General features: G+C 39.5%; 13 protein-coding genes across 14 annotated transcripts in view; 9 read left to right on the top strand and 4 right to left on the bottom strand.

Annotated features, from left to right (window-relative positions):
- ptgs1 (prostaglandin-endoperoxide synthase 1) overlaps positions 1-6951 on the bottom strand; it is a gene marked incomplete at its 3' end in the record, with an annotated part of 8617 nt that extends 1666 nt beyond the window's left edge. The window contains exons 1-8 of the mRNA XM_080041516.1: positions 6894-6951; positions 6325-6465; positions 5422-5565; positions 5163-5344; positions 4911-4994; positions 4437-4683; positions 3819-4105; positions 2319-2466 (exon numbers count right to left, since the gene is read on the bottom strand). Of these exons, the coding sequence (XP_079897642.1) occupies positions 2319-2466; positions 3819-4105; positions 4437-4683; positions 4911-4994; positions 5163-5344; positions 5422-5565; positions 6325-6439 (1207 nt within the window). The 5' untranslated portion in view covers positions 6440-6465; positions 6894-6951. The remainder of the gene's footprint in view (positions 1-2318; positions 2467-3818; positions 4106-4436; positions 4684-4910; positions 4995-5162; positions 5345-5421; positions 5566-6324; positions 6466-6893) is intronic.
- An 18332-nt stretch (positions 6952-25283) lies between these two features.
- lhx6b (LIM homeobox 6b) lies at positions 25284-34155 on the top strand (the record flags this gene model as incomplete). The annotated part of the gene is made up of 7 exons (XM_080035688.1): positions 25284-25463; positions 26070-26191; positions 29734-29954; positions 31093-31193; positions 31500-31595; positions 32724-32895; positions 34073-34155. 7 exons carry the CDS (start codon positions 25284-25286, stop codon positions 34153-34155), a joined length of 975 nt encoding a protein of 324 aa, XP_079891814.1.
- A 9131-nt stretch (positions 34156-43286) lies between these two features.
- Positions 43287-50605, top strand: krt1-c5 (keratin, type 1, gene c5; the record flags this gene model as incomplete). The annotated part of the gene is made up of 9 exons (XM_080037775.1): positions 43287-43334; positions 43858-44258; positions 44998-45080; positions 46036-46192; positions 47419-47583; positions 47690-47815; positions 49436-49653; positions 49858-49886; positions 50490-50605. Exons 2-9 carry the CDS (start codon positions 43866-43868, stop codon positions 50603-50605), a joined length of 1287 nt encoding a protein of 428 aa, XP_079893901.1. The 5' UTR covers positions 43287-43334; positions 43858-43865.
- Positions 50606-59452: 8847 nt separating this feature from the next.
- shoc1 (shortage in chiasmata 1) lies at positions 59453-71591 on the top strand (the record flags this gene model as incomplete). Its single annotated transcript, XM_080035676.1, has 28 exons — positions 59453-59475; positions 60569-60644; positions 60751-60880; positions 61364-61454; positions 61587-61777; positions 62036-62198; positions 62314-62419; positions 62493-62634; positions 62734-62823; positions 63294-63423; positions 63626-63720; positions 63838-64083; positions 64377-64844; positions 65261-65482; positions 65608-65802; positions 65948-66040; positions 66331-66512; positions 66780-66852; positions 66953-67022; positions 67349-67524; positions 67615-67720; positions 68340-68451; positions 68586-68707; positions 68817-68904; positions 69204-69338; positions 69738-69887; positions 70310-71063; positions 71506-71591. The coding sequence occupies 28 exons, from the start codon at positions 59453-59455 to the stop codon at positions 71589-71591; spliced, it is 4515 nt and encodes a 1504-aa protein (XP_079891802.1).
- Positions 71592-76385: 4794 nt separating this feature from the next.
- Positions 76386-76724, top strand: tal2 (T-cell acute lymphocytic leukemia 2; the record flags this gene model as incomplete). The annotated part of the gene is made up of 1 exon (XM_080052249.1): positions 76386-76724. One exon carries the CDS (start codon positions 76386-76388, stop codon positions 76722-76724), a length of 339 nt encoding a protein of 112 aa, XP_079908375.1.
- Positions 76725-81229: 4505 nt separating this feature from the next.
- Positions 81230-85322, top strand: LOC307266167 (UDP-glucuronosyltransferase 2C1-like; the record flags this gene model as incomplete). The annotated part of the gene is made up of 6 exons (XM_080048110.1): positions 81230-81953; positions 83382-83530; positions 83679-83810; positions 84038-84125; positions 84675-84894; positions 85043-85322. The coding sequence occupies 6 exons, from the start codon at positions 81230-81232 to the stop codon at positions 85320-85322; spliced, it is 1593 nt and encodes a 530-aa protein (XP_079904236.1).
- Positions 85323-93922: 8600 nt separating this feature from the next.
- Positions 93923-97582, top strand: LOC307266173 (UDP-glucuronosyltransferase 2A2-like; the record flags this gene model as incomplete). The annotated part of the gene is made up of 6 exons (XM_080048120.1): positions 93923-94052; positions 94259-94407; positions 94537-94668; positions 95993-96080; positions 96692-96911; positions 97297-97582. The coding sequence occupies 6 exons, from the start codon at positions 93923-93925 to the stop codon at positions 97580-97582; spliced, it is 1005 nt and encodes a 334-aa protein (XP_079904246.1).
- Positions 97583-98782: 1200 nt separating this feature from the next.
- Positions 98783-106001, bottom strand: LOC307256629 (uncharacterized protein; the record flags this gene model as incomplete). Its single annotated transcript, XM_080035663.1, has 17 exons — positions 98783-98871; positions 99088-99208; positions 99730-99868; positions 100290-100405; positions 100841-100945; positions 101044-101117; positions 101203-101316; positions 101475-101612; positions 101697-101774; positions 101874-101988; positions 102069-102206; positions 102464-102777; positions 103077-103332; positions 103629-103727; positions 103823-104003; positions 104649-105300; positions 105878-106001. 17 exons carry the CDS (start codon positions 105999-106001, stop codon positions 98783-98785), a joined length of 2853 nt encoding a protein of 950 aa, XP_079891789.1.
- A 433-nt stretch (positions 106002-106434) lies between these two features.
- Positions 106435-111246, top strand: poli (polymerase (DNA directed) iota). The gene is made up of 10 exons (XM_080050100.1): positions 106435-106559; positions 107027-107152; positions 107262-107426; positions 107704-107850; positions 108032-108268; positions 108435-108613; positions 109068-109159; positions 109240-109373; positions 109612-109832; positions 110275-111246. Exons 1-10 carry the CDS (start codon positions 106466-106468, stop codon positions 111043-111045), a joined length of 2166 nt encoding a protein of 721 aa, XP_079906226.1. The 5' UTR covers positions 106435-106465; the 3' UTR covers positions 111046-111246.
- Positions 111247-112883: 1637 nt separating this feature from the next.
- LOC307261239 (ras-related protein Rab-27B-like) lies at positions 112884-116120 on the top strand. The gene is made up of 5 exons (XM_080041731.1): positions 112884-113051; positions 113189-113274; positions 113803-113906; positions 114127-114250; positions 115428-116120. Exons 1-5 carry the CDS (start codon positions 112899-112901, stop codon positions 115615-115617), a joined length of 657 nt encoding a protein of 218 aa, XP_079897857.1. The 5' UTR covers positions 112884-112898; the 3' UTR covers positions 115618-116120.
- A 2368-nt stretch (positions 116121-118488) lies between these two features.
- Positions 118489-121955, bottom strand: LOC307256620 (alpha-N-acetylneuraminate alpha-2,8-sialyltransferase ST8SIA3-like; the record flags this gene model as incomplete). Its single annotated transcript, XM_080035654.1, has 4 exons — positions 118489-118771; positions 119355-119912; positions 120495-120617; positions 121798-121955. 4 exons carry the CDS (start codon positions 121953-121955, stop codon positions 118489-118491), a joined length of 1122 nt encoding a protein of 373 aa, XP_079891780.1.
- Positions 121956-124981: 3026 nt separating this feature from the next.
- LOC307264880 (cyclin-G2-like) lies at positions 124982-130520 on the bottom strand (the record flags this gene model as incomplete). 2 transcript variants are annotated; one of them, XM_080046417.1, is made up of 7 exons in its annotated part: positions 124982-125815; positions 125908-126110; positions 126714-126984; positions 127119-127369; positions 129378-129515; positions 129629-129752; positions 130347-130520. In XM_080046417.1, the coding sequence occupies 6 exons, from the start codon at positions 129749-129751 to the stop codon at positions 125704-125706; spliced, it is 1098 nt and encodes a 365-aa protein (XP_079902543.1). In that variant the 3' UTR covers positions 124982-125703. The 2 variants fall into 2 exon arrangements, with proteins under 2 accessions (XP_079902543.1, XP_079902544.1); XM_080046418.1 differs by lacking the exon at positions 130347-130520 and having other exon boundaries at positions 126714-126812; positions 126906-126984; positions 129629-129766.
- A 147-nt stretch (positions 130521-130667) lies between these two features.
- Positions 130668-140611, top strand: LOC307256612 (coiled-coil domain-containing protein 158-like; the record flags this gene model as incomplete). Its single annotated transcript, XM_080035643.1, has 23 exons — positions 130668-130783; positions 130921-130980; positions 131107-131164; positions 131516-131655; positions 131901-132085; positions 132188-132300; positions 132381-132702; positions 132806-132861; positions 133294-133404; positions 133556-133595; positions 133782-133901; positions 134108-134326; positions 134483-134719; positions 134853-135015; positions 136549-136701; positions 137247-137359; positions 137542-137700; positions 137826-137918; positions 138127-138243; positions 138577-138728; positions 139805-139867; positions 140089-140159; positions 140490-140611. The coding sequence occupies exons 2-23, from the start codon at positions 130926-130928 to the stop codon at positions 140609-140611; spliced, it is 2862 nt and encodes a 953-aa protein (XP_079891769.1). The 5' UTR covers positions 130668-130783; positions 130921-130925.
- Between the last annotated feature and the right edge of the window lie 3057 nt (positions 140612-143668).

Below are 143668 nucleotides of genomic sequence, written 5' to 3'. Positions count from 1 at the left end.
AGCAGATATTTTTTTAAGTATAGGGGAGACCGGGGGAATCTGAGGCATCGGGTAATGTGAGCCACCCCCTGTATCTAGGCAATGGAAAACATTTGTGATCATGTGAGATATATGTTTTCAAGCCCCTCTCATTTCCCCTTGGCCCTGAAAGAGAGGACCTCATACATTTGCTGCTCTGGTAAGCATGTTTTTTTCACCAAAATAAGTATTTTGCATGTAAAAGTAAATTTTCTTGCTGTCAACTTAATCAGCTGTTGTGCCAAAGCAAATGTATTCACGTAGAAAAACTTCTATCATACGTGTTGATGAACTACCAACATATAAAAACCATGTCATGATATTAGCTAAAGATTAGCCTGAAATGCTAAGGGAGGTAGTTTTTTTCTCAAATTGTGGTGGACATTTGCTTTGACCCCCAGACACAAGCTGGCTCTAAGGGTCCTGTGTTCTGACCCCCAGACTGTGTTCTTGTCACAACTTCAGCCAGTATTTAGTTTGTTTTCATATGTCTTGGAATCTATCAACAGATCTAAACCTCCATGCTTGACTGTGGGGATGGTGTTCTTGGGGTCATAGTCAGAACTCCTCTTCCTCCAAGCATGGCGAGTCGTTATGATACCAAATAACTTGATTTTGTTCTAATCTGACCACATCACCTTCTCCCAAGCATTCTCTGAGTCGTTAAGGTGTTCATTGGCAAACTTCAGACGTTTCTGTACATGTCTCTTCTTGAGCAGGGGGACCTAAAGGGCGCTGCAGGATTTCAAGCCATTACGGCATAGTGTGTTACCAATGGTTTTCTTGGTGACTGTGGTCCCAGCTGCCTTGGGATCATAAACAAGCTCCTCCTGTGTAGATCTGGGCTGATCCCTCACCTTTCTCATGATCATTGACACCCCACAAGGTGAGATCTTGCATGGAGCCCCAGACCGAGGGAGATTGATGGTCATTTTGTGTTTCTTTAATTTTCGAATAATCGCACCAACAGTTGTCTCCTTCTCACCCAGCTTCTCGCCAATGGTTTTTTAGTCTATTCCGGCCTTGGGCAGGTTTACAATCATGTCCCTGATGTCCTAAGACAGCTCTTTGGTCTTGCCCATGATGGAGATGTTGGAGTTTGATTTATTGACTCTGTGGACAGGTGTCTTTTATACAGGTAACAAGTTGAGACAGGTGTGTTTTATACAGGAAACTAGTTGAGATTAGGAATACTTTTTTAAAGCACGAGGACTAATCTGTGGGAGCCAGAATTATTTATGGTTGGTAGGGGATCAAATACTTATTTCACTCAATGAAATGCAAAATAATTTATATATTTTTTTTATGTGATTTTCTGGATTTTCTTTTTGATATTCTGTCTATCACTGTTAAAATAAACCTAGCTTTAAAATTATAGACCGCTCATTTCTTTATTTCCTCCACTGTATGTATATACAGTATATAATCAGGCAGTGTATTAAGTGTTTGACGTTACAACAATAAGTTATCTCAGCGCTCTTTGATGAAAGAGTTGTTATGGTTTACTTCATTCCACATGTTAATTCAGTTCATGATTCATCTGCTAAGATTCTGCAAAGTGCAAAAAACTTGGCAAAGGGTATGGTGTGTTTGTGATAGCGAGGAGTTACCACAGTAGCCACAGAAAAAAACACAGCTTTAATCCCTACAATGATATCCATTTTTTATGTTTTTTTATCTATGCAAACTGTAACCACAGTGACCCGTAACCAAAGATATATCAGTGATGATAATCAGACTTTTGCACGCAATGGTAATTTTCTTTTCCTTTTTTCTATGGAAATCCAGTTAAAATAAGCCTGCAGTCAAAAGTGCAAATACCATAGTATTACCCTAGCCTGGTGCTACCAGACCATCGTACTTCATTTCATTTGTACAGAAGGTCTGGCAGTGCTGTAATTGGCAAACGTTCACTCATGGAGGCGGGTGTCTGTTAAAGTTTAAAACTATTGGATCTGCCCAGTGCCACTCTGGATTAGCCAACCAATCGCATAACGTTTGGTCGTCACGTGTGTCATGAGCCGGCTTCTGGCAACTGAAACTGGAGCGCGACTTCGACGTCATCGTTCTCAGCCACTCGCTCTGTTCGCTGATTTGACCGGCTGTCGAATCTCCGGCAAAACTGGGAAATGGGCTGTACACCCAGACTGACTACTGAAGGGAAAATAAAATTTGGCCGGAAGTAGGCGGGCGGGCGGAGCCAGGCTAGTATTACCCTATATGCACTTTGAAAGCGATACATAAAGGTGAGCATGCAATAAATGTACAAATGTTATAGTGACACCATTCTTCCTGCTTACCTGTGAATTCCTCAAAAGACTTGTATGGCTTCAGGTTGAACTTCTTCCTGTATTCATTGAAAGGCTGCACACGTGCTACTCTAGACTCTCTGATGACCATTTCTCCCACTTTGAGCACCACTTCATGAGAGTTGTGACCTCCACCGATCTAAAAGAAAGGTAAAAAATGTTTAAAAAAAGGTAACTGTTAGTTAATATCATAACAAACTGTTATACGTTTCACCGTTACTGTTGTCTGCATGAGAGATCCTCTCAGTTGTTTGATCATTCACATATCCCCGAGCAGAAGGGGTCACAAGCCAAGTGAAATATTGAACAATGCATTTTATAAGACAAATGGTCATGTAAGGCCTACATAATGTATAACTGTAACGAATACCACAGAATTCATTTTGAGCAAGTACTTTATGTATCTGAGCTTTGAGAAAAGTTCTATATACTATTGAAACAATCTTGCGATTCTTTGTGAGAATTGCCAACAGGTGTAGCTCACCTGAGGGTTGTACAACGAATGAGATTAACAGGTTAGCAAACTTGAACGAACCCTATAACAGAGGCCTTATATCTAATCACAGGTTGCAACATTACAAATTATTAGGATGTTTACTTGGCTATGACGTACGGTCGGCTATTAAACCTTCAGATTCTTTTGAAAGGTGCAGTTCACCTGAGGGTTGTACAACGAACGAGATTAACAGGTTAGCAAACTTGAACGAACCCTATAACAGAGGCCTTATATCTAATCACAGGTTGCAACCTTACAAATTATTAGGATGTTTACTTGGCTATGACGTACGGTCGGCTATACAACCTTCAGATTCTTTTGAAAGGTACAGTGGATCACACCCAAGTGATGACAGGAGTGTCAGGGGAACCTGAGGTGATGAGATCAATGTCAATGAAATGCGAGAACATGTGGGAAATTTAACTGGCTAAGTTTGTGACGCATTCTCGCCCTATTTGCATCAACAATTTTGCTTTCAATTTGCTTGTTTCTCGCTATGCGATTCTGCGAAGCTGACCAACAGTGAGGTTAGCGGAATGCCTTTTTTATTAATTTATTTTGTAAGCAGAATGCAATCGGCCCATTTCTTGCGGAAGCAGAGTCAAATTGTATGTCCTTTTCATGTAAACTTCATGTGCAGAGAGCCTAAAGAAGAGTGTGTGTGTGTGTGTGTGTGTGTGTGTGTGTGTGTGTGTGTGTGTGTGTGTGTGTGTGTGTGTGTGTGTGTGTGTGTGTGTGTGTGTGTGTGTGTGTGTGTGTGTGTGTGTGTGTTTAACAAAGTTAAATAAAATACCCGAAGTTTAATGAAAAAGATCAAAATAAAATGTGTGTTCAGAGACACGTGTGAACAGAGTCCTGGAACTTCATGAAAATGGGATTTAGATATCTACAGTACATTGTTCAGAGAGAAAACCTTTACATTGGCCAGGAGGGTGAAGACTGTAGACATTTTACCACGACTACTGATTCCTCTACAGTCAGTGGATGGTAACTACCTGTCCTGCTGGCTGTCGAGAGAAAGCATCCACCAGCTTCTCCACCCCGTAGTGCATGAGGAGGGACGTGTTGTACATGAACTGGGAGTAAGGGATTTCATCTCCGTCGATGTGGAAGCTGTCGGGCATCAGTGGGTGCCAGTGGTAGAGGTGGCAGAACTCCAGGGCGATTCGGTTGCTGTATTGGAAACGCTCTTTGAAGAGCAGGGAGGGATCAAACTTCAACTTCAGCAGGTACCCACTGAGTTGCTGCACGTACTCTTCTATTACAATGTGGATTATCTCCCCTTCAAGAGAGAAAAAACATGGAACAACATTTTTTAAAGCATTGGTAACAAAATTGTACTTACTTATGTATGTGAACTCAGTAGTATGTAAAAGACTGGACTGAAGAATGGTCCAGTTTTAAACATGAGTTCTTTCCCACACCCAGCTGTCTCCAACCTGCCAATAGCATGTTCACATACAACGAAATAACTGTAATTTTAGGTTTATTTTTGCAACAAAGCAGTGCTATATATTTGATTTAATCTTTCTGTCATGTAAAAAAGAAGATTTGTGAATACTGACAAACACGTTTAGCTTGAAAACGCCTATGAATGCCCCTGTGGCCCTCACCAATAATGATGAGTCTGGCGGTCTGGAAGAGCTGCTCATCGTCCCAGGTTGGATGTTCTGCCTTCAGGACGTCACAGACTCTGTTGTGCTCCCTCACCCATATGGTGGCATACAATGTCAGGCCGGGCAGCATGCCAAATATCTCATTACCAATCACCAGGCGCTTCTCTGGAGGGACACTTGCGGGATACATCATGTGGACAGGGGCTTCATATACGGTAGGAGGGTACATCTCACCGTTTACTAACTGTGAACAAACAAGAGTAGTAATCCACATTTGAGTGAAGTGTCTTTATTATTTCATAGTAAACTAAAAAAACTAAAGTAACAATTCACCTGTATTCAATAAAAAAAAAATGTGTGACCTTTGTTTGTTACCTTCAAACAGAGCAAGGCTAGCTGTTTTACCCAATTTCTATACTGTTAATCCAACTCGTATTAGTGTATTTCCCAAAGTGTCAAGTTATGCATTACCTGATATTTCAGCTTTCCATCTTTGAGAAGCCGGAGTTGAAGCTGTCGCTCGAGGTCCTCTCCATAGATATGGTTCGCATCCACCTGGGTGAGTTAGAGATAAAATACATACATTTGGTAATACATTCATACATCAAACACATTAACACCAAACAATTTATGAAAGAGGCCTCAGCTTTACGCTTAATTCCTACTAAGTTTTATTGTTTAATAATATGTTCGTAGTTGACCACTGTATGTACTGTGTCTCACCCCGTGTCCTAAACCCTTGGTGAAGCCCGCTTGAACTTTATGGTTCGTCTTGAAGAACTGGTGGGTGAAGTGTTGGGCCATGAAGGCAAACATGAGGTTGGATCCCTGAGGTTCCGGCCTGAATGTCTTTCTCCTAAAAAACTTCTCAGCCAACACTTTGGCATCAGGAAGAACAGCTTTACCTGTAGAGAAAGAACTATGTCCAGAAAGATCTTCTCAGGAGCATAGTCATCTGTGCATTTAGTTCTGCAGGACTTACCTTTAGTTCCCATCGGCAAAGAACAGTCTTCAGGCACAGGAGGAAGGATCCGTGTGTAGTAGGAGGTATTGTAGTAGGACTCCCAGTTGAGGTAACCATATTTGGTGTTGTAGGTCGGAGGGCTTGGAATGAGGTCGCTCCTGACTTTGGAAGAAGGTGAAAATATGGAATTTACTACAAGTTCATTTTTTGTACTTTTTCAATGAACCCCCAGGTACAGGGGGTTCCCTGTTGTGCTGTGGGGTACAGGGTCTATGTGTGGATTTAAGCTGGTGACGTTTCTTATTCACAAAACACCGTCCTGCAGCTGTATATACTCAATAGATCACTAAATGTGTAATAATTAAGCAAATAAATGGTCCTCAACTAGTTAACTCTATACTACTGTTTGGTTGATGTTTGCTAAAAAGTACAGTACATACTTGTGACCTGTTTTTTTCAAGTTAACATTTTCATTGGGTACCCCTGGACTTGGGGTTGAGGGACACACTAACCCTTCTTGTGTTACATGTTGAGGACTCTGCCCTCAGTCAGAGTGTGCTTGCAAGAAAACTCAATGGCCCAAAGTGTGAACATGCAACTTAGCAAAGGATATCTAAATTTAAGTCTTGAAACTTGGTTCCTCTTGTGCACTCAAACTATATTTTGCAGTCACAAGTCTGGTTTTGCACACTCTCAAAACTGGTTCTGCACCAAGAATAATCAATCAAAATGTTGTTCAACCTCTAAACAAACCAAGGCTGATATAAGCAAAACCCCCGCCAGTGTACACATTGTGACCATAAGAAAGAGAAACTGGATCAAATTGTCTCATATTGATTTTTTTACTTCTGTGGTCTAGGATTCTGCTGATTGAATGACTTGTTTGGCGATTTCATTTTTATCTCTAACTTTTTCACATACCAGTCAGCACTATTCTCATGAATGTTCCACGCAGGAAGGTGTTGTTGACGAGGTCCCAGAACCAGTGGAAGTGGGTGAGGATGTATCGAACCGCAGAGGGGCTGGGCTTCAGCATGACATAAATGCTGGTCCCCAGCTCCGCTGCACACACACAGATCAAGAAGACAGCGTTTGTACCACTTGTTACAAAGATTATAAGTTGTGACTCAAGACAATAATTAATGTGTTGATTCTCATTAGATGACGTATAAGCACAATGTATTTATTACCAACTTTTCAATATTCTTACCTGCAAAGTTACTTTGAAACCAAAAACCAAAGTTTAAGCTACTTTTGCTGGGGAGTGAAAGGTTTCTGATTTTATTTGTATCACATTACCCTAAGCTGAAAGATGTACTTCAAGACTGCTACATAACAACAGTCAATGTAGGGATTCAAACGTTTGGAGTACTATTACAGGTGTTCTCACAAAGGCAAATAGAAGGCCCATTAGAGTTTGCTAGGTTAGATTAAGCATAATGTTATGGGCTTATGGTTAAATAATAAAATCCACATTATGCCATACTTACGAACAGTGCAGTTGTCTCCATAGAAGCCGGTGCCAGTGCAGTCACATTCATAGCGGTCTGCACCAAATCTCACACACACTCCTGAGTTCTGACACGGGTAGCAGCAACAGGGATTCACTGCAAACCAGGGAAAATTTCACTTTGCTTTGTCTGAATGAATACTTGATGTGTGTATGTAGCCCCCTAAAGGATGTTGATGACTTTGGCATGAGAAAACTAAAGAGGAACACTGACAACATATTGCTATGCATCAAATTGTGTGTGTTAGGCCTTCTATATACATGTGCCATTAAATCTTACGCTGTGAAGCCAAAACCAACCCTTAACTTATATTAACTAACCACACAACCCCTTAAGCTAAAACATCCTTTCTCATTAGATTGTGTTTGTGCTGTGCAGCGTCTAGGTGTGACTGTGTGCAGGCCTGCCCACACAAATGGCTGGGCCCCTGAAAACCTCCGGTCAATGGGCCCCCCTTACCCATTACTCCTATCAACAATGAGTGTGAGTGCACTCATCCTTCAATAGACACATACATGTATTTGTAGAGAGACTAACTATCTTATCAACCAGGGACTTGCAGGGATAGTTGGGGAGCAAGGGCTCATTATTATTTTAAAATAGTAGCACATTTCTGACTTAGTGCAGCATACCTACCAATTTATTTTGATTCCCTCACACTCACACAATTGTTTAACAGATCAACAGATCTCTACAAAATAATCAGTTCACACAGTATTCACTAAAGCAAACAGTTTTTTCACAATTTGTACATTTTCTACGCTACCAGTCTGGTAAGATACATTTACACTAATTGACTGCACCAAATATTGTACTTTTTTGTATTTATGCACATGACATTAAATCATTTGAAATCCTTTGGTGGTATTGTTGAAATAAATAACACTTAAAAAACAACATCAACAACAAATTCTTCACACACAAATGAAAAAAAGCGGTTCTCTACATGAATAACCAAACCAACCTACCCTCAAAACTATAAAGTTGGCCTATGTTTGGTTGCAACATTTAGGCTTAGTTCATTCTGCTCTCATCACTGCAAAAGCACTGAAATCATTACAAAAAAAGTTCTCAATCTTTTAACTCAAATCTGTTCCTTCAATTATTTCCAACTTCTTTGTGCCTTGTGTCTTTCTTTGCATTAAGAACTTTTTTAGGTCTATTTTAATTTTAAATTTTTAGAAACAATACAGAAAGCAGGATCTTGGTGGTTACGGCAATAATTAAAACAGGATGATGCTGCTCGTCAGCTTCATTGTGGTATGACCCGGCTGGTTGGTCAATTGGCCAGATTTGTGAAAAACTGGTCAGACCTGGCTGGTCGTGTCAACCTGAAGACTTATGTCAAAGCCTTAAGAAGGTTTTGTCCCCAAAGGGAAATTCTTTTTCACAAAAATGTACGTTATGGGGAGAGAGAATTTAAACCTGTTTGTAGACTCAGGAAATAACTCAGGAGTAACTAGCCTGTCCTCTTTTTTAAGAATGTAGAAGAACCACAAAAGTTACCCAACCTGTTTTTTCATGGGGTCCAAATACTTTTCACAATGACACCCAGACACAAGTAGCATGTTGGCCTACATGTGTTTTCCGTGAGCAAGAACGACTCAGGAAATATAATCCAGACAAAACTGTTTAATATCAAAACCGAATCTTGTCACCATTTGGCACACAAAGGGTTTATAGGATGGATTATGTTTGAAACAGTTACACTCCGCTATGCTCAACCTGAAACATTTTGAACATTTCTGCTTTTCTACTGCTTTTTAAATGGCCGTAAGAGGAGCCGCGGCTCTGTGTAAACACCCAACTTTGAATAGATATTGACATAAATATCTAAAAATCTAAAAATAAAGTTTAGCTTAGTTAGGCCCTGTGTGAGTGTGAACAGTTTAAACGCCCTAGACAATAAAATATATTTAAATTATTAAATTAAAAAAACACATTTTTTTAAATTTAATAATTTAATAATAACACAGAAGGGACAGCCTCGGAGCCTCCCTCATATCTTCAACACGTTTGTGTCGTTGTATTATGGCTTCCTGTCTGTCCCTTCTACATGCAGAAGTTCACTGAGATAATAAGACACTGCAGCTTTTTCTTCCTCATTAGCTACGAATGAGCGGACAGATAAGCATGTCCACCCGTCAGGAACAATTTATAGATTAAGGGTTTCTAAAAGAAGAGGGTATATGAACGCATGCATCTTGTTGAGGATTGAATATAGTACTGATGTGTTGATGTATACAGTATATAATAAAAACCGATGAATAGCTTTAATAATTTAGTTTTTTAGAGGTCTAGACGTTTCATGTTATTTCTGTTCTGCTCCCAAAGTCCATACAATGAGTGAAATAAGTTAAGTATATCAGTTAAGTTGAAATGAAAATCTATTTATGCATACGTTCATTGAGGGACAGAGCTTATCATGATCTGCGTAAAAGAGGAACAAGGAAACTCCCTTGACTTGTCACAAATTGTAGTGTAAAAAGTACATTTTCCAATTCAACTTACATGAAGTGATATGAACTGAATCAGATCAGAACAAATAGTTGTGCCATTAGCAGTCTTGCAACATATTAATCATCATAATAAGAGTGAAATCAGTTATATAAGTCAAGCTGGTTTCAGGAGCTCTCTCTATCACTTGATACTATAAAGAAAAATGTTCGTGTCATCACAAAATAGTTGTGAAAATGTACTGAAGTACTGTATATTTCAACTAATATAGGCCTATAGATACGTAAAAGAATATAAGCATACCCAAAAAGAACTACCGATCATTATTAAATGAATTATATCAAATCAAGTTCTCAATTCAGGTATGAGTCTCATCCATTATGATTGGATGCGACAACAAATTTTCAATTCAAATTAAAATAATACTGCTTACCAACACTTGAGTCACCGAGACATGATGATCTCTGCAGCAGCAACAGGTTGATTAACACGCAGATGGAGAAGATGCTGAAATCTACAAAAATAAATAATAATAATTATCTACAAGTACAAAATAATATTGGTGTAAAACAAAGATATATTAAATCATTTACAGGACTCACCTTTCATGATTCCTACATGTGGTGTGTCATGTGAAGGCCTAAAAAATATGAAAATGTTAAATTAGAGTTGTCTGTCTTTCTTTCCCGTCTCTCTATAATGACACATTGGGCGGGTGAAATTTGCTTAAGCATCACTCAAGAGTGGGTGGTTACAGTTTCCTCCACTTCCTCCATGTGATCTCCAATAGAATTTAAAGAAACTGCAATTGGCACCAATTAAATTGGATTTGATAATTTAACAAATTGTTCACAGTAATGTATTTAAATCCATCCAGCAAAAAAAATTACTCACAGTAAAAGAACAAAAGTAATATTTTGGTGTGTTCAGATCACTACAGTAAAAGGGAACAATGACAGGTTGATGCTTCAGAAAAATTGAGGTGTGCTCTATCGTCACCTGCTGGAGAATGAATGCAACATACAAGCCTTTTGAGAGGGTTATCCCTACAATTTCCAGTTTACTGTTATTGAATTAACACTTCGAAATATCCCAATAAATAAGCCCCAATGGGACACCTTCATTAGTAATACGATTTATTTTTCAATTAATATGTAGATTTTAGTGTTTCATCCCTCAAAACTGATCAACGTGCCCTTGGTTTGGGAGGCTTTAAACCCAGTTCAGACCAAAGATTTGCATGCAATTATACATTATGTATGTACAAATCTCAATTTGTATAGGAACAAGTATGTAATGCTATCAAATATTTGTAATTATGTAAAAGTAGAAAGTTCCATGAGTTGACATAGTTGACAAATGTATAGGTACCTCCTCCCTTTAGATGAAACCTAATACACAGTAGAGCTGTCCAAAGGTCTCCCTGTCATGTTGTAGATTTGAGAGGAAACACTGCAGTGTCTGGCAGTCCATCACAGGATTAACACACAGACACTGAATGATTGCAATTCGTATTATCTCTGATTTGTGTTTTTTGGGGGGAATATAGAGAGTTAAAGACATAACAAAGAGGTGCTCTGCTTTAAAATAGTGAACAGAAAATATTCAGCTCAGTTGCCATGTGTCTGATCTTTGATACCTTCTCAAAGAAACATCATCCGAGCCAAACGTATGAGAGATGTTTGACTGTTGAAGTAACTCTCCTGCGTAATGTTCTGCATACTGTAGCAATTTCAGGACTAGCTTGTCTGCAGCGTCCACATGGAGATAAATTCAGTCTTGACCAAAACATTCAAAGTTCAGCTGATCAAGAACCACAACAACAGGGATAAGGTCTATTTTCCACCTCCTAGGCAAAGTATGTGTCGAAGCTCATATTTTATTGTCTGCTGTTGTGCACAGCTTTGAGGCTTTAGGAGATAGTGACAGGGCCAACATCATACTGGACAAGTTAGTTTCCTTCAAAATATTTTTGAATCTAAAGTAATGATACTTTGAAATAATTGTGATTTTTAAAAAAAATCTGACATTTTTTTCAAGTAGTGTGTAATGCAAGTGCATAACATCTGAGCACTGTGGTACTTTCCATCACTGCTGTGGGATTATACTGATGTAGAGTATGGGTGTATGGGTACGTGGTACAGATGCCTTTGTGGACAGTGGGAATTTCTGTCATTTTTTTCTCTCTTTTTATATGATTGATGTATGATGTTATATTTGTGTGCTTTTTACATTTCCTGTTATACACTTTGCTTGCATCACTTATCCTCTCTTCCAGTTGCTTCATGTTAATGCCGGAGTGCCGCATGCCTCTCCTGTAATTATTTTAAATGTTCTAGGTAAAAAAGAATGTTATGGCTATGTTAACATTTGGCCAAGGGACAGCATTTGGAACATTTCTTCATGGCTTGACACTCATGGCTTGAGAGATCAATGCGCACTGTTGTTGCAAAAACAAATAACATTTAAAAATGTTCTCTGTGTTTGACAAGTGTAATGTTTCTGTCATATCTAAATCAGGCATTAACAGCAGGATGTACATGCCTTTATGTTAGTGTCTTACACCAATTATCCTGGATATTGTTTTACTTATAATTAATAACAGATATTTCTGCTGAATATTATTTATTTGCCTTTTTGAATTAAATGTATCCATTATGAAAACACGCTAAGAATGCACATTTTTGTCATCCCAATGTAGATAATTATACCAAAAATTATATGTTCCTATTTCCACATACTGTATTTCTGTGCATGTTACTGTCCTCTTTTACAAGTTGATGTTCTTTTATTGTGCACAGGAGCACTGAAGAAAAGCAGTTTCATTACCCTGTTTACTGAGTACTGTATATGTAGAGAAAATTCTGCCCGGAGCCTGGAGCCCATTCTTTGTTTGTTTTAAGTTGTCAAACATTTAAGCCTTTGAGAAATAGATTTGAAGACATGTGTTTTCCTGCTCTGCTACAGTGGAAACAGGAGTACGAGTGAGAGTAAATGAGGAGCACTTGAATGCAACACAATGTTACCAATTGCAAAGAGCACCCACTTCTAAAACTCATCCTTTTTGGACACTTCATCAGCACCCAGGGCTGGACTGGCCATCTGGCATACCGGGCAAATGCCCGAGGGGCCGGCAGCCTTTTGGGCCGGTGAGGTTAAAAAAAAAAAAAAAAAAAAAAAAAAAAAATTAAAATCTTTTTTTTTTTTTTTTTTTTTTTTTTTTTGGACCCTCGGCTGTGTGACTCGGCCCGGCCCGGCCAAGTCACACAGCCGAGGGCCGAGGTCCCTTCCCTCTCGGGAGTGCCATGGACATATAAATGTGCGTGCAGGCTGTCAACTTCACCTGAAAGTTACCAGGCCATTACTCATTATGATTGGTTCTAGGCTAGGCCTGGCCCAATCACACACACAGCAGAGGGCTGCCCATTCAGAGGCTGCATTGAGTTGTATTATCACGCATTCAACTTGTACTCAGTAATTATGAGCATCTGACGATGGTCAGTTTTACGTTCAGGGCCGTCGGACTGCGGACAGGCTTGGGGGGGCCCAAGGCAGAGGGGGGCTGCACCCAAGAAAAAATAAATTATTTTTTTGATTTATATTAATTTTACTGGCTCAATATAGGCCCCTGATCTTTGAAGGCCCCGACATTTTTTATTTAGGGGCTATGAAGATCAGGGGCCTATATTGGGCCATTAAAAAATACAAACGAAGGGAAAAAATTCCCGAAGCTGACTGGATTTTTTAAACTTTCTTCTTTCTGCTTTTTGGTCATTCTGTGTCTTTGAATCATTCCAGAAAATAGTACTAAATAGCTTACATAGGAAACAGTTGATTTAGCCTTTGTTTTCTCCTCAAAGTGCACCAGATTGATGAATTTTACTTTAACATTTAAAAAAAAATCTTCCGGGGGAGCATTCCCCCGGACCCCCCTAGAAGGTCCAGGGTCCACGACACAGTCTCCCAAATTCCTGTGAGAAACACTGTGTGTGTGTATGTTTATTAAGAGTCATTAGACCAGGGGTTGTGTTCAAGTACGCGTAATAATCTGGTCATTCATCAATAGAAACATTGTGTTGTTATCTGGCTCAGAGAGGGACCAGTCACTCATACGTTTTGGACTATAGACAAACAAAGCTTTTACATGTTTGTATTGTAAGACCGCCTCTCAGAGAGCCCATCAGGACTTTCTGTATAGGGGCCCAGAATTTGGTGCAACACCCCTTCCTCCGCATATCGTATAAACGGTGGGCTGCCATGGCCAAAAATGCCAGGGCCGATTTTTTGTCCCAGTCCAGCCCTGTCAGCACCCCCTTACATCCTAATAATGATACGTTGTATGTTTTATGTTTAGTGTTCAGTTGGTCTGTGGGTAATGTATCCATACTTCCATGCATCCACCCCAACCAACCGGCCGACCTCTGCAGCTTCAAAAACAGCAAACTGTATTTGAGCTGCATTCTGTTTCCTAGACGTGATTGATATGAAAAAGAATGAGAAGCATCAGGAACTAATTATCAAATCATCATTTCCCGCCTTACAAGTGCCTGAAAAGGTCTCCTATCTGCGCGCGGGGCTCGTGGACGTGCTGCTCGTTGCCATGGTGCTGTGTTGGCGCAGGCTGCAGACCGAGGCTCGCTGCTTCCTATAGGCATTCCTGGTAATTGAGATCAGATGCTCCTCTGAGTGGGACCTGGACTGGGAGTAACCTGGAAGCATTTATTTTATGGAGAAGATGTTTAGTTAAGCCGTGCTCCCGCTCTCGGTCCGGCTCGGGTGATGAATACGATTGGTGAAAGCACTGAAGGCTGGTTCCTGACTTTCTTCCTTCCCCGGGATCGGGTTTCAGATTAGCACACTTCCTGTCCAGTTGTGGAAGAAACCAATCCAACTGACGGCGCAGCGATAGGCGTACAGGCGCGGGGCCTCATGTGTCGTGTGTCAGACGGGCTTTCTGACAGAGCCACACAGCGGTGGGCCCTCAAACAGCCCACACCAGATATCGTTTGTTAAAGCAGCTGATTGTAAAGAGGGACAGACCTCTGGAGTCAGCTGGTGGTCCACTTACAGAGAAGTAACATTTACTCAAGCAGCCCAGCTGTACTTAAAGCTGCACCTATCAATACTCTGTATAAAAACAATGGATTTAATGCCTAAGTGCAATGTGAAAGGTGTCAAACCAACAGATAATCCTCAAGTGACTCTGAAGTCCCCCTCCCCGGTGTGGAGCTGTTAAGCCACTTTTAGCTCATTGTTTTGTTTCGGCTTAAAATAACTCAATAATAAAATAAGGGCAGCCATTTTCAGCAGGAAAGCCCTGACCCTAATGCCACCTGTCCAGCACCGTAAAGTAGATGGACAATGTTAGCTATAAGTTTTGTGAGGATGGTGCACTTAAATTGATCAAGAGGTGAGTTAGGAACAACGGACACTTCTTAAACTCAAAGGTCACTATCTTGCCTATGGAGCGGCATAATGGAACACCGTCAACACCAATGCCCTGTACAAATGTAAGTTTTACATGTATGAATCCACGTCTTCACACATTGTGTGCAAAATGTATTACAACATATCACGATGACTCCCCAACAGCACAGGTCGAACAAATATATCCTTCTTACGTCCTTGTTTTGCATTTTTAATGGGATTATCATACTGTTCATATACTGTACATTTTCCACCACTAGGTCCACATATTGTTATGTGAGATGGGTTTTGTGGTTCACAGCCCTCAGACCTTCACACTAGTTGCTGTAAATAATCTGAGATCTGTGGGAGGAGCAAAATTCAACCTCATTCATCAGCTGTCAGAGAGCTGGCACAGTTCAGCAAAGAAAAACACTGCGTCCCCTCACTGTAATGTAGCCACTCTGTGCACACACCACATTTTAAGTGTTCACGGTTTTCAAGCGCGTTTGTGTGTCCGGCCCTTACAAAGCTAAGGGTGCATGAAACATAAACACGATGGGTGCATTCGGGGCTGATTATCCATCCATGTCTTAAACTCACTATAATGTGCCACCAATATTTCTCTGCTTAATCGCACACTTCTCTGCTGCATGACCAGAGGTATAGGCCTACTTTTACTAAAACAAACAGTCCTGCTTGGCCAAGTTATAGATCATTTCCAGCACCCGTTGCCAAAACACCCCTCTGTTTCCTGCATGTCCCACCTTCCACACTTCCCCGTGGCCCGATCGGGGTGCGATCGGGCCCGACAATGGCGACGTTTACTTGATACTGCTCGGATCAACAGAGCGGCAGGATATTGCAGTCGGCATCAAACTAAACACACAATGCGTCGCTGCACTAGTAATCTCCACGTTGAGCCTATTTGATGTGACAGTTTAAACACTTGAACCCAGTGCTGGCCCTGTCGGGGAGGGTTCGTTTGGAGGAGGTTTGGGTGGGCCATGGTGCGGTGTGCGTATACTCTGACCCAGAAGTTTTTTTTTTCGTGATTAGGATCCTCGTTCACCTCTGATTGCTCCGGGTCACTGCAGGTGAGTGCAAGTGGTCGGAAGGAGGTAATTTTCCTCCTGGAGCTGGTTACCTGATTGGGTAAGTAGCTGATCTTTGACATGGGCCCGAGCCCTCAAACATATCTAAAGCTGGATCCTGATCTGAGGCACGGCCGACCGGGGCTAAATGAAATCACACAGAGCTAAAACAATGTGTTCAATCTGCTCATGAAAGTAGAACCCTTTATGTAATATCGTGCCATGGATTGATTCTGCCTAGAGGAACCTGATTGAACTACGTATATATTATAACTTTAGACTTATACTTATTTTCCCATGTCTTCTGTCATTGCTTATTTTGTTTGCAAATGAAAAAAACAAAGAAACTTTTTCCCTTACCGTCCTTTGCATATATGGAACTTTACATATGTTTGTCATCTTCATCATAGAAGAAAACAAACAAATAATGTGCTGCTCAAAGCAACCCTCCTTGGGGAGTTTGAGTAGTCAGATTCGTTTAAGCAATGCAAACGGAGGTTAGAGGTCAGATTCTGCAAGAGATCAGAGGTTCAGCATAATTTTTTTGCTTTGCAAGGGGGTGGTCCAACAGTTCAGCATTGCGCTTCTCGGTAAACTTGGGAGAAACATTTTTTTTATTTTATTTTTTTTTTTCAGAATCAAACTCAAAGTGGCAGAAGCTGAGATGTACTGACTTTTAGCCCCTATAACTCGAGGCCTCTTATCGTCAGCGTTCTGTTATACATTTAAAGCCAAAACTGAGACAACGCTGATGGTATCAATACGGTTATTTTCTCAGAATTTAGAAAGCCCTTCCAGAGCCGCAGAACACATAACACAACTGTGATCAGAGGGCAGAGACTGTAGGCGTGTAGCTCCTCGCAACTAGTTAACTGAACTTTATCTGTAAAATAGGTGGAGTGCCCCTTTAAAGCTCTTCGTTTTAATGGAGATACAAAACATATTCAGGAGTCAGTGAATGGTTTCATGAGTATGAAAATGATGGGAAGCAATTGCAGAAAAGGTATAACAAATCTGCAAACACTGTTTTCAAAAGTAATGAATGACCATTCATGAAGGCGACATAAACTCTCAAATAAAAAAAGAGTTTCTCAGTTTGTGTTTTTTTTTTCAGTTTTCTTTTTTAATTTTGTTTACTTTTCTTTCTTTGGTGAGAATTCCAGCTGTTACATTCAGTCATTTCCGAAGGCCACTTTTTGTTTCCTCAATCAATCAAAAATAATCCAATCATTTAACAGCTGAAGCATAAACATAACAAAATAAGCATTATAGGTGACCACGCCTCTTAATGAAACTCCTGAACTTCAAGATGTGTAAATTCTAAAAGATTTGCCTTATCCATTTAAAACTTGATATTGTCTGTGTTCACAACTAGTTTATATTGCTCCCAAGAGGCCAATAAATCAGTTATTGTGGGTTGAAGTGCTAAATGTACCTTAATCACTTACAATACTGAGATACGTGTTCATTGTAAATCCAATTTCAGCGCAAACCAATAACAGTGTGAGTTTGGGATCAACTACATTTGGGGATTTTGTCTCTTTTGGTGTGGTGAAACAAGATGCAATTGAGTGTATACTTCATTTTACAGTGCTCACTGAAGGGTTTCTTATTTCACCTAGCAGAGGAAAAACACACTAGCTCCCTCTCCTCCCTCCTTCGGTGGAATTGATCAGCTGCTTCCTGGCTGTAAATAAAGAGCTATACTGTAACCCACTTGATAAATATCAAGCAGAATACGGCAATCAGCTGAAAGCAATTTGCATGTCTGTGCTCAAGCCAGCGGCTTGTGATTTTCTCTCCTGTCATCTATCATGGACCGCGCGCTTCGGCCAAAATACACAATACCCCCAAATTGCTGTCATATGGAGTGCAAGCTCTGAAAAAAACCCCTTCATTTTTCTTTGTCTGTACTTCAAATAAACTTGTATTTGTTAAATAACTGGAGAGAGGGGTTTTTTTTCTCTCTAGTGCAACTTTTCAGAAAGAGAGATGTTGTAATGTGCCATTTCCTTTGTTTGTTGAAAGCTTGGCTGCAGGACTGTAATCTAGATGGGTTTGATCTCAGAGTAGATGCAGCCTGTTGAACGTTGGACGCTGCTGGATGGCGAGTCTTTGCACGTCAAACGGATTCTGCAACAAGCTCCCATTGGCAACGCTTAGGTTTCTTTCTTGTATTATTCATTTGCTTCTTCACATCCTCAGCTGTTACTCCCTCTGAAAAAATATCAATTTCCATGCACACTTCCTCAAGAAGGGGTTTGACAATCATGAAGTGGACAATGAGATCCGAAGAGCCTTTCAGCAATTGTTCACCATCTTTTTTTGTCTTTTATTTGTCTGGCGTTCCTCCACACTGTCAGATGAGCTCAAGGTCTTCCTCAGCACCACCCTCTATGTTCAAAAAGGTGTTCTTAGAAATGGATTATACACCAATAAATTAATTATACATAAATGGTTATTGTCACAATATTTTTTTCACTGTTTACCTTTTATTGTTTTTGCCGCCTTAGTCAACTTTGCATGCACTACAAGTTGCTACCACTTTGAGCAACTTGTAGCATTAATTCACTTTTAACTTTTTGATTTTTTTTTTACATATTTCAAATGTTACTCGTTTTTTTTCGCAAACTATTTAAACTTAATTTTGATTATTTGTTTGCTAATGTTTATTCATTACTTGTAAATAACTATTGCAACAGTTTATCCATGTTTAGCTCAGTAAAACCTGTTACTATAATCAGTTACTTTTAACTAACAATTGGAATTGATCATTTATAACTTTTAGCTTTTATCAACCATTTAATCCATAAATTTAGTTTACTATTTTAACACATACGTGCAGAATTTCCTATGTAAATGTACTTCTGGTTAAAAAATGAAGCAAGTTTACAGAGCAGGTTAAACAGTTTTCAAGCTATCTTTTCAGGTTCTTACACAGGATGGCTTCGAATCCAACCCTTATCTCAAACATCTAACAATATTCACATGGCCTGCAGAGGCAGAAGTTCTACAGAAACAAGATAAGACCTCACTGTTGCATTTAGGACTTGCTCCGCCCTTCTCCAAACATTTTCTTTCAGCCAACATGCCAAACAGAGCATCCGTCATCCGTGCTACGCGGCTTTGTGCTGGCTCTCTGTGCCATGCCACCATTGAAAGAAACAGGTATAAATCATTGACGTTACATTTGGACTGCCCCTTATCCAAAATAATGACGGAAAAAAGTTGGAGAAATTGACCTCTACAGAAGAAGAGAAATTGCTAATATCTGAACACTCTTTGTGTAGTGTGGAACTGACAGCTGGAGTCTTTTTTAGTCTTTTTTAGTGTTGTTTGTCTTTTTACTGTTTTTGTATTGTATAATGGACCGTTTTCTCTCTGTGTCTGGAAAAAAATTTAAATAAAATAAAATAAATAAAATGTTGTCATGTTCAACTATGTAATCTGATGATGACAAATATATTTAATGTCAAAATGACCAAACAGATTTAAACACTTTTGAATAGGAATATGTGATGCAATAAATGTGTTGCAAGGCATCAAGCTGAAGTTAATTTGCAGCTTCCGTCACTGTTTTAGATTTTAAATTGGGGTCACACTATAACAAATAAACAAATGGATCAAACAGATCTTATAAAAAAACACAGAAGAGAAGAAGCAGCTTGTGAACATGTGCCTGTGTATTTGAATATGATCTGTTGTTTCAGTCATTTCATATAATTCCAATTACTAAAGTTCATCGTCTATATATTTCAGAAAAATATTTTTTCAGGATCCCAATTGATTTCATCATGATGACAGGTTGTTATTATGAGGTTTTACCTCTCTGTATATCAAAATTAATGTGTTTGGTTTTAGGTGACAAATGTGCTTTCTGTGGCTTGTGTGGCTGCAACTGGCAACTGTTTAGGAAAGATCACAATTCAATGGACAATGTCATGAAGACAAATCATACACTCATAATAGGTTACTGTAAAAATATAATAATGGTTTTGAGAAAAAAACATTAATCATATCATGATAACAAAGTCACAGAGTTTTTTCAGCCCCTACAAACTTCCAGATACTTTTCGTCTGTTAATGTTTGTGACTGAATAAATATTCAGCTTCCAGAGAAAAGTATTTTATGTGTACTTTATTGATAGTTTCACAATCATCAGGATTTTAATGAACAGTAGCCTGACCTCATTGGCGCACAGATACAGCCTATGGGACATCTTCTTTGTCACAGTGAGGCCCGCCCACTCCAAACCAGTAAATTACACAAACAAATTTCTCTAAAACTTGTCTAAATATGGCAGAAACTATTGTATCCATGTGGGACGCCATCGCTAAGAGTAAAAAACTAAATTCAGGGTCTTTTATCCTCATCAAATAGTCTGATAATTAAAGATAATGAGATAGTTATTGTGTGATTTGAAGAGACAGGGGTCGAAATAACATTTGCGTGTGAAGCATCTCTTCCCTGTTATACTTTTCATACAAAACGCTGCAAAATAGTAGTGATGACTTAGCACCAAAGCCAACTGAGAACGCCCAGTATTTTGATAAAGAGGTCTGATACTGTAACCTTGAAATGGAATACAGTAAGTCAATTCAGACCCATTTATTTTAGTGAGATGCATGTTTTTTCAATTGCTTTACTAGTGTATCTTTCTTGAGGCGTCGACCTTACGCAGATTATGCTATCCATGAGAAATTCTATACCAAAAGTATTTCAGAGAAATGAGCCAAAATCCACTGACAGAAAAGAGAAGATGGTCGTTTCTGGCAACGAACAGCTCAGTTAAAAAAGATCCTCCAATTATGTAGCTGTTAGATGACGTCTCCTGGCTCCTCAACTCCACATTATGCTCAAAATCTATCCATTGAAAATTACTTATAGCAGCAGCTTTATATTACACTATATGACAACCAAGGATTTCTGGAGGCCAGTGTGTTATACAAGCATTGTTATTCAGATGAGACCAAAGGACCCCACCTTAATGCTGGTTATTTCCCAATGTTCAGCACAGTAAATAAGATTCTGCCCTCATGTGAACCTCTGTGTGCACTTTCCACGGTGAGCGGACGACGCACGTCATACATTGTTGACATACCAGCCATCAAACTGTCCACTGGGGCCCATTGGATGAGTCTAATAGCTTTAGCATGTGGTACAGTTTGTTTTTAGTGTGCTGGTCGCTTATTGTTTGTGTGGATCGTAGACAGCTGAAGGAAGGGCAGGGCTGCTGGACAAAGCACACACACACACACACACACACACACACACACACACACACACACACACACACACACACACACACACACAAACAGTGGCAGTGCTGCTGTGACATTCACACTTCCACATTGCTGTACAGGATGCAACAGGTGATCTATCCTCGGATATTAGCATTGTCGGGAGGCTGCTGGGTGTTACAATGTCCAGATATATTCACAAGGAGGAAATTATGTAAGGGTGAGGTACAGGAAAACAGAAGTCACGTGGTTGAAAGCCTGTTGCATAATGCTCCAAATGTGCTAATCCTTCTCCATGCACCATGGATTAAAAAATCTCTGCAATGTTTTAGTTAATAAATGAATCACAACAACAAAACATGAGGTAAAGTTCTTCAGAAGGAGAGAAAATATATTTGCTGTTTGATATTTTTTAGAATGAAAGTGGCCTAAGCAGCTTCTTTCCTACTTCATATCTTCATTCAATCATTACTCAAAATTCACTGTCTCTGAAAAAGGCCTTCTAGGTAGAGCTAAACCAACTCTAAACTGGTCCCAAAAAAAGGTCAAAACTGGTCAAAAAACCTTGCACATCATGGCTAAAGAGTGACGATAATGGTGGTGAATTAACACTCTTCAGTCCTTTAAGTCTTCCTGAGTCTTGACCAGCCCACTTCCATTTGACCCCACTCCATCTGGTAATTACAGTTAAGGCACAGGGCCGCTGAAGTGCATTACACTGACAATATAAAGACTCTGAGACAATGTCATTCTGCTGTTAAGAGAAGCTTTTTCAAATGATCAATAAGAATTAAAGTGTCATTGATTTCATGGAAACCTTTACTTTAAGTCATTTTATTCCCTCTCTGAAGTAAAGGGGGAGTTTGGTGATTATAGTGATAAACATCTAAAGCTGGGGCTTCAGTGTAAAACCTTCTACACAAAGGAAAAAGAATTGTCATATCATAAGAACCAAAAACTATAATATGTCCACTTATTAAGACAGATTACAATGTTCTCTTCATTTCAGTTAAAAAAATAATAATTAAAAAGATTAAGATAAAGTTAGATGTGTCTTTGCTGTATGCACATTATGATAGTATTCTATTAGTTTGATATTTGTTCGGACGACATGTTCACCAAAAATACATATTAATTGGTGAAACAGTTGTTACATAAGAACATAACTTCTGATATGTAAATGAATGCCCCTCTCAACTCTGAAATGTATTTTACTTAGTGTTGCATCATTTGGATTTTGGACCGTTATTGTGCAGAGTGATGGATGTGAAGAGTTTGGATTAGACGAGATCTGATTCCACTTAATTGTCATCAGGGTAAAAGTACAGAGACCTGAAAAATGCAGTTTAGCATCTAACCAGAAGTGCAGAGCAATGTTCATATAAGAGCGAGGGGTAAAACAGAAGTATATACAGTATGAGCATGTAAAGCAGTTAGTAAGTGGTAAAGGAATAAATAATGCAGGTTTAAGTGCAAGTAATATAAAGAATAAACAGTTGGAGGTATGATAAGAATATGAATACTAGGTTAGATATCTGCAATCAGGACATAAGTATAAATATACTTGTTGGTTTGTGAGAGTATAATGGTGCAGCAGGATTGTGTGACATCACAGTAATGATGGTTGATTTATGTAGCGTATTTGCATATTCAAATGTCCTGTTTTTCTCAAAGAGGAAGAAGGAGGAGGATGTTATTAAGATTTGATAACATGTTAATCAAGCTTTTTTTTTGGAAATCCCACATCACAATCTCATTTCATTCCAAGGAGAGTATATATTTAATCATTTTAAAACATGTCTGGATCGGATCTTGAGAGATTTTTTGAGAGATTTTTCCTTAATGTCACGAAGGACTGAACTGTTATCTGTTTAGTGCAACATTTATATTTCTTTGCCACAGTGTACGGAAAAGTGACACAAAGAGGGAATTTCGTGGCCGAAACCTTGTGATGTATCATCTGGATTTCTCTGTCAAAGCCTACCGTAATCTATTGCTAAAGGAAATCACCATGTGTTTTTATGCAAAACATACAAAGACTGTTGATTTTACATTGAAAATCCTTGTGGACAAGACCTCACTTCTTGAGCCATCTGAATTCAAACCCCTCCTAACTGAATGAGAAAATGTGGATAATGCTGCAAATATACTTAAAAAGAATAATTCCTTTAAAGAGAATGTCTTTATGCTGCTTGATTAGAACCATACAACCATTCCTTTAAAGAGAATGTCTTTATGCTGCTTGATTAGAACCATACAACCATCATCATCATCTCTGACACCTATACCCTCCATCGCTCTGCAATCAGCATTGATACAGTGAAGTGATCCTGGTTATGGCCTCCAAAAAATAAATAAATAAATAATAATAAATAAAGAGAGATACTATAATTGTTGGATGTTTACAGCTAGACTTTTACTGATTATCTCGTTTTAATGAATTCATGCCCCTAAATGTTCCCGTGAGCCCACAAAGAGGAGGGTGAAGCCCGGGTTCTGCTGGTTCAGTGGGCAGCAGCAGCAGCAGCATCACATCCTGTCTGACTGAACTGGGTGTAAACTTTGAGTCGAGGCGCGGGGAGAAGAAAAACCACAGCGCAGGGAAGTCTGTCTGTCTGCCGCGCTGCTTTGATACCAAGTCCCCCACACAAAAAAAGTGAATGATGTTGGATTATTGAAGAGGAAAGCCCGTTTTCAAGAACCATGTTCCACGGAAGTATTTGGATATTTTTCCCGTGATGATCTGGGGGAAACTTACTGGACGATGTTTTCGCTGCTTTTTGGAGGTTTTCCATGTATGAAGCACTAGACTGTATATGTTGTCGTGTTTCTTTCTATTCCCATAGGCCACCTCTTCTCATTTCACTGCCTCCAATATTTATGCCGTAGCTGGTAATTAACATAATGTTGCATTTCTGCTAATTTCGACGAAAATGAAGGACAACACGGACTCCGGTTTGCCACCCAAACGCAGATTTTTTGGCACTTTATGAATGCAGCTGTAATCACCCAAGGGAGCCTCAAGTACTTAAATGGACCCATCACGAAAAACGAGACAATCAAGCTCCTTTATGCTTCGAGATCAGCTGCAGTTTCTGCACATTGTCTGTTATGAATAGACCGATCTCCAATTGAGCCTCTTCACTTTGGAGATTTTTTCGATTTTCGATTATACAGCTATTGAAATTAGGATACGCTGCTTTTTTCCCTCTCTCTTAGCTTGGTGGTTGGGTGCGTTTCTCTGTCTAATTTTTTGCTTCTTTTTTTTTGATTGCCAGATGAAATTGACACTCGGGTTGCCACTTATCAAGCGAGCGAAGCATTTCAAATCCGCCGCTAATTGCAGATATAGTGCCATCTTTTCTTTTCACTGCCGTTTGATTGCAAGGGAACACAGCCCCCCCAATCGCGCGCAGGAAGAATGATCGATCATTTATAGTTTTTTTTCTTCTTCTAATTGCTTCAAAATGTATTTTCTTGCCAGGGTTTAAATGCAGGAGAAACTGTTATTCGTTGTTTTGGACCGGATATAGTGTGGGCTGGGGCAGAGATGCGTAATGCGCATAGCGAGCTCCATCTTCTCTCCAAATAGGCAGCGTTCAAGACCCGAAAATGGTGAGTCACAAACATCTGGACGGCTTTGGGTTTGCAACATCTAGATTTCTTTGTGTTTCAATGGGTGTACGGTTTCGATGATCTCTCTTCTTGCTCTCTTTCTCAACTTTTTTTTTCTTGCATGCGCTTGGACTGGTATTTGGCTCAGGAGGAGACAGGACTGTAACTGGCTGCATGCATCTAGTCTTCGATCAGGGATGTTGTGGAGAGTAAATCCACCTTAACTCCATTCATCCTCTTTTAATTTGCTGATTAGACACCATACAATGCAACATTGATAGGCTAAATGGAATCAAACTTAACATTTTGAATTATGACAGAACATGCGTGGATAGGCTACAATTAAGTTATTAGTAAATGTAAAACATATTCAGGCTAAAGAATTATATCTGGAGATTTTTTTTCTTTTTTCTGTTAGATATTAGTTTGTTTTTCCCCAAGGATATGATTCGTGTTTCCTCTATATCACTGTGTTGGACTAAAACATTTCACGGACTATTTTTTCTTTCCCCCAGTGGCCTTTAAGTCTTCTTAAAAATCAAACAAAAAAGAGACGATGAAATGTAGTCTTATCTTCGGTGTGAAACCGTGTGTTTTGAAGCAGTCTAAGGCGGAGGTGAAGAAGGAGTGCGGGGAGTCCAGTCCGGTGGAGGCCGCCTGCCCTAGCTCTCCTCCGGTCGCCAAGAACCAGTGCGCGAGCTGCGGCATCGAGATCCACGACCGCTACCTGCTGAAGGTGAGAGACAGTGACCAAAATGAGAAACATCTACACTCTCAGTAAAAGTATAACGTAGGCCTATCTACGACGAAATTTAAATTTAAGAGTCCTTCTCTTGATTTGGTGTCTATTTTCGTTTATTGTTTATTTATTTCTTGACAACTCAGACTGATCCAAACAAAATAAGCGCAAAAGTAGGTGACAATTTTACTCAGCATTGCAATTAAAATTAATTTAACTTAAATTGTTCACTTCATGAAAGATATATTTTTTAGTCCTTTTTTTCACAAAGAAGGGGAAATATAAATTACTTTTTTGTTTTGTGCTGGAGTTATTAATTCGCTTCAAGTAAAATAAGACGTGATTGATAGGATTATTGTGGTAAAAGTGCCAAATGCATTATGGCTGACCCACACACTCTGACAGGTCCATTAGTTTGTGATTGTGACAGTTTTTTCTATTATTGTTTTTAAGGAAAACAAATTTGACCGAATTTGTTTGTTTTAGAGGTTTTAATTCCTTCAAGTAAAATGTGTTTTGATAAAAGTGCCAAATGCATTGATAAAGACACTCGGACACGTGATCCGGACTGCATTTTTTTATATATTCTTTTAAAATCTCTAGGTCAACAACCTGAGCTGGCATTTGGGATGTTTGGAGTGCTCCGTCTGCAGAGCGTCTCTGCGCCAACACAACAGCTGCTACGTTAAAAACAAAGAAATCTACTGCAAACTGGATTATTTCAGGTGAGACCTGATTTTGGCTGATTCTTCAAAGTTTTGGGCTGTTAACTGCAAGTCAAAATCTTACAGGCTTTTATTTTTTAAATCAATGGTGAAGTTTATTTTAAACAATTATTCATCTTAAAATCAGTTAGGCCTGTTATGTTTGATAAGCTCATAACCGTTACAAAATAATGTTATTATTCTGTAGGTCTTTATAACCAAAGCTTTTACATATTGATTTTTTATAAATGGATGACCGAAATTAGCCGAAACTAGACAAATCAATTCAAGTTTATTCAGATGTTTATTTTGAAATGTTTGTTTCTTTCGATTCTTGTGTCGCCATATCGAGCTGAGTCTGAAAAATAAATAAATACAAATTGCTTGTCCATGAAACAACTTAATGGTTTATTCTTTAATTTTCGAATACATTCATTTGACTGTATATGTCATAAAACATTTTTTTCAAGTTTTTGAATAGCAAAGATATTAACGAACAAATGCGTCGAAAAAGACAGAAGAATGAAAAACTAGGCTATGTGTTTATAAATAGTCCTGCTCCCCCGCTGTATGATGTGCGTCTGCGCAATACACAACTATAACGGTGAACGAAACCCTTCATGTTGTTTTTCATATTAATGAAACAGTCGTGCAGACAATTGAGTATTTTTAGAAACAATTTTCTTACTTTCAAAATGACGCTTCTCGGAAAAATGAACGAATGCATTTCTATTGAAAGGTTGAATAATGACAAATGACTTGAACAATATATTGTCCAAGTGATAAATTATCGAGCATAATTTGGTTTATTTTTCGGGCTGTTTTTTCAGCTAATTGAGTTTTGCTCCAAGATCAACTTTGGACCCCAGTAACATGATTTGGCTTCACAGTTTAGTCAATGTAATTTTCTCAGTAGAAAATGTGTTCTGCATAATGGACCATGAAGGGGATATTTGGTCTACAAGATCGTTTGAGCCAAAATATTTCACATTTCATAGAGAAAGCCATGTTTATTGTCAGTCTGACTTTTTACAGAACAGCTGCCTGAAAGTCAGATCAATTAATTCTTCTCTAAACATCCCAGTGCATGCAAAAGTATTTAGTTAATTTAACTGATTTAAACTTATTCACAGAATTGTTTTTCTCCTCTCACATTTTACTCACTTTGGTTTCATTTTTTTCTATAGAAGGCTTGCATCTGTTATTCACAGCACAACCATGAAGCAGGAATAACTCCTAAATGTCTTCTGAGCAGTAACAGTTATAAAGGCATGAATCATGAAAAAGAATGTTGAATTCCTTTGATAATCATTTTACAAAAAACAGGAAAAAAGGACGAATAAGGGTATACACAGGGTATACACAATGTCCCCATGTGCACACAAGTATTACAAGGTTTTATTGCACCACTAATGTTATTTTTCAACTGCATTGTTTACTGTCTCATAGAGGGACCCGGCATGAAACCATTGTTTTAGGACTTTATTATTTTAGTTATATTTTGATCATGGTGAACCACAAACTATCTGACACACTGAGTGTACACTTGTGGATGGGAGGAATATATCCCCTTTACTTTAACAAATTCAGTTTGATTCACTTTGTCTTCTTATTATAACAGAGAACATGAGAAATGATCTGATTTGAAAGAATATGTTTATCAATAGGTCACCTTTAGTCACAGTGCATGGCTCGGCTCACTGCTGCAGACTGATGGAACAACTGCAAAACCTAAAATTATTTAATCAACTACTGATTTAAAAGTTACAATATGTAATTACAATATGCTCTTAAAAATAAGGCAGTCAAGTACTGTAGCCTCTTTAGTAAAAACACAATGCATATTGTCAGGCCCGCCCACACAAATGGCTGGGCCCCCTCCGGTCAATGGGCCCCCCTTAACCATACTTTACTTGTATCATTGTGTGTGAGTGCGCTCATCCCTCAATAAACACAAACATGTATTTGTAGAGAGACTAACTATCTTATCAACCAGGGACGTGCAGAGAGAGTTTGGGGAGCAGGAGCTCAAGTCAGAAAAAGGACTCTTTCTTTTGTGATTATTATACTGTATATGTTTTTAAAAATAGCAGCACATTTCTGACTTACTTTCCAATTTATTGTAACACCCTAAAACTCACGCAATCGTTTAATATTCAACAGATTTTTACAAAATAACATTGGTTTTCTTGAGTATTCACTACGTTTATCACAGGAGCTTGCAACAACAAAGGACACTGTCACAGATATGCCCTTAGGTGCAGTAAATAACTGGTCAGACATCCTTATGGTGTGACACCTGGGTCTGGTCTATGCAGTATGTTCAGTATGTGACATGAAACTGATGGAAAATTTTTCAAATTGTACCTGGCTGCTCGTGTCAACCTGAAGACATAGGTCAAAGACGTTGGACGTTATTGTCCCCAAAGGGAAATTATTTAACACAAAAATGTATGTTACGAATTTAAACCTGTTTGTAGATTCAGGAAAATAACCCTGTCCACTTTATAAGAATGAAGAAGAACAAGAGAAGGAACACCTGTTTTCTGTTTTACCTGAGGGGGCCAAATTCTTTTTACAATTCATAGAATAACACCCAGACACAAGTATCAGAACGACTCAGGTAAAATAATCCATATGCCAAAACTGTACAACAAAAACAATACATAAAAACCAAATTTTGTAACCATATGGCACACAGAAAAGTAAAAGAAGTTAATGCATAATTGTATTGAAGAACTACATTTATCTGATATGGACACACCTGAATTCATCAAGGAAATAATTTTACTGTAACTCAAACTTAAAAAAGCTCTTCAAGACTAGATTATTTTTTGAGAGTAATCTCTAGCGAACACTTGGCAAATGTTTGTTTATGTTTATACTAACCACGTTAATATTTGTCTCTCAGAGCCAGTGACCCGCCTAGCCCATTCCCCGAAACGTCAAAATCGTAAATATCAACAGCTAATGGCTCTGAGCCAGGCTTTTTAAAATTGGTGTTGGCGACTTTTTTTCAGCGTGCCGTGCACACAGGACGGACATAAAGCGGAGGAGTAGATATTGGCAAGTTTTAAATGGTTATAGTGAATATTTCTGTTAAAAATAATGTTAAGCTTAGTTAGGTTCTTGGCCTCTGAAGACCATGGGCCCCCCAAGTGGCTGGGCCCTAGAAAGCCTTCCCACTTTCTACCCCTTATGGGCGGCCCTGCATATTGTGACGTCTTTGGTTGAAGCAGAACTAAACTTCAGTCTTTAAGGTTTTCTCTGTTGAAGGGATGTTCTCTGACTCCTGTCTTAAGCTTCCTGCCACAAAAGATAAATAGAAAACTATGCAAAATATTTTGGGAAACCATATAAGAAAGCCTTAAGATATCATTTCAGCTGAAATGTAACTGTAGCCTCTGTGTGCTATGCTGTGTGGCTGTAAAATGAGGAAATATTGAATAGAGTTTGGTTCTCAAAACCTAAAATAAAATGATTTTGCACATGATCAGGACCTCAGAGCACTGTACCCCTTCAGCTGACCTTCCCCTGCCTGTGTTTCCTCCCTGTACTCACAGTAGGTTTGGCACTAAATGCGCCCAGTGTGGCCGGCAGGTGTATGCCAGTGACTGGGTGCGGCGGGCCCGGGGCAGCGTCTACCACCTGGCCTGCTTCGCCTGTTTCTCCTGCAAGAGGCAGCTGTCCACCGGGGAAGAGTTCGGCCTGGTGGAAGGCAGGGTGCTGTGTCGGAGCCACTATGACATCATGCTGGAAAACCTACGCAGGGCTGCAGAGAATGGTAACACACACACAGTTATTTTTTAAAATACTTTATTTATTTATTTTTATGAAAATACCCACATAAAAAACACTGAAAAAGTAAAAGGCAAAAATAAGATCAACTCAAATGAACAACAAACATAGCATACTCTACTATACAGGTTTCTATGTCAAATGTCAAACTGAAAATGGGAAACATCCGTATCTTAGCGCTCCTTCTTAGGCGAACCCTTCTTTCGACCCTTCTTTGGTCCCAAAGAACGATCGAATCTGGGAAACGCGGCCAATAAAGGTTATTTGATGTGTCAAGTAGGTCCCTTCACATCTGAGGTATAGTCAAGGAAAGGCTGCCAAATTTGTTTAAACTACTTTGCTTTCCCTGAAATCTCATATCGAATTGTTCTCCATATATAAAGTATAACACACACATTTATCAAAGATGTCTCGGATGATCCAGTCTTCGATTACATGTAGAGTCAAGTGCCTTCACTGACAAATGGAAGAAAATACTCTTGATTACTCGGGAAAATACCGTCGTTCCCTTTGAGTTTTCCTCTCAAGAAGCTTGTTTCCACACTGGATGACAACATCACAGATAGTTTTCTTTAAGAGCTCAATCCAGGGCTATGTTCAAATCACTTATTGAGTGACATGTCAAAATAAAAGGAAGTTTTTCCCTCTGTGGATGCGTCACTACATCAAACTTAAAATTCAACTGTTCCTAGTGCTTTAACTTCTTGACTTCAAAGTTTGTCCTCCTAACATGATATTAAAGAAAGGACTAAAAAAATTAAATAAACAAATCACATTTAGAAGATCATTTAGAGTGGAAGAAAAATAAAGCAGAAGTCTGTCCTGTCCCACATGGATCCCAAAATTCATAATAACCATAAATCATACAGTATATTTGTCACAATGATAATAAACTGCTCTAGTGCAAGACTCTGTTCTCTACTGAGGAAAACGTAGGCAGTAATGGTATAAATACTTTGGACTGTGCGGTCGTTGGCAAGAAAACATTTGAATTACACTGCATAGATTGTTTGGATAAATGTTCAGCTTGGTGACAGAGACTTGTGGCTGTAGCAAAGATTGGCCTTTAAACTCATTTATACACACTACAGTATAATGACTGTTGTGTTTGTGTTATCTTAAAGGCACAGGACTGACTCTGGAGGGAGCGCTGCCCTCTGATCAGGACGGCCAACCGAAACCAGCCAAGAGGGCGCGGACGTCATTCTCTGCTGAGCAACTGCAGGTAGATTCTGCTGTGTATGTGTGTGTGTGTGTGGGTGTGTGTCTGTGTGTGTGTGTGTGTGTGTGTTTGTGTGTGTGTGTGTGTGTGTGTGTGTGTGTGTGTGTGTGTGTGTGTGTGTGTGTGTGTGTGTGTGTTTGTGTGTGTGTGTGTGTGTGTGTGTGTGTGTGTGTGTGTGTGTGTGTGTGTGTGCGTGCGTGCGTGCGTGCGTGCGTGCGTGTGTGTGCGTGCGTGTGTGTGCGTGTGTGTGTGTGTTTTCACAGTGCAGTGTTTTCTGTTTCCTGACTGAAGGCACATGTGTCCTCACAGGTGATGCAGTCTCAGTTCGCTCAGGACAACAACCCTGACGCTCAGACGCTACAGAAACTGGCAGAAATGACTGGGCTGAGCAGGCGAGTCATACAGGTGAGAAATGAAAATATAACATCATAAATGTGGCTCCCACCTGGGGGGTTGAGACCCTTTTAATGGGGGGGGGGGTGATATGACTAATGGGTTAAGAAAGAAGATAAGTAGTTCAGTATTTATATTGGACTAATGAGGAGGTTTGATTTACCTCTTCAGGCCTCTGAAAATGTTGTTAAATACAATGGAAAACTCCTCTTTAGTTGCCTGGCACTGTTTGAAGACTTGCTGCCTGTGATGAAGGCTCACAAACTATAGACATTGCTTTGCATTAAAGATGCCACAAGCGAAAAAACAAAAGCTTGCGAACCATCATACACACAGTAGCTTTTCTTTGGAATATACAGTATCTGATACACAGATAAGCTTTTATTAAAGGCTAATAAAGAACAAACAGAATAATGTTTTGTCGATGTTCTAATTTTTTTCAAAGACCAATAACCTGAATCAAGACAACTTTTAAATCTTAAAATTAAGCATTGTCTACATGTGATCTTGTTTTCCTTCTGAATTTGCCTCATTTAAATGATTTCTAGAGACTGGACAAGGTTAACATTCAAGGTCTTGACCCTTGATCCCTGTTAAGTCAGAAGAAATGTGTGAAATGTGTAAAAGTTACAACATAATAAGTAATCAATTTAGTTGAATTTCTTTATATTATTGTGTAGTACAATTTATTATAAAACATCATGCTCATTGTATGTATAACATTGTACTAAAGTATAGTTGAGAAAAGGTTCTTCGTTACAATCCACCGCTGTCTATATGTATTTAACTGTCGTTATTGACTGTCTTTTCTTGACTGAAAATATTCCCAGCAAATCAATCTTTATTTTTCAAATAGATACTTTGTTGTAAAAATCAATGTGCAGGACTTCCACATTTGAAGCTAATAGAAAGTAGAAAGTAACAAATCTCTACGCCTTAGCGGGACTACAAGGGTTAAACTTGTGGGTAAAATCCTGCCACAAAACAAACAAACAATTAAACAAATGGGGTCTGGTGAAAGGGACAACAGTGTCAAACTTTGACTTCCACAGTGATTGTTTTAGTGTAAACCCCCCCCCTCCTTCCCTCCTGCTTTGCCTCCTACTCACATCATCTATGATATTCTGATAATCCCCACAGGTTTGGTTTCAGAACTGCCGTGCGCGCCACAAAAAGCAGCCGCCTCTGAGCAGCTTCTCTCATAGCGCTCCTATGTCCAGGATGCCTCCATCGCTGCCTGACGACATTCACTACTCCCCGTTCAGCAGCCCCGACCGGCCGCACCTCCTGGCCCTGCACGGATACCTGGACGGTAAGTGTGTCAGCTCTATTATTCATGCACTGCATTGTAAGGAACGTTTGATAGGAAATTCATTTATTTTTAAATGTAACAATCTACTTCCCAATATTTTTACTTTATAAACAGACATCTTTAGGCATTTTTCAGTCAATATTTTGTTTGTGAGATCAGACAATATGCAGTGGTGGTGAGATGGGAATAAACAGGTTTACTCAAGTACTGGGCAGTAATTTGAGGTCCTTTACTTGAGTTTATATTTCATGCTTTATACTTCTATTGCACATTTCCAATAGAAATCTTGTATTTTTTTACTCCATGACATTTATCTGACAGCTGGAGTTAGGCCTTCTAGTTATTTATTTAATTTTTTTCAGAAAAAGCAGATAAAGGTTTAACATAAAAAAAAACACATATGATCAGATTTTTCAAAAGTGTGCATTAATTAATGCATCATACATTAAACTATTTGATTATATACAAAGTAGCATATTTCAAATCAGATCCATCTTGAATACCGTCACAGACATAATCATTCATTTTACTTTTGATGTATTGTTTTTGATTTTGTAATATCCCTTGTATCTTTTTACTCTGCTATTTATTATTTCAAATGCAAACATTTACTTGTATTGGAGTATTTCATATCATAGTATTGCTAGTGATAACAGTTTTCAATATAAGTGTTCAGATGTATAGTTTATTGTGGTCTGGTCTATTGGTAGGCTTTGCAATGTCACAGCTGTAAGGTTTTTTGAACTGTACCATAACTTTTTGTGTACTTGAGGTTTCTTCCATTTTGTTCCCCATTGAAGTCTGTTTTCGGACGGAGATTTTTCAAATTGAGAATGTAAAGATAGAAGGTGTCGGGTGTACAGTATCTTAATCAACTTGAGGCAAATGTTTGATATGTGATTTTAAACGATATCAAAAACTGCACCGTGATGCAGTGTGCCCACGTTTGAAACCTCATGTTGTAGTTTTAGCTTTCTGAATCCATCCTGAATCTCTTACACTGGAGGATTTCTGGAGACACAAACCCGTCTCTGTGGCTTCACTCATCATTTGAAAGCTTTGGGAGTTTATTATCCCTCATCGGCATCATGTCCTTGTTCTAAATCACAGCAGCATGCTCTCATAGCTCCCCCCCAAAGCTCATGTTGTTGTTTATTTCTTGGCTTCTCCATTGCAGCTCATCCCTTCTCCGTCCTCGGCGCCCCGGGACACTTGACCCATCCCTCCATGTCTTTGCCACAGCTTCCCATCAGCCGCTGACCTCCTGCGTCTGCTGGGGTTTTTTACTTTTTTTGGGGGGGGGGGGGGCGTCACCGTTTGGGACGTCTACTGTCAGTAATCTCCCCTCTTTGGGAGTTTAATCCCCCGGGCACCGAAGGACGTCGGCGATCTGTTTTCAATCAAATGGGATTCTCTTCATCGCTGTGAGACTGCTGAGCTGAACATGTCTTTTAAAGACAGCAGCCCGGGGCGAGTGGAGGAAAAAATGCCCAGCCTACGCGCCAACATGTTATTTTTTTATTTTGCTTTATTGATCTTTGTTTTTTTATGATGCAGAAGAAGACCACTTTTATTTTATTTTTCCTCTTTTTTTGATTGGACATTAAACATTGCATCAGGTCAGGATTTTATTTCCCCTCATGTTTACCCACTCATACAAGGTATTTTAATTACGATGCTGCAATTTGAGCTTTCAGAAAAAGAAGACAAAAGGTTCCATTAAAAGGAGTGTTGTAGCAGTATTACAGTAAAACCTCATATTGTTTTTATGTATTTTTGCATTGGTGATGAGCACATTTGCAGCTTTATTGTTGTTTGTTGTTGTGTTGTGTCAGAAAATGGAAACTCTTATTTATTCAGAACGAATACTTTACTTTAAAAAAAGCACTTTTTAAATGTGTCTTGACATGGAATAATTCAGTGATTGTACATTGTAAATATTGCTACAGTTTAATAAAAATGTAACAGATCTGCTAGTGTTGGAATAATTGAGGATGAGGTTGATTTTCCTCATGTACGGGCAAGAGGGAGAGTGTTTTTACGTGTGTGTGTGTGTGTGTGTGTGTGTGTGTGTGTGTGTGTGTGTGTGTGTGTGTGTGTGTGTGTGTGTGTGTGTGTGTGTGTGTGTGTGTGTGTGTGTGTGTGTGTGTGCGCGCGTGTGTATGTGTGTGTGTGTGTGTGTGTGTGTGTGTGTGTGTGGCTGAAAATGTCAGAACAAGCACACATTTTCAAAGACAAGGAGATTTGAGATTTGAATGAAATCTCCACTAGAAACAGCTCATATCAATTCGCTACTTTTACACTAAGAGCTACAAAAATCGAAAGGTCATCCGTCAGAGGCCAAGTACTTGCAGTAACCAGTCATTGAGAGCAATATCCCAGGACAAACCCGCACATCATGTCCAATTTGTATGCTGTACTTAACAGGAATTCTGATCAATCCTAGTACAGCAAAGACGATTATTTTAAACGACCTTTTCCACTCAAAGCATGGACATTGATCGCAGTTTGTTGGCTTTTGTGAGGCCCTTTAACACAGATTATCTACAGTTGTTACATTGATTAACAGCACTTAAGGGCCTGCGAAGGCAAGACTGAATGGGATACTTTGAGTTAAAGGATATCATTACATCTGGATTTTCCGAACTGGATCAATTTTTTTTTTTTTTTTTTTTTTTTTTTTTACTATTAGGCCTATAGTACCACTTGTTCTTTTGTACGTTCAATTTTAGGCTACAGCTAGAAGCCAGTTACAGTAGTTAAGTTTAACCAAAATACTTGACACAGCTAGCCAGGCTCTGTCTAAAGGAACAATACATACATCTGCACACCAGCACCTCTTAATCCCATAAATTATCGATTACATCTGCTTGAAGGAAGCCCCGGAAAATGTCACCAGGCTAACTTTTAGCTTCGCTTTTATTCTAAGATAATCCAACAACTAAAACAGGCCCCTGGCTACTGCTTCATATAGATTGAGGTTGATATTCTCATCAAAAGGTTCTTTCAGAGACAGTGGTATAGAGAGCAGGACATTGTCCAATTAAAGAATAAACATGTCCCTCCACTCTCGTGTTTAAATGATGTAGGCCTAATGCTACTTAAGTTTTTATAATACCTTAAAATATAAATTAAGCATTTTTAATTGCATTTGCATGTTACATTTGGCCAGCATATTTTATAACAGCTTATACTTTTTTCCCCCCTGAAATTTCTTCATGTTCTCTTGTAATACATTTGGTGTTCCCTCTTTTGCATAGAGAAACGTGGAGCTGTATTATGAAAGAGTATGTTTATTATGTAGCAGACCTGTCTGTGACCGCAGCACCAGTGGGCTAGTTAACTTCTTACAGAGTCTGACTGCTGCAGAGGCTGGTTTACACGGACTGAGATTAGTTTATAATAGATGTACTGTATGTAGCACTAACTACATGCTGTGGTTGTGTGTGTGCATTGAAGTCTACTCCTGAACTCTTGCAGTGTAGTGGTAACCATACACAGTTGTTGTATAATAGAAGCAAATCCTGTCTGGCGTAACAATGCTAATTTGAGCAGTAAAGTGTAGTCACAGTACAGATACCTATAGCCACAGCTTCAACCAACGAAGCCAGGCAGAGCAGCTGCAACTGTGTTCACAGTTGATGTGACCAACAAAAATGTGATATGTAACAGCAGCTCTCCTTTCCGTAGAAACTTTATAGCGTTTTACTATACACAGTGTGTAATAAGCGATCTGGACCTTATACTCTCCCGACTCCAGGGATCATAAGGAAAGGGAGAACAATGAAAATACAATGATTCAGTATACTGTAGAACATAGAGGGGATAAAAGGCCCATCGCAATTTTCTAAAGCCCCAAGTGATGCGTTCAAATTTCTTTTTGGTCCAACCAACAGTTCCAAAACCGAAGGATTCAATTTACCATCGCATAAAACAAAGAAAAGTATCAAATCCACACAATGGAGGATGAGCATCTGGATTGCGTTCAGCATTATTTTGTTTGTTTGCTTTAGCTCTACTTTAAAAGGATAACTTTCTGAACAACATGTTTATGGTTTGTTCTGCGTTTCTTTTAATTCACTTGGTAATTGCTAGAAATTGGTTTTGATCCTTCCAATTCTCATGTTTCACAGAGAAACTATATCGTACCAGACAAACATGTTCTGGAGTTGAAACTTGCTCCTGGAAGCTGACCATGGGCCAGTTATTTCAAAACTAACAATTGTAGCTTAAAGGGATAGTTTTGGGAATTATTTGCAATTTTGCTGAGAGTTAGATGTGAATATCAATCTCACTCTTATGTAGCCTACATAAAGTTAATATGACAATACAGCCAGAAGCTTAGCCTAGCATAAAGGCATACGACGGGGGAAACTGCTAGCCTGGCTCCATCCAAAGGTAACAAAATTCCCATAAAAACACCTAGGAATGATGACATGTTGATTAGGGGGTTTTAGAAGTGCTGGTGTTGGATTTTTTCCTACCTTTGAACAGAACAAAGATAGCTGTTTCCCCTTAGTGCCGATCTTCATGATAAGCTTACAACTGCTGCTGCTAACTGTAGCTTTATACAGTAGGCTACTTTCATGGACAGACATGAATGAGTTGTATATCTATCTTCTCATATAACTTTCAGCAAGACAGCTTATTTCCCTAGGAATCTTTGATTGTTTAATTTATGGTTATGTCTTTTGTCAAATTATCCTTTTTCAACCAGGTTTTCTGGAATTAGAAAAAATCTAATTTGAGTCAGAACGCGGAAAGAGTGTGATCACATCTGCATAAATACAAAAGGCAGCAGAGTTTCTCATCTTGCTTGAGAAGGAGCAGGATTGACAGAAACACAAAATAACATACACAACATAAGCACAATGCTTCTCTTACAGTGCTCAAAGATTTAATTAATGAAAGCCCAAATGCTGACTGTATGGACCAGGTGTGTGTGAGAGTCTGTGTCTGCATCACTGTCAGATTGTGAGGTGCATGGTTGTGTATCTTAGTATGGGAGTGTGTAGTAGTGTACATATGTGATACATAAGGAGGGGACCCAGAGACTGATGAGGTACATATTTCATTTTATCCTAAACTTTAGCTTTAAATCAAACTTTTCTTTTCAAAACCTATCACTTTCAATCAATTTAACCGGGGTGGGAAACCTGCACAGGAAAAAGGATGCTTCTCCTTGTGAAATCTGAGAACAAAAGCCATCTTCCTGCTGAGCAGAAAGATGATTATCAGACTGTCACAGTTTGGGCCACCTGCCAGCACTACACTGCAAAACCCCCAAAAATATCTTCCCCATTTAAGCTTCTCTCAGATAGGAGCACTCAAGGCATGTCTCTCTCCGTGCACAAGCATCCCTGAGCGTTTAAGCCGCCCCGTTTTGTCATCATGTCATGCGTCCGCCTCGGTGATTGGCAGCTTCAAGTGGTTGCAGATGAAAGCGGGCCCCCCATGCTAATGAATAGGCCCCTGATTGCAGAGCCGCTCGCTCTCAGAATTACAGCGTCGGCCGCCTAATGAGCAGATACACTGCAGTGCCCCCTCGTCTCTGCGTATTCACATTTCTCTCCTTCACGCTGATGAGCTCTCCCCCTGCTCAACAGTCAACAAAACCTCTGTGGAAGATTGCAACGTGGGCCATCTTCATCAGCACCCTCCTCCCCCTCCTCGAGTGTATTTCTGATGCTGCCATATGCTGGCAGGGTCTTATCATTTTTTCTGTCAGGTATTTTTTCTCTTGAGGATGTATTTCAGTGAACTATGAACTGATGGGGTAAAGTGTCTGAATGGCTGATATGATTAGCCCGATAATGTCTAGGTTTCAACTCTTAAATAAACGATGCTATAACAATCTGAAAATCTAAATCTAAAAGAATATCTTATATGTACCACCAACCTTATCATGACCTAAGATGGATGCCTCAGTGTGCACTGTTTGTCTTGATCATGAATAATAAAGTATGTAGTATAGTATGCCCAAAGAAAGGCTTTGGTTATTTACTGTTAGCTATGCAGACGAAATACAGCTTTACATGTCACTATCTAATGACAAAAAAGGTTGCTTGGATTAACTTTTCAGAGTTTTACAATGTGGTTGTGCCATTGCTTTAGGTTCAGACCCAAATGTAACATACTCTGTCTTGTTACAATGCTACTTTCTGCAGCGGCAGATGATTGCGGGATAGAACTGCCAAAAAAATGGTTGGTTTGCACATCCAGTTTTTTATGACCGGATGTGGAGGGCCATTCAGGTATTTTTTTGTGTTGCATGCATTTGTCATCATGCATTTGGACATCCTACATATCTTTCTACCATATAAAATGGCATCAAAGTATTGGTATCGGAACGCAGGGAAAGACAGGCTGGAACACTGGCACAGGAATACTAATAAACAGGTGTGGAGATGTGCCGAACTGTCATGATGGTGAATGAGGAGGGACAGACTGGGGGCATCTGGTGGATGGAAGAGATATTGCAGTGAGCCACTTTGGTAAGAAAAGACAGGGCCCTTCTCTGCTTTTAACAATATAACAAGTGTTCAATCATGTACCATATTTGAATCAACATCTTAAAGGAACTTCACCAGCTTACACATGAATAGAGAACATTGAGAACAGACAGTCTCTGCATATGGCAAAGTAACCCTTGTGAACCAGGTTGCAAGTGAAAGACATATGTTTCATGTAACTATATACCATATGTAACTTTTAATTAACCTTTCCCTCCAAATAGCTTAGTGTCTTGTAACTCTGGCAGAGGAGTCGTTGTAAAGCCCCTGGAAGCACTCATCTCTAAATGTAATGTCATCCATCAGCTGTTTGGTGACACAAGAGAAAACCAGCAATTTGAGCGTCTCTCTCAGAGCGAGGGTGACTCAATCTATCTATCTGAGGCTTCGGAGCAGGACCACGTCAACAAACAACTGTGGGAGTGTTAACACGACACCAGGGAACATTTCTGGGTGAAACGTGCTTTCTTTAGGCAAACTGCACCACAGTGAATTTACTTTGTGGTTTAGGGTGTTTTGTTTAAATGTGGATAGTGCGCAGGCCTACCATTTAACCCCAGCTATATAAGCTCTACACAACTGGATTCAGTGTCAAGTTTCCAAACAAAGCAAAATGAATGTATTTGACTCTGGTACATAGTGTGCAATAGAAAATTCTGAGAAATAAACAAAGAAAGTTTTTTTTTTCATGCGTAAAAAAACATGACTCTCTTACAGTAGCACACGTTGGCAGGAGGAGGGCCGATGAAAAGCAAAGAAATGGCTGAAACATATGATTCACTTCACCCAGGCTGACGGCCAACTGTGCACTATGCAAAAATAAACACTGGCCTCCACGGCAGGTTCCCAGAATGTGTTTATTTTGGAGAGGAGACGACAAACGGCTTTTGAAATATCACAGCACTTCAGTTTGATTTATAAGAAGCTGGAGAAGGACGTAAATCACTCTCCTGAGGCGTGTTACGAACAGATGGGGGCGCTACAGCACACTGGAGGCTATTTCCAAGTTTACTGTATAGAAATATTATCAAATGGTCTAAGTGGAGAAGGAAATCCTCTGAAATAGGCTGCTTTAAAAAAATTAATTAGCTTATAGTTTAGCAAGAAGAATGAATTTTATTTGTAGACCTATATCATTTTAAATGTTATGAAATAATAACTTTTAAAAACAACAATAGGAGTTACATTTAGGACAGGTGCGAACCTATGTGGAAATCATTATTAAACATACAAAAAATAAAGCTGAAGTCAGTCATGCTAATATTCAGTCTATCCATTCCAAACAAAAATAATAGGCTACTAAATATTTTGAAAGTAAGTTAAGTTAAGTTATCTTTATTTGTCAGTTGTACACAAGGCACATTGAAAGTCGTCTTTTCGCACATCCCCTCTCAAGTTACCACACTTCGGAGGGGGTCAGAGCGCAGGGTCAGCCGCAGTACAGCGCCCCTGGAGCAGTTTTGGGGTTAAGTGTCTTGCTCAAGGACACAATGGTAGAGATGGTGGGCAACGTAGACACAATACCAGCCTCTGCTAGTTTTACAAATACCTGTTAAGTACATTTTAATGTATTCTGAACTAGGAAACTGGGGTGGTTTTGCCAAATAAATGCCCCTATTTTGTCCCTAATATATGCTACTAAGTCAGCTGAGCCAAAGTTCAACATTGACATTTTCTAAAAAAAATGTTTTTATGTTAATGAATATTCGATTGTCTTAATTTATTTTAGAAAATGTTTTACTAAAAGAAAACATTGTTTATAATATATTCTTAGAACAATAAATGCAGCAAATTGTTTTAAAGCAGGGAGGATGTAGTGGGTGAACTGGGGTGTCAGGTGACTGTTCGACAATAGGAAATGGTTTACATGACTCACTGAACTGTGGGGACAGAACTTTGCAGAGGGCCACAGGGAGGTCAGTATTGGCCCTCGTTATAGAAGAAGCAGCAGCTCGTGTGTGTTCCTGTTGAGCTTCAGCTAAATAATGTAGTGTGTTGTTTTACCCACAAGGTGGCGGTACATCTATGCTGCATGTATGATGGATTTTTTAAATAAGGGCTACAAAAATAAACGCTTCATATGCATTCATTTGAATGAAACTGTAATCTCTCACAGATACAATCATGAGAGGCATCCATGTGTTAGTTGATATCAATTTGAAAAAAGAATATGAGCACTATGGTTTCAGCCTGGTTGTAAAAAAAAAACTGGATAAAGTTACGGTTATGGAATGTATGCTATTGTGTCTGCCCCTGTAAGAGCCAGACAGGATATGTCCAAGAATATCATCAACCAGATCTTAACCCTGAAATGACAATTCCTTAATTTGATATTAAGATCTTAATGTAATCATGTGGATGATCTTACCAGCATGGAGGGCCTTTCTTTCTCTTTCTTTTGTGTTTTGTTTAGTGACTGTGTCAGTGGGGTTGTGTGAAGTGAGACCAGACTGAATGAATGAGAGGCATGTCAGCCAATAAACCAGGTCAGTGTCATTGTATCTGATCCTACAAGGAGAATGCTCCACAGCAGAGGAATTTAGTAATACAGTAACAAACACTGAGGAAGACCGAGAGAGGGCGGAGAGATAGTTGACACTCACTAAACAGGTACAAAAAGGTTTACGTGTATGTGTTTTTAATCCAGGTTTCCAGTTCATACAGACCTACGCCCTGCATTTCCCATGGGTCTTCACTTTCTTTTCACTCTGTCCCTCCATTGTCGCTGCTTCCTCCCATTTCTCCCCACCCCTGCCGGGCTGGCCTCAGGTGAGACTGGCTTCTCACACTGCTCAGAGTGCATTGTGTCCAGGCTCAATGGGATCACTGTGGCGACAGCAGGGTCCCTGTTATTACAACCTGCTGGCTGCACCGGTTTGTCCTCCAAGTTTCACCACGAAGACCTGAGCAGATCCATGTCACTGTATAGAGATATCAAGCCAAATATAGATGTAAAGGTCGGTCGGTGGGCTGTACAGGAGGGGAGATAGTACACTGCTGTTAAACAACAGAATAACAGTAACTCATAGGTCAAAGCATTGTTTTTTTTGTGCATTTAGTCGTTTGCTCTGGTCCCCAGACACTAGCTGGCTCTAGGGTTCCTGTGTTCTGACCCCCAGACTGTGTTTTAATCTAACTGGTTTTATCTGTCATTTGAATGTTAATTAAAACATTATGAATTATATGTTGTATTTGATCAGAGTTACTTTCAAGTATTTAGAAAAAAAAATTTTAATTGACCAAACCCCATGATTCTGTTACTAGTCCGACATTAGTTCTGGAGTAAGTGGTTTTCAAGCTAGCCGTCAGGGTTTTAACTGTTACAACATGTGTTGTTATGGTAGTTTCAGAGTGGAATAAGTAAGTGGATCAGTTTATACCCTTGATTTCTCTGGTTTGTCTCAGTTTACCCATAAACTGGGGTAAAGTTAGACAACTTTTTTTTAAACAATCATATTTTCACTGCCCTTCGTCCTGAATAAATTCTGATAATTTCCATTGCTAGGAAACATCCTGAATTAATGGGAAATGTGTACATTTTACTGATTAATAATTTTGGCCCGCTTAGAGGGGAGCAAATGTAAAAAGTGTCTCACTTTACCCAACTCTCCCCTACAGGAAATACATGTAAGCTATTGTTATGTTGCAGGCAATGAAGTGCATTTAAAGTTTTAACAACAACTAGTTTAGTTTTTTGTGCACCATAGTTATTTAGCTCACTCCTCTACAAGGTGTCAAGTTGCATTCTCCTCTCTGTAGCCATGGGATTGGACACACGGACACTGGCTCCGCCCATACAAAGAGAGTTGTGCCTCTGCAGCCAAACTCACCTGTGAAATCTGGTCCTGCAACAACAATCACGCGCACCATCAGGATCAAGCCAAGAGAGCTGCACAAGAGAAGAGCTACTGAAGAACTGAGCTCGATGTGAGTACCATTCTGCTCTTACTTATCAAATAACAACTTAGTCACTGAATGAGCGATAACGTTTTTCACTTTAACATAGGAGGAAGTAGCTTGAAAGCTCAGAGATTCAGACACATACAGTAATTGTGACAGATGGAGGGATATTGTGCAATATGGACTATGCTCTTTATTATTCTAGGACTTTAAAAAATATATATCGTACTAAGAAGAAAGGCAACAGCATGTTTAATATTTGTCTTGTCTTTTGGAGCCTTTTGAGGACTTTTGTCCAAGTTTTCTTGATAGTTAATAATTGACAATAGTTATGCACTCAAACTAGGCCCATTAATTCACCTTCATTACTCTCCATTCTGGAATGCTGTTTCTCATTTATCCCTCAAATACATGCTTCAAGGTCAGTGATATTGTCTTGCTCATTGAAACTAAAACTTCTGTTCCTTTTCTGAACTTGTATATATACATATACGGTCATGTAGCATCATAAGAACACTGATTCTGAACTTTCTTCTGTTATCTTCCACAGTGGACACCATGGCCTCCACCCTCTCTGTGCGCAGCTTCTCTGTCCGTCAGCCGACCTTCTCCAGCATGTCTGTGAGGGACAGCGGACGCAGCATCCGCTCCAAGTCTCCCTCTCCCATGAGCTCTCTGCCTCTGTCCCGCTCCGTGTCAATGGGAAACGGCCTCAACACCGTGGGCTCCAGCCTCTCCTTTAACGGCCTCCAGCGATATGGCAGCACCAGCGATAAGGAGACCATGCAGGGCCTCAACGACCGGCTGTCCAACTACCTGGCCAAGGTGCGCTCGCTGGAGAGGTCCAACGCTGAGCTGGAGGTGAAGATCAAGCAGATCATGCTGGAGAAGTCTCCAAAAGGCCACGACATCGAGGGCATGATGGCCCAGGCACACTCCATAGGGCAGGAGGTCAGTGGATCACATTTAAGAATTTACTTTTTACAGAGACGTTCTCTCAGGGAGCAGTGATGATATGGAATCAAAATCCTTTATTTACTTACTTACTAAGTACTTTCTATACTTATTACTTATCTTATTGTAAATATGGTCAAGGATTCGATGGGCTCAACATCAACCTGAGATTCACACCTGAGTTAAATGAGTCAATTCTATGAATAAACCCTTTTGGATATTTCCTGATGAAGATGTTCTACCTAATATTGTGTCTGTTTTTCAGCATATATTTGTTCAACTGCAAGAAATACATTTGGGATGTTTGAAAAGGGACTTTTTCACATTCTATTTTGGTCCAATAGAAACGTAACTTGAACATTGTAAAATTATGAAGACAGCAAAATTACATTTGTGCACAATGACACGAGAGATAGAAGAAGAAAGTTGTGCTATATGTTAAGTCTTGTTATTAGGTTACTCAAAGCTCAGGTACTTGAAAGCAGTGATTAAAAAACATCAAGTCTTGTTGTTAAGGTTGTATCATTTTTAGACAGGGATAGAGCAAAAAGCTCCACTTTTAACAGATCCATGATCTGCCTTTGCAGCCAGATGTTCAGGGTGATCTGCTTTAGTAAGAGGATGTGTTTTTTTCTACAGTAAATAAACCAGCACAGTAACCTTATACAGAACACATACAGTAGCATATGTAGTCCTCCATGCCAGATCTTTACTTTCCACCATGTTCCCTGCTCAGGTGAGAAAGAAGACGCTGGAGAACGCCCGGATCATGCTGGAGATTGATAACGCCAAGCTGGCGGCCGATGACTTCAGGGTCAAGTGAGTGTCACACAGAGGTTCCTTTCTTTGACTGGCCTGTGAGTGTTCACATGGGAGCGCCAAGACTGCAAAGCAATGTGAATAAATGACCTTTATGTCAGGCTGTGAAATAAGAGCCGCATTCCCACGGTGCTCAGGCACCCACAGGAGACGGAGAGACCGCGCCATCACTGGATGTGATAGATGAAGGTGAAGCTCTAGCAAAGATGGTGGAGTCACCCACTGCTGGTGCTTTTCACAATGTGTCGATGGTATGTTCCGTGGCCCCATGTGAAGGAATAATACATCAATTGGAAGTGATTTACGGTATTAGCAGCAAAGTGCCTTGACTACCTGACATGCAGATCTTTGCGAGAGTTTGAATGGTATTTTTCACATGTTCATCCATTCTGGGATTTCATGAGCAGCTCAATTCAACCTGAGCTTGTTTGTATTTTAGAAGTATTTCCACTTTATGCTACTTTCTCTATCCATTCATCTACATTTCAGGAAAAATATTCTCAATAAACTCGACTGATTAAGTTATACTGTATATACAAACATTATACAACATACAAAATATATTAGTTTGACGGCATAATCTTAAATCTAGCTGTTATTAGCTGTGGGCCTGCTTCTTTAACAACCCCTTTGTTTACATAACAGTTTACAGAGCCTAGGCTGTGTATTAACACCAGCGCTTTTAGCGCTCACACTTATCGACAGGTGGCAAATCAACCTTTAAGCATTATCCAATTGTTTATTGCTAGCAACAACAATCTTTTCAATTCAAGATGAAATGCAACTTGGAAAACATGTTCCAAGTCTTATCAGTTTAGCATGTGATGAAATCATTTTTGATCCACATACAGAAGAGTCTTTCAGGATGGTGAAACTGGGCTTTTGTAAGATCTGCAGAGATTTATTATCCTGCTTCACTAGTGACTCAAGCTTAATGATACAATGGTTTGTTCAGATGGGAGGCGGAGGCTGCCTTGTGCCAGTCGGTGGAGAGGGACTGTCAGTCTCTGAGGAGAGCGAAGTCTGACCATGACCAGATCATCGCCACGCTGCGAGGAGACCTGGACAGCCTGAAGGAGGAGCTCTACTTCCTCAAGAAGAATCACGACGAGGTGAGATCCCTGCCAAGGCCAAGGTCACGTCAGACATGACCAATGAGTGTTGACTCATCATGATAATCACTCTACATGCTGTCAAGAAGTCAAAGTCTTGTTCAACATAGGATGTCTTTGAAGCACAAAGGTTTCTCAGAGCTGCATGAAAATCCGTAGCCTTCAGCCCAATATGATTGATATCGTCCAAATGCCACAGAGTTGTAACAAATTCCAATCTTTGTTTTTTTTCTATTAGCAACACTAAAACACTTTGACATAAACCAGGGCTTTAGCTGTTTGTTTGCCCACTCAGTTAATGTTTTTCAGTATGTAGTATCTGAAACATGATAATGTTAAGTGTACGGACACACCCTTTTTTCTTTGTGGCCATGATGCGTGAAGATGAACCAACCAGCAGCCAGACGTGTTTGATCCCATCAAGCTACAGCCACAGTGTGTGTTTGGACAGTGAGGTGTGGTGTCCAGGATGTAGGCTGAGTGTTGCAGGCGCTGATCAGCTCCCTGCAGACTTGTCTGCAAACAACAGAGCTTTTTATTTGAATACTTTTCTTGCATATGCAGCAGAGGTGTTAAGAAACATGTAAGGAGAGTAACGAATGAGTCCATCAGGTGCAATTACTGCAGCATGAACAAGTTGTAAAATAATTGCTATAAAAAACCTTATAAAATATAATTATAATGTAATGTATTGATTGGCTGATGAGCGAGATTGTTTCCAAATTTGGATTACAGCAACTCAGCAACACACACACACACACGTCCAAATACAGAAACTTTGCAAGAAGCACAAATTAGATTTAAAATGGTTTCCAATGGACACTAAAATGTGACCAGAGGTTTCTTTATTTGCTTGTGTTTTCTCAAAGCTGTCAAACCTGTTGTGAAATTGGTGAAGATGTGTTCTGAATATGCAGTCTTTTATGCCTTCAAGGCCACCGTAACTGTTTTAATGTATTTTGTTTTAAAAATATGACAAAATGTTGTCTCATTTTTTTTTGTTAAAAAGTAAATATTATATATTTTCTTATATATTTTAATGAATGCTGGACTGAACTTATTAAGCATACTTAGACCACCAAATAGTGGGTAAGTGCCAAAATAACACTGCAGCCTTAAAGTTGTGGCTTCCCATTCAACCGGCATAACTGTCTTTGATACTTTAATGTTGCAGCTTTAAACACTGCTTTTCTTTTAATTTTTCCCTCTTCCTTGAATCATTGAAGGAGGTGAACTCTCTGAAGGCGCGCATGGCCAACGAGCAGGTGAATGTGGAGGTGGATGCGGTTCAGGGTCCAGATCTGGGGGCCATCATGGCCGAGCTGAGGGTCCAGTATGAAGGCATCGCCCGCAAGAACAAGGAGGAGGCCGAGACCTGGTACCTCAAGAAGGTCAGTCTGTTAATGCATGAATCATTAATAGGTTTTCTGGTTTCCATACTTTTATTTTGCTTTTACCTCACATTAAACTGTGTTATATTGCTGTGTGCGTCTACAGTTGGAAGCAGTGCAGTCCGAGGTCAAAGAAAGCAACGAGGCTTTGCGCTGTGCCCAAGGTGAGCTCAGCGAGAGACGACGTATCCTGCAAGCTCTGGAGGTGGAACTGGACAATGTTCGGAGACAGGTACAGCACTGCATAAACACATGGTGCAGCCAGGGGTGTGGTCTAAATATGTACAATACGCGCCTTTGTAATTACCTGTTTCTCCAGGAATAATACTGAACCCCTAACATCAATTAGTGAGCAGCCTTTGCAATGAAGTGGCAGGTTGGTCTAAGAAATAAAGTGCTAGTCCTTTAACAAAAGATCCAGGATTTAGCCTGGTAGACATGCTACATATCCAAGACGCCAGAGATACTGGTCTGTATCTGCTCTGACTTGTAGAGATTAATCTTGATTCATGTTAACTACCATCCCTCTACTTCTTAGGGGCTCAACCTCGACCTCACCTCTTGTCTTCTGTACATAACACATGTCAGACTTATCTAAAGATAACAGCTGCTTTCTCCTTGTCAACAAAGAGCTCCAAGTGGCACAATGTACACCGCAATTTCATTCCGCTCCAATAATCAATCACAGTGACAAGACACAGAATCGAACAAGCTCATGTTTTGTCTGTGTTTCCACTACATGTCAAACAGCATAGAGGTAAATATAGCTCATTGATGTTGTGGATGTAGTGAGCACACAGAATTGAAGGCAGAGATATTATCGTGCTGACAGTCTATAGTATCTCTGGTTGACTGATGAGTGGTCATAAATGGATGAGCTCAACAGTTAAACATACAGGACAAAGCAATATCGGGTAATAAAAAAAACGCCAGAGGAAACCTTTAAGCCAAAAGCTTAGCTTAATTGTCAACTGTGCTTTCATTTCAATTTGCACTGTAAAATGGTTTTATGATAACAATGCATCAAAAGACTATATTCAGTGTCTAAAATGTAAACTCAAAAAGATTTATCACCAGTGCTTTCCCTGAGCACTATAGAGCGCTTTATCGTCTTTCAGCCCATTGTTTCTGTTTTATTTAGGAGCTCCTCTTTTGGTTCAGCTCTGTCATCACTGTCATTTACAGCTGAAAAGGCTGCAAGTGAATGTTGATGTCACTCTTGTATCTGCTTAATGTCTTGTTTGCTCACATATTCACCATAATAACTTTCAAATGTGATTTATGTCCTGGTTTACAGCTTTTAATGCAGCTTCAAACATCAAAATATGATTTCAAAATGAATCCTGATTCCTCTGTAACTACCCTAAAGGAAATTTTACAAGTCTTTATGCTGACCTAAGTATACTTTTTACACCTTTAAATAGAACTTAGGTTATAGTTGGGATGTTTTGCAACCTCTCAAACATAAACTGCCTTTAATGAAAGTGCTGTTTCTATCAAAACTAAGACATTTTCCCTTTAAACTCAGTTCCAGATCATGTCACTGAATCGTCTGTTCCAAAGTTGAGATTATTATATGCCTTTAAAATAGAGAACGTGGAATAAAGATGTGAGCATTGACCCACACATTTTTTGGTGAAGACTGTAAACATTGTTTCTTTGACTTTATCTCAAAAGTTGTGTAGCCTACATGATTTAATGATGTTGAACTGCCACAGGGTTGAAATGCTGTTCGGCAGTGTCATGTTTGCTTCACTGTAATACTTAGTAAAGTATGAGACTGTACAAGACGAGTTGATACCTAATACCTACTATCACTGAGCAATATACTGTATGTATGTCCCGTAAACAGGTTGATGTGTTGGAAGGGAACCTGGGTGAAACGGGACAAAAGTACTCTATGGAGATGGACCGTCTTCAATCCACACTGACCCAACTGGAGGACGAGCTGTCTCAGCTGCGTTTGGACATGCAGCGAAACAAGACCGAATACGAACAGCTGCTGCGCATTAAACAGAACCTGGAGATGGAGATCGCCACCTACAGGAGGCTGCTGGAAGGAGAGGAAGTGTAAGTGAGGGCCGGGGAACCATTACTCAAAACTACATACTGTACTTTAGTGTCACCTTTTCGAGACTTTCTAACAACTGTGATGGATTAGTCTACAGCCCTGTCCTATGTCTTAACAGTGTCCTACTTGCATCAGATATTGAGTGAACAAGGTTTTTTGCTTGGCTCTCTTTAACTAAGTTGTCATATTCTTCTGTCTTTCAGGGTGAAAGAAAAACCTCCGCCTCCTAAAAGTAAGTTCAGATCCATTTATTTACCTTCAAAAGGACTCAAAGCCTTCTAACAGTCCGATATCATCTTTGAAAGTTTTTCACCTGTTCCTTTGGCATTTTTCTAGTAGGGTGTTACTTGGCTTCAAAAAATAGAAAAGGGATGAAAAATGGCAGGGATTAAATATCGGTCCAACTTTTCTTGGCAGAATCATCTCTTGTTTTGTGCTGTTTTTGTTAACTTATCAGATCCTGTGTGGATATTGAGTTATCACGCCCACGTCCAGAATTTATGTGGGATAAAGTTTTGCAGGGTTTTTGCCCATTTTCTGGCCTTGGGTGTTGACACTTGATACCCACACCGACGTTCAAAAAATTTCTCCAAATAAGGGATGATTCACCCCCAGTGTTGGACTTTTAGGCATAAAGCTGGTTCAAAAAGGAATGCTATGTGCTGTTCTCAAGCCCTTCCATTATTTGAGACCATAACTTACCAAAGTTGACCTTAATGTGCTTGCTGACTTTTGTATTTTTATTAGACAACAGTTAATATTTTCAGTGATGTTAAGAGTCTGAATTATTTCAGTATATTTTTGTGCCCAACCCTGGTTTATTTCTGTGTTGCAGAGGAGCCCGATGTAAGGACCAGGAAGATTGTCAAAGTGGTGACCCAGACGATGATCAATGGTAAGGTGGTGGACGAGTCCAGCGAGGTGGAGGAGATTGAGGAGCTCAAAAAATGAGACAAAATGTGTCCTGAAAAGAAGAAGTAATACGTCTCAAACCCAAAGGCAGTGGAGCAAACTCACAACAGAATAGTTGTATATCTCCCTTGTTTAGCCACTATGTATCTTGCCGACTTCCCATCAACTTGACAAAAAATATTTCAACCTAAAATATAGTTGTCCTTTTCAGCAGCTTGATGCATTTCTGTACATATGATCACAAATGGTTATATAATTATCCTATGAAATGTTTGAAAAGTCTATTTTAATATAACATTCCAAAGAAATAGAATAAAAGAGATTGTGCTGAAACAGCAAATACTTGTCAATTGTGCCTTAAAGTTTTTGTTTGTTTGTTTTTTTGTCAAACATTGTTTTTAAGGACAACTACTGTACCTCTTGGCATGAAAGTGAATAAGAGTTTTACTTAAATATAATTGACTAGAATTATAAGACATTTTAAGTCATTGTTTGCAAATGCTTTCTATTAAATGTCTTAATCGCTCAACACTATAGCCTATGTGTGATAGGATAGTTTCACTGTAAAACAGTAATGGGAGTATTTTATGTACTGCAGCTACCCAGCTTTAATAAAACACAGTGTTTAAAAAAAAATAAGCGTCCCTGTCATTTCTAGAGAGATTTTAACTCAAACAGAAACTTTGAGTGAAACTCGATGAACATGATAAGGAGAGAGAAACAAAGACACCAAGAGGGCAGAAACTACAAAACCTACATACAGAAGAGAATCAGGTAACATGCTTTGTGTATGTGAGGTTTGTGTTTCACTGTCTGTCTGTGTGTGTGTGTGTGTGTGTGTGTGTGTGTGTGTGTGTGTGTGTGTGTGTGTGTATGTGTGTGTGCGTGTGTGCGTGCATGCATGCGTGTGTGTGTGTTATAGGTTGCAGACAGGAATTTCAGTCATTTCATTCGTTCAGATATTGACAATGTGTGTTAGAGGAGAAATTAGACTAGCAAAAAACTGAATCCTACTCTACGGTCATTAGTTACTGTTGTGTTGTCATTCTGGGTCACTGTGATACAAGATATGATCAGATGTCATGGCAGCACAATGACAATTGGGCTCACAGTCAAACAATACAAGTAAAAGAAATCACCGAAAAGTTTCCTGTTCTCAGACTTTGGGCAAATTTTTTTATGTGTCATGAAATCTGATCGTCTCTTGAGGTGACAAAGCCCTCAAATGAAGGGTTCAACACTGTCATCAGGGAGTTTAAACAAGTATGCGTTTTGTAGCTGATCACTGAAGCATTCAGTGATCAGCTACAGCTCAGTGTAAGGAGTTGCACATAGGGGATTTCTATTTGTTCACATTAGCTTCAGATGAAACCAATCTGTTTCAAAGTCTATATGGGAAAAGTCTTATTGGTAAAGAAGGACTTGAAAAACTGAAAACCTATCCTTTTAAATGTTTAAGCGTTCAATCAGTACAAGGTTGTTTACATATCAGAAATATTGCCAAAATCGAACTAATTCTCAACATCAACAACTCTCTTGTCTTGTCTAATGGATTTATTATGTGGTGCTTTAATTAATTTGCGACTATAGCGCTGGTTTAGAAAGGGGCTATAGAAATACAGTTAATTATCCAGCTCACCGCTCTTTTATTGCAGCTTCGTGTCAGTGTGAATGTTCTGTAGCTTGTGTGAAGAGGTTTATTATGACGCAGGTCTCAGCCTTAAACTGCAGCGTTATTGTCAACAGTGAATTATATTCTTTTTATCACCTCGATGAGAAACTTGAAAACCAAATAGGGATATGTCTCACCTCCCTTTAAGAGCCTATTCACTTAAGACTGTCCCATGAGGTCACACAAAAGATTTACAAGCACACAGAGGAGAAAAACAGTTGTTTTGTGAAGGTGTTTATATAAATGGGACAGCAAAACTTAATTCATTCTCCAAGTATCAACTTTGAAATGCAATAGAAACAAACTTTCTGTCAAATCTCAACTCTTATGGAGCGAATAGTTAATAAATGTTTGTGGTGCCACATCCAAAATATATTTAGTCAAGTACCCTACTTTTGACTACTAATTCTATTGTATGCAACTTCATACTTCTACTCTACAACATATCGGAAGCAAATTGATGAATTAATTATCACAGCACTAAATGTAAACTTTTCATTGCCTTTCTGTCCAGTGAAAAAAACATCTATTTCCAAATGACTTTGAATTCAGATTATTCTGATAAACTGAAGGATGAAGCATTATTTTATGGGTTGAGAACATTCTCCTACTTCTTACACTAGATAAACTAGTCTAACCCTTTGGATTAGCAAGAAATAACAAATGTAAAAGTCGGCTGTTTTTCTTGACTTTTTGGAGATCCATTGACGCTACAAACATGTGATGATCTTATGCGATCTAGAATATGACGCTTAGTACTTCTAATTTTGATACTTTAATTACATTTAGCTGATTATAAGTCAATACTATAAATAAGGTTTGTAATGCAGGACTTGTAGTGGAGTATTCTCTCCACACTGCATCCCCTTTTTCTCTATCAGCTCTACACTGTTGTTTGATACTTTAGTCGATAGCGCCGCCCAGTGCCCATACAGAACATTTTCCATTAAAAAGCACTCAGCTGGTTTATGATATTATACCATCATTGTTTATAAATGAATTTTCAAGTTATGATCTGTAAGTGTCCAATGTCCCACTAACACAACTCAAAACTGTGCTGTGTTTATCTAAGATTAGAACATTGACAGCTAAATTCTCTGCAACATTTTTATTTAAATGTCTGCAAATTCTGGCACAGTCATTTGATCCCTTGTCCAAGGTATTGTTGCTTACCTGTGCCAACTATCAAAAAAAAATTGTAATTACAATTCATAGAAAAGTTTCTTCAAAAGGAAATATAAAATAATGAACAACACAACTATTTCACCAGAAAGTCACTTTATTAAGAATTGTATTATCTTGTCCATGTTTGAAACACCAGTTAATACAAGTACATGTTCTCATTGTAATTTGGTTTAAAACTGTATCCAATCAGAATCATCTGTAACTCTATACAAAAATGTTACCTTAATTAACTGTTAATCAGATACTTTTGACACCCATACACCAGTTTATCAGCTTCACAGACAGAGTAGGGTCAATGGGACACTAAATGAGTAATGGACTCCATCAGATGATTTGATCACACTTTACAATAAGGGTACATTCATTAACTGTTAGTAAGTAGGTGCATAGTTAATGCTTATTAAGCAGTGACTATTCTAAGCATTAACTAACTGTTTAGTTAATGTTTATAACTAAGCATTATTTAACTAAGTTAGTTATGCAGTGAACTATGCTTGGTTAACTAATGTGTATTAAGAATTACTTAAGCTGTTTTTAATGGTTACTTAATGCTTATAACTAAGCATTAGTTAACCAAGCAAAGTTAACGCTTAATAAGCATTACATTTGCTTTGTTGACTAATGCTTAGTTATGAGCATTAAATAACCTTTAATAATTGATTAGTCCATGCTTAACAAGCATAACCTACACATTTACTAACCATTAATAGCATTAACTAACAGTTAATAATGTACCCTTAGTGTAAATTGTTACCAACTAATCTCATGAAGTCTCTTTTAGTGTCCCATTGACCCCACACTCTGTCTTCGAAGCTGATTAACTGTTGAATGAGTGTGTAAATGACCCACTTTTGTATTAACAGTCTTCTATGTTTTGTTAATTTTGTGTTTACTCATGGCTATGTTAATTGACCCCAGTTAAAACATTATACACGGGCGCTTTCATTTTGAAAAATTGCTACCAGAAACAGAACGGCACGGTAAAAGGTATATGAATCGCTTTGAAGAAGCAAAGGACATATTTATTTTCGACGGTCTAGCACTTGGCTGTAAACGGCACAAGGTTTGTAAAACGTTGTATGATTTAGTTTTACATAGTTAAAGCTAATAGCCTATATTTTTTTATATAAGTTTGATTGCTTTATGTGTGGTTAATATAGCGCTGTTTTGCCGTCTTACTTGCACCTAATTAACGTCACGTGTTGTAACGGCTTCACGTTTGAAAATGTAGTATTGGTATTTAAATGTGTATGAAAATGTGTAGTAATTAAAGGTGCTACAAGGAACTTTTTAAATATTTCCGAAACAGTCTTATCTTTCCTCTGAACAACAGCTGTTAAAACACAAAAACACTACCGCTTTCTTACTGGGGCCCTAAAATTAACACAAACTGAAAGTTCCTCGGAGCACCTTTAAGGCAAAGTGTGTTGAAGACATCTAAAGTTGCATTTAATTTAATTGTGCACTAGTTATGTTATTAAAATGGAATATAATGAATTTAATGTTATATATATTAAAAGGGTTAAAAGGTTATTTGAATTGATTTTATTTGAAGGTAAAATATGCTAATTTAAGCCTGTCATTTAGTCAAGTGTTAGATCCGGTGATATTTTCTTTTTCTATTTTAGCTCTATTGTGTGTTCACATTGTGTTCACCTTGTGTTTGCAACACACATTATTTTGGAATCGCCATTTTTGCATTAAAGATTTGTGAACCATCAGTTTGAGAGCCAGAACATCATTCATCCGGGGATGCTACAGTCAGAGTGTTAAAATATTTGATCTTTGAATCTGATTTCAGTCATCCCATTACTTTGAACGTTTAGAATCTTCAGGTTCACGTTACTGTTAACCGAGGTGGACTGAATACTGGTCGGGCGTCCCCTTTAGCGTAGCAGAGCCTCTCATATCTGATCTGGAGGGCGCTGTGAGATTTGAACAGCTCACGATAGTCAATGCTAATGTCACTGTGCCTCTTCCCCAGATCAATGTATTCCTGCTGTAGGTGGAAGAGAGCCTTGGTGCTCTCATCCATGGCCGTTTTCTGCTGCTTCAGTCTAAACTCTGTGTCACTGATGTGCCTGTTGCTGTCTTTAGACTGTGCCAGCTGTTGTTGTTGAAGCCTGGAGAATCCATCCTCAGCTTTGTGTAGAGCCACGGCCAGGTTATGCCTCTCCTCCAGTGATTCCATCTGCCTGGTCAAAGATTGTTGTAGCTCTATACGGTGCTTCTCACACGTGGTCCTTTCTTTTTCAAGATCAGAGGTGATTTGGTGAGCTCTCTGCTGCAGCTTGGAGCTTTTTGTCTTCTCCTGTGTGAGGGCATCTTTCAGCTCTGCCTCTCTTGTCTGGCTGCTTTCTGGCTGAAATGCTTTCAGCTCATCCACAATTCGCTGGAGCTTAGCAATGGTATGTTTATTCTCCGAGATGATGTAATTTTTCTGTGACATCATCTCTTCGTGGCGCTCGGAGAGACAACTGTGTTGAGACAGTATTCTGTCATGTTCTCTCTCTGCAGACTGGAGTTTAGCCTTGAGATCAGCATTCTCCATCCTTGTTGTCGTCAAATGGGACCTCAGACGCTCTGAGGAAGCATTTGCTTCTCTCAGCTGGTCACTGAAGATTGTTAGTGGATCGATTGCCGCCTGCTGCTGTGAAACCATCTGGTCAAACTTCTTCTTTTCTCTTCTGAGGGAAGACCTGAAGCATTTCTCAGCTGTCAGGCTCTTCTCCAAAGCCAGAGTCTTCTCAGAGAGCTCTTTCTCTTGCATCTGTATCTTTTGAGACGCTTTAGAGAGACTATCCTTCTCCTTGTTAATGGCCTCTTCCAGTGTGCTGCGAGCATCTCTGTCCTTCTGGAGCCTTTTCTGATCGAGCTGCCACTCCTTAAGCGCGGCCTCGAATTCACTTTGCAGCCTTTTGTTCTCAGAAACCAGTTGATGGTTTTGCTGTGTCTGGTTATTGAGTTCATGTGATCTGAGCATCTGCTGGGAGATAGCAGCCTCATAGTCCCTCTGGAGTTTAATAGTTTTAGTTTGCTCCTCTTTGAGGTTTGAGGCACACTGGTTTAATTTTTCCTGCAGTGAGGACACAATGTTGTCCTTAGTGTTGATATCGCTTTGAAGAGACAGAACATTAAAGTGCAGGGCTTTTATTTCATTGTCTTTTTCCAGATGTTCCTTCTCCGCTTTTTCTTTTTTCAGCTGACTAGACGTCTCATGGTCATTCTTGAGCTTCTCAATGACCTTCTTGTCCTCTTCAAGAAGAACTGTCATTTCAGCGATTCTGCCTTTCAGTTTGGCTTTCTTCCGCTGGTGCTCTTTCTGTGTCTTCTCGAGATCAGCCACTTGTAACTTCATGAACTCTGTTTCAACACTAAGGCGGACTCTTTCAGTTTGCTCGTTCTGCAGAGCCTTTGCAAGAGCGTCTTTTTCTTTTTGCTCCTGCTTCAGAACTCCTTTGTTTTGAGCTTTAGATGTTTTTTCCTTCTCCAAGGCCTTTTCTAGATAGGCTCTAGATCTTCTCTCCTCCTTGAGGACTTCTTGAAGAGCTGCACTGGCCCTTCTCTCCTCTTCGAGGGCTTCTTGAAGAGCAGATCTCTGAGATCGCTCCGATCGCAAAGCTTTCTCAGATCTCTTAGTTCTCTCACTCTTCTCAGGCTTGTTAGACCTCTCAGATAGTTCAGATTCCTCTGTCTGTGAAACATATAACAATTATTAGTTTGTTGTCCAGTCTTTAGTGTACACTCGACACAGTAGATCAGGAGGTCCATCCACTACTTATTTATTGTCTATTTTACTCATATGTTTGTGCAGGTGTAAACCAAAATTATGGTTTAAATGTTTATTTAATTTTTGCAGAACTTTAATGAAAATACTATAATGTAATTTTTTTGGTATAAACAAAATGGCAGTTATCTTAAACAAAATATCAACTGCATTTACATTTCTCACAGTTTACAGACACTAATCTCTTACCTCTTTGCAGGGGCTGTAGCAGTTTTCCCTGCTGGAGGCAGAGCGATGCTCCTGAACATCAGCTCTAGCTCTCCTCTCCTCCCTAGGGGTTTCTTGAAGACCAGCAGATCTCTCAGACCCCAAGGATCTTTCAGATTGCTCTTCCTTCAAAGATGGCTCCGATCGCACCGAGTCCTCTGCCTGTGAAACATATAACAATGATTAATTTGTTGTCCATATGCTGTGTTTTTATTTTGAGATTCATCCACAAATGTGTTTTTTTAACGTGTGTAACATTAATCTTACCTTGTCACAGGGAGTGTGGCAGTTTTCTCTGTCAGATGCAGGGCGCTGCTTCTGAACATCCTCCACAGACTCTTCAAAGGGAGTGTAGCAGTCTTCCCTTGTGGATTCAGAGCGCTGCTCCTGAACAAATTCTTCTACGGACTCTTCAAAGGGAGTGTAGCAGTCTTCTCTAATGGAGGGAGAGTTCTGCTCCTCAAGGGCCTCAACAAAGTCTTCCTCGTCCTCTTCAAAAGGAGTGTAGCAGCCTTCTCTTGTGGATTCAGAGCGCTGCTCCTGAGCATCGTCAACAAACTGTTCCACGTCTGAAATCTTCTTGACAATCTGAATCATGTTGACTTCCATGTCGAGGTCACAGTTCTGCTGTCCCAGTACGATGTCATGCTCATTCTTATATACAATCTCCTCTTCAATTTCTTCTTCAATCTCCTCTTCAATCTCCCCTTCTTCAGGAATGTCCTCAGCAAGTTGCCACTTTGAGGACCATGGAGATTGGTCCCGGAGTTTACTTTCCACTTTCATGGCGAAGGAGAAATCCTGCTGCCCCTGTAAAGGTTTCTCCTCAATTTGCTCTTCAACAGTAATATTCTCAGGGGTTTTGCACTCTGGGGACATTGGACCTAGTAGTCTGTCCATTTCCAAGTCAAAGTCAAAATCCTGCTTTGTTTTCTTTGTTTTCTTTGTTGTATTTGTTTTCTTTTTTTTCTCCTTTGGGACGATTTCTTTCTCTATCTTCTCTTCAACAATGCACCCAGTGGGTACCCACTTTGAGCTCCACCTGTTCATTTTCCTATCCTGAAGAGACAACTGCACTTACTGATAATTTGGCTTCAATGTAGCTGGGATAAACCTGGCTATTGATTTTCCAACACTAACTGTAACACATGTACTCTGTTAATGCCACCAAATAACTATGATGCCACAAGTGTGTCCTTTCAAGGTTCCAACAGTTGCACTGTGACATCATCAAAGCACCATGATGCAGTGTTCTGATTCTATTCACATCATGTAGCCCCGCCCCCTTGGATTCTTTGATGATTCTACATTCCACCTCAAAGGGCCAGTTCACCAGTTTTGGTTTTATTTGGCTAATTACATCATTACAAACTAGCTGCATGGCTGAATAAAAAAATACAAATTTTTAAATATAAATAAATGGTAGATTCTACACATTAAGTCAACACAACAGATTTCAATCATGGAATTAAAGGACTATACTTTTTGTAACATGTTACCATCCAAGCCTTGTTCTATTGTTTGTTTTAATTAGTTTTATATATATATATATTATATTATTATATATAACCATTTATTTTATGTATTTGGCCTCAATTTCATCAGTTGTTAACAAGCTATATATTTAAATTAGAAATACCATTTTAAATAGTGATGTTAACGCAAGGCCAGTTGAGGCCTGCTTTTTTATAAATATAAAAGTTTAACATCCTTTTCACACTGTTTTAATGTGATTTTGTTGTTTGATGTATTGTATGGTATTTGCTTTCTATATACCTTAGTATTTATTTTCCTCATATGTTTTTTTTATTATTATCTTTATTGATAAACTACAAATACTGATGGTGATTCTGCGCTTTAAATAAAGATTGATTGATTGATACATATTACCAGAACATACTTTCATATACATTCTCAGTTTTGTAAATGTATTTTAACTTTTAACATTGGTCAAACATTTTTATTCTTTTTGACAACATAGTTTTTAGGCTATACTAATATTGATTTACAAACCACTCAAATGCTTCAAATTCTGATGCCACATTTCACCACTAGATGGTAGAGTTGGTCAATGTATACTGGCAACGCAAGGCTTTAATAATAAAAACGTGTCACGTGGTGTGAAAGAGGACTTTTGCTTCAATGGAGGAAAAACTACCAATTTGTTAAGCATCTGTTATATTAAATAGAGGAGATTTTCTTTGCAGTCTTTTCATTAATACAATACCAAGCATTTTAACAATAATAAACCAGTTCCCTATTTGTCGGTAGCCTATTATTTAAATAAAGTGTGGCACTTTACTTTTTGGAATATAATGTTTTAGTGTTTGTTATTATACCAACACACTGACGTAAATACAAACATACCAATGCGCATGCGTGAGAGTTAAATATGTTTTAGTCATCTTCAGTACTTTGGGGTGGACACAGCAGCTCCTAAAACGATACTTCACCTGAAAATAAAAGTTTTCATAATGTAAGTGTTTGCCAACCAAACACACGGGCTAATAATGTAATGTTTATTTGTTGAATTTGTGTTTATAATTTTTTTTATGGGTTAAAAGCCGTTATGAACACCGTTGTAACATCGCTAGCTTACTTGGAAGAGGTAGCTTATAAAGCTAACAGACATATTATATATTTTGTATGCTCTAACTCACGTACGTTACACTTAAATACTAGTTTATGGTACATGTTCGGTTTTTATTCTTCTACTCCACATCAATTCGGGGTGACATTTTTTTATTTTTTTACTCCACCACTACATTAATTTAATACCTTGAGTTACTTTGCTAATTCAGATTTTTTTACACACTATATTGACCCAAGGGGGGGTAGGCAACAACTTAAAACTACGAAGCAGTTAATAAGGTACTAAAAGTATTGATAAGAATAAACTCACTTTCCTTTTTGTTTAATGAGTGCTTTTAGGTTAAGTAATTAAAGTATATTTTTATACTTAAATTACTTGTACTTTTACTTTTGCGCATGAAAATAATGATAGCAACACTAATTTTAGGACTTTAGTACAAGACATGTGTTTCGCTGACATTCGACATTAAAATAATTTTATAATTTGTTTTAAATGTGAAATAAATGTGTCCCCCTTAAAATGTACTGATTGTGTATGTGATTTTCATGATGTTTACAGGTGTGAAAACGACAGCTGTTTTCCTGCTTACATTTTCTCTGCCAACACATTTAAATCTCTCGACTATGTTTTTGAGGTGAGTGTTTGGCTTTTTAATTTTACGGAAAATATTATCATTTAACCCTAATGATACAGAATGGTGTGTATGTTGTCCTATCTGCCTCTTTCTGTCGTTATTTCAGACGACTACCAGTCAGAAAGTAACAATGAACCTGCTGGCACTGCCGATACCTTACCTCACCGGTACCAGCGATCTTTACCCGCACTGTGGAAAGCTGCCTGAAGTCACCTACAGGACGCCCTGGATCAGAGGTACACAAGCGGCCAAAGTTAAGACATGTCACCACCACAGTATCTTGAGTAACATGATGCCCTGACTTTGGCATGTTTTATGTGCCATGATGAGGATTTAACAGGATCCCTAAAAGCCATTCAATAAGTTAAGCTAAAAATAAGGCCTTGATTGGTATTAAATCAATGTGTTAAGACTCTTTAAAATGCCAAGACATCGGCAGCAGGATTTTATTAAGAAAAAGAAAAAGAATCTGACATTGCAATTTAAAAACTTGATATGGCCACTTTACGAAATTTAAGTGACACATTATTATTATTATTGTTGGCTTTTAAGTTGTATATTTTTAATGATCTGAAATTAAATACTGACATTAATATTTTTTTTTAGTTTTTTTTAACATAAGAAGTAGATCTTACTTTTCAAACTAAATAGAGGCATTTTCTTCGCACAAAAAAGTGAGTCAAAACAGCCTAAATACTTTTTGTTTTTGTTTGTTAAAGGAAAGGTGATCTCCACCTGCAAACTCTTTGTCAGTGGTTCTGTGCTTGATGAGTTGGGAGAAAGAAAGCAGCCAGTGAATTCACCAGAAAGGTTTGTCTATCTTGCTGTGCATCATTCAAAAACTCATTGTACTTTATTGTTGGTGTCATAAATTCAATATTTAGTAAAATTTTACGAAGTTTATAATGTGTAATTTTGATTAAAAGTTTTGTTATATTCCAGATTTAATGTGGGTCTGAGTGAGTTGAAAGAAGGTTTGGAGGTGATCCCCAGCTCTGACCCCGACTCACTGAAGGATTTAGACCTGGATGAGTGTGATCCTCTTTTCAAAGAGTCACAGATCAACGATCCGTGTCAGGAATCATTTGTCAAGTGGACAACTGACCAGATGAAACCTGGAAATACAAACCAAGGTGACTCAACCCCTTGAAAATTATTTGCGTCAGTTTTCATTTCAGCATTTTCTGTTTAACATTTCTCATTAAAGATATTTTAACGTCAGTCAATAGTTGGGTTTCCGTCACCCAGCTTTTATGCAAATTTTGAAGTATCGCATCATGAAATGGCGATGGAAATCCCAAAATTATACTGCCTATACTGCTTTTTTTCTCTAATTTTTTTGCAAACTTTCGTATGATTGGCTTCACATTAAGATGGAAACCTGGCTGCAGATCTCCTCCTGCCAGAAGAGATCATGGGTATTGATTACCTGCCACAGTATAGGAGACACTTACCCACACTGAAAGCTACACTGTCCCGGCTGAGAACGCTTCCTGTGGCCGACCCTCTGCTGAGTTCAATGGGAAAAAGCATCTCCGAGGAAGCTGTGTTCAGGTACATATCTACATCCTTTTTTTTGTGTAAGTTATCAAAGTGGTTATTGTGTCCTTTAATCTGCCCGGTAACAGACAAGAAAGTGACTTAGCCTGTTGGATTGTGACACTTTCAGGCACAGCTCGTCTTATGAAAAGCCTCCGGATGAGAGCATCACTGACGTTCAGACGAGTGCAGACATTTGTGAGGAGTTTTGTAAAGAGTCGCTGATGAAGGAAGAGGTAACCAAAACATTATTAATGCTAAATGCTCAAGTATTAAATAACATTAACATTGATCAATTCTTCTCTGCAGTCTCTGATGTTGCTGGATGTAGTGGACACACTGAAACTGAGCCAAGAAAACTGCACCACCTTCTCAAGCGTTTGTGCTCAGTTGAATGTTGCACCTGAACAGCTGGAGGAGCAGCCTGCCGTCTTAGATGTGCTTCAGAAAGGTGAAGATGGGACGGGAATGCTTTTTGGATCAAATTAAAATGCTCAAGAGCTTAACAAGTAAATCAGACTAGTCACATTCCTTTCAGCTTTTCTTCCAGAGGTTTCTGTGTTGGTGGATATTTCCAATTATGAAACACCAGGGGAGAACAGCAACACGACTGGAGACATGATGGAGTCAGAGCTGGCAGGTAAAAGTTACAGCAAACCAAAATGGAGGTGTATTTTAATTGTTTACTTAAGCAAAATTAACAATTCCACCTTATTAAAATACTGCATTATAAGTTTAAGTACAGCATTCAAATGTGTGTATGAAATGTATGAGAGTATCAACTAAGCAAAACCTCAATTTTGTATTTGTTCAAGGTGGAGCTAATCTTATATCTGTTTCTTGTACAGTTATGTTTGTAGTTTTATTAATAATTATTAATTTTATTTTATAAAATGATCCAACAAGTGCATGGTTTATAAGTTAACTCATAATAAAAAATAAATAAATAGTGGAGTGCAATATTTACCTCTGAAATGTTTTGGAGGAGAAGTATAAAAAACGAATTAAATGTACTTAGTTTACGGGACTTTACAATACCGCCCAACAGAATTTGTGAATCAACTTTACTTACTGCTTAAATATAATCTTACTGTAAAATCTTCCTCTCAGGACTCTTGACCCTACCCACTGAACTGGAGCTGGACGTGACTTTGACAGCGACTCCCAGAACAGGTGGAATCCATATCAGTCTGTCCACACATGACCTCCAGAGGGAAGAGTTGTCCTCACTCTGCGGACGGCAAGTATTCAAATCCTCTAAGTAAAATCCTAATGTTCAGACTGCACCAGACCAAATGTAAATGTCAAATTCTCCTTTATAATATGCAGAGGATAAATGATTATCTTTTTAAGAGAGGATATGACTGACAGAGCAATGTCACCCTGTTAAATAATTAAAGTGTTATTCTATGTAGAAAAGCTCATTAAGGATTGTCATGTAGATCTTTGGTGTCGGAGAGAACTCAGGAAGAGATGGAGACAGCACTTTGGAAGGCTGAGAAGCATCCGACCTTTGTGGTTGGCTTTCTGTTGGCAGGTAACTACACAGTGGACACTGAACTGCAACAATTAGATGCATGTTTTACATGCAGCCTTTTAGAGACCTAAACTACAAATACATCTAAAAATATATGTTATTAAAAATATCTTACAGAGCCTCAAATATATGAAGCAGCTGTCGACTTCCAGCCTATGACTGAAGCCTTGAAAGTCATACAGTTAGAGTATCAAAGATTTGTCGGCATCAGTGACAAATTCCAGTCTGGGACTGGGACAGGAGCCTCACCTGTGTATCTAGGCTGCAGCCATGAAGTCACAGAGAGCATGAGGTTTGAAATTCCCTCCACCAAGGAGGAGAAGATGGAAGACTTCCAAAAAGTTTCACCTGAACATGTGCAGCGTGAGTATGTATGCAGTTAATCAGAGGATGGATGTGCAACACATTATGTACATACACAGTATTTATTTTTCATAGAAAGTAGAGTTTTTTAATTATATACGATAGTAAACCCATTATGTTTGGGTTTAAGACAATGTCAAACAACTTAAATAAGTAAACAATATGGCTTTGGACTCTTACTATTATTTTCTGGCATCATTTTCTGAGTCAACAATTAGTTGATTGTATTCAAGCATTAAATTGTGAGATTCCTGCAACAGATTTGTGACATGTCATCTAATCTCTGGTCTCAGTCTCAGTCCCAGAGAGAGACATCCTGATGAATCCCACAAACCAAACTCACTTTCCTCACCTGAAGAAATCTGAAGCCACTACAGACGACCCACTGCTTCAAAGAAAAACTGTCGCTGAACTGTCTCAGAGCCCCTTCATGATTCACACTGTCGACACAAACAGGGAAGTAAAACCCACTGCTACCACTTACACCAAAGATAAAATTTCAGACGAGATGTTTGCAGAAGTTGCAGCTGCGTTTTCTGCTCAGAAGGTCAACCCAGCTAGAGTTAGAGTGAGTGAGTCACAGCAGAGCGCCCACACACTAGATCACACTGTGTCCTCCACACTGAACCTCAGAGACGGTCCCAAAGGTCCACTGGTTACAGGACGCCCACCAAAGAGGGACATGGACCCTTTGTCCACCTTCATGACACTGAGGTCTCAGCAGAAGACTACAGCTCATCAGAGCTTCACCAGCTCTCCAGGTACAACTGAAGCACATGTTGGCTTAAATAACTGAACACATAATGCATGTATTATCTGCTTCTCTTACAAAGCCTGAAGGTGAGTTTCATCACTTTATAGTGCCATTACTGAAGTTTGTTTATATTTGTTATTATTTTGGCGCCATCTAGTGGACACAAACCAATTAATAAATTGCACCAAAAAGTCTCTCTCACACACACACACACACACACACACACACACACACAGGTATATAAGAGAAAAGATTATTAAAATTTTAAATAAATAATCATTTAAAGTATTGATTCAGCTATAGTATTTTAATCAATACTTTAATCTTTGGGGTTTGAGGTAAAGCTGCTTTGATACATTCCTTCCTTTCTAATGATGTGTTAATTGTATACACCGTTAACTCATCCAATCCATATTTTATCAGCACCAAAGGTGGACCAACAAAATCCAACATGTGAGCCGCAGCCTCCTCCAGAGCAGATGCAAAGATCAGACAGGAAGCCTGGGAACATGATTGGTGCTGTGTCAGGAAATGCCACCAGAGAGCAGAAAGCAGATTCACAGTCGACTGGTCAACTCGTCATCAGTCCTCCTGTCAGTCACTCACTCACTCAGGGCAGCAAAGTGCTACAGGTCCAAGCAAGTGGTACGGCACTGTCACACCCACTTCAGACAAAATTAACCAGAACATGTATCTGAAATTGTTCTTGTCGGATAAAATCATCAAAATTATATTACACAATCTTTTTTTCGTTGCTCTGGATCTCTTAGACAGCCAGCAACGAGCATACTGTGAGCTGCTGGCCTTCGCTCAGCCTTGTTTGAGCTCTGCCAGACAGCTAGGGCTCAACATCCCAGCATGGGGAGACTTCAGCTGTCTGGCCCCAGACCAAACACACTTCCTCCTCAAACAGCAGGAGAAGGCGCTCTGCAGGACGCAAACACAGAGCGCAGAGCTGGTCACAGGTAAAACAAAATTAATTTCATAAAGCAAGACCAGTTTTTTTAGAACTTTATTTCTAGCTTTTAACTGTATATTATAGTACTGAGATATAAATTCAGTAAATCTATGTTGGAAAAGTATCAAATCACACTGCGGTATTGATTGCAGATCAGGAATTGCTTTTCAACAAGGCGGCTCTGATTCATGTCCTGGTGACGTTTAAGGAGCTGCTGCTGAAGTGTGACCTCATTACATCACTGGGTTAGTACTTCTATGCCCCTAAAATCCTAAGTTTTTGTCTATTTTACCCTTTCATTTTTTTAGTTATCATTTATTTAACTTATAATACAGCAAAAAATTATTTTACTGCATGTCATTCCCCTCTTTTCCCATTTCTGCTCTTCAACTATTACAATAAAGCGTTTCTTTTTTTAAATGTATCTTTAAAAATAAAAATAATAATCAGGGTTGGGACAGAGGAGGAGACCATTATGATCCCTGTATGGTATACCGTATATTGATGTTTAAGGCCTTCTCCCTAACGACTACAGAGTACCTGACCCGGGCAGCTGAGGCGTGTGCAGAACAGAGTCTAGAGCAGCTGGTGAAGAGGCTGCAGATCCTTCTTTACCTCAGTCACAAGAACCAGGAGTCTAACCTCAAACTGCTGGAGCTGCAGCAGCTGCTGGCCGCATGGCTGCACAGCAGGAACGGACACAACACCATGGACAAAGTCAGAGTTCACTGCTAGACAAACACTTACAAACATTTATAAAGTTCAAATTGTATTTTTGTTAAAGGAATTTGGAAATGTTGAACTGTTGATTTGTTACAATTCATTGTAAACATCTGCTAAAGTTACTGTTGGACAAGAATGTGAAGTAAGAAAACATAAAATGCAGTAAAATGAAATCAAGGGACGAGTAATGACGATTATGATCACAACTTCCATTACGTTGCCGTGTTTATTTGTGAACCACTTTAATTTTCCTATGTGTAGATTCTCGTCCTGATATCAGTCGATTCTGACGACGGCAGATCTACAATCATAAACAGCTTGAAACACGTGACTGGTGAGCAGCTCCTGGTCTATTTGCTGATTACAGTAAAAGCAAAAGCAAAAGTCAGTTTATACAACAGTATACATTTTTACATTCTGTTTTTTGGTCTCAGGCGCTGCAGTATCTTCAGTTTGTCCTGAGGACAACAAGAAAAAACTGAATGGTGCCAGTGTGATCAGCAGGTAAAAATTCAGAGATATTTATATTATTTATTTATTAATGTTATTTATCAGTATTTTTGTGTTCATCACATCATTTTACAATCACTCATTATTTCAGCATTTTACGCAAAAACAAATGCAGAATTTGCAGTAGTTATTTTGTATCTTGGTCTTGAATAAAATATGTTCATCAAATAAGTCATTGTTTTAGCAAAAGTAAAAGAGACATTTATTTTGCTTCTAAACCTTTCATTAGGAGAAAGGGTTGTGCTTTGCGCTACTGGAGTAAATAGTAACTGTATTCCTGTGTTGAACTAATTGTTGTTTTCACATCCTGTCCCACACAGCACGCGCAACAGTGTGTGTGTGGTGGTGTGTGAGCATCACGTCGGCCCTGACTTCCCCTGGAAGAGTTTCTCCCTGGTGGTGGAGTATGACCATCCAGGCCCGTCACCGTGGGCAACCATCTGCAGAGAGAGCAGCGTCGGTCACATCAGCTTCAACACAGTCGTCTCCCACACTGGTCAGCTGCCAACAAACACATAATATTCACACTGTTGTACAGTAAGAGGTTATATGATTTACTTATCTAAATGATTTTTTTCCCTTAAAGAGAAGGAAAAAGCTGAGTGGCGCCTGGAGGACAATGTGCCGTATGTGTTGTTTGTGACGGAGGGGCTTCTTGACTGTCCACTGCTGCTGCAGACACTGGAGTCAGAGTAGGTGTTCACACTCATCTAGTCTGATTTAATCATACAAAAATAGTGAAAATGGCAATACCAACACTGTCTTTATTATGATAAATTTACAGGAAACAAAATGGTTGGATAATATTTTTTACTTACTTCAGGACTCCGACACAAACTTGCAACTTGATATGAAAACAGATCAAATAACAGTAAGAATCAAGATAAGGTGTTATTAACCTTTCAGAAGAAAAACTTCAACATTTTCCCAAACATACTGGCTGTAAAATTTAAAAAAATAATAACTCGACACAAACACATCACAGTGAACTAAACACTTCCTTTATTTTATGTGGTCCACAAACACAGCAGGTAAGGTTAACTTTGATAAATCCTTACACAGTGACAGGGGAGGATATCTGGGCTGCGGTTGCTTTGATGATTAATTGTCTCCCTAACGAGCAGGCAGCCAGAGCATTTTCTTCACTAAGCTCACCTACAGATAAAATATTTCTTCAGGGGAACATGTACAATCTTACAGTCAGTTTTCTAAAAATAAAGTGTTTCTACCACACTTACCAGTAATGATAAGCTATCATTTAAATGGCGTGTGGTGTGTGAAAAACGTCAGTATGTGTGTGTAATATTTCAGGTTTAATATAACTGTTCTGGAGAGGAGCCACTGTCCGACGCTGCAGACCCTTGGAGGAACCCATCAGTACGCTGTTATAACAGTGGATGAAAGCACTGCTATCATCGTTCAGGTGACAGAGACACACACACACACAAACACACACGCTGATAAATCCCAATATGTTTCTGAATTTCCTACAACTACCGCCATCAGATTATGCAACTCAGTTTTTGTGTGTGTGTGTGTGTGTGCGCGCGCGCACAGGAGGAGAATGAACTGTGTCATGAGAGGGCCAGTGAGCGAGTAGTGATGAGGCTGACCGCTCTCTCTCTTCAATACAACTGCTGCTGGCTCATCCTGCTCTGTCCAGACAGCCAGGGAGGAGGGTCAGTGTCTACATACACACACACACACACACACACACAAACAAACACACAGACACACACATCTTGTACACAAAGGCTCAACATCGCTGCTTCTGTCCGGTTTTGGCAGATTGTCCAGCGAAGCCTTCAGCAACTTGGTGTTGGTGTATTCGTCTCTGGTGCTGTTCGGTATGAAGTCAGAGGATTTAGACGTGAAGGTAGAACAAAAACATGATTTATGTGTCTGGCCTCAACTGTTTTTTCAACCAGATGATAATAAAATAAGAAAGAAAAATAATATCAGATATAATAGGAAACACTGACAGGGACAATGTTAATGCACCATGAGCACTTTTACTTTATATACTTTAATTACATACTACTCCCTGTAAATACTTTAGTAAGTTTTTTTTTCAGAGTTGTTTATCATAGTGGACTTTTTTTCAGTGTAGTGTTGCTACTTTTTGCTGAAGGAAAGGATCTGAATTCTTTGTCCACCATTACGTTTGTTTGTCAGGTGCTGATTGTGTCTGAGGTGATGGAAGTGGCCAAATGGATCAGCCAGATCTGCTTCTGCAGACTGACGGCCAGTGACAGCAGAGACCCGCTGGTTTACCTGGACAGGGACTGGCTGACAGTCATCCCCTCAGAGGTGATAGGTTATAGAGATTCATCTGCTATTTTGGTGGAAAGTCTTTTTTTTTAACTAAATCAACCCAACTCATGCAGGATAATTTCATGGTGAATGCCTGAGGTTTTTGTGTTGCTGTCTAACCTCTTGTCATCTTTTAATATGTGAACGTACTAACTGTACTCCCTCAAATTACTGGATTATTTACACGACATGTGGCTGCTGTTTCTAGTGAATTTTGAAAATCAGTTTTTTTGTCAGTTTGCACTTGCATGTGCACTTGTATCTTGGTGTATGGGATGTTTTAGTCTATTTTTTTTCTCACTCTGCTATAGTTTAAATTATATTTTTACCTCAATACATCACTCACATAAAATGATGAATGAATGGATGTGTAATGTAGTTCTTATTTCCCTACAGGAAGAAAAGTGTCTGTTGCAGTTCCCAAGTGTTAACCCTCTGGTCAGTCAGTTAATGCTGAGGAGAGCACCGTCCCTCCAGTGGCTCCTTGGGGCTTCGCTGTCTCAGCTTAAGGAGATTCTCCCTGAGGTGCCACATAAAGCAGTCAAGGTGAACTGAGATTTATCTCTATGCTTAAATATGCCATTAACATACTGTATGTTGCTATTTTGCCCCCCTGCAATATGATAAGCTGTATGTCTGTCATGCCAGTGGGGCTGAATATATGGGGCTGAGAAAAAAAGAGGTTGCGACAATAAAAATGCAGGGATCAGAACTTTCTTAATGCACTGTATGTAATTTGGCCCTGACTGGTTAGGGACAAACAGACAACATGTAATGAAAGTCCTGGCAGGTGAAGATCTATAACATCTCTCAATCATCTATTAATTGACTCATCAACAAAGCTCTCTTAAAGTAACAATGCATTAATGCAGTATCCAATAATGCTTTAAGTTGCACTTCATTTCTATAGTTTACATGTTTAATTTTATGTCCTTCTCATACAAAAACTATCTTCTTCCTGGTTTCAGCTGTTCAGTGACACCACCTCCCTGTACACACTGAATGCAGCCCCAAACCAGCCCCAGTCTAAGACAGTCATCACTGACACACACCTACAACCCAGCCCAGTGAACAGCCCCTGGACCACCACTGCTGCCCCCCAGCACCAGAGCAAAGACCCACAGCCATCGCCTCCCATCCACCCCCATCACCCTGAACCATTCTGCAGTGACACCAGCTTCCTGTTCGGAGCTGATCCAAGCCTCCGTCAACCAGACTCAATGGTTCGGGATGGACACAGTCCAGATTTCAGACTGGACCTGGGCTCCTCCTTTAGCAGCTCAGATGTTCCCCAACAGAACAGCTGGACTAGCAGAGACCCGTGGAGGGAGGGGCACGGAGGCAGAGAGGGGGGAAAGTTTCCCGGAGCAGTGGGGAGAGTCGTTGGAAGAGTGAACGATGATTGGACACAGAGGGCTCAAACAAAGCTCCAAAGTCCTTTCAAGTTGGACTCCACCTTAAGTTACAGCCCCGTCATGCAGAAACAGCAGCCGACCAACAGTCACATGTCTGGGTACGCTACAGGCTACAGCGACCGGCAGCATCCGGATAGCATCCACCGCGTCTCCTACGGTCTGAGCCCTCCGCCAGAGGTCACTCCGTGGGCTCGAGGTCAAAGCAGGAACGACGGTCAGATGTTAGGATCAGTTAGCTACGGCTCCAGATCCTGGATGGGACAAGAGAGGAAGAGGAGCGGTGAGGCAGCAGGTTTGGTTGGAACAGGTGAGTGATATAGTGGCTAAAGGTGTGTTTCCATCCAAAATGTCACAACATGCAATGGAACTAGATTGAGCCAATAAATCACCACGTACATGAAGCATGTGACATAAACGTCCAGTGAAGCCTCTGCCAACAAAATGTCAAGAAGTGCAAAACATCGGACATGTGTGGAGCGATTAGGAGACTGCACATTTATTTATATTAACACTTGCATTTATTGTAATTTCTATGTTTTGGACTGTTTGGGATTAGACTGGCCTGCAGTGGAATAATGTTGGTTTTTCCAAATCCTAATATTCACAGTAGTATAGAAAATGCATATTAATTAGCAAATTTTCAGTAAATTTGCACTTTATTTGGATGGAAACCTTGTAATGTCCGTTTATGACTTTTTGTTAAGCTTTCTTAACAGATTTGAGAATGTCCTTGTGTTGGTTTTTTGCAGTGCTGGAGCCACTGAAGCAGGCGAGACTAAGCTACGAAAGGGTTCCTGGACGCAGTGATGGACAGACAAGGCTGAAATTATTTTAGGCTTTGTTCCTGTGGCCTATCGTTAAAGGCATTAGAGCAATATATCCTTAAACCTTTGTTATATTCAAGTTATTTTTGACTTAATTCAAAGTTAAGCTTCATAGTTTTTATGCACCTGTTTCCATTGCAAGCCAATTTTCAAGTTGTTAGGATAAAATTCCTACATTTTAGACATATATTCTATATCTAACATGCAACAGTGCTGTTGTGCATTCCTGTTGTTTTAATTAAGACCAGCAGGACATGATAATTGGATAATAAGTATAGCTATAATATAAAATACAGGCATTTAATTGTTTTGCTACTATTTTTAAATAATTTATACAATACCGTATGATAGTATTAATTAGTAAATTTGTTAAGACTTACGTTTGTATTTCTCAGCACAATTTATGATTTATCAACCATTATTATTGCACCATTTTATTCCTGTTAGAGCATTCATAACAGGGTGCTGGTGTGTAACACAGTTGTTTTTATTATAATACCTTATATCGGTTTAACACTAAATTATGTGTTAAGAAATTATTTATTATTTGTTTATATACTGTGTCTCAGAAATAAATAAGCATCAAGTTAACAACTGTGCACATTTTGCTTTTGTTATGGAGTCCCCCACCCACACACACACACACACACACACACACACACATACACACACACACACACACACACACATACACATGCTCAGTGGTGAAAAACAAACTGTGATTTATGGTTGGAGGAGTTGGACCGAGGGTCTTTTCCCAGCTCAACTGATAAAGCCTCTCATTTTAGCAGCTCCAATGGTGGGGCTATTTCTTTTTTTCTCTCCTTTTTTTTCATTTAGTGAAGCAATCCCCTTATCATGGTCTCTCAGCATGTGGAGAGAGTGCTTATCTTCACGAGCCAGCAGAGTGAAGCCAGCTCCCTCAGGAATGATCCCCAGACAAAGACGACCCCCGGGGACATCGACTCCAAGCCTCCCTGCCTCCCTGCCTCTGGACGGCCACATCCAGCACTGGCCAGCCAATGTCAATACAATGCCAGATTTTTTTAGTTTTTTGTCTTCTTTAAAAACATCCCTCTCTCTCTTCTGTTTGTCTCTCTGCCTTTCTAACAAGCAGTGGACAAACAAAGAGACACAGACTAAATGTGTTTTTTTTTTAATGGCACAAGAACAAAAGCTGCAGGGCGGGGATGGTCAAAGGAGTCCCCATGTGTAGGCTAGGCAAACAGCAGTGTAATGGTGCAGTAATGGCCCCTGACAATGGGACAGGGGAGAGATATTGTGGGAATTAACAGGCTGTTTAAAGCAAAGCCATCCTTTTACATTTGGATCCTGCTCTGGCTGCAGTTGTAAAAGGTCACACAGCTGTTATCTGAAATCACAGGCAGCAGCAGTTAACAGTGTCACCAGTGTTTCCTGTAAATAAATAAAATTACAGCTCCAACATATACAAGGGGGGGGGGGGGTGCACATTTGTATTTTGACACCATAATAAACATGTTAATAAGATGAGGTAATAAAATAAGGCCATAATAATCTCACAAACATAATTAATAGAAATACTTGAGTCAAATATCAAGTCAAGGTTAGTTAGACCTACTGTATGTTCTTACTGTGCTGGAAAATGGTATGCTTATTAACTGTTGTTAATTAATTTCTAACTGCAATGCAACTATTGTTGGGACACAACCCATATTTGTTTTAATAATTCAACAATGTGCAAAACATTTATTTTAGCGAAGACCAGACATGTTTTCACTCTTTTCGATCCCCCATACCAACAGTCACTCTGGGTCGGCAGTGATTCCCATAAAGGTTGCTGTTTATTGATCTTCTACATTTTCGAAAGCCGTCTGTGCATTGATTGGGGACAATCTATCGAAGTAGAGCAACAAGCCAGACAGTCAGATTTCATTGTGATCTATCAAGGATTTATCAGGTTTTGACTTAGGTCTTGACTCAGTTGCTAATTATATGGGAACCAATAACTAATTACACACAAGTCAACATGTAATGTATCACTAGTGTGTTAACCTGAGCAGTGAATACAGGAGGAAGGGTTCAAGCGTCAGGGAGACATCATTTCTGTCAACACTTTTTACTTTACGTATTTTATACTGTCAGTGTTTTTATGTGATGTTTTAATGAGCTTAGACAAATGTTAGAATTTGTGGATATTAAATGTATATACTCTAGTGTCTTTCACTCAGCCCTAACTACCAATTAGTTTACTCTCAATCAGCTGTAGAAGTAACTTCTGAATGGATCTCATGAACCTGGCTTCCTGCGTGTTTTCATTTTCTCATACAGGCTATTAGTGTGCTCACATGTAAAAAAAAAAATACAATTAATTGGACTTAATTAATTCCACAAGGGGCTTCATATCTTGTCATCCCTATTCTTCCATTAGCCCCTAACCTGTATTACAGATACATTACAACCATTCAGGTATAATCTTCACCTGTTCCTTTAGGTGTGATGAAAGTTAACAGACTATCCAGCAGTGTGTGTCTGCAGACCTTCAGTCAGCAGTGAGTGGAGACTGGCTCTAGCCGGAGAGCAGCGGCGCCTAGCCTCGCAGGTGCAGCCTCTTGGACGTGCAGCCGGGCCCATGAATGGTCGATTCAGAAAACGGCCCCCATCGGGGCCTGTTCTCCAGGCCCACGGCTAATCCCGGCCCCTAATCGGATTATGTAAATTCCTACTCCACACAGAGACTTTTATGGAAGGCTGCGTCTTTGAAACAACACTTGAAGGGTGTAAAAAGAACAGTGACAATTGGTTAAACTAGACTTGCTTTTTTTTATCTGAACGGAGGTTGAAAGTGGGAGGCAGAGAACGGGGGGAGAGGAGAGAGGAGTGGATGGAGAGAGGTGAGTTAGGACGCTGTGCTCGCCCCGTTTCCTCTGTAATTTATGTGTGGCCCCCGTGGAATGGCTCAACAAGATTACCATAGTCATAACAAAACACATATTGTTCGACTGTCAATCTGGATATGGTATTTTTACCTTTTGTGGCCCAATCAGTCTGAATTCAATAGTAAAGCAGCCAGTATATCAAGGTCTTTTCCTCAAGCGGAGGGGACGGTGGGTTGTCCATGCCTAATGTCAGAGGAACAGAAAGGAACAAGTGTCCACAGCAGTAAGAGAAGGATCAGAGATGAAACGTCTCAGTTTCACTTCAATGGGAATGTATGTGTCACCTTTAGTGCAAACCTTCAAGGATTAAATGAGCAATGAATCATAAAAGCAGCACAAATGGTCACTTAAAAGGCTGTTGAGTCCTGCAACAATAACAAAAAAGACCCAGAATCCCTTCAAATATAGCAAAGAAACACACCAATGAAAATCATTTAAAGTGATGATTTATGGACAATACAATAATGAATAGAATAGAATCTGTATTTGCCTTGCAAACAGGGTTGGTGGTATTCTTATTCAGTACATGATGTTACTCTGCTCACAATTACAAATGGCAACTCATAATCACATTAATAAAGTGAATCCATACCACATCAGTGCAAACAAAGAAAACAAATACCATAGACAACACACTATATACAGTAGGATTACTGCACAGTTCTTATTGCTGAGGGGAAGAAGCTGTTTTTAAAATGGATGGCTATTAGTCAAGTGACACCTGCATTGGTTCTAAATGATAGAAAGGAAAGAGGGGAGTGGGTGGGGTGGGGTGCATTAACAATCACTCCTCAGTTAACACCAACCTTACACAATGACAGGCTCCACGACAGCACACGTCACACAATAGGGTTTACCCTGCTATAAAATGTGGGATGTGAGCATGCAGCAGTCTTATCCCTGCTTCTTCCCTCTCTCTCTCTCTCTCTCTCTCTCTCTGTTCCCCATCCCTCCCTCCCTTATACTTTCTCTTTCTCTCAGTTTCCATCTCTCGCTCATAAGGATCCATCAGTGAGCATGACAACACGCAACTGAGTGGACATTCACACCGGACGCTAAAAAACTCTGCAACTGAGATTTTCTGCACATTTCTGCACCCGTACAGGTAAAAATGATGTGGCTTATTTTAGGATTTTTGTAGTAAATAATTTATCACAGTTTGTAATGCTAGAAGATAATGCATAATTTTCTTGCAGCTATAGTGTTAGATTACATAAAGGATGTGCATTTACTGTATAGCCTGACTTTGCATCAATTTACAGAAATGTATCTGTTTATATAATTTTTGTGTTGTTGTTGCTGAAATTGTTATATCAATATATTTATATATAACTTATTTATTATTACTAAATGGTTTGAGGCAGTACAATGTAGGGCGTACATTATGACACCATTTTTGCTCTATTGTAATTCATTATCTATTTAAACAGCGTCTTCCATTCATGAGTTGTCACAGGACAAATTTAAGATGTTGACAAATACCTTCTTACGACTATTTGAGTTTATAATTAACCAACTGTTAAATGTTCATATACTGCTTATTGACGCTACGCTTTTTTTAAATTGTGAAATAAGGGTTTTTTTATATATAAATAATTATCAAACCAAAAAATTATTCTGGTACATTTTTTGTAGTATTCTTTTAATACTTTCTATCAATATCTATATTTTTTTATTTATAAAAAAGTAAACTTTCCCCTGATGTACAATAAATGTCCTTTCTTCTTCCATTAACTCACCATGACACAAGTATAATTTTCATTATCTATTCATTTGCAGATAATCTCTTTGATTAATCATTTTGTTTATAAAATGTAAAAAAAGAATTGAGTATCAAAATAGTTGCTTATCAAACTTCTGCCAATCATTGCAGCTCTACTCAACACCATGACCAGGAAGGTGTTCACCAACACAAGGGAGCGTTGGCGCCAGCACAACGTCAACACGGCCTTCACCGAGCTGCGGAAGCTCATCCCCACGCATCCTCCAGAGAAGAAGCTGAGCAAGAACGAGATCCTGCGTCTGGCTATGCGCTACATCAACTTCCTGGTGCAGCTGCTGGAGAGCCAGAGCGGTCAGCCGGCCAGCCACTCCCCCACCGCTCTGCTCACCTTTCTCAGAGGAAACATGGAGCAACTGCACTCCCCTCCGCACACATGGGCCCTGACCAGCGACACAGAAGTGCCCTCACCTGGATCCAGCTGCAACAGCTCAGAGGCCTGGTAGAACCACAGCCTCAAAATACAAAAAAAATAACTCTTGAGTGGACCTTCATGGAATTAAAAAAACTGATCTCGTCCCTTCTCAAGAATCATCTTTGTCTGCATTTTGTCACCTGTGTGTGACTTGTGTGTCAATGCAGCAGCTGCAATATTGTGTGATATGTGTGGACTCCAGACGTGGCTGAACATGGTGGGCACAGCCTCTCCACGCTGATCAGTGTTGAAATGTGATTTGCGGGTGAAAAATGAATTTGTATTTTGCATGGATGTGTAAAACCTGGATGTACAATATTCCCTTCATGTTTTCATGTTAATATTCTTCGTTGCCGGCCGCCTGGAACTAATTTAGTTTTGCCTTGAGAAGGTGCTTTTTTTCCCCGATGAGGAAAAATGGAGGGGATTAAGGAATTTCTCATTTCAAGCGATAGATTCAGGAAAGCATTTGAATAGATAATGGCTCAGTCAATTCTCCAGACTGCAATCAGGTCAAAATAGCCAACGGCACTTGCCCCCCCCCTCCCCCTTACATGCGTTTTTTTTCTCTCTTGAGAACACTAAATCTGACCTTTATTTGCATTTATCAAGGTTAGGTTTGTTGACAGACCTTCTCTCACTTTTAACAAAACAGTGTCCAGAATTTGTTGATTACCAATTTGTGATAGTTTCAGCAAAAACTGACAATCCTTAATTATTACACGCGCCAACACACACATTTAACAAAATGTGTTATATTGAGTTTTTGTAAAATACGCATGTCATATAGCCAAAGATTATGAATTGATTGTCTACTGTGAAGAGTCTTCTGATGCCTCTTTTGTTATTTATTTGGTTTGTTTGTGAAAATACACTATGTTATTTATTTGAACTATTTATTTAATAAATGATTTGTTAATATAACACTTTGAATCTTTTTTACTCAAATCATTCAGACAGAGTAAAGTATAGTAAACAGCAGGAAACATTAAAGAAGACAGGAATAAAAGTAATCAAAAGTAGACCCGAGTGTGCAGAGAAAAAGAGATTTTTTTTTTATGCAAAAACATTTTGAAATTTCTCTCAGATTGACATGCACACCTGTACTGTATTATTCCAGTTAGAATTAAACATTATGTAATCATCAGATTTTTTTGATACCCAACTCCAAAAATGTTTTACTTAAGACAAGTAGCATAAAAAATACTGTATACAACTAACTGTTGAGACTCTAATGAAATGACTTCACACAGAATAATACACAGCTGATGTGAAGTTAAGAGTGGAGCTGCTGCCTCTTTGTTCGTGCTCAATAAGCCCAGAAAACATTTGTCCAAAGGTCCTGTGATGACCATGAGCACACCGAGCTGACCTCTGCTCTCCGTCCACTGACCAGAAGCCGGAGAGAGGAGCGCTAACAGTGACAGCTTAACTTGTGCCCTCGGGGTCTGAGGTCACTCTGGAGTCAAACACTGTCCAGTTGACCAACGTTCAGATGGAGTTTGCTTAAGGAAAACACTTTGTTGCTTTGTTACTTAATGTTCCTAAAGTCATAACTATTATGTTTAGAAAACACACTCCTGGTAGATTGTTTTCCTTTATGTGAATTTATCAGGGCAAAATATTTTTAATATGCAACTATATAAATGCTTTTTAAGGGATACTTCAACAGTGAAAAAACTACTGATGAACATCAGCTATAGTCCCAATTAGGGCTGCAATACATTTTAAATGTATTGATTAATATATCCTTTTATTCGATTGAATTATTGTGTATAACACAATGCACACAAAATTACCATTATAATTCATCCAAAGTGAGGTCTTCTAATTACTTTCAAATGAATAATTCCTATTTTTTTGGACCAACACCATTTGTCAGTTTACAATTACATAAAACAGAGAAATTGTCACATTGGAGAAGCTGCTACCAGCAAAGAATTAGTATTTTTGCACAATAAATGCCTTAAGCTTTAGTTGCTGATTTATTTCCTATCAATCCAAAACAGTTTCAATGGAAAGTTTTTTTCAGATGCAGTTCCAATATCAGCAGTTTTGTTTGCAGCTATCTCCTTGTTTGTCATTCAAAGAGAGGTCAGAGTTTTACATGCCTAATCGCCTATTGTGACTGTAGAAAATGTGCCCCATTTTTCAGGCAAAAGGCTGCAACTAACTGAGCTGAAAAGTAAACACTGAGTTGGTTGTGAGCGCTTTCACCTCGGCTGTTAAACTCCGGCTAATGGTGTGTAAACCGAGCAGAGGGCAGCTGGACACACTGACTGGAGGCTTGTGGGAACTGACAGATGACTCTTTGTAATCCTGCAAAAAATACCAAATAAACCATATTATACAAGGAGAGTAAAACACAACCGTTCAGTAGCGGTCTGTCTCTCCCATAACATGAATTTGCTAGGTGTTTACCTCTCAGGCAATTTCACGGTGAATTTAAATAATACCACATAAAACTACTGCGCTTATTAATAGCTTTTCTTTTTGGTAATATGAAATTCAATATTTATAAAAAATTGTTTATTTCTTTGTATGTTGTATGTTTTGGTGTAATTCAGACTCCCTTAATGTTCAATTATTCAAATCATCATTGGAGGATGACAGCCTTTGCTCACATGCTCGTAAGGCTGTGAAAAGCATTTTGCTGATACACCTTTATTTACAGAAATCGTCCAATCACAATATGAGCATTACACTGACCTCAACTTTCTAGCAGAATTATGAAATCCTGCATTGAAAATAACAAATCTGTACGCGTCTCATTCCCTCCACCAAGTATATTTGCCTGATTGACTATTCTCTCCCAAGTATGTGGGTAATCGTCTATTGAGAGCACATTTCCTTATCAGCGTCTAGCACACTGTCTGAATCTGTTATCACAATGGACCAGATCAGTGCAGGCAGCCCCTCGCTCTCCCGGCTGAGGCGCCCATGAAAAAGAATTTCTGGAGTTGGGTGCCAACCGATAGGCCCTGAGCTCTTTATCCCCTTAAAGCCAATTCACACTTTGCATGTTTAAATATCTCAGCTCAACCCCTGCCCTCCCACTCCCGTCATGCACTCGAAGCCACCCCACCCCCCTCCCTTCTCTCTCTCTCTCTCTCTCTCTCTCTCTCTCTCTCTCTCCGCGGCTGCACGTCCAAGCGTGGACGGTTGCCGCAGCCGACCTGCAGCCCGGATGGATGGGTGGATGGGTGGGATGCAGGTGCAGGGGCTGGTTGGAGGGTGAGAGAGGAGGGGAGCTGTCCATTGTTGGGACTGGACAGCACCCTCTCCTCTGGAGCACCCTCTGATGGGGGAGCCCACTGACAATCACGCATCCTAATCTGATTATGCAAATATCTACTTCAAAAAGCAATACGCTGTAACCCTTACCCTGTGGAGGATAGACAGAGCGAGGAAGACAGTCAGAAGGAGAGGAAGCAGCAGGAATGTAGAGGGGAATGGTAGATGGCTGAATTCCCAGGAAAATTAAATAGAAGGGCAAAACGCAATGATTCTGCTATTTAGTATGCAACACCCTCATAAACCTATCAATAGTTTCTCTCAAACAGCCTCTGTGCCACCAGGGGAGGTCTGAACACAACACAGTATACACTTACACACTCTGAATGGCCACTGACTCCCTCAACAGGGCATTGAATTCAATATTCAAATGTGTATTGTTTTTCCAGGCGCTCCTGAATCCAGCGTCAAAAGGAATCTACAATGTTAATGAGGGGGCCAAAGTACCCAGAGTTAAGATTTAGACGCCCAAAACAGTTGGAGGTGACATTTCCCAAGAACAACACAGCCTCCACGTCAGTGGTTCCTAAAGGCATGGTGGACACCCCCCGCCTCCAACATATTCACACTGAGCTGACCCCTCTGGCCCCTGCCGGTGTCTGAAATCAGCTGCTTCATTCTACTGGTAGATACATCTCTAAAACAAGACTGGGCTGATGCTGGTTCAAAATATCAGCTCTATAAATCATTCTGATTAGGAAATTAATTTAAGAAAGTTCACAGCAATCCATCCAATAGCTGTTGACACATTTCACTCAAAACCACACATAAAACTCCTGGTGGTGCCGGACAAAAGGTCAGGCTATCACCAAAGTCATTAGCACATGTTGTCTCTGTAGCATGGCTATCTGAACAAAATCTTCCAACCCATTTAGTCTAGTTTGAAGATAAAAAAGTAACAAATACAAACGAGAATACAAGTTGGATAAAGAAAGCTAATGCGTTTAGTTTTTTTCTTCAATAGACTATTCACTAAACAGTATTTCGAGATGCTGCTATCCAATTTTTATTTACCTTTTTTATTTATTTCCAGAAAATGTTTTATATTCATGAACGTTTTAGCTCTGCTGGTGGAGGTTCTAGCTTTTCCAAGCTTAAACTGCCACTTGGATCTGTTATCTAATGTTTCATGCAATACAAAGAAGAACTACAAGTCAGAGTTCAACTTTGTTTAGTTAATGATTATTTTCCCTCAAAAGAGATCAGCACACAGCAGACTTTTCCCATTGCCAAACAGACACCATGAAGCTGGGGCAGCATCTCAATGTTTGCGTCCTGCTGGTACTTTGTGTGACGTGGAGCGCAAATGGAGGAAATATTTTGGTTTGGTACACTGAAGGAAGTCACTGGATTAACATGAAGCCTGTGCTGGAGACACTGATCGACAGGGGACACCAGGTGACAGTGCTGTGTCCGAGCACTTCGTTGTTCATGAACACCAATGAGCCTTCCAGGTTTCGCTACGAACCCTTCAACGTCTCTGTCCCAAAGGAGGTCGTAAAGGAATTGATGGATGAATTCCTTCAATTTGCCATGTATGAGGTGGATCATATGAGCTACTTGCAGATTTACATTAGATTCATGGATCTGATGAAGGTCAATATGCTAAATTCTTTGAAATTTCTGGATGGCGTGCTGAAATCAGAAACCATAATGAAGAAGCTGAAGGAGGGAAAATATGACCTTCTCTTGGCTGACCCCATCTACCCTGGCAGTGACTTAGTGGCAGAGATTTTGGGCCTCCCCCTGGTCTTCTCCCTACGCTTTTCCATGGCCAATGCCTGGGAGAGATTGTGTGGTCAGTTGCCCGCTCCACCTTCCTATGTCCCCGGCGCTATGAGCAAACTGACTGATAAGATGGATTTCTCAGAGAGACTCTGGAACTTTCTCTTCTACGGGCTGCAGGACATTGTGATTGATAACATCTTTTGGACAGAACTAGATAAATATTACTCTGAAGTCAAAGGTGAGCAACTGAGCACAAGAACAATTGTGTAATAATAACACATTATTTATTGACCATAAAAAATCCAATTGTGATTTAATTGCATCACTTGTATAATTAATCACCTTGTCAACAATTTGATATTTAAAGTAGGGCTGTCAAGCGATTAAAAAAATTAATCTAATTAATTACAGGCTCTGTGATTAATTAATCTAAATTAATCGCATACTTTTATGACACTTTTATACCTGTTTATAAACAGCTGTATAGCCTGCTACAGTTTGTTACTCTCTCTCTCTCTCTCTCTCTCTCTCTGGCTCTCTCTCTCTCTGGCTCTCCGTCTCTCGTAACTTCTGTCTCCACAACAGACAGCGCTGCACTGCCACAGATGCCTATGCCGATTCATTCCCCATCGTCGTACTCATAGGCAAAAATATTGACACACACACACACACACACGGGGCGGGTGTCCGTTTACGCGGGAGACGAGACAGCTAGCAAACAAAATTGTACACACAGAGGAAGATTGAGAGATACTTTTGAACCTACATTGTTGCACCCGCTAAATCAATAATGCACAGACACAGCGGAGAATAAAGTAAGATGTCTTCCTACCTTCATGCTTATTTGCCCGAAGCATCCCATAAACCGTCCATAGAGCCCTCGGCCCCGCCCTTTCCCCCAGCTTCTCTCTTTACTTTTCTCCCTTTCACCCGTGCGGGCCGTGTATGCAAGCTACAGGTTCAGATCGGTGCAGCTGCGCACCACTTTTGCACCGGGTCAAAGGGCATTATAGAAGTGCGATTAATCTGCGGTAATTTTTTTAATCGCGTTAATTTTTCTGTAATTAATTAATCGAAATGAACGCGTTAATTTGACAGCCCTAATTTAAAGTAAGTAAAACTTGGTCGCTGGGCTGTCAACCATTACTTACTGCTACAAAACTAATGTAAGGGGAGGTAAAAAAAAAAAAAAAAGTTAAGGGCAATTAAAAAAGCAGGGTCCAATTTCTATCACTATGAAGATAATCTTGTCCTGGGCACGGGGAAGACACATCGCCTGATCAGGGCCACTCTGGCAAAATGGAAACTGTAATTCTAAACGAGTAGTCCCATCACTCTCAGTTCAATAACTTTATACAACTTTATTATACCAAGTAGGCTAGCTAACATTATACTCCTTGATAATCAAGTAAACACCTCACTTATATCCAAATTGTGACAGCTACCATTCACTAAATCAAAACAAATCCACCTTATCAATCTTTTCAATAGTCCCAAGCTTTATAGGCTCATATGAGCCAAATAAAGTTTCATACCGCAACTGTAGAACATTCTTAAATAAAAAGCATGGCAGCAGCCCACATATTTAAAAAGGCCTTTTGTATTCAAAACAGGGATTCTCTCCGAAAGGTGACAAGATTGTAACTCTGCTTTTGCATTGTAACAGGTATACCCACCAGTGCCTGCAAGACGATGGGTAGAGCCGACATTTGGTTGATACGAAACTACTGGGATTTTGACTTCCCTCGTCCTTTCCTCCCCAACTTTAAATATGTTGGTGGGATCCACTGCAGACCTGCTAAACCGTTACCAGAGGTAGGCCCCTCACCACTATCACAGGCCTATACATATGTTATTGGACCTCCAAAGTATTTCTGACTTAAACAATGAAGAGAGTACTCAAAAAGCAGCGATAATAAAATGCTGCTTGGTTTGGATTGAGATAATGTTGCTTTTCTTTCAGGATATGGAAGAGTTTGTGCAGAGTTCTGGAGACGATGGCATTGTGGTCTTCACTTTGGGATCATTCATCAACAACATCACCATAGAGAAGGGAAACATGATAGCTTCAGCCCTCGCTCAAATCCCACAGAAGGTCAGAGAACGATATCTGTGCTCCAACTGGAATTAACTTCAGGACCCCTTGACCCCTGAATGCAATATCAATTAATAAGAAGAAATGGCTACGAGAGTTTCAGTTTTGTTTTGTTGTTTTAGTTTAGCATTTCTTAGGCAATTAGCTGCAGCTGTTTTGTATTACCGACCATTTTCTTAATATATAATGCACACAACAAACTAAAAGTGTTTCACCATTGTTTATAGGTGCTATGGAGATACAGTGGGGAAAGACCAACGACTCTAGGTGCCAACACCAGAATATACAACTGGATCCCCCAGAATGACCTATTGGGTAAATAAAGCCAAACTACATTGTAATCTAGCCTCCAGTCAGACCTGGCCCTCCCCACTTTCTGTCCATTGAGGCAAGATTGACCTTAAATGGCTGTTTACAACAGTCCGTTCTGAACTGACCATTGAGGTCACCTGAATGAGGGCGTTCAAAGCTATATTACTCAAGAAGACTCAATCGCAGTCAAAGATGCTTTAACTAATTGCTGATTTAAGGATCTAAATCCCTTTGTCAATATGATACTTTTTTTGTTTTTTGTTTGATGTATTTGCAAATAATTCCATAAACCTATTTATATAATTCTTTATCTTTGTCATTTTGGGGTATTGAATATAGCCTGATAAGAGAACAAATGAATTTAGCACAAGGAAAATGTGAACAATCTGAAGGGGACTGAATAGTTTCTGAATAAAAAATATATCAATCCAGCCAATACTCAGTAATATTTTTAAAGTAGTGACACCATACAGAAGTGAAAAGATGTGCTATTCCGGCCAGCTTCGATAAGAGAAAGTAATGTAGGTGTCTTGATTTTTGGTACCCTTTCAGGTCACACCAAGACCAAAGCTTTTATCACCCATAGTGGCGCAAATGGGATTTATGAGGCCATCTACCATGGTGTTCCAATGGTGGGCATCCCCCTGTTTGCGGACCAGCCAGACAACATGGTCCATATGAAGGCTAAAGGAGCTGCACTTACCGTAGACTTCAATTTTATGAAGACAGAGGACCTTAGAGATGCAGTTAATGCTGTTGTCAATGAGAAATCGTAAGTTCCATGCCTTTCTGTGAAATTTATTTTTTCCCCATTTTGACTACTTGGACAGTTCACAATAATGGTGCATAAAGAAATGTCAATGCAGTATCACCCAGTTCTAATGAACCAACATTTTAACCCTGTATATCTACACTTATAGGTTCAAGGAGAATGCCATGCGGCTGTCCAGTATCCACCACGACAGACCATTGAGTGCTTTGGATGAGGGGGTATTCTGGATCGAGTTCACAATGAGAAACAAAGGAGCTAAGCACCTGCGGGTCCAGGCCCATGAACTGACCTGGTACCAGTATCACATCCTGGACGTCCTGGCATTCTTCCTCGCCATTGTTCTTTTGCTCGTACTCATCTTTATCAAGACCTGTAGTTTCTGCTTCCGGAGGTGCTGTGGCAGAAAGGAAAAGACAAAGGCTGAGTAACTGAGTGTTTTTCACCCATTAGTACTTTACCAAACAAACAAATCCTTTATTGGTCCGAGGCACGTAATATCACAATGTCCTGGATAGTCAATTGTGGTGTCGGATCTGTGATTGAATTTTTTTCTATTAAGACTTCTTTACAGTGTCAAGGATTCTTTTGACAAATTGTGTTGTACGTTTGGTTTCACTGTCACAATAAAACATTAACTTTTCATGCTTTATGTTATATTTGGCCACTGTTCTTGTTTGCCCCCCATATACCAACAGTAATTACATCAACTTGATGGCATCTGAGTCATGAAACCGGCCCAAACAAGAGTCAAGTTGTCTCTAAACTATTAATAGATAGTTTAGAGACAACTTGCCAACTTGAGACAGTTTGTGCAGTTCAGGGTGATCCCTGGACTTCATCGAGGAATCATACGGAACAAAGTAAAAGGAACATTGGAGAATGTATTAATTAATGTAAATAATTAATATAGGAAATGTATGAAGCTTGGTTTTAACTTCACTATTTTGATGATCTTGATGGGACAATTAGATATGGAAACTATGAATTATCTAAAAAAAACATGTATCAAAGAAATAATTAAGACAAGACAGATGTACTATGTTCAGCTCTTGAAACTTTAGTTCCTCTTGGGTTGATCACTTCTGTTGGGCGCTCATGGCTATGCATGCCTGACCAGGACTTAGCTGAAATCCGCCACACAGGACATACTAAAGGCTGGCATACAGCAAACTTGAATAAGTCAACCTCCAACATGACAAAAGTCAGAAAAGATCTGTAGAAAAAGGATGGATGGATATTTTTGACAATTTATCTTACTTTTGTGTAACTGAGAATTTCTGTCTGCATTAAGTCAAAGTTTTAATCATGGATTCTCAAGAAACTACAACAAACGAGATGGGGTTCAGTGCTTAACATCAACATCTTAAAAAAATTGAGCACCTAAAAAAGCTGAAATTTCAAAATCCAAGGAGTAGACCCCGGGACAGCTCAAAGCTAAGGGATGTCTGCAGATAGCCAGCAAACCCAACCAGGCTGAAGGAATCATGGACCTGCAACTGATCAACTAAATCAATCAGTGAATTACCTGCTGATACATTTGAGGATAGGAATCCAGTTATGGTATAATATGTCATGCTGTCTTTTACTAAACACCTGATATCCAGGTGGCTCCCATGACTCCAATACAGCAGCTGTAGCAAGTGTCCTCTACCTGTATTCATTGATCTGACGATGTAAGTTGTAAAGTTAAAACTTTGGGATGTTTGTAAATCATAAAACTAATGCATACATACATCTATTCTTAACTGCTTTCCCTAAGTGCATTAGGGAAAACAGTTAGTAGCATTTGATACCATAAATCATGACAGAATAATCAATAAATTAAAACGGTATGGTATCAGGGGGGTTGTATTAAACTGGCTGAGGAGCTATTTACAGAACAGGCAACAGTTTGTGAAGATGGGTGAACATATGTCATCTTGTTTGGACATTGCCTGTGTGGTCCCCCAGGGGTCAGTATTAGGGCCAATTCTTTTTATTCTCTACATTAATGATATATGCAAAACATCAAAGATTTCACAATTCGTGTTATTTGCAGACGACACTAATATTTTTTGTACGGGAGAGGACTTGCAGCAGCTTCTGGAGTTAATTACAACTGAAATGAGCAAATTAAAAAAGTGGTTTGACAATAATAAATTGTCATTGAATCTAAGTAAAACAAAAATCATGTTGTTTGGAAATTGTAATTTAAATAATGACGTAAATGTTAAGATTGACGGTGTTAATATTGAAAGAGTGTATGTAAATAAATTCCTTGGTGTGACAATAGACCATAAGCTCAGCTGGAAACCTCACATAAAACATGTTAAATCTAAACTGTCACAAAGCAGCTTAGTCCTGTGTAAAGCAAAGCATATATTGGATCAAAAATCATTACATATTCTTTACTGCTCAATGATCTTACCTTATTTAAATTACTGTGTGGAGGTCTGGGGGACCACTTACAAAAGCTCACTGCTACCATTAGTCACAATACAAAAACGAGCCATAAGAGTAATCAATAAAGCTGGATATTATGATCACACCAACCTCCTGTTTTTACATTCCCGTATCATAAAGTTCAATGACCTGGTTGAATATCAAGTTGCACAAATCATGTTCAAAGCTAGAAATAAACTGCTACCAGGTAACATTCAAAAACTTTTTTTTGACCGAGAGGGGGGTTACAATTTGAGGGAACAGTTAAACTTTAAGACACTGGCTGTACGCATGACTTTAAAATGTCATTGCATCTCAATTGGGGGTGTGAAACTGTGGAATGGGATGAGCACGGAGCTATAGCGATGTCCAAACATGATCCAGTTTAAAAAAAGGTTCAAAGCAATGATTTTCAAAAGGTACAGGGATGAGGTTGAGAAGTAAGAAAGAAATTATAAATATATATACAGTCAAATGAAAAAGTTTGGGAACCCCTCTCAGCCGGCATTATAATTGACTCTGCTTTCACAAAAAAAATATAAAAGTGGTATGTCTTTAATTTACCAGGAACAGCTAAGTACTGGGATGTTTTCCAAACAAAGATTTTTTGAAAAGCAGTATTTGGTTGTATGAAATAAAATAAAATGTGAAAAACTGGCTGTGCAAAAATATGGGTACCCTTGTGGTTTTGTTGATTTTAATGCCTGTAACAGCATGTAAAACTGATGACTTTAAACACAAAGTTGGTTGGATTATGTTGTTAAGCCTTGAACCTCATATAATTGTCTGTTTAATCATGAGAAAATGTATTTTAGGTGCCTAAATGCAAGTTGCACTTCTCTTTGACTCTCTGCTGAAGTGAGACAGAATGGGATCATCAAAACAGCTCCCAAAAGATCTGAAAAACAAAGATTGTTCATTGTCATGGTTTAGGGCAGTGGTGTCAAACATACGGCCCGCGGGCCGATTTAATCCGGCCCGCGACTTGTAGAGCACACATTTATGAGCATTTAAAAAAAAAAAGTAAGTCTCTAGCCCATTCCTGTGAGGAGATATGAATTTTTAAAGAAATAACCAAAATGCTCACTCCAGCCGCTAGGGGGCAGCCTAAATAAAAAAAAAGCACATTTTAGCAACGTGGGAAATGGTAAATGGCAATCTTGCTTCACCGCTATTAATGTTTCCTCCAGTGCTTTATGGCAAAGTAAAAACCAAAAAAATAAAAAATAAATAAAACAATTTTTATTTTTAGTGCTGAACAATTAATGTACTAGCAAGCGCGATGTGTCCGCGGCTCTGCACGTGCGAAACGAGCAGGAGCATGCTAGTGTAGGCCTACAAGATTTATTTCCTAATTTTCCATGCTGCTTTATTTTTATGTTTTAAATTGGGAAAAACGAATTCCAAAACAACCAATAACCTCTGTATTTAAAAATAAATCAAAACAGTAGAAGTTGCACTTTTATTAAATTTTATTTTGTACTGTCTGCATGTTTGCACAAAATGTGTCCCTGTACATATAGTAAACAAAATTGGACAACTGTAACGTCAGTGCCTGTTGTATTTGTGTATTCAAATAAACAGTTGTTTATTTCATTAGTGCGTATTGGCATCTTTGAGCAAAATACCCCCCAAATTTTTGCTGCGGCGCTGCGCGCCGCACCTCCTATTCCCATGGCCAGCAGCAACCTTTACTAAGACATTTCCTGGGGGGTACAGAGATCCCTTGTGATCCGTGATAATGTAGGTTACAAATGTAGACTGAGTGATAAAGCATATTACTGAAAAACAAAGCTAGAGATTTGGAGTTGATGTACGTTATTTTGCCATTATTGTACTGGTCCGGCCCACTTGAGATCAGAGAGGCTGTATGTGGCCCTCGAACCAAAATGAGTTTGACACCCCTGGTTTAGGGGAAGGCTACAAGAAGCTTTCCCAAAGGTTTCAATTGTCAATTTCGACTGTAGGGAACGTTGTCAGGAAATGGAAGGACACAGGCATAGTGGCAGTTAAACCCAGGCATGGCAGACCAAGAAAAAAACAGGAGCGGCATAGGTGGAGGATTGTGAGAATGGTTGCACACAACCCAAAGATCACCTCCAAAGACCTACAAGAACATCTGGCTGCAGATGGTGCATCTGTACATCGTTCAACAATTCAGCGCAATTTGCACCAAAACATCTGCTTTTTATAAAGACCAAATAGCTTAATTTTTGTCTCATCAGTCCAAAGAATTTTCTTCCAATATGAAGCTGGCTTGTCTAAATGAGCTTTTGCATACTCCATGCAACTGTATCTGTGGCGTGGGCGCAGAAAGGGCTTCCTTCTCATCACCCGGCCATACAGATGTTTTGGTGCAAATTGCACTGAATTGTAGAACCATGTACAGATACACAATCTGCAGCCAGATGTTCTTGCAGGTCTTTGGAGGTGATCTTTGGGTTGTGTGCAACCATTCTCACAATCCGCCGCATATGCCGCTCTTGTACTTTTCTTGGTCTGCTAGACCTGGGTTTAACTGCAACTGTGCCTGTGTCCTTCCATTCCCTGACAACGTTCCTTACAGTAGAAATTGACAATTGAAACCTTTGGGAAAGCTTCTTGTAGCCTTCCCCTAAACCATGACAATGGCTGTGTCTTGATTCAGGTATTGCATGGGTATTGCAGCCTACGAAGGCTGCATTTGAAGACCGATTGCGTCATAGCGGCGCGCAAAGGCTGTCCCGTTTGCAAGGCTCCTCATATGCGGTCGTGAAATGCAGCCTTCGTTTCACGGTTTTGAAGGCTGCATCAGATGGATCCTTCGCGGCCCAACATATCCCAAGATTCATTGCGTTTTTTTCAGAGATGGCATAAAATAAAATAAGAAATAACAAAACAGCAACGTGTTGCTCCATCTTCTTAACTTTTATCTTCCTTTCTTTTTTTCTTGTACTTTTTTTTCTTTTCGTCTGGTAGACAACTTATTTTTATGTTTTCCTCCGTTGACAGGGCTGTCTCCGTTGGCAGCAATCAGGGTTGCTAGGCAGCACAGGAGCGGCGAGTCGTCACGCAAGGTAACGGCTTGTTACGTAAACCGGAAATGCTCGTAAACCGAGACCTGCGGAGACCGTCTCATTTAACAAGGCTCGTTGGCCTTAAAACCGGCCTTAAAATCGGCCTTCATAGCCTATAGCCTTCATAGACCGCGAGACTGCGTCCTACCAAGTGCGTGGTCTCTGAATCAAGACACAGCCAATGAATAATCTTTGTTTTTCAGATCTTTTGGGAGCTGTTTTGATGATCCCATTCTGTCTCACTTCAGCAGAGAGTCAAAGAGAAGTGCAACTTGCATTTAGGCACCTAAAATACATTTTCTCATGATTAAACAGACAATTCTATGAGGTTCAAGGCTTAACAACATAATCCAACCAACTTTGTGTTTAAAATCATCAGTTTTACATGCTGTTACAGGCATTAAAATCAACAAAACCACAAGGGTACCCATATTTTTGCACAGCCAGTTTTTCACATTTTATTTTATTTCATACAACCAAATACTGCTTTTCAAAAAATCTTTGTTTGGAAAACATCCCAGTACTTAGCTGTTCCTGGTAAATTAAAGACATACCACTTTTATATTTTTTTTGTGAAAGCAGAGTCAATTATAATGCCGGCTGAGAGGGGTTCCCAAACTTTTTCATATGATTGTATATATATAGCCTATATATATATATATATATATATATATATATATATATATATATATATATATATATAGGCTATATATATATATATATATATATATATATATATATATATATATATATATATATATATATATATATATATAGGCTATATATATATATATATATATATATATATATATATATATATGGGTTGCATTGATATATATGGATATATATACTGATTGTATAGATATGCATGTAGATATGGGTATATTGATTGTATATAATATAGATATATGCATTGTATAAATATATCAAATATAAAAAATCATAGTAGGGGAAGGTGGGGTGATTTGTGCAACTTTTTACTCAAAGTGATTTTAAAGTGAGGCCTTGACAGTTATGTCTCCAACTCAAATATGTACATATATTTCAGGATGTTGTGCATCCCTGGCAATAAAAACTTTGGATCTGGAATAAACTGTTTAAGAAATATAGCTTTCGGAAAAAAAGTTGTCTTGTCGCACAAATCACCCCACGTAGTGGGGTGATTTGTGCGTCATTGTGTCACAATGACAAAGTCACCATCATCATCTTTCTGGCCATCTGAAATCTCATCAGTGGTGTCGTTAAGTGGAATTGAGATGTCACTCTCTTCTGAGCTACTGTAGACAATCACTTTCTTTTGGTGACCAGCGTATACAGCCATGCCACTGGCACAACTCTCAGAAATGTACTTTGCACTAGTTGCTCCGTGCTTGTGGAACCAACTGCCACCTGACAAATGTGATTCCCCCTACATTTCTGCCTTTAAATCAAGGCTCAAAACCCATATGTACACCCTGGTGTTTCCTCCCCATTAACCTCTGCACTACTTACTTACCTCTGCACTACTATCTGTGTTTATGTGGATGTATGGGCTTTACGTCTTTTATTTTGGTTATTGTTATTTTACCTTCATTGTTTACCTACTGAATGCACTATGTACAGCACTTTGGACAGTGCAAACTGTCATAAATGTGCTTTTATAAATACATTTTACTTACTTACTTACTTATAACTCACCCAGGCCCTTGTGCACAAATCACCCCATCCCCAGAATTTTGGATAATAGGCATGATGCAGCAATTTAGGGTTGACATTGTGCTAACTATATAGACTCAAAGTGTAGCATACCAAAGCACTAAAACATGTGTCAAATGTTTTCAAACGTGTCTATAATTGTTCAGACACAATAATCAAAAAACCATGATCATGGAAATTTTACTTTGAAAGGCAAAACACAGTTTTTTGAGCTTAAATGTGCTTATATCTTATTCCTTGTGTCTCCCTTCTTTACAGGATGAGTCAAATGGATGGCTCTTCTTAAATATGTGGTCACATTTCCAATTTCTTCCACGGTTTTCTAGAAACAAGGGGTTTTGCAACTTCCAAAATGCACAAATCACCCCACCTTCCCCTATATTAAGTTGTATGTATGTATAGATCGTAAATGTCAAATATAGTATCGCCAATTGTATAGATAGATTGTATAGAGATTATATGGATTACAAGAAGCGAATATAATAAATATTTTTATTTTTTTTACTATGGAAAAGGGGTAGGATTAAATAAGTGTATACTTCTTCCTGCTCCTTTTCAGGCATATCACATCAATACAGATAATTTTTTTTTTTTGTGAAGTAATTTAAACATAAATTTTGTTTATTGTATTTTTATGATTTTCATTTAGTTTTGGATTGTTTTTGATATGTCTGAAATAAAATAAAAGAAAGAAAGTAAGTGGTAATGACACATACTTACAGATGGGTTTGCCCATTTGGGTCACTAAGTACATAGCCCCACATTGACAGCGCAGAAAAAAATACCTCATTGCAAGCACAGCACTGGTTAGGATGTGCCCTCTGGTGTCATACATCTGAGGATGTCATTAAAATAGTATTTTAGAGTTCAAGTTGGGAATATTTATATTTTCATTGCGGTCTGCATTGCATTTACTATTGTCAGCAAAAAACAACAGTATAACCAGGTTTCTTCAAGTACTGGAAAGGATAGTAGCTGACATTTTATTATCTACTTCTTAAGTTTTTTTTACTTCTGGTTTGTGGAGTTGTGGTGGTACACGTTAGAGATTAATCTTGTTTTTTATACTGACTGTTAACTTTACACTCATCACCTTTTACCTCTTACAACTTGCTTGGGGTGGGTCTGTTATCTGATGTGTTATGCACTACAAAGAGATACTACAAGCCACAGTTCAACTGAGTTTAGTTAATGATTGGTGATATTTTTCTTCAAAAAGGGATCAAACCACTACAGGCTTTTCCCCTTGCCAAACAGACACCATGAGGCTGGGGCCACATCTCCATGTTTGCGTCCTGCTGTTACTTTGTGTGACATGGAGCGCAAATGGAGGAAATATTTTGGTTTGGTATTCTGAAGGAAGCCACTGGATTAACCTGAAGCCTGTGCTGGAGACACTGATCGGCAAGGGACACCAGGTGACAGTGCTGTGTCCGAGCACTTCGATGTACATGAACACCGATGAGCCATCCATGTTTCGCTACGAACCCTTCAATGTCTCAGTTTCAATGGAGGCCGTGGAGGAGTTTATGGATGAGTACCTTCGATTTTCCATGTATGAGATGGATCATATGAGCTACTTGCAGCTTTACATCAGATACATGGATCTGATGAAGGTTGATTTGCAGTTTAATTTGAAGTATCTCGATGGTGTGCTGAAATCAGAAACAGTAATGAAGAAGCTGAAGGACGGAAAATATGACCTTCTCTTGGCTGACCCCATCTACCCTGGCAGTGACTTATTGGCAGACATTTTGGGCCTCCCCCTGGTCTTCTCCTTGCGCTTCTCTCTAGCACATAACTGGGAGAGATTGTGTGGTCAGTTGCCCGCTCCACCTTCCTATGTCCCCGGCGCTATGAGCAAACTGACTGATAAGATGGATTTCTCTGAGAGACTCTGGAACTTTCTTTTCTACGGGCTGCAGGACATTGTGATTGATGACGTCTTTTGGACAGGACTAGATAAATATTACTCTGAAGTCAAAGGTGAGAAACTGAGCTACAAGAACAACTATTAAGGACCACATTAAGTCCTATTATAATTTAATTGCAACACTTGTATTTTAACACAAATATCACATTCTTGACAAAGTGATTGGATTTAGGTATAAGTAAATTAAACTTGGAAATAAGCTCTCACCTCAAGTATACTTTGCAATAGACTAGCAACCTTTTCTTTTGCATTGTGATAGGGATACCCACCAGTGCCTGTCAGACGATGGGTAGAGCAGAGATCTGGTTGATGCGAACCTACTGGGATTTTGATTTTCCTCGCCCTTTCCTCCCCAACTTCAAATTTGTTGGTGGGCTCCACTGCAGACCTGCTAAACCTTTACCAGAGGTAGGGCCCATCTGTTATTGGACCTCCAAAGTATTTCTGACTCAAACAATAAAGAGAATCCCCATAAGCAGTGGAAATAAAATAAAATGCTGTTTGGTTTACATTGTGATAATGTTGCTTTTCTTTCAGGATATGGAAGAGTTTGTGCAGAGTTCTGGAGACAATGGCATCGTGGTCTTCACTTTGGGATCATTCATCAACAACATCACCATAGAGAGGGGAAACATGATAGCTTCAGCCCTCGCTCAAATCCCACAGAAGGTCAGGGGTTTATCTTCATGTGCCAGCTGATTTAAATTTATCACATAAAGAACAATTTTCCCTCTCATTGGGAATACTGTAGTTTCAAGGAGGCTTTTGGGGTTTTATTTTCTGGTGACTGTCAGATGTCCTTGCATTCAACCAATTTGATTGATTTTCATGGCCTTTCAATGAAAAAACAACCCTCATTGAAGGGTTGATAGTAAATCAGTTTATGATAAGGTAGGTAACAAATGATTTGCAGATAATGGCAATAAACTTATAACAAGGCAATTTTTTTCTGGTTGACTCAAGATTCAAGCAGCCACTGTTAGCAATTGCCAGGAACTGGTAGTGTGGGAGAATTGGTGGTAGATTTGAGACAAGCCAGGCTGCTGGATGAGCTGCAGATGTCTTATGGCATGAGCAGACACTCAAGTCAGAGTTGAGTTGCAGAAGTCAAGGTGGGAAATGAGAAGAGCCTTGGCCAGAATCTGCACCTTCTCATGGGTGAGCAGCAATTGACGTGTCCTCCTGATTTTGAGAATGAATATGCAGGAAATAATTGTAGCAGCACTGTTGGTAAAGACCGCTGTCACCTTCAGGTTCCTTGCATTCAGGAGAGGTCATGGACGGGTGATGCCCGCCCTGGAGGGATACTTGGTTTAGTTGGTGTATAGACATCCAGTAAGAAATGTCAGTCCTACACGCTGAGATTCGTGCTGCCATGGGAAAAGCCATGTGAGTGAATAAAAGATCAGAATGATTTGGTGTAAAGAGATAAGAAGTGGGGACCCAGAACAGAACCATGAGGGACAACAGTGGTGAGCCTGCTAGATTCAGATGAAGATTCTCTTCAAGCTACCCTGGAAGTGTGGTCCTTGAGGAAGGATGTGAACGGATAGCGCACAGACCCTGAGAATCCTAATTCTTTGACAATTAATTATGTGTCAAACGCTGCTGAAAGTTGAGTTTCAGTGAAGTGGCCTGCCTTGAAATCAGACCGAGTAGGGTTAAAAAGGCTGTTCTGGTCGAGATGTGCAGAAGTTGAGTTTAACCAGGATCCTCATTCAATTGTAGAGAGTCAAGTCTGAAATTCTTTATAACAGATGGGTAAAGTATGGATGTATCGATGAGGTGGATGAGGGAAGAAAGGAGGTCAGGAGCAATACAATTGGGAAGGGATTGGCTAAAGTTGGAAGGCGGTTGGACAGAGGGATGTATCCATGGTTAGAACCTTATTCTCCTAATTATTTTATCATGTTTTATTAAATGAATGTAGTACAGTATATTGAGACGTACAATTAGCATTGTGTTAGTCTAATAGTGTTACTAATGTTTGTAGATACTTTGGAAATACAAAGGAGAAAAACCAGCGACTCTGGGTGCCAACACCAGAATATACAACTGGATCCCTCAGAATGACCTATTGGGTAAGTAAAGCTTTTATCTCACTCACACTTGGCCTGGTTGACTAGTGCTTAGGTGCGATTGTCCCCCCTCCCTGATACCCTGCTGGCCAGGTCTGGCAGGCAATCACACTACTTTTTAAAATGTGCGAGTTGAGTTTTGGTTTCCATGTATCATATTGTTTTTGAATATTTTTATCATTACAAATTTGCAGCAAACATTCCACCTCCAAATCAGACCAACGCCAACCCTCGGCAACATTCTTTTAAATATCCGTTGACAGGAGCAATCACATATTAATTAATGCAAGGACAGCAGCGGTCTAGCATGTGCTTGTGTTCGTACTTGAGCATCCACTTGAGAGGTAGAGAAAGTCTCTAGACAGACATGGGCCTCATTTCATAAGTTGGTGCACAAAAACAAAACAACAGGGGTGAAATGTGCTTAATTTTTTTTTCCACAAACGTTGGTATTGATTGAAAAATTCTATGCGTAAAAGTATCTGTACAAAAATTTGTACAAAAAGTATGTGTTTATAGTAGTGTCATCACACAGAGGGGAAAATATGTGCTTTACCAGCGTGTCTGGATAGAAGAAAGTAATGTATGTTTCATGATTTTTGGTACCCTATCAGGTCACCCCAAGACCAAAGCTTTCATCACCCATGGTGGCACAAATGGGATTTATGAGGCCATCTACCATGGTGTTCCCATGATGGGCCTCCCCATGTTTGCCGATCAGCCAGACAACATGGTCCATATGAAGGCGAAAGGAGCAGCAGTAATCGCAGACTTGAACTTCATGAAGACAGAGGACCTTAGAGATGCAATCCAAACTGTCATCAATGACAAATCGTAAGCTATTTTTTATTTATTTTCTCAGGCTACAAGGGTATTTCATTAGCCTTTTGCATACATAGAGTTCAAATTCATATTACAGAGGTAATATTAACGAAAGGCCATAAATCAGCAGTTATATAATTACATAACATTGGGACAGAGTTTACTTTCCACCACAGGGTTTCAAGGACTCAGGGAGATTACAATACACACTGATACAAGTATTGGATGGACTTTCCCCTCAAATATTGGCTTTGAGATTTAACCTTTGAAATTTATGTAATTTAAACAATCAACTGTTTTTATCTCCATTCATCGGCAAAGCATTAAAATGGAAGAAAGTATAATAAAAAAGAATGCATAGCACATTTATAAACATTTGAACTCTTCAAAATTACAGGTATAAGGAGAATGCCATGCGGCTGTCCAGTATCCACCACGACAGACCATTGAGTGCTTTGGATGAGGCGGTATTCTGGATCGAGTTCACAATGAGAAACAAAGGAGCCAAGCACCTGCGGGTCCAGGCCCATGTACTCACCTGGTACCAGTATCACAACCTGGACGTCTTCGCATTGCTCCTGACCATTGTTCTTTTACTCATAGTCATCTTTATCAAGACCTGTTGTTTCTGCTGTCGGAGGTGCTGTGGCAGAAAGGAAAAGACCAAGAGAAAGGCTGAGTAACTGACTTTTTTTCACCAGGTAGTACTTTACCAATAAAACAAATTCACTTTAAGTCTAAGGCACGTAATATAACAACGAGGATGGCTGCGTAACTGACTGGTAAAGAACTAATGAATGCAAACACAAAGCCCTGAATTGGAATTTGTGGGTTTCACTATATATTTATAGCAGTACTTAAAGTATAGTATAAGATGTTTTCGAAGAGACGTTGCTGTAGCAGAAGTCAGCATTGTACGGTTGCAGACAGGGCCAGAAGAAAAGCACTTTTCATGCAAATATACAGAAGCTAACCTATAACTTGAATATTCACACATTGAATATTTATTTTTGTATCACTCCACCAATCAGCTCCTCAACTCAGAGCTCCTGCGGATTATTCGAGACAAAAGAAAACAAAATGAAAGGGCTGGCTGGCATTAAACTAAAGCTGTGGAAATAATCTGAAGTTTAGCGTACAACTGAACGATTTTAAGTTTTAGATTAGTATTTATATATGCGGAGAAAAAAACTAATTTTGGCCCCCTTTGCAACAATACCTGTTACTGTGACATCTCCTCTAAAGTCCTAGTGACTGCACCGATTGCCATCTCCATAGGGTAACACACTTACTATGCCGAAGTACCCCTTACAGCAAAACTTCAATAATACTGAACTATCCTTAAAGCAATTTTTTTTCTATTTTTATAAAACAAATGTTCACTTCCACAGACACCATGTTTCTGCTCTCAAATATATTGGCAACTTCTGCCTTTTATAAAGTACTGTCTATGGCGTCACCAGTAATTAGTTAAATTGCTGAGAGGTGTATGCTACTTTGCATAACTGCACCTGAGCTCAGTCTGACATTAAGAGCTGAATGTTCATTGGCTGGTGTTTTGGGGGAGAAGAATAACACATGGAATACTTTCAGTGCCTTTATTGGTTAATACTGATGACACCACATCCCCTTCAGGTTTTCTAAGCACACAATAGTGCAACGCCAAATATGTATACAGGCATGGGCACATGGGCTGCAATTTCAAATTCAAAATAGAGAAAATACTGTATTAACAAATCAAGTGATGTAACCATACAAAATGCTTAAGAGCCATGCCATGTCTGAAAAAAAAATCTTCACAAAAATAGTGACATCGAAATTTGCACAATTTGCCTTATTTTGTATGTATGAACAGTGTTGTGACTTTGATGTTTTTATTTCCATCATTTCTTCAGTTTTCCATTTTCTTTGGCCTTCCATAACATAAGCTCCATGCAGGCTGCAGCATCTTCTGCAGTGTCGTGGCCACAAACTGGGAGAAACATACATAATATTTAAACATTGACACAACATGGATTAGCTATTAATTACATTGTTGCAAATACACAAGTTGTGGTAATCTTTACACTCTGATTATGATACATTTCTTTATTTGAATTTCGATTTTGATGTATGGTGGAGTTTAAATGTAATAAACATTCAAATGCAACAGACACTTGTATGGTGGCTGTTATCCATGAGGACCCACCACTCTCTTGGATGATCCTTGTGAGGTATTCAGCAGTCAGGTTGTTGAGGGTCAGCTTGTGGGGAGGGCCCAGACGGTGGGGGAAGACCACCGATGTGTCTACTACCATCCCATGGAGCAACTACAGTAAAAGAAGGATATCTGAAGCTCTTATGACATGGGGTATCCTCTTTGATAAAGTGAAAATGACTTAAGGTGAATGTTGTCTTCTTTTCAAATGTTACTAATTTTTAAGTTTGTAACTCAAAATCAAAGCAGTTGTGTGATGGTTTAGCCAATTATAAGTACCTGATGAAAAAAAAAAAACAATGCTACCACAGTGGGTCACAATTTTGAGGGACTATAGCTTTGACCGTTTCCCTTGGCATAATACATTGTAGTTCCTTTTTTTGTGTAGTTCTAAAATCCCCAGATACTTTATCCACCCAAAAGATGGAATTCAACCTACTAAGAACCAGATTTTATGCAAAGCTTGTACTTGCATATGAAGTATTTACATTGGAAAATGGCACTTTTGCTAGATGTTCACAACATAACTTTAACAACAAATTACAAAACATTGGGCTTGTTTATAATCAGTTTAGCTGGTATTGCCACTGATATATCTATATATTATGTTGGAAAGTGCTTATTTGTAGTCACCTTCAGGGCACAGAGGTCTGTTTCCAGGCCGTATCCAATCAGAATGGTGTCGGCGCTGATGAAGCTCAATAAAGACCTCTGCACCTCTCTGAGGGAGGTGCAGTTACCTTTCACATCTTCTTCACTAATGCCTGAAAACCTTGACAAGTAAAGAGTCAAAAATCTTTCTATAGAGCAAATTCAATATCATTGAAAGATTCAACAGTTGTATATTATTTCTTTTTACCACCCTTTAAGACAAATCAAAATCAGTTTTAGTGTTCTACAAAGCCTTTCAGCTAGTGGTAAAACCATCTGCTTGAGTTGTGCATTTCTAAATGCATCTTAAGTCTTATTTAAGAGATAGTACAAATGCTCTAATGTCAAAAGTGGTGTGAACCCTTTTTTAGGTTCATGACGCGACCCGATTTCGGATAAGCGGTTGAAGATGATGATGATGACACTTGACCCAACTATCAGTTGGGTTATTACTAGAGTGAGGGAAAAAAATTAAATAGGTGTTTAAAGCCCACTTTAGAAAAAATGAGGGGGAAACAAAACAGCTAAGTATCGTATACTACCTGGTGTTATAGTCAATAACTTCATTATCAGGTTTGACGAAGGTGTCGTAGACGACTTGCAGACTACAGTTGACCACGGTCACTCTGCACAGCTCCAGACCATGAATGGTATAAATCTATGAAAGCAAACAACAAAATGTACATAATTGTTAATGTAGACTCAAGTCCAACTTGACACATCCAGACAATGATTGATTGTTTGGACATCAGACATGTTCTCATCAAGGTGCTTACATAGCAACAAGTTTCCATGAATGATTCTCATTAGTTTGGTGTGTAAACTATCGATTAGATAAAAGGTGGAATACTATAAAATAATCCTTTAGAAACAAATAACCTGAGAGGATATGGAATTTTACATTCTGCCAAAGTAACACAACTATACCGTCTTCTTTAAAACCATGTTGCTTTCACTTTAAATGTATGCTCTCATACATCAGCAGCATAAATCATCGATTCTAATGAAACTACAACAAATGAGTTGGTGTTGCGAGCTCAACATGATTATTAAAAGCTGAGTCCTTCAAAAAAAAATATATATAAAAAATCACCATTTCACAATTCAAGGAGTAGACCCCAGGACAGCTGGAATCTGAGGAATATCTGGGGACGGTCGACACAAACCCATCCAAGCTGAGGGAATCATGGACATGCAACTGATGAAAAAGATACAAAACATTTCAAATAAATTATACATTTGCCCATTGTTACATTTGGAGAGGTCTTAGGACAAAATGAAGTGATTCAATAATACCTTAAACACCTGACATCCAGGTGCTCCCATGACTCCCTCACAGCAGCTGTAGCGAGTCTCCACCCCACCAGGCACTGTTAATGGTTTAGAAATGTAAAACAGCTGTAAAGGAAGCACTTATGGATGTTTTTAGAAAGACATAAGTAATAGCATACTCACCTTTGTTCTTCACTCCTTTCCCATAGTGGTAGTTACACTCCTCCTTGCGGACGTGTTTGCCCGTTTTGTTCACAGAGTATGTAGCCCCACATCGACAGCAGATCCTCTTGAGGGCTTTAACCAACAAAACAGAAAAAGCACATCACAGGAGGGTGAAATGTGTTGAGAAAATAAACTCATTGAAAGTAAAGCCCAGGTCTAGTGTGACCTCTAGTGATAACAATGAGAAGAGCATTGAATTGTTAAAGTGAGAGTATGATGTTTTCACTTACGGTCTGCGTTGACTTTCTTATCAGTAAATAGTATAGCACTACCAGGTTTTTCTGGGTGCTGGACAGGATAGTTGCTCTCAATCAGCCTTTCCTCAGTCAAAACATAGTCCTGAAAAATCTCGTACAATGCAGTGTCATCTGCTGGAATAACAAAGTCACTGTGATTCTGTCGACATATTTTAATGATGAGAAATGCATTCAAAAAGGAAATTAATTGTTCACCGTTTCCTTTAAGATTCATCAGGTTAAGTGGAATGTTGCCTTTAATTTTGGGGGTTTTGACTGTATTTTCATCCACACCTGAAAAATATAAAGAAATTAAATATTACAAAAGTGTATTTTATCTGCATCATTTACACATTTCATGAAGAACAGTGTGGGTTTTCTAGAGATTCTCACCTTTAGCAGCAGGAGCACTTTGATTCTTCAGCCTCTTTAGTGCATTCACTGCAACACTCAAATATTTGAGTTTGTTCACACTGCGATTATACACAGTCTTCTCTTCAGCAATTGCCTATCAACAAAAACAGGGACATAAATAAATATCTCAACTGGGGGTTTGTCAGTGAGGATGACAAAGTGGGACAAGCTCACCTTTTCGAAGGCATCATTAACATTGGCTGTTGTTTTGAGGAACTCCTCTGTAAACATATTGACGTAACGCTGCCGGACATCATGGGGCACTTTGGCTACCTCACACTTCTGCTTTAATTTACGTTTATTGGGCATGGGCTGAAAATAAAAATTAATTAGTAATATTAATAAGATGAAAAATTTCTAACATTGTCGAGAACATTTCTGTCTTAAGCAAGTAGGTGAAATTTTGAATGGACATCTTTATTCGTAAAATACAGATGTGGACAGCCCTCATCCAGCCCAAGTACCACGTCCCCCTAAACAGTAAATCTTGGGGAAACACTGCACTTGACACAAGTTTAGGTTAAGTCTTGACTGGCTGACAACCAAAAAAAGCTCTTTTCTCTTCTCACCTTGACAGCAGCTTGAGGAGCAGTGGCTGGACTTGAATTTGCTGTTGCAAAAGCAGAGGTCTGCGCAGGTTTGCGAGCCAGCGCAGGAATGAGCACAGGTGCCGTTTGGCGATATCTTTGCAACGTGGCAACTGCAGGTGCATTATATGATTGTTTCACAGCGAACTGCATCGGACTGATTGGGGTTAGCACTGAAGTAACTTGGCTGGAACTGGACGTAACAGGCAGAGGGAAGGTGCCCTCTGGGAGGATGAAGTGCAGATTGTTGCCAACACCAATCACAGCAGTACCCAAAGATATGTAGTTCATGTAAGCTGTGGAAAAAGAAAAAAAGAACACCACATGCAGATTTGACATAGTCAGGCAAATCTACGAACTTACACCACAGGATTTTTTTTTAACAAAATACAAAAACGGTTGATAAATGCTGCTCGATCTAAATCAAAGCAGGACATCTTCTCATTATCACATGACAAAACGATTTAAATAACAAAAAAAGGATTCAACACAATTTGAACATAACTTGTGCATTTGGACTTCGATAATGACATGTTAATAGTAATCCTTCAAGAAAAGAACACGACCACCCCTATAAATCATGTAACATATTTACCATTTTCCACAAGAGCAGGTTGCAGGTTCTCCGGGGGTGGAGTCAAAGGAGAAGGTGCATTCTGGGTATCTGGCATCCTCTGAGAAGCGGAGGAAAGAAACGCCTGACCAGCTTTAACTGAAGCAGACAGCAAGGAGGCTCTCTGCTGCACATGCTGGATCTTGGAAGGCTGGGAGGCAAATCCTGATACTGCAGGGCCAGGCCCACGTAGGGGAACCAGCACCTGGGGCTGAGGACGGCTCTTAGCCACTGGCTGCTGAACAGAGCGGGTATATTAAAGATGTGCTTCAGTACACAACTCCTTTTCTAACCTTTACATGTTAACTGTAATTTACACAAATAATTCATAACCCTTATTTACCTTTAAAAAAAAAATAAAAGTTGAGTGTACATATTTTAAAAAACAAAATATGTGTATTTTAAAGCAATATTGTTAGATTACAGAATATTGATATAATTTGTGTACATAATGTCAACTACCTCATCTCCTTCAGCAGTGTGTCTCCAGTATGTGAATAATTAAATTAACCATGTCATGTGTATGTAACATACCTCAGCATGTTTGGCTTCATGAGCAACCCTCTTCTTTCCCAGCAATGCTTTGGGTTTGACCTTAAACTCTGGCTTCTCCACATCCTCCATAGATCCAACCTATAAAATGACAGGGTGAAAGAAAATGTCTTTATAATGTTGAAGAAACGTCTTCCAACTTGGATCTGAAGTGTGTAAGGCGTACTTACAGGCACATCAGCCGGCTCTTCAGTTCCCTTTTCCTCATCGTTTGCCTCCATGAAGATCCTGTAGCATTCCTCCATCGTGTCACTGTCAGACACTTCCATTTCTGAACAATTGAGCTCATTTTCTTCCTCAGAGCTGGATTCAATTAATATAACCTCATTGTGTGCGTTCAAAGGTTGCTCAGTTGATCTAGATGAGGTTTCAGGTCTGTTTGTCAAACTTGATGCTGACAAATTGTGCCAGGCCTGACCACTCCCTGCTGGTTCTGCTGGCTCCAGATATATTTCAGTTGGAGCATGGTTAACAGCAGCTTCAGTCTGCATCTTTTCTGGAATTTTGCTTGACATTTTCTGGCTGTGTGGCAGCACTGATGGTACACATTTTGTGGAAGACCAATAATTATCTTGAGCTAGCTGCTCTGTTGTTTTTTGCCTGCAAGGTGAATCTAAATTTGCAGCTTTATAAAAAAGAGAATTGCTTTGTGGAATATTGTACGGCTGCAGTGGATTCATGTTCTCGACACTCAGGGGTAGCTCACAGCGAGGCAGTTCAACCTGAAATGTGTTTTCTTTGGATGGATTGTTCCAGGTTTGATCTTGCCGGTCTGTGGTGGCAGAAGGACTGGCAGGTTCAGGACTCTTCTGCAAAAGTAGTTCAGTAGCCTGAAAGGGAGCAATTTTCAGTTTTCTCCCATTTTGTAAACATCCAGCTAAGTCAAATACACTTTTATCAACTGATTTATTTTCATATTCATTGTTCTCATTAAGATTAAATAAACCTTGACTGTTCTCAGCCCTGCAATTAGTATTAACTCTTTTTTCGTTTGCCAGGCACAGTGGGGGAGAATCAAGTGCTGTGTTGAGGACCTTCAATTCCTCATCTTTATCCTGAAGGGATTTGCCAGCAACGAAATCCTCTCCTTGCCGTCTCTTTGTGTCAGGTGAGGGAGGAAGGTCAATAATCAGGTCTCCGTCGTCATTGGATTCATGAAGTGGAGATGCCAAACAGGAAAGATGAGGCTGATATGCAAGTGGCTTCTTTTGGTCACAAGGTGCAGCGTTTTTCACTCTTTTCAAAACATGTCCGTGTTTCCCTTTCTGATCTTTAACTGATGAGTTGTAAGACCGCAAATCAGCAGAAAAGTTTGACAGAGGGTCATACTCTAAATCAGTCCTTGGTTTTGAGTTGTCAACCACATACTTCCTTGCTCGAGAGTACGTTTTAGTTTTAGAGTTTGTGTACGCAGAACCTTTGTCTACGTGTTTACCTGAAGTCTCAGACTTGGAAACTGAGATATTAGGTGCAGTGTTTCTGCCATCTGCCTGCACAGTCTGGTAGTGCGACAGTCGCCTTTTCTCTTGCTCCACCTCGTGCCTTACAGTTTCAATCTCCTTGTTGATCCGCTCCAGCTCCTGGATGCAGCCGTCTTGGGCCTCATCATTCACTGTTGCTCCACAGCCAGCATCTGGACAGCCATTTTGGATACCTGGAAATAATAATAGGATTTAGGGTGACTTATTAGTGACAATGACCGAAAATACAGAATGTGTGTTGGTTTATTATAAATAAGATATGGAAAGTGCTGGTGTGGTAACTTGTGGCTGTGTGCCGGAGCAAACATCTTTACACCACCATAAACATGCGTTTTAAGCATCTGTATTGTTCGTTTGCTTTTTTGACTATTTAATGTAACCCGTCAGTCAAATACCCAACAATGACAAAAGAAGGGTTATAAACCCTGATAATGTAACCATGAATATGCTTTACTTTAATATTGCAAAACGTGTAACAATTCAAATTTAGCACATTTGTGGATGCATTGCTGTCAAGGCAGATGAGGAAAAGGAATGGTTTTATAGCTTTGTTTTGCCATGTTGGTTCATTTTAGGAAGACATTTTGACCCTTGTTTCAATGCAAAACAAAGAAAATAAATTAACATTCAAGCATTCAACCCAATTTACTTTAAAGTTGCACTTTGTTTGAATATTGTTCAACTGAGCACGTCAGACTAGAAAGTTGCACGCTTGAAATGTTTGCTAGGTAGAAAAAGCTTAACACTGACCTGCGGCAGCGAGCATATCCCGCCATTTCGTGTCATGTTTGTACAAACAGTGGGGCCGCTCACAAAACCCACGTTTAGAGAAAGGACAATTTATATTAGCAAAAAGACCAGATGAAGGAAACATCGACAAAACCTTTTCGCCAAGACTCAAACCCCGTTTGGTTTGAATAATTATTAACCGCCGAGCGACAGGTGAGTGCTCTGCCTCTAATTGGCACGCTGGTGACGTCAGCTTCTTTTTTATAACCCCCCTGTTCAGGTCACGAGACGAACGTTAAAAAAAATAGCTCATTAGTGAGCCAAAAATTTAGCTTTCACCCGTCCTGAATATGCTAATTTCTTTTGAAGGATACATGTACTGCCGTTTTACCGAAATAAGAGGATTTCTTTCTTTCTTTTCGTTATCTCGAGATTTAATTCTTTGTGTCGCAGTAATTCCTCCACGTCGGCAGGTGGCGCTGGGCCTTCAAAGAAAACAGCGTTTCCACCTCCACTTGCTGTTTGTACCATAGGTTTGTACACTTTTCTCCACTGCAGCCACAACAACAGCATTCTTATCTTGTATGTTAACAATAAATCTACCGAACAATGGATAAAAGCGAGGATGAGATGGAAGAGGATGAAATCGAGTGGAAGAACAGTTTTGTGGATTCAGTTCCACACAGCACCGCGGCTGCTTCTGGTAAAGTGTGAAAACTTTGTCTGAGAAACTCAGCTGTCAGAAACATGCACTGAGAAACCCTGCTCTGTCTGTCTTTACGTTTTAGATGAAAATTATTGAACGTAGGCCTATAATTTGGGGCCATTATTGTAGAAGCAGAACTATTTACAAATATGTGTGCGCATATTATCAGATCTGTAAATGTGTAAAACAATATAATGCATTGTGAAATGTGTTAATATTTACAAGAAGTTACATACAGCTGTTGTTAAACACTGCAGGCATTTATTTTTACATTTATAAATCTCATTACACATACAGGGATTCTCAATACACATTTGCTGTATCATGTTCAAGTCCACACATGGCACTACACTTTAAGAGATTGTCTCCCACATTTACACATCTGATCAAACACACTTGGATGGAAATTTGCAAATTGCTTTTGCTACAATAATGGCCACTATTATAATATCTCTTTTTTTCAGGTCCGAGCCCCACTAAGACATCCGGGTCGACACCTGCACACAGAGTCATTCTTCATTTCGACCTGGACTGCTACTATGCGCAGGTGGAGATGATCAGAAACCCAGCGCTGAGAGAAGTGCCTTTAGGTACATTCATAACAATAGATCCCCTGTGGAGCTAGAATAAAAGCTGATGTCTTTCTGTCAAAGCCTAGAATACTTTTGTGGTTCCATAATGTTTCCCTCCTATCATCAGGTATTCAGCAGAAATACATCATAGTCACCTGTAACTACATGGCAAGGGAGCAGGGTGTCACCAAGCTAATGTCTGTTACTGACGCTAAGGAGAAATGTCCTCAACTGGTGCTGGTCAAAGGAGAAGACCTGACACACTACAGAGAAATGTCCTATAAAGTCACAGGTGGGTTGGAGATGTTGCTGTATTCTCCTCTATTCTAATAGGAAAAAACCTGTAGTAATATTTTTTTGTATGGAAGTATTATTCAGAGTAAAGAGCTGGAGATTCTTTCTCGATATAGCATTTTCAACATCACATATTAACACAGAAAATAAGAATTTGCACCAGTGTGCACACTATTCTGTACTGGGTTGAAAGCTATTTATATTTCTGTTAACATCCTGTATATTTTCAGTTTGTTGTGCTTTTCTTTCTTTACCTTATCTTGTCCTCCATCCAGAGCTGCTGATGTCCTACTGTCCGCTGGTAGAGAGGCTTGGATTTGATGAAAACTTCATAGACGTCACAAAGATGGTGGAAACAAGGCTGGCACAGACACCGGAGTCCAACAGCTTTTCATTTAAAGGACATGTCTACAATCATTTCAGTAAGTCGCAGTTGTGCCTCTGCACATCTGGCTCATAGAAACCGTGAAATGAGTTGTGAAACAAGCCAAGAAGCTAAAACTGAAATGTAAAATATTTGCATTGCACTTTCAGTTGCACTTTTGGATTCTCTTGAAAAATTTCATATAACTTGCATTTCTGTTCTTTTCGTTTCCTGCTCAGGTGCAGATGTTAAGGCGAGCGATCATCCAAGTTTGGCTTTAGGTTCACACATTGCAGCAGAGTTGAGAGAAGCCATCCACAGCAAAGTGGGTCTGACTGGCTGTGCTGGCATCGCCACAAACAAGCTACTGGCCAAACTAGTATCAGGCAGCTTCAAACCCAATCAGCAAACCAGCCTGCTGACGGAGAACGTCAGCGACATCATGGGCTCACTCAGCAGTCTCCGCAAAATACCGGGTATACATGCTTTTAATAAATTAGTAATTATTTAAAAAAACTTCATGGTGAAGAGAAAATAATAACTTTTGGTGTTTTTCAAGGGTATCGGTTTGAAATTCAACCCACTTACCAATAATCTTTAACCTTCTAGTTTTTAACTATTTGATTTATTTCCGTTGTTTAGGGGTGGGTCACCAAACTGCAAAGAGACTTCAGTCCCTTGGATTGGTCAGCGTGAAAGACCTACAGCTCTTCCCATTGAATGAATTGGAGAGAGAGTTTGGAGGCCCTAGTGCTCAGCGCCTGAAGAATCTGGCCCTCGGTGTTGACGACTCCCCTGTCACTCCTACAGGGGCCCCTCAGGTAGGATAGAATATCCCAGAAATACCAGTATCTGCTGAAACTGAAGGAGTGTTTTGCCGTCGTCTGCCGCTGCATGCTGCTGATATTTTAAATATCACACGTGTGGACAATTCCCACACATTTGGCTTGAAACATCCCCTTTATAACCACTTATTGATTGTAGGTTTCTTTTTTGATTTAATTTAAAAGCTGTGTCAACACACAGCAGCAAGATCAATATCTCTGTCTCAAAATTGAGAAATGAACACGGCTAACATTAACCCGATTCATTATTTAAATCTTATGATCTGGCATCGTGGTCCACGTGAGAAGGTTTTACCAAACAAGTCAACTTTTGCAAATCAACTTCAATCAAAATCTGCCAAAAATACGTTCTTCATTATTGTCCCTTTTGATGTCAAAATGTTTTATTTCACCATATTTGTTCCTTAATATTATCATCTTCATATTTCAGTCTCTTAGTGACGAAGACTCCTTCAAGAAAATATCATCAACTAAGGACGTTTTGGGAAAGATTCAAGAACTCCTGAGCAATCTGGTGGATAGGTGGGATATTTTCCCAGCTATTAAGAATCAATTTTCACCCTGCTCGAGCCACTGAATCTACAGTACGCTTTATCGTCTAGGATGCGCAACGACGGCAGGCAGCCTCAAACCTTCCGGCTAACCATTCGTAGATACTCAGCGACCAACAAGTGGTTCAGTCGGGAGAGCCGGCAGTGTCCCATCCCTAACCACATAGGACAGAAGATAATCACTGGTATGTCTGTGTACCACTCTTATATGTCCATTGGGTATCCACTCACTGTAAAAACACTTGAAAGTCTATTTGACCAAAATACATTATCTGTACGTCAGCACCACGGTAAAGGTTCAATATGCATGAACTTAAAGAAAGTGTGACTGTATTTCTACTCAATTATGATCATTGTCATCATCTCCATTTCCTGCCGTCCAAAAAGGCCATTAAAGCATGATTTCCTGTATTGTTTTTGTAGGCAGCTGTGATGACGCTGTGGTTCAGCTGGTCTCATTGGCCATGAAGCTCTTTCAGAAGATGGTGGCCAGCAGTGCCTCGTTCCACCTCACCCTCATTAACGTTTGCTTCAGTAACCTGCAGACCAGGGGGGCGGCCGTCAACGGGAAGAGCTCAATAGCATCGTTCTTCACACACGGCACATCACCAAGGAAACCAGGAATCTCCTCAGCACAAAGCCAGGTTAGGACAATGATGTAATTCAGTGTAATCTACATAATCCCAAATGATCTTTTTGTTTCCATTCAGATTAAGTTATCTTCATTGTCCGAGGTATCTGCAGCCTAAATAGTCATACGGTTTTAATGGCATGCTGGAAGGAGACATAAATCTTAAAACCTACATATTTTAAACTGATTCATTTTTTTTATTAATCAATTATTATGAAACAATCACACTGTCCTCAAATGTGATGTTTTGTATGAACATTTTTTCTTCTTTTTCTTTTTTTACTGTTCAGCCGTTGTATGTAGTGTAGTGTTCACTTCAACTTCCCTACATTATGCTGAAGAGATCGTTTTCATTCTTTCGTACTGTGCTGTTACATGATGTCTACAAATTTAAGAAATGGTGTGTTAGTACTCCCTCCTTTCCTGAAATCATCCTGTTTTTATTCTACCAATAGGAGGATTCCTTTCAGAGTGGGGATCATCAGTTCAGTGCATGCAGCACGATTACTCAACATACGCCACAAAAGACAGTAACCACTGAAAGCCCTCGAACCCCAGAGGCAGCATTTCTTGGTTTCAAAAGAACACAGAGCCCTGCTGTTCCTGTAGAAGAACTTCTGCTTCAGAAAGAATCCTGCAGCACATCAAAAGCAAGCCCTGATGAAACAAATAACAGAGTGACTCATCGATTGCCCCCCAATGTTGACCCAGATGTGTTCATGCTTCTCCCGGGGGATATTCAGAAGGAACTGTTATCTCCGGTCTACGCTAACTCTCTCCCTAGCGCTTCAGCAAGCTCAGCTGTAATCGACGATGTTCCCCTCATAACAAGAAACAAGGCTTCACACTCATTTACAGACGCACTAAATAATAAAGATGTACAAGAGGTTTTAAACCAATTGGATCCATCAGACAAGCTGACCTTGAGTCCCCAGATGCCTCTAGGCACAAGTGCTTTAACCGGAGAAAACAGCCTTGAAGAAGGGAGACGGTCATTCCCCCTGTCTTCTGACTGTGGGATTCCAGGAAATGTGGACCCTGCAGTGTTCTCTGAGCTTCCACCTGACGTGCAAAGGGAGTTGATGTCTGAATGGAAACAACAGAAGACTATCCTTAAGACGCCCTCGTCCAGGAAACAAGGGAGAAACTCCATGAGAAAAGACAAAAAGACTGCAGGAAAAGGCAGTCAGGCAAACAATTTGCTCAAGTACTTCAAACCCAGTTAAAAAAAGGAACATTGACAATTTTTTATTTATTTTTATTATGTTATTTGCACTAAAGAAAATCTTTGATTTCTTACAGTTTAGTTGTTCTCATGTGATTTTAAACAGGGAGTGGACAAACAGCACTACAACAGCACTTTAGCAAGTGACAATAAAAGGCACGTTTGACAAAACATATTTTGATAACATGCTTTCTCCAGAATTGCTTACTCCACCTTTTACTGACACAATTAACAAGTTGATGAATGATTCAGTGAATTCATGGGAGGGAGGTTTAATGCCTGAGAAGAAGTTATTAAATCATTAAGTCTTGGATTAATATTATATTTATATTTTTATTATTGTTAAACTACTGTCAAGAATGAATGTTTCTCGTGTCATTACTGACTTTGATCAGTACTTCTGATTTGTTGTTCTTGTTGAATATATAGTTCATAAAAACCTTTTATTTATTTTTAAACAAATGCTTACTGTTCTATTTTGCTGTTATTTGAACATTCTTAACTGAAATCCCCTTTTTCATGAAGCAACCTCATTATGTTACATGGATCAATGTCAATTCGTTAAAAAAAAATCCAAAATCTTATGTGGATTTAAGTTTAAGGTATTTTTACATTGTTTAGAGGAGCAGGATTACTTTGCTGAGCCTCTTGGATTGAGGCCCAGTCCTCGGTTGGACGGTTACCACAGAAATCCACAGAGGAACACATGATTCGTTGACAGGGGACACAATCCAGTTTTTCAACAGAATCCAGTTTTCTCAAAGAGCTTTTTCTCTCTCTCTCATTTGAAAACGCCAGAAAACACAAGATTTGTAAGCACGGCCCCACTTGGTTCTTGCTGGGATGAAACTCCTCCCTGGATCACATGTGAGAAGGGGGAATGGTTCAGGATGTGTCAACGCATCATGATAATGACGATTTTATTCAATCAGGACGAGTGGAGCAACTTGTGAATGGACGTCAGCACTGCCGGTAGATAGACTGGTAAGGTATGTTACTCTTTTATTTTTCACATTTTCAGTAACGGTGCGTATACATGGTTATTTAAGGCAAGAAACTTGGATATGTGTTTGTGTCAGAGGAAACTGAGTGCTGCAGGTTAGAAGGTTGATTACTCTCTTCGCTTTGCTGATCCCAAAGAATTCAATCCCATTAATCGTGCACATGGGAAATGACTCTAGGTTTCATGGTAGTACTCCCTGTCCTGTCACTGCTGTGGTGCTGGCATCTCGAGTTGCATGAATGTCTCCTGTACGTATTCACACACCTTAAAATGTTGCTAACAATTGAAGTTCTTTAGAATCCAACCAAACAAAATGAAATGTTATTCAGGATTGTTTAAAAGCTCTCTAGCATTGAAAATCTGATTTTCCACACTTGTCTTTTTTGGCCCGCCTGACCCCGGCCACAAGTGTAACCGAAGCTTTGCATTGAGTGGCGTCATGCAGTTTTGATCTGTCTGCCCACAATCCTTCAAGTCAATAAAGGGGAGTTTTGTCTGCCAAGAGTTTTCACTGAGCAAAGTCTGAGAAAAATCTTGAGGCAAGGCATTTAACTGCTCATGTGGAAGCCAAGCTGGAGTCATGTGCTAGCCCCTCTATGATCAGCACCTAATAAGGGGGGAGTTATTACGTCCTGCTAAGCCCTTGTGATGATCCTGCACCCTCAAGACTGGAACCTGCAGCTCAAGAACTATAGCTGGAACTATTTCAGCTTTTTACTCACCATATTTCTTAGCCTAAACAACCTGTGAGCTTTCTCTAAACTGTTATGGTTTGGTACACGACCCACCAAATCGGCGTAGCATTGTACTGTGAGTTCAACTCTGTGACAGGTTGAGCACTCAGCTGCACAATGGCTGACTGGGACTATGACTATCTGATCAAGCTGCTGGCTCTGGGGGACTCCGGGGTGGGAAAGACCACCTTCCTCTACAGGTACACCGACGACAAGTTCAACCGCAAGTTCACCACCACGGTGGGCATTGACTTCCGGGAAAAGAGAGTGGTGAGTCAGCGGTTCATAATATGTCTTGTTCAAGGCCTTGAATGCTGTCTTCACTGTGTGATCATTTATAATTTAAAATATATGTTACTCAGTTCATAGGTTTGGGTTGGATTATCATGCTTTGTGTTTTGGTTCAGATGTACACAGGGACCGGTGCTGATGGGATGACTGAAAGGAACTTCAAAGTCCACCTTCAGCTTTGGGACACAGCAGGACAAGAAAGGTGAATCTAACATTATGTTAACATTTATTTATCGTTGACTCATGTTAATGTAATACCCCCCCCCCCCGATGTGGAGGAAGTATTAACAGGACGTTGAGATTAAAAAGGGCTGAAAACTAGAAATGTACTAAGCAGGATTAGCCCACTTTTCTACAACCAGAAGGTAGTACATGCAGAGTTAGTAGGAAATGCCTAGTCACACAAACTCTCGTCTTGACTTTAATACTTAATGTCATATAGCAATCCATCCAAAAGTACTCAAAACCACAAATTCCCACCAATTATTATGGTGCTACAGGAAAAGTTAGCACAATGCCGAATTGAGAAGAATGATCTTCTGGGAAGCATGAATGTCTGTATAAACCTTTGTGCCAATCTTTACAATAGTTGTAGAGGTAAAAGTGTCAACCTGCTGGTCGCACCAGAGAAAACATATCATGGAAGTACATCCATGAATCACATGGATGGCATAAGTTCTACACGTTGGACCTTTTTACTGTATAAGGAAAGCTTTCCTTCTGCTTCCAGGTTCCGCAGCCTCACTACAGCGTTCTTCAGAGACGCCATGGGCTTCCTGCTGATGTTCGACTTGACCAATCAGCAAAGTTTCCACAACGTCAGGAACTGGATGAGTATGTGTCATCTCAGCAGCCTGTTCTGCTTCAGATCAATACTCTGTTAGGTCAATCTTTACTCTCTTGTTGCCAATAAGAGGGGAATGCAAAACTAACTTTTCTTTTCAATCAGCGATAACATTGACCAAGGGAATATTTTTGAACACAGTTTCAAGTTTGCTCATGTGTGTCTATTTGAATAACATTGGTTTGAATGATTTCTTCTATGATGGTTCAGGTCAGCTACAGGCCAACGCGTACTGCGATAGTCCAGACATCGTGTTGGTGGGCACCAAGGCGGACCTCCGAGATTTGAGGGATGTTCACGCCAGACAGGCCAGCGATCTGGCAGACAGATACGGGTGAGGCATTGCATAGGCCTACGTATTATTGCTTGTTAATTACAGCGTATGTGAAGTGTAAGTTTGATGGCGATTTATATTGAAGGAATAGTTCAATATTTTAAATGTTCAGCTTTTTGCCTCACTCTCCAGCTCAAGAAAAGGTGACCTGTAACTGTGCATGCATTTTCAAAAAAGGAATGGCCAAAGGTCACTCATCTAGGTTAACTTAGCTCAAACACTGGTAGTCTAGGGGCGCAGGTCAAAAGATAGACCGTTTACAACATCACTGAAAGCTCCTGTTCGCTTTTTTGGACTTGGTTATTTACCATGTTATGCTTCGCTCTGTATTTATACATATCATGTTATTTTAGAATCAAATGCATACGTGACCATCATGGGAACTTCCTGGTTTCCTTCCAGTATGTATTTTGTTTTTAAAAAACATAACGTGTCACCTTTTCTTGAGCCGAGTGAGTCAAAAGCTGAAAATTTAAAATGTTGAACTATTCCAACTTCCTCAAATGCCATTTTTACAGCTCTTCAAATAAAAAGTAAAATACATTTATTAACCATATTATCAATTTATTAACAAGAAAATTGTCTGTCATGAAATGCATCAACACTTGCAGCACTTTATTTCCAATTGTGTGCTTTGACTTTTAGTGATTGGGCTCTTCTTTTGTGTGCCTTTGACTCATAAACTGAATACAAAAGCTTTAACTGCATGTCAGGTTTGCTTAGTATTATCTTGAATCTGAATTTTTTTTTAACTTTTAGAAGAAAAAAAACTCCCTATGCCATGTTGAATTATTTAGCTCAGACATTTTTAGGTATAATTTAAGTTATACAGTATAACATGAGTCTTCTACTCGTAAACATGAACACGAACCACAAGATGGTGCAAGTGAGCTGTGTGATGCGCCACAGATTATTATAAATAGATACATATTGTGGGTCACAAGATCATCATTAATAAACAGACAAAACTCTGGGTAAACTTGTGGTGAATTAAATGATTTAAGAAAAGGAAATCCCTTTGCAAACTATGACAAGGGTTACAAATATAGAATTGACTCTTTTAGGAGTCAAAAAAACGTGTTAATAAAAAATATGGTCACTTAAATGTCTTGTGTTTTTATCCATGCCCCTTTTCCCTAACTGTTTCATAGAGCACTCCTCTCTTCCTTCTCGTTAGCATCCCCTACTTTGAGACGAGTGCAGATACGGGTGCGAACGTGACGGAGGCAGTGAACACCCTGCTGGGGCTGGTGATGAAGAGGATGGAGCGCAGCACGTACACGGGCCACGGCGCCGAGCCCAATGGCAGCCATGTCTCCAGCCATGAGGTGGAGGAGGCCCCCGTCAGGCGCAAGTGTGCCTGCTGATGTAGCCACTGGCAGCAGCCACACTTTTCAGTATTTGCCCCAAATACGCGATGCATTGTTATTCTGGTGCTTGATTAGGAACTTCGGAAATATGGCCCCATTACACTTAAAGCTTCAGTGTGAATTCCTCTCTCGGTATCTGCAGTCTGTAATGTTATTCATTCACAGCCTGTGCATTGTTACGTGATAAAGAGCAGGGAGAAGAAGCGGTACAAGACTTTAAACATTGTAAATAGCAACAGAATAAAAGAATAGGTTTTAAAGAAATCAAGTGATTGTGATTCAGCAAAAGAAGAGTCCATTATCATCTTCAAATGGGTCATATCAGAGAAAAATACTGTTTTTATTTGATACATTTAGGCATTGATGGAAGGAATATGCAGGCACATAACGTATATTTATCATGGAGTGTAATCAAAAAACATTTAAGACATGGTTACATTTCGCATATGGATGATCGTTTCTGTAAGAAGAACCAAGATAGCAAAGTCTCTTACATGATTTATGACTTTTATACGACATGTACATAAGCAGCCAAGCTTCTTTATGCATTATGGAACAAAGTTGCCATGCAAATTGAACACAAATACAAGAGAATGTTAAAAGGGGTGTTGGAACGAATCCTGTATGGTGCTGCATTTGGAATAAAGACGTTTTATGTTTAGGTTATGTATGTCACCATCTTGTCATTTAGATGTTATGCACAAAAAGCCATACTGTTATTCTGACTGGAATTACTATCCTCACAGACTTTGTCAGCATCATTATCATTTACACACATTACACATTGATTTTGTAACATTTTTGGAGAAGGGAAATGTCCAGCATTCATTTTCAAACAAATAGATTTATAGGAAGACATTCATGGAGTCACAAATAAATTCACTACATTACTGAAGCCCAAAAAAAACATAAGTCTTAAGATAATTTTGTGGCACAAAATGTGATATTCAACATCAAATTCAACATCAAAAAAGGGACATTCTTCCACTTCTCCATCAGCAATACGTTTTTTGATTAACAATCAGCTTCCAAAATCCCAAATCAATCTCTTTGAACACATGGTCTTTGGTGTGATTACAAAACATTCCTAATGAAGGGACAAAATATTCTTAAATGTACACAATCTATTATATCAATTCAATGGCCTCAAATTAAGCTATTCAAACGTTCTCATCAGATTATATGTTCTCATGGTTGCTGTGGTGACCTCACTGTGATTCGGACACGAGACGCAAAAAAACCTAAAATGTGCATCAATCCTAAGAAGACGGACAAAAAAAAAGCGCTTTGTGTGGGACAGGATGGCAACGTAATGCCAACCAGACTATCTAAACGAGCACAAAAGCACCCCTTAGAATCCGCTAAGTGTGAATGACTGCATTGGTCTTTGCAGTTAACCACGGCCTAAGAAAGAATTTGCAACAAAGAACACATGTCTCAGAGTCATGAGATGATCATGTGGCCAGCTTTCACTGTTTGGGCCCCGTCATCCTGAACGCCATATCCACCAGTCTTCTTTAGTCTGGGATGACACGGAGGGCTGTTTTTAAAAACCCCAGATTATCTACATTTACAAAAAATAAAGCTTATTGATTTTTAAATTGATCTGTAGAGGTTTGGTCCCATGTGAAATATAGCAGTAGGGTTGTACTTTATTTTTAACCTTCAAACATCTCTCGTACAAAGTCATTGGTGATACTCTTAAGGAATACACCACCAGGAATATAAACAACAGCAAAAAACAAATATTTTCTCCTCAAAAACAATCTTCACAAAAGGTTGTATAAAACTTGCCTAAAACATTTGTTAGTGCCTCACATGCAATGCCATTTAAATGGAACATGCTCTTTATACAAGATGCAGTAAGTCATATATGACATTCATTCATTTTATGTTACAAATATTGGAATTGATGTGGTCACACGACGAATAATTCATTTCCCCCCTGTCAACAAAAGCTCTGTAATAAAGAGTGCATTCCCTTCTTTAGTTTTTAGGTCGCAAATTATTTACTAAACTAAGCTTTGTGATTCAAATGTAGCTGCTAGAATGGCTACAGACTTGTAGTCTTGTTGGAAGATATTTCAAAAGTCTCATAGTCTCTAAACCTAATGTAGGCAGATACCATTTTCTAAAATTCAATATTGTAATAACAACACAGTATCGTCTGTCCATGAATGTATGGCTTACTGTTGGAATGTTAATTATTATTCCAAAGAAATTTAAGAATCTCATCAAAATTTTAATTGGACAGTCAATATAAGTACAGTCTTGTAAACAATACCAGCTTCCAGAGCAGTGCAGATTGTTTGACACCTTATGGGGGAAAAAGACCTAAAAACAGGAACAGCGCCTCTGTTTAGGCATTGAATCTGATTACAAAAAAACACTGATCTAACTCCTTCCCTGAGATTAGGCAGTGATGTCAGTGTATAGAATCAGTATATTGTTGTGAAATGTGATTGATCAACATTGTGTCAAACAGAACTGGAAGATTTAAGAGTTTGTGTTTCCACAGCCGAAAACTCCAGTTAAAAAAAAAAAATAAAAATCTTCTGTTCGAGCTGTTTGACCACGGCCACTAGCCATGCAAAGGAGGATAATGGAAGCAACCGAGCAGCATAAAAGTCCTAAGTACTGAAGACAACAATATACCTTAATGAGTAACAATGTGGTGCAAAGTCTGTGATTGACATCCTGACATCTTCATGTGACATTACAGTTTGACGTGAGCGTGTTTTCGTAGAATGAGGGCGTCATAAATTGCCTCAACACTTATCATGCATTGTGAGTCACAACTAAAGTTTGAGCTGTATCTGGTTCCCGTCCGCCGTATAGTCAACCATCCTCAACTTCCTCATTGTGTGTCTAATTGCAGTGCGTCAGGCTGAGTTTAATCACGCCTTCCCTGTGCAGCTTGTAGAGCAGTTTGAACTCGGTGGGCAGCTGGTGGGTTTCCTGCCACTTGGTGGTGAATTTGGTCCCTTTCTTGTCGTAGTAGTGATAAGGCAGATCCTTGCCCGTGTTGGGGTCCCAGCCGAAGGGCCAGAAACCATAGAGATGGATCTCGTCGCACATGGCCGAGGCCAGCGTGTACATGAGGATTCCAGTGCTGAGGCGTTTGGGGGAAAGGTTTTTAGTCTTCCAGTATCTGTGAGGGGGAAAAGAAAAAGTCCGTCAATCACAACATCTGAACTCAAATCCAGACACTGTAATTAATCCTTCATCACATGAGCCCAACATAATCCCACTTTCCTTATGATTTTAAATTCTCTGTCTATTTAATCTCCCCTGTTAGGTAATGTGTACAATTATGCTTTTAGAAATTTAAACAATATTATACTCAGAGTGAATTTGAATGAATGATTACCCCCATCCCCTGCTTAAATATTTCATATTTGATGTATTCACAATTTTAGCAAAATTAATCTGATATTGCCAAATTTGCATATTTATTCAAACATATCGAAAATGTTTGCATTTTTTTCTTTCTTTTTTCTTTTTTTAATTGAGGCATTTTGAAAGTTGAAATGGGGCAAAGAGGGGAGGACATGCAGAGAATGGACCATGGGTCAAATTCGAACCAGGTCTGCTGCGATGAGGACTTAGCCTCTAGGGGGGGGACACTCTAACCAATACACCACAAGCGCCGCGCTAAAAACTGACTGTTTTAATGTACGTAATCAACTGGCACAGGGTCACGATGATATCTATAAGTTAAACATTTGACTTACTTGTTGACATCGTGCATGATGTTTCCGGGCCAGGCCAGTTCCACCTTCAGTTGGCCTCTGTGCTCCACAAAGAAGTCGACCAGAGTCCGGGTGACTGTGGCCGAGGTGTGGAGGAAGAAGGCAGGGATCCACAAGATGGCCCCCTCCAGCTTCTTCAGGTTGAGGAAAAAGTTATTCCTGTCTTGGATGGTCAGCAGGTTATTGTAATACCTCTCCAGGATGCTGGGGTTGAAGGTGGTCAGGTTGGTCTTCTTTCCCACGTCCTTGGAGTAAAACTCTGTGGGAGCGAAGTTGCAACGGAAGACAAAATCGGCCTGGTCGATTTCCGGGCCGCAGTGGCTGCCTGTCAGGATGCCGCTGTTGCCCACCACTGAGCAGATGCTGTAATGCTTGTTGCGGATAGGAGAGATGTCTGGGAGCAGGGATTTTAGGTTGTTGCTGATGGAGAAGACATACTTGTGGCTGGAGTAGTCAAAGTGCATCAGCTGGCCCACACGCACACTATTCTTTGTGAGGGAGAAGTTGGTGGGAATGTCGATGTGGTTGAAGATATCTTTCCTGAAAATAGAAAACTATGTGTTATATACAGCCAATTGAGATTTACCTTGATATTTATGGGATTATTTTATATTTTTGATATTATGTACGCTATTTCTCTAGGTTTCTGACCATCTAATAACATCATATGTTAAATAACATCCAAAAATGCCATGGACAATTTTTACATCCAGTGGTGGAAAAAGTACCCTGGATACTAAGCGAAAGTACTAGTACATCAATATATTCCACTACGAGTAAAAACCTTTTTTTTTAAATCCTGCAATCAATATGTGCAAAAAGTACATACTCAGTAGCATGTCCAGTGGTTGCAAGTCTAAAGATAAATTTGGGATCCAAACTAGGCTCATCTTTTTTCAGAAGGGATTGGGAAGCATGGGCTGGCTGGATGGACTGATAGATAGATAGATAGATAGATAGATAGATAGATAGATAGATAGATAGATAGATAGATAGATAGATAGATAGATAGATAGATAGATAGATAGATAGATAGATAGATAGATAGATAGATAGATAGATAGATAGATAGATAGATAGATAGATAGATAGAAAACCTTGACAAAATAGAAAATATCTTACTTCTGATGATAAAAAGCAGTCTTGTTGAACTTCCATTTGGATGGTTTTCCTTGGAGCTCCTCATTCAGGGCATTAGTTAAGGGGATGAACGAGGGGTCCAGGAAATTCATGGCAAATTGAGACCTGTGAGCAAAAATCAGTCAAAAAATTATAATTATGAGACAGTATTGCATGTAGACCAGCTGAAGGTTTACTCTCAATTATTTTAGTTTGTTTTGTTCTCTAGTGGATTATTAATGTAAAGGTAAGGTAATCGAAGGTTTTAAGATGTATAACATAAAATCCATACATATCTGTTCTGGTTATTCTGAGAAGTCAACAACTTTTTCAAGTCACCAAGATGAGCATTAATGAAGGAAATCATCAGCATCAGATTCAAGTGTTCTCAACCTATTGAATGCAACAGCCTAGAAATATTTGCATGAATCTGATCTGTTTCCAGTGATGTATATATCATTACTAACGTCAACCTTTGGGTTTCCAGGCTGTGGAAAACTGCTTTCACTTGTTGTACAGTTCTGGAAAGACCTTCTGCATTGGATCTGCACCAAAATCCATTTATTGACAATTTACAGACATTGGCAACCGTGGATTAGATGGATTAAAACCCATCTTCTTAATGACATATGGATGAAGATGGATTACCCACGCGTACAGATGAATAAAGCCTTTCGTTAAAATAAATAAATAAGCCATTCCATTAAGAAATGGTAGGCTACCCATTTTCTATCTACATAGTTTTTTCGGATTGGAATTGTTTATGTATTAGCCAACTTGATTTAGTTTAAAAACTGTTGATTTCATTAATGCATCATATATTATATCCATACAGTAATCTACAATACTTGAGTAAATGTTGTTACTTGTCATGTACTGTATTTGTTTTGTGTTGGTAAAATCTTGATCTTTAAACGAACTTGTATCCAAACCATGTCAGATAAATGTTGTGGAAGTAACCCTTTCTTTTAAATGTAGCAGAGTAGTAATATAAAGAATGGGAATGGAAATCAGCTCAAACTCAGTGCAAGTGTACCCTCAAAATGTAACCAAATGTGCCAGTGTATCTTGAGGTACAGACATCAGACGTGATTTGTTGATACCACCTACAAGTCTCGCAACAAGATCAGCACCGCGGATAGCTCACTGTTTGAATAACAGGATACATTTGGCCCCAACATCCAGGTTGGATCGTACCCACAAGGCCTTACTCCTCTGTTTATATTTACAACCCCCTAAACCCTGGTCTCACATCCACCATATAGCACCTCCAATCTCGGCAGAAATTAATTAGTAGGCTACTCACCGAAATCCTGCATGAAACATAATCCTCGGACCTCCCATGTAGTATTTGGAGGAGGAGAAGAGGCTGTCTTTGCGCAGGGACACATAGCTGATGAGCGAAAGGATGAGCACGGCGACGCACAGAATAACCAAACCCAGGGCCTTGGCGATGCGGGCCATCTTGGAAGCGTTTTCATTCCTTGTATGTAGCTGCAGCGAGGCGTTGGCCTCTGGTGTTATCAACGCACACAGTTGCTGCTGCACGTCTGTAGAACTCGGATCGATTGTCTTTCATCGGCTCATATAATCGTATAAAATGGACGGCTGGTGGTGCTGGTGGGTTGCATGGTGGAGATGCGTCGGCTCGGTCCGCTCTCATTCCTCTTCTTGCCTTGCCTGCACAGCTTCCCTCACTATACTGCTGCTGCCTCACACTCCGATGAGAGACTCCCCTCCGGGCTGCCGGTTTAATCAAGGAGATGGAGCAGAAATCTGTGTGTCAACACAACATCCAGCCAAGTGAAAGACCAAGCCCCGTCTACCACCACTATCCAGCAGCAGCATCACCAGTAGCATCATCACCACACACACACACACACACACACACACACGCACGCACGCACGCACACACACATATTCTTGTACTTCTATCTTTGTGAGGACTAGTATTGAAATAATGCATTCACTAGCCCCTTACCCTAACCTTAACCATCAGAAATTAATAACTAACCTCTTAGCCTAATTCTAACCTGAACCTTTAAACATAGTCTTAACCATCAAACAGGCATTTGAAGAAGCCAGATGTCCTTTCCAAAAATGCCCTCATTTCGATGGTTAAAAGCTAAAACTGGTCCTCACAAAGATCCCTGTACACGTTTCATTCTTCACACAAACACACACACTCACTGAACCACTCTACTCTATTCTCTGCAGCTCTCAGCATAAAGGAAAGCTTGTCCAATAATAAATTGAATGGGATAGAAATAGAGAGATGGGGGTAGAAAGATGAGAATAATAGACAGTGAAATCCCCTCTGGCCTTTAAGCATGACTAAAGTACATTGTGGGCGCTGTACTTGAGTAATTAGGGGGCCAAGCCCGAGAAGGGCAAGGGACCAAGGAATGCAGAGCATCGCGGTTCCATGACAATGCGGGGCATGGAACCCTATTGATTTAGTAGGAATTATGCTTATTATTATTATTATTTGGCGCCCCAAAATCTCGTAAAAGTGGTGCTGCAGCCCAAACCATAACGTGTTTGGACATGCCACTTGTCGGGCTTATCCAGGTCCGTGCTGGGTACGCAGACACAAAAAATCAGACATGCCAACCACTAGGTGACGCTACAACAAAGAAAAACGCGTTTGGGGCTATAACTTCCACACCGGAAGTCCGACAGTCACAAACTTTATATCCACAGATGCCCACCATGGACATATAAAGAAATGGACACCGTATTGAAAAATGGCGCCCATTCATTCCTATGAAAGCTGCTCATTGGCGCAGAGAAGCAACAAGGAAGCTGCCATATTGCTTTCATGTAAGCCCTGGCACGCTCCCTCCTCCTCCCTCGAAAACAAACTGAAAGCCGTTAAAAGCCGTTGGGCTAATAAAACGCTTGATGTGGCGTTTTGAAATGAAAAAACTTCAGTTTTAATAGTATATGGTCTAAAGATCAGTTTGAGCCTATGATTGATATCCAGAAAATTTTTGCGGCGACACAATCTTGTTCACCGCTTGTATTGGTGTGGACGGGGAAATCTGCCTTAGGGCTACCATGAAAATAAGCTCCCATTCACAGCATGCAGTACCAATGGGTTGGCCACTAGTCCATGCTGGCTGCTCGGAGAAGGCAGCATCCTGGGGGCCTGATGCCCACGAGTCAGCTGCATCTTTTGGGATAGGCCACGCCCATTTGCGTATATATAGATTTTTTCCTACATCGCAAAAACTGTCAGTCACCAAAACACACTCCTCCTAGAGTTTTTATCCGATTTGGACGAAACCAAAAGCATTATGCTCTACCGACTCCCACGAGCAAAAGTTATCAAAATAATTTTTCTATGACCATCGGAAGACCAAACGGTAGCGCTTCAAACATTCGCGCAAATCCTTTTAAAAAAAAAAAAAAAGGGATTTTCTTGAAACTCAATGGAGACTATCATGGGGCATACCTGAGTCTATACAAAAAATATGGCCAAGAAATTCCTATGTATGCCGGACTCAGTTTTGCACTTTTACTTCCTGTTTCGAACTATTTGGCGGGAAAATTCAAAAAAGTGGAGAGGTTGACAATTTGATTTTGCTCATAACTCCCCAACCAAACATCGCACATTCAAAAACTTGACATCCACTTGTTTGGTACATTGAGCTGCATCTTTATATCTAACGCAGTTTTGCGAATGTCATCCATAGGGGGCGCCAAAACCACAAAAAGCAAAGAAAACGCGTTTGGGGCTATAACTTCCACACCGAACATCCCACAGTCAAAAACTTTACGTCTCCGGATTCCGTGAAGCGAGGGGCCGGCACCGCGGACGACGACGCCCCATCCCGAGTCGCGTGGACGGCTTGGCCCCGCTTGGCCCCCGTCCACAACTGCTTGCAGTTCTAGTTCCATTGTTGCTGCTTTACAGGTATATTTGATTGAGAAAAGCACTTTTGACAGCTTTAGTTACTAGTGTAGTGAAGTACACTGTAAACACTCTCCTACAAGTAGAACGCCTATTAAAACCTTCCTTAAAAGTATATGTCTGATCAGCAATATTTAGGCTATAGGAACAAAAAGTATTCATATATTGCACGTATCATGTTCCCCGTCAGTGTTTTTCTCTAATTCTTAAAAGCAGTTTGGTCTTCACTTCAAGACACATAGATTGTTTTACGTGCGGGTGTGGAATGAGTCCTCTGACGCTCATGTGTATCATCCATTAAACTATTCCTGACCTAGTTTTATAGCTCATCTGAAATACTTCAGTTTAATTGTACTAATAATTAATATAATTCATTTGTTTGAGCTCATATAACACATTTGCACTTGATTTTTGATTCTGCTATTATTTTTAACAATAAAATGTCCCTTCAGGATGAATAAAGTATGTAGGCTATGTATGGATGTATCTAAATAGGAGTGTGAACACAGGTTTCTTAATATGTCTCAGTGCACCCCTGGTGGACAAAGAAAGAAACAAGTGTTAGAAAAAAGTAACTTCTTTTTTATTTGGAAGGATTATTTCCGACCCTTCCAACATAGTCCACGTTATATCTAAAGACGACACACAATGTAGCATTCACAGAACATAGTATTTTGTCTTCCTTTTTACAGGTTATTTACATTTTTTTTTTAAAGATTTTTCTTTTTACAGTAAGCTTATTTTGGTAAACATGAACAACATCCATTCATGATCACATGTTTCAATGTACCCATGCATATACAGTCTGGCATTGTCAGAAACTACGTCACATTAGAATGGTGTATAACATACATTTGCAAAATACTGGTAATACGTATGGTATTGATTATAAAAACTGGTAAAAAAAAATAAAGTTTGAGAATGTATTAGTATGTTAGCTGGTATTCAACAGTGAGTGAACGTCATTTGTGCTCCACTGTTTTTCCTGGAATGTGTCAAGCTCAGACACAGAGAGAAATTCTTGGAAAAAAAGACATTCAGATGTATTGCCTTCAAGCTGCCATGATGTTGCAATTTTCCATTTTGCATTATTACGATACATTTTTTTTCTTTGTATTTTTACATTAAAAGAAACACAGTAAACTGAATCAACACAGGCACTTAATGATCAAAAAACCTGTCCGACGGTGCACACACTATGACAAGTGAAACACACATGTTTGCTCTGAAACACGGTGACCACCTTCACTCAGTAACAGATCAGATGACAAAATACTACTGCACAACGAGGAAGCATCACTTTCTGCATTTGAGGAAGGCGGAGGGGAAGAAGACTCCTTCGCCGTCACTTCCAGGCGAACCCCATGGACTGTCTTCTCCACAGCTCATGTCCTCACAAGAGTCCTCGCTGCCAAAGAAGAGGAGGCCATTAATACTCAGACACATCACTTAGATGAAATACAGCATGAGGGAGACGGAGAAAAAAACTGAACTACTAACCTCTCACTCTCGTCCCAGCTCCCCTCAGGGATAGTCGGCAGGCCGGGTACGCTGAAGTGATTGGCCTGTAGGTTCTGTGCGGTTCTCCGGGACACGATCCAAACCAGCTTTTTGTTGTCTGGTTTGTTGCATTGGCTGGAGCAGTATTCAGTCATGCACTTGGCCACCAGTTCCTTCCAGTGGAGCAGCTCGCTGTCGCTGATCTGTGAAGGGAGGCAAACAGGAAACATCTGAGAGGCTGCAGACAGAAATAGTGGACAAATATCCAGTGACAGCATAATGTTACATTGCTACATGTTTCAACAAGAGGAAGCATGACACACAGCAATGAATGTAAGAAATGCTGGAACTAGAGGGCTAAAACAATTTCAACCAAAGAAGAGACTTAACATGACAAAAAGGTAAATCATGGCTTTTCTCAGTGTCTGACAGGAGTGGACGATAAAGTCCGGAAAAACATAGAAATAAAATGATTTATAATCCAAGTCTTAAATATCAAGGATATAAAATGGACATCAGACATTATAAGGGACCTAATGGAAGTATTCAAGCTGCAATTATTAGTAGATTAATCGATACAATAAAAAAATTGGCTAAAAATTTCAAATTTAATAATTGTAAAAAAAAAACTTTGCTAAATCCTCTGTCACAGTGAAATGTATATCTTTCGGTGTTGTACTATTGGCTGTAGAAAAAACAAGACATTTGGAGTCCAAACCACTGTCTCACCACTTGTAATGATCATTTTACCCTACAAGCAGACATTTTGATTTATTCAGAAAGTTGTTGCAGAACTCTTTTTATACCTTTAAATATCTTTTGAATTGCTGGACAATCTTCAACAAGGGGATGGACTGGAGGGCCTCAAACTCCTGAGCAATGAGGGACAGCGCCAGCACTGACGGCTGTAAGGGAGAAAAACAGTAACAAGAACTAGTCCCGAGGCTCAAAGCGAAAGCTGCAATGCTGTGAAATGATCTCCCAGGAACAATCCTTACTTTTGCTTTAGAGAAAACAAGCCGGCATAAGCAGGCTTTGAGCTGGGCTTCCAGTCTCCCAATGCTTGGGATCTCCTCCCTTGAAATATAGAGGGAATGCTACTATGATCTGCCAGCACAAACCTCATAAAGCAGAATCTATTTGACCAACTCCATGCACACAGGGGCAATGCATCAGCAATAAAAACTAAAGGAAGCAAAAGGAATGTTTACCTTCCAGCGAACAGGGACGTGAAGGCGGAATAGTATAGGTGTAGAAAGGTTAAGGCGGTCACTGCTTGGGGCTCCACGGTGAGTTTCTCTGAGATGATCTTCTCCATGCGACAGAGGTCAGCCACGGTGAATTTGCTTTGGCTGATGCGAATGAGTTCATGGGTGGGTGAAACATTGCCCTCTTCCTCAACCATTTTGGCGGCAATGTGAAAACAGCAGACTCCAATGCAGGGCAAGTGTTTGGGCAGCACCTTTGACAGTAGAACAGCAGTGAGAATTTTGAGTAAACATACCATGACGGTCCTTGTGATCATTCTGCTTACTTGACTGGTGATAGGAACGTGACTAGGGTTGCAAAATTCTAGGAATTTTCAAAGCTGGAAACTTTCCATGGGAATTAACAGGAATTTTGGGAATAAACAGGAATTTACTAAATGTAAGGATGGCTCTAAAATATATGAAACAGATCATTTAAATTACCGACATTTAGTTCATTCCTATAATTCCCAATTTTTAATATTCCAGAGTGAAAGTTCCCATGGAAAGTTTCCGGAAATTTACCATGAACTTTCCACCCCTTTGCAACCCTAAACGTGACAACAACCAATCAGAGTTTGTCTGTATAGCACTTTCCATGCAACAAAATGTAATACCAAGTGCTTCACACATTAAAGACTGTACCCCTTCCAATCCAAACACAGAACAAATGAATTAGTAACTGGCCTCAATAAAAACAGGACTCAATAGAAACAGAAACTGAGGGAAACACCACCATAAACTCATAAATCATTTATCGAGGAAAACCCAGAGGAACTTCAAGTAGTAGATTGAATGAAAACAAAGGGTAAAAGCACAAGATAAAATAATTTAAAAAATACTAAGAGAAAATAGAAGTATTAAAGTGAGTAAAACCAAACATAAAAAGGCATGGTATCTGAATTAATTAATTAAATAAATTATAACAATAATAAAAAAATTAGATTATGAACATAGAAAGTAGACTTTGGTTAAAGGTGCTATAAGCGGAATGGTTATTTTAGCTAACTTCCTGTCAGTTACTGCAGTTAGCAGTCCACTCGCTCGTCCCTACATCAACACATTAATGCACTGCGGTCTTCAAGCAGCGAGTTATCTAGCATCATCTCAGATCCATAAGTGTGATAAAATATGATAAAAACCATCAAAACAGACATTGGGAAGGATTTTTACATGCTCCGCCATTGTAGGCGCATACACATTCACCCATCTGTTGCTCTGGCGTGCACCGGCAGTGAGACCATGAGTGAGACGGGTCTCGGTTTGTAGCGTTCTCTCTTGTGATTGGATAACAATTTCGGGATCCTCCAATAAGTTTATTTGCCGATTACATTAGGGGTGGGTAAAAATATCGATTCTCCGATGCATTGCGATTCTCTCTCGAACGATTCCGAATCGATTCATAAAAGTTAATAATCGATTCATTAAAAAAAAAAAAATTCAAATAAAAATTCAACTAGTATTTAGTATTTCCTGCGCCACTGCGCATGCACACCACACAAGTGTGAGTTGTTAAAAGTGGCGACAAAAGGGCAGAGAGCAGCACACCCATATGACCTGCACTGGCTTTGTGTCTGTTTACGTTTTTGTATGAGAGCTGAATTCCAATACAGCACTTTTTTTTCACTTTTGTACACCTTATACTGGTATTGTGCTAATGTTTTATTTGTTACCAGAAATGAAGGCACCTGGTTCGTATGTGTTATTATTGTTCAAAGATGTCATGTGAGAAAGAAAGAAATACTATACATGATTTAAATACATTACATTTAATACAGCACTGTCAATTGTGCTGATGTTATGTTACAATTTCTAAGAGGAGAGAGTTATACCATGGCTGTTTGTTCACAAGGCATAAAATTAAATAGATAATTATTTAATTTTAATTTTAATTATTTTACTCTTTCTTGTGTATTTCTACTTGATACTGAATCGATATCGAAGCATTTCAATCAATATCGAAATCGAATCGAATTGTGACTTAATTAATCGAAATCGAATCGAATCGTGAGATTCTTGACAATACCCAGCCCTAGATTACATGCAGAGCAGCTGACTGAGAGATCGGCTTTATGAAACGCGCACATTATGTAAGTGATCACTGTATAAATAAAGAGCAATTTAACACTTATATTAACATCAATAAACTGCTTACTTCACCTTTAAAGTACAAAACAATATACAGATTCATGCTGTAATTTGAATGTTTTGTTATATTCCTACCTTCATAAGGGCGAGGAATCTGTCCAGCAAATTGACAGCTTGAACAAACGTTTGGGTGCTGTATCCAAAGAAACTGGTCAGGCCCCACAGTTCTACCACTTTGGTGTCCCTGCATTTCGCAGACACTCCGCTGTGTTTCTGAAAATGACATTACATATTTAATAGAGATCACTGGAAACACTGTTTACTTTAAGCAAACCCATATGTCCTTGCAGACAGCCAGACAATGCAGAAGTAGTTCAGTGGGTTACCTCTGTGGCAGCCGACTCCATCACCCTCAGGCCAGTCTCTCTGGGAAGAAAGTTGTACTCCTTCGCACAACATGACTTCAACTCTTTCAAGAGCAAGCTGTCAATGGCTTGCAGATCCCTCATCCTATAAAACAACATATTTCAGAGGTGCTGCAGTGCCATCAAAGAGACAAATACATGTAAAAAGCGGGGAGACAAGGGGAATTGTTTCCCTACGTTTACGAGTGAAACAAGACAGCATATAAATGGTGTGAGCTAGACCACACCTACTGGGTGTCAGGTATCCCTTCCTGGAAGACCCCCACGCCCTACTACCCAGAAAACTACACATTCCTAAACTAATTTCATAATAACACTACTGTTACAATATAATTAACTGAATACACTGATTAATAGGAATAGTGTGTACACTGCTGAATAATGTAACATTCATCAAATGAAAACAACAGCAATATTGACATTAGTTTGGACGTGAATTTAAAAACTGAAACTAGGTCAAATAATCAATCACAAAACAAACACTATTGTGCATTTCAAAGGAGGTTAAAAATAATAGCCTTGGACTGCTCACTTTATTCCGATTTTAAAATGTGAGGGTTGGGTTAAAAAAAAGCAACCATCAATGTAAAAAAGCTGAAACCGTATCAAAAACATATAAGGTCAGTGTTCGCCAACTTAGCTAGCTGGCTAACGACAATAAAAAAAACGTCGTCTTTACCTTGCCCCCAAACGCAGCCGACGTGCAGGATAATAAGAGCGCTGCAACTTAAATACACGTCTCAATTCTTCATGTTTCCATATCTATTGTAGCTGTTGGGCGAAAAATGTTAAAAACAAAATCCTTGATCCCTGCCGTAAAGAGAGGGTCCGCCCTGAATAAACAACCGTTGAGTTAATTGTGAACCACAATGACCATCATGCATCACTTCATCTTGACGTCAGAACAAACCAGTAACAGAAAGGGCGGACGTTGACGGTTTGTTTAAAAGTGTGGGCGCTAACGTTACTTTTGAATTTCTATTTAAAGTAATTTAACCGAGAAACTTTTCCTTATCTAAGCGACCAAGTCTGTAGAAAGTTATTGAACTATTACCGCAAAGTCTCGTCGAGTTTTTGATGCTTGCTATGAATTAGCAACCGGATGCTGTTTCCATGGTGATGCATATGTTACGAAGTGTTGCACTGTTTTGCTGCAAGATAGCTTTTTTAATACTTATTAATTGACTACTAAAGTGAAGACAGATGTCATCGCAGTTTCAGCCCTCTTACACCCAGTCTTTTGGGCTTTCCAGCTAAAATGGCGCATTTTGAATCTCCAACATACCGAACCAAAGTAACACAAGCGGCAGCAGGTAAGATAAACACAGGTTTCCTCTGTTTCTCGTCAGCTTGTTTGTTTAATGAACATAACTGTTTGGAAGTGTTGTTTTTTCTACAAGTCATTGTAGTGTACATACAGTGTTTAACTTACTTTACAGAGACCGATGACACCTCCCCTCGACTGAGATTTAACAGTCTAACACTGGATGAGTTGAGGTAAGGCTTCATAAATATGCTTTCAAACAACTAAATGAAACACAAAGAGCTTCACTCAATAACAACAATACCCCACACAACATTTGGAATGATATTGATAAATAGAATCCTCAAAAACTAAACACAAAAACACATCACATTTCCATTCTGGTATGTGTTTTGCATGTCAAATGAATAGTACTTTTCTTTTTTTTCTTTTTTTTTAAAGAAAGTCAACTCTGTCTACAACAAATGGTATGGTGTAATCTGTATCCACATGGCTTGACAGTTTCCACAGAAATTGTTGTGTTTCCAGCTCTTAAATAAATATAGTTGGTACTAGTCATTAATGAGTTAATAACCCTTTGACAGCGAGGAGCTTGACAGGCGCACCAAGGAAACCCAGAGGCTTCAGGAAGAGGTGGAAGACGCAACCAAACTAACCTTGGAGAGATTTGGCTGCACATATGGAGTCCACAGCTCGCCTGGACAAAGCTGCAGGTTTAATGTCTGTGAGTACAAGCAGCATCACCCAATATTTGGTGGTGTTTATAGCAGCAGTAAGTTGTCGCTTATTATTTTCACTTTTCACAACACCAACCTTATGATATGTAAAATTTGCCCAAATGCTTATTATAGCACTTCATCTAAATTATCAAAGAGATTTGATTAGCGAAATGCATTAACCAAGATCCCTTGGCTTTGACAACAGACACGTTTTATTGTGTATTTTAACCTTCCTTTGCTCTGTTGACAGATGACTCACCTGAGAACTTGGTTCTCTCAACCCAACCACAGACAGCGACTCAGCCTCTGATCAGTGATCTGGATCATTTAAACCAAGGGGGAGACCAAAGGAATATTAGCTCTACTGGGAAGGAGGTGTTGGAAAATTTAATAGATGACTGTCTTCATCAACTGTCTGACTTGAAGCTTAACAAGGTTATTAGTTTCTAATCTAATATTATTAGTTTAATGCTGTATAATGTCTGTATTGGTAAAGCTTTCTCTATGTAATTTATTATTTTAACCTCTGAAACGCAGGCACATGATGATCGACCCCAACAAGAGACATTCAGTGTTGACAAAGCCATCGTGAACCTGCAGACAAAGTTGCATGAAGTCCAGATGGAGAAGGACGTCCTCTCCGACCTGAGGTGAACACACTGATAAAAGTCTGACTTCTGTAATTAAGTGTTTAAAATCACTGTGACCCACAGATGTTTTTTATTTGTAGACTTAAGGATTCGAGGATACACGTTGGTCAAATGGAAAAGATGCTGTGCATGTTGGAAGAGCTGCAAAACATCAAGAAGGCCACGGACCAGAAGGTCCAGGAGACGGAGGAAGAGGTGTTTGCGCTTAACAGGAAAGTAGATTCTTTGGAACAAAACGTAAAGGAGATGTACACTTCACTGTTATCTCAAGAGAAAAAATGTGGACACAACAACATGCAGAGGCCTAACGTGGCCACTAATTCAAGACAGCCATCGCAGGCTGCAAAATTAACTGAAGATTTTAACAATGAGACAGAAAAACTACAGGAGAGAATTATTTTGGTGAGTACAACAAGTCCGTTACAGATCATGTTTAGGGCAGACTTAGGGTCACGCTTTCCCCCTCATTATGTCATCTTTTCTTTTTTTTAATGTTTTGTGGCAGACAATAGAACATTCGGGGAGTGAAGAATGCAATGGAGTAAATACGCAAAAAGAAAGGTAATTTAATGTCGAGCTTCAACAATTAGTCAATAAATTGTTTAATTGTTTCAGCTGCCAGAAAATCCATTGCCAACTATTTTGATGTAAGATTAAATGTTTAAATCACTTTTCAAAAAGGAAATAAAAAAGCTAAACTTTTTCAGTTATCTGTGTCTTAAATGTGAGGTTTTGCTGAACAAACCAATTTGGGGATTGAACTGGGATTTTCTTTATAAAACAAGAAAATTTAAGACGCAGACGCAGACTCATTTTTTGACTCAGTGTATTCAAATCTTGGACGGTGTTGCTATTGACAATTTAAAAATGTTCATCATTCTGTTTTATGTGTGATCTCTTGTAGTGCATTGCTTTTAGAAAACGATGTGAAGGTGTAACTAGGCTATCTACTCTAGTCTAAAAGCAGCAAATTTTGACATTGCTCTGTCCTAGAATGGAAGATCTGATTGCAAGTCTGGGCCAGGAGATGGCACTGTTGACTGACAAACTGAGCTCCTCAAAAAACAACAGTGACAGCTTAAGTGTCAAGTTGGAGCTCTTAAAGTAAGTATCTTTCCCAAATCATTGATAATTTCCTGGCTAGTTTATACTATAATGTCAGCTGTCTAAGGCCTTTATGTACATTATGAGACAATGTTGATTTTGTGAATTAATGAATGTGTGACAAAAAAATATGTATAATATCTACTCCCAGGCAACTTGCAGAGAAACAGACATCAATGCACCAGTGTCAGGTCAGTAAACTTGAGGCATATTATAGGCAATAATGTGAGAAAGGAGAGTCTGAGGCTTTTCCAAAATTCCAAACATGATTATGAACATAGTGACCGATGGAAGTCCTGTCTTGAAACTTCCTTTGCCAGAATGAAAACTAAAATGCCTTTTTATCTGGATGGTGAATGTGATTTGTGACCTTGCAGGTTAGTTGTCTGGAGCAGCAGCTCTTTCATACTCGATCCCAACTGATGGACGCCCAGAGAGAGAGAGAGCGATCTGTGCAATGGGCAGAGGAGCTTCAGTCCCAGCTCGGCCAACTTCAGGTACTTCAGCCAACCATCAATGTCAAACCTAATCTTAATTTGTCAAATGCAAAACAATTAAAGTTAATTATTCAGGCTTCCTCCAACAATGCTCATACTATATGCATTTAAAAAAAAGTCAAAGTTTAAAGGAGAATCTAAGACCCAAGACCTAAAAAATACAATATAATACTGTGGTGAACTGGTAAACCTGCTTCATCTTCTAGAGATGTGGTAAGCAGCAGCAGCAGTGTGAGGTCCAGGAGGAGGTACAGGCCCTGAGTGGACGGTTGGAGGCAGCCAGGGAACAGCTTCGTATAGGTGGGGAGGAGAGAACCGGCCTAAAGGCCCTTCTGGAGCAGAGCACCCAGGAAGGGAGGAAATCCCAAGAACTCCTGGAGGAGAAGAACAAGGAACTCCAGCTCAGGCAGCAAGAATCCCAGCAGGTAATAAACCGTTCGTTAAACACTATTCCGATTATCCAATATATATAAATCAGTGACTATTCAATCTTAAAGGGGCATTAAGTAAATTGTTTCGTAAAGGTTACATAGTTGAACTTGAACAGGTTTTTTAATTAATTACGTATTTTATTTTTTCAGCTTTTTTCCAGGTTGGAAGAGGCTCAGAGCCAGTGCCAGACGCTGCTCGCAGAAGGACAGACACTGAGGCTGCAGCTGGATGACAGAGATAAGATGATTACTATTCTGAGGTCACAGATGGAGAGCAGCATCCAGACCACGTTACAACACAGCCGCACCATCGACACCTTTCACCAGGAGAACAGCCTCCTCAGCAACCAGCTCAACCAGCACAAGCTGGAGATTCAGCAGCTCAGGGTCAGGAGCAAGGCACAACACTTTACTGTCAAATGATTAGATCACTGCTTTGAACTTTCATATCCAACCTACATCACCACTAACCTTATCGCTATCTGTCTCTCTTTCTTTCCCTTTGCCTTATGCTGATTAGACTCAGTCAGAGCAGCAGAAGTCAGAGCTGGCTGCTGCAGAGCTGGAGAGGCAGAAGCTACAGGCTGAACAACAGCAGCATGTCCATGAGGAAACTCTGGAGAGGGAGAAGCAGTTCCACACCCAGCTGGAGCACGGGCGCAGCCGTTTACGCACCATCACTAGTGAGTGAGGATTGACTCCCAACACACAAGACCAGCATTCAAACCCCCGTTACAAAATAAAACTCTAGTGAATTCTTCTCTCTATAATAATGATTAAATAAATAATAAATAAATACTTTAATTTCAGTGTCTGGTTGTTTATATGACCCATGCAATTAGTTATACAAATTAAACACCAACAAACCTGGCATTGCAACAACTTACTGTACATTTAGCATCACAGGAGGTGTCTTAACAATTAAATACATGTAGCCTGAATAGCCTCACATCAATACATATACAGTTTAAACATCATATACTCAAAGTACAACAAAATCTTAATTTTTAAAAAATGATTGAAAAATGTATATATTTATTTACTTTATATCGGATTCAGTTCATGAATAAATGATAAATATTCTCTAATTCACATTAAGATTTTGCCTGTCTTACTTTTATTCCACTTGTTAACACAAGATATTGTCAGAAGAAGAAAAAATCTATGGGTGTATTCACAAATGCCGTGTTTAGTTCGGTTGAAACGAACTCAGGTGCACTTCCGCCTTTGGTGCGCATCTTTCAGACAGGTGTGAATACAGCAATCGCACTCGGGGGCGGACCAAACAAGCGCTCCGAGACCCAGCTGAAGAGGTGGTCTTGGTGCGTTTCCAAACGCACTCTGCTGCAGTTCGTTTGTGGTGTGAATTTGTCCGGAATCGATCCGACCCAAATGCAGAAAGCACTGTGCCTTTTCTTTTTTAATAAATTGCCGTCAGCTTTACATTATGGGAAACTTTTTATTATTTTTAACCCCATATTATATCAATGATATATTTCGCAGTTTTTACTTCGTTCAGCCTGCTTCTCTCCACCCCAGAATGTCTGTCCAATGAATGAATGATCTCAGATCACGTGTGGTTTTGCTTCGTAATGCTGGTTCACTTACAAAAGGGGCAATATGAAAGTGGACCGCACCAAACAAAAAAAATCTAAACTCTATTTGGTCTGGACCAAAGCAAGTGAACTAGCGGACTTTCCCTGTGTGAATACACCCTAAATCAAAATATGGAATTTCTTAAGGCTTAGATTGTTTCAAGCCATGATATAAAGGATGGTAGAAAATGAAATAAATTAGTTTTGCACTTAGTTTAAAATCACAATTTTCTATGGAATTGTGATAATAATTGTGTTTATTATTATTTGATATTATCACTTCGTATAGTATAATATTCCATGTGGACTTTTATCATATTGTTTAAGTCAAGCATCCACCATGACCTTTTGGACTTTCAGCAAACTAGTGTAAACAGACGCCTTCATTCGCCAGGAACTACACGGGACTGTATTCTAGAAAGAGTTCAGCAGTTCTCTCTTCGTTTTGCCAAATCAAATGATCTTCTTGTCCTGCTGCGCTAAAGAAACAAAGAACCGTGTTTGGTATGTTTTCACTGTCAACCAAGCCCTTCTATTGTTGTGTGTGTGTTTGCTTTTGTGTTAAGAGGGCCTTTTCTCTCTGTGAATGTAATACATGTGTTTGTGCGGGCACGCTTTCAGAGGAGCACAAGCAGCTGCAACAGCACCACAGCTGTAAGAGTGAGGAGCACAAGGGTGTGGTGCTGAGGCTTCAGAGTCAGCTGAGGAACGCCTGTGATGAGCTGGACAAGGTCAGGAGCAACCTGAGGACCCTGGAGGGAGCCGAAGGACACGGTAAGCTACATAGCATTATTTAAACTAGGACTTCATTAAAAGATAACGATACAGTGATTTACTTTGGAATCTAGGACTGCCAACAACTCATGTACATGAAATATTCCTTGTCTGCTTCATTCCAGTCTAACAGATATAATCCGGGTAACTGCGTTCTAAATCGCTTCCTCTTTAGTTTTACTATTCTACATACTACAGCTGACAATACAAAGTATGTATTTAGCATGCATTATGACTGGGACATACTTTTACTTATTGATTTTGTCATAAAATCGCACCTTCAACTTGCCTTTACTTGCTTACATTTCTGTCACATCGCTGCTTATTTTCACTCAGATGCTCTGTCGATGTGACATAACTTTGCTGTTCAGTGGATTGTGGCGGATTTCCGCATAAAAAAATTATTTTGGCATCAGGTTTTTTTCTGCATTCTGTATTTGATTACATGATTTGGGACATCCTAATTCTTTTACCATACTAAATAGCAGGGAAGTATGGGAATTGGAATGCAGGTGTGTGACACTTGGTTTTTGTCTCCCCCTCAGGTCTCAAAGTAGCTATGGACATGCAGGGGAAGATCACAGCCAGGAGAGAGCAGATCGACACCCTGCAGGGCAAAATCCACCATTTAGAGGAGACTGTGGAGAAGCTGCACCAGGTAAAAAACTCAAATCGGAACTTGATTAGTTCTGTTAGTTGTTTCAGATGTCTAGTTTCTTTTATTGGACATTCCAAATTGGTCTACTCGTCAGGTCTACAACTTTGTCCAGTCCAACAAAATAATAGATTAAAACACAGCACATGTTCCATATTTTTGTCGACTCTTTCCACACTATCCAGGAGAAGCATTACCAGAGCCTGGAGCACCAGCGGCAGCTGAAGGAGCTTGACTTCTTCAGGGAGGAGAAGAAACATCTTGGCAATGAACTAGAGGCCTTTCACTCCAAAGATAAACAGTCAAGAGAGCGGATAAGCCAGCTGGAGGCAATCCTTCACAAGGTGGCACTCATTTACACTTAATTATTATTTTTTTCTTTAAATTGACCTAAGTTATAAGTCCTGCTCTGGCTCTGCTTTTGTTTGTCACGGTTTTAATGTTTAATTTGCTCCTTATCTTCCCAAAGATGTCAGAGAGCTTTGCAGACTGTCAAGACTTCATCCAGCTGAAGGAGCAGGAGTTCTTCCGTCTTAAACTCAAACATGCCCTGGTCTTTAAGGTAGAGCTGATTATAAACAGAGTGTCTTTTTGCAAGAGGGAATATAACTTACCCGTCCTATACAAACACAGTATGTCTATGTTTGTAAAAAATGCTTTGTGCTAGGTTTTTTTCTCTGCATCGTACATGTTTGACTTATTATATAACTTTCATGTTTAGGGAACCGAGCACAAAGCTTGACTTATAATCAATTTTCTTTTCTTTGAAGGAACTTAAAGGTCAACATGTCCGTATAGCTCTGAATGCATCTCCACCTGAACTGGACTCACCATCCCCATCTGCACCCACTGCTCCCCCTCAGCATGCCTCCAACACTCAGATCACGGTACAGTCAGGAACTCCCTGTATCTCGTCTTATCAAATGCATGTGTGAATAATTGTTTATTTGACTGCACATCTGCTAGGCCTTTAAATCAAAAACATGAACGGAATTTCATTCCTTTGGCAAGGAGAGAAACCTGTCTTTAAGTAATGCAATTTGGTTTGTCTTGTATTGTTGTAATGCTAATACATTTTTATGTGTTTTAGTGATGAGAAATCGCTAATTGTCACAGGTATAGATTTTGTGAGATTGTCCTGTATTATTCTTCTCTCCTCAAGGGAACATCATATCACCACAGCAGTGCACTGACATTATCTTTCTCCCCTCTCTCCTCAGCAAGAGAGCCCCGCCTGTGAACTCAGGTCTCTGGTCAAAGAACTGCGAGGAGTGGTCTCTGAGATCCCAAGACCACACACGGATAACGGAGCTGCTGGCAGCGGCTTCCACAGGAGGAGGTCGGCACCGGAGAGAGCACATAGAATCACATTGTACGTCTGGCTCCATTCCCACACACTGCAAGGATTAGCTGTTCTTAGGCTAGCTTAGGTCCTGTCCCATCTGAAAAGCATGTGATGCTACAAAGTGAGCAGGAAGTCAGTGGAGTCAAGGATCCATACATGAGTGGTTTCATGGACCACACTGTGTTTCACTACTTGCACTGTAATATACACTCACCGGCCACTTTATTTGGTACACCTGTTCAATGGCTTATAAAAACAAAAAGCTAATCAGCCAATCACATGGCAGCAATGTAATGCATTTAGGCGTGGTCAAGATAATGTACTGAAGTCAAACCAAGCATCAGAATGGGGAAGAAAGGGGGTTTATGTGACTTTGAACATGGCATGGTTGATGGTACACAGCAGGATGGATCCATACTTTCATGTTGTTTATGCCAAATTCTGAACCTGCCATCTGAATGTCACAACTGATATCGAGACTCATCAGACCAGGCATGATTATTCAATCTTCTATTGTCAAATATTGGTGATCCTGTGAAAATTGTATCCTCATTTTCCTGTTTTTAGTTGACAGGAGTGGCACCCGGTGGGGTCTTCTGTTGCTGTAGCCCATCTGCTTCAAGGTTGGTCATGTTTTGCGTTCAGAGATGGTATTCTGCATACCCTGGTTGTAACGAGTGGTTATTTTAGTTACTGATGCCTTTCTATCATCTCAAACCAGTATGCCCATCCTCCACTGACCTCTGACTTCAACAAGGCATTTTATGTCCACACAAATTCCGCTCACTGTATATTTTTTCTTTTTCGGACCAGTCAGTGTAAACCCTAGAGATGGTTTAGAGTGAAAATCTACATGCCTAAATGCATTGAGTTGCTGACATGTGATTGGCTGGTTAAGTTATATGTGTTAACAAGAAAATGTACCGCTGTACCTAATAAAGTGGCCGGTGAGTGTATATACCATAGAAGGATCAGACAAGCTGTTGATCTTGTATAGGTGAAAAACTCCCTAGTTTCATAAGTTCTGTTATGTTCTGTTCTGGACTCATGGGATGTTATATGTTGTCTCATTGTATTTTCAAATACTTCACTGTCACCTACAGCAGTACTGACCACGCCAAAGAAGTAAAAGCTGGCTCCAGATTGAGAAGAAAAACCTGCGGCAGGTAGGGAGCGCGCCGAAAACTATGTACAACCCAATTTTTTGTTGGGTTGTATATTGCTTGTTGACTGCTTTGAGTGTGACTTGCCTTGAGGCTGTGAGATGGTCACACCATCGACCTACGTGACCTTTTGACCCCTCATGCAACATGCAAGGTGCTACAAAGTGCTGCAGGCTATGGAATGTGATTTAATGGCTGTCTGTTTGTGCACACACTGTATATAGTGAGCCACATTCCCTGAAGACAGCTGAGCTGACAAACGGCAACATAATCAACAACATATCCTTCAGACAGGGTGAGTTTTCAGAAATGTTTTGTCGTGTTCAAGGAATCCAACAAAAAGTTTCCTTTTTAACAAATATACCCAAATATGTTTTTACTGGAATGTTCCTGCTATTCTCAGTTTTTTTACATCATGAATAAATTGTATTCGAGATTTGGATTGTATTGAACAGTTTGAGCAGCATTTTATTTTTTAAATATTCATTTGTGATATTTATAGAAAATGTATTTAATCTAGAAAAAATAATTTGGCCTTACAAGAGAGCCTTACAAGAGAGAAATTACAAAGAAAATTTAATTTTTCACAAATGTAATTCTCTTACATATGTTATGACCCTTCTAGGCCCCTTTACATCAAGTCCAGTGACTGCAGTGAGATACACTACCACCCAACAGCTACTGTCACTTGGCCGCAGGTCCCCCGTCCACTCCCTCCTGACCTCCGACCCAAACAGCCAACAGTGACCAACAAGACACAAAAAAAGACAGATGCATAGGCTGGCCCATCTAATCAGTAAATTGTTAAAACTGAACATAATGTATGCACAGTTTATCATATAACTATGTACACCACTTAATTTATTTTGTTTCAGAATTATTTTGATAATTACAAGTTAATGAGAGTTGACTGCTTACATAGCTCTATTGTGTGTTTATCTTCAAGATACTGCATCAACCGATAACATCTGAATAACATTAATACTTACAGTTGATCAATGTGAGGCAATATGAGGCAAATGTAATCCATAGCAATACAAGTTCCCTGTTACAAATGTGATTGATTGGTTATAATCTCTTTAATTAATTTAATTACTTCACACATTTCTTTTCAGAGAAACTCCTTGTTATATAAGTCTCCTCGGATGAAGTTTTCATGAAATCCCCAATCAGGTGTATTTTTGTTATTTATTGTTTAAATACAGTTTATATTTTTTATAAATGTGTTTGAGTTATTTCATACCAGGAATCTGGCCAAATTTAAATTAATCTATGTTTTGCACAATGTTGGTTTATCATGCTTGAAGATTTGGCTATACACACATATCTCCATCGTGATACCAATAGGGAAGAATATTTAACAATTATGCAGCATCTTTATTGGCTTACACATAATACAACATTAGACATAAAGCATCAGCAACCCCTGTACTTAAACAGAGTGCCTAAACATCTATGTTTCTTTGAAATCGGGAAATATTTCAGACACAACTCGCCTTTCTCTCATCTATTTACAGTGAGGTTTTGAAACACATTTTGTGTTTCCAGATGCTGCGGAGGCAAACACTGGTCTAAATGTATCATCTTTTAGCCTTGGCAGTCCGTGGTCCATTGTGGATTACATAACTCCTGACATCTAAGGTTGCATACATCTGTTTCTGCTCCTCATTCTGTTTACAAACCAACTGCTTCACGTGTTGAATAGATGGGAAAGGGACATAAGCTGTCTTGAGATTTTGTGGCAGACGGTTGTCATGATCTTATCTTATTAGGACTTCACAGCCCATCTCTTTTGACATGCTGCCTGGTTATTGTTGTGGTTGGCAGTTTTCTCCAACAACAAATGTATTTAACTTTTTGTGAGCTTAAGCTTTTGTGAACTGTTTTTTAATATCTATTTATGGTTGTGACAGGATTTCAGTCTTGAAGGCCACGGTTAAAACTGCCCAGTGTGTCAGATTCAGTAACATTGGCATCTGCGTCCTGCAAGAAACAAACAGAAGTCCCTTGTATCATCATTTAAATATTATATTAGTTATTGTGTCATGTCATGTCTTTGTTTTTTGTATCACACTTGCCCACTTGTTCTTACCGGACTGGAAAACCATTTGCTGAAAAGTTTGGCTGCTACTTTCTTATCGTCACAGGTTCTCAGTTTATGCACTTTGGCCGTTCCATCTTTCTTCATACCATTTCCATTCATTTGTAGAACACAAGGGTTTCTGTGAGTTTGATTTTGAACATCAGGGCTACTGTTAATTGACCAAGGAGCAATGTGTAGACAACTTTTATTAGTTATTTCTTATTGAATAATTGATCTGTTATTTAGAATATGCTACCAGTCAAACTTGCAGTATACTTGCATTACTTGAGCAAATGTTGTATGTTTTGCCCTGTCCACTTCTTCCTTTCTTGGTTCAGTGCAGTTTTCCTCAGCGTGGTCTCCTATTGGCGAAGGAAGTGCTGAGGTGCTTTTCACATCCATGTTTGGGTCCAAAACGGATACCACCTTATCATATAACTGGAGAGGAGAAATGAAGGCACCATGCAAAATATGTTGGAACTTGTCACACATTATGAACGTATTATACTTCAATCAAGCCTCACTTGTTCGTCCGCCCACTCTTAACCATTTATACTGGTCTCTTTGTTCTGCAGCCTGGTGGTCCAGGCAGTTTATCATTTCCACTTACCTCTGGGGTCATGTGATCCTTATAGTGCGGGTGCATAGCTAGAGGATGCTGTTGGAGTCTTTCCTCCACTGCGGCCACATAGTCTCTGCGAATCTGCTTTTGGGTCATCTGCTTTGAGAAGCAAGCATGCTCTTTAGAGATGCACTTTCTAAGCGTTTGGCTGGAGTTGAGGTTTGGAGAGCCTCGGAAAATAACCGATGAGACCCCTCCCTGGGCCCTGGGTAAGACTGACGAGCAGTCACCCAAGTCATCGAGGCTCACTTTTACAAAACAACTGCTGACTGTGGAAATCTTGTTTGTTGTGGCTTTCAGATATTTGGTCTGTAACCTCTCCTTGTACCTATGGGTTTAGAAAATAATAAGAACTACTTATCTCAGAAAGCAGTTTCAGATATTTCAAATATGAGTTCAACTTTGTGAAACAGCAAGGATACAATACAGGTAAAAGGCAGTAGTCGAAGAAATATTAAGATATTTACTTGAAAAAGAAAAAGAATTTACTCAAGCATACATAAAAACACGAACACTAAGGATAATGATAAACAAGTAGGCTATGCTTTTTTAGCAAACTGCAGTAAAATATAGCCTCAATACTGGGATACTTAACAGACACAAAATTGTTTCAGTATATTGCAATTAGGTCAGTTTTTCTTGAGCATCAGAGTTGTAGTTTCTCTAGGAAAAAACACTTACAATTGATCTGTACTAAAAAAAGAGTAATGTCAATTGTACATAACAAATGTAATGCATACAAACTAAAGCTGCAGTGTGTATAGACCGACAACGTGAGTTCAATAAAAGGACAACCTAAATTAAAAAAATATATATCAGAGACTGCAAAATAAGATACTGTTATCCTCCTTCTCTTAAGAAGATTTTGAAATGTAATGCAAACAGACATAAAGGCACTGAAGGATATTTCATATTGAAGAAGGAAACGCATCTCTGTTTCAACCACATGCACGTTGCTCTCTCTTAAGTGTCTTTAGTTTGTATTTTTATTTTGTTTTGCCAGTAGGACGCTCAGCCTGTAATACTAAGTGAAGAACAGTCACGGTGTCTTAACTCTGATAAAAAAAAGGAGATAGGAACATTTATATTCTCTATTAAG

This window comes from Ammodytes marinus (assembly GCF_949987685.1).
Source record: "Ammodytes marinus genome assembly, chromosome: 2".
Classification (NCBI taxonomy): domain Eukaryota; kingdom Metazoa; phylum Chordata; class Actinopteri; order Uranoscopiformes; family Ammodytidae; genus Ammodytes; species Ammodytes marinus.
The sequence above is the reverse complement of the archived record's forward strand: the minus strand, read 5'-3'. Positions and strand labels throughout refer to the sequence as shown.

Coding starts and splice junctions, on each gene's coding strand:
- LOC307261239 (XM_080041731.1), top strand. CDS start 112,899: ATGGCTGACTGGGACTATGACTATCTGATCAAGCTGCTGGCTCTGGGG. Junction 113,052..113,188: donor ACTTCCGGGAAAAGAGAGTG/GTGAGTCAGCGG, acceptor GTTTTGGTTCAG/ATGTACACAGGGACCGGTGC. Junction 113,275..113,802: donor GACACAGCAGGACAAGAAAG/GTGAATCTAACA, acceptor TTCTGCTTCCAG/GTTCCGCAGCCTCACTACAG.
- poli (XM_080050100.1), top strand. CDS start 106,466: ATGGATAAAAGCGAGGATGAGATGGAAGAGGATGAAATCGAGTGGAAG. Junction 107,153..107,261: donor GCTGAGAGAAGTGCCTTTAG/GTACATTCATAA, acceptor TCCTATCATCAG/GTATTCAGCAGAAATACATC. Junction 109,374..109,611: donor AGGACAGAAGATAATCACTG/GTATGTCTGTGT, acceptor TTGTTTTTGTAG/GCAGCTGTGATGACGCTGTG.